The following is a 116,005-nucleotide window of genomic DNA, read 5'->3' as shown; positions in this document are numbered from 1 at the left end:
CTGATAACGCATGCGTCACGTGCAGAGCTCACTTGTGGCAATGGACGAAAGGTCGACGACCAGATAAACATTTTCTGCAGTTTGGTGGATATCCTTGTAGCCATATAACTAAATTAACCAAATATTACAAGCTATGCGTTTCTTTTTTTGAACAGTATAGAAACTTTAACATTTGACTGAACACCGAAATACTAATCTTACCGGGTTATTATCCAAGTAACAGCTTCAAAGTATTGAAGCAATGATCAACATTTCGTCGGCACGTATCTATATATATATACGACTTGTGTCTGTCTGTGTGTCTGTGTGTCTGTCCGTCTGTCTGTGAGTTCGCGATGCACGGCCAAAGTTCTCGATGGATCTGCTTCAAATTTGGTGGGCATATTCAGGTAGACCCGGTACAAGACACAACCTGGTCGATATTTCAACACGTGCTCTCAGCGCGCAGCGCTGAACCGATTTTGGTTCCACCTCAGCTACCCGGGCCCCCATACCGACACACCAAAGCCGCCACACCACATCACAACGCCAAAGTGCAGTTCTCGGTGGATCTTTTTCAAATTTGGACACCGTATTCAGCTACACCCCGGACACAATATCATCGATGAGATATTTTAACACGTGCTCTCAGCGCGCAGCGCTGAACCGATTTTGGTTTTTGTGTTCATTTCACCATTATAAGTAACTCTTCCTTATCTTCTCCAGGTTTTCAGCGTTTACCTCCCTTTCTTCGTATGGTGCACTATAGTATGAGTGGGACATCTTCGGATATTCCCGGCGTTCTGTTACTATTTTTAGGTCACCACAGTGTCCAGAACGTAAATTGGACCCGTAAATTATCCTCACTGTAAAAGTGCAAAGGTCGAATCAATTTATAGCCACGCGAAAAATACACTGTCATCTATCTCTCTATATATACGGCTTCTCTGTGTTTGTGTGTGTGTGTGTGTGTGTGTGTGTGTCTCTCTCTCTATGTGGGCAACACCTGTGGATTGTTCAGTTCTGTTTGTGATGTGGTCTGGCGGCTTTTGTGTATTTATATGTACTAGCCTTCCTTTGAGAAGCCATAACAGATCAAAAGGGCTTAGAGAAAAGCTCTAAATTGCTCAATCCTGTTTGAGTGGAGTTCGCCTCCAAAGGTGATTAACACGGTTACATTCGTCGACAAGGATGGGACTCGATATGGTCAGGAATGGCATTATGGCCACTGAATCATTTTCGTGCTGTTCCCATTCCACGAATCTGGGAGGGACCTAAGCTTGGCGGGTCCATTGTTCGGACCCGGCAAAGCCGGCGTACGGCTCTAAGTATTTCATCCCGGCGAAGCCGGCAAAGCGGGTATTCCTCTAGTACATAGATAAAGTGTGTGTCCAAAGAAAACGGGTGGTGGTGGGTTTTGGGGGGGGGGGGGGGGTAAAAACAGGTGTCTGGTTTGTGTTGTGTGTGGTATGTAGACCAGGTCAGGGGTCAAGGTTAGGTCAGATCGTGTGAAGGATTATGGTATAGATTCACTTCTCAGTTCTAACCGAGCTGCATTCGCCGATTCGGGGAAGACGATTTCACATTGTTCGGTTTCGTAGCGGCTCCAGAAAAAATAGATAAAGAAGATACCAAAGGAGATTTCCTACAGGTTGATCTGCACAGAGTGTTTTCAGTGTCTGCGCGAGGAAGCGCTGTCAAAGGCAGTGTCGATCTCAGTGGCAGTCGTGTCCCCGTAAGTAGGCTACAGACAGACAGATCTAGATCTAGCGTCTCCCACTCTTGCACCGTGTCTATGCTTACTGTGTGTGTGTATGTGTGACGGAGTGATTGAGTTTGTGTTACTGTTTGTCGATTTCTTACAGGAGCCTTGAAGGCTTCGCCTCTTGTTAACTGTTTGTGTATTTACATGTTTTTGAGATGTGTATTAAATACATTAACTTTTAAGACAATTTCTTCTTCCAGCTTTCCGCGATGCCTGTGTCATCTTGCACACAAAACACACACACAAAGAGAACAAATTTTAACCTTTAAAATTTATTATTTCCAATCTTTCCGCAGAAATTAAACCATCCACACAATTATCATACACATTTCTGAACAAATATGTCAAATGCAAACAGTCAATACATTAACATAAATTCAATCCATTACCTACTGGCATTCAAACAAACAGAATGCACAGAAATACACCTGAATGCATTTAGAACATGCACCCTACTCCAGGCATGGAGGTTAAACCTGGCCACAAGGCAAATCAGTCAAATCTGCCATGTGTGAACAACGACATTTTATGCACTCCCTTTTCTTCAAGTCCATTACAACTTACAATACTATTTGAAGTAAGACAATGCTAATGCTCAGTGATTTTTCTTGCCAAACAAAGACAAAGTTAACTCACTTCACAGGTGTTAACTCACTTCACAGGTGTTATCTCATATTTTTCTGTGCCTTATTTTGCCTATACATATACATGTATATCAAAATAAACGTGTGCCAGATTTTCAAAAAATTAGCTGCATGTACAATTATCAATGAAAAACTGTCTGCAGAGACCCATAGCATGTGCAAGTATGTTCCTTGAAGTCAAAGACATTATGTCAGGAGCCTATTGTTATATTTATCATTATTTCTTCAGTATTTATACTATTTATAATAATTCAAGAGATAAAATGGCAAAAATGCAGTCTGCTTTGAGAACAGTACAGAATATGCGGGCATTTCTTTGTCCATCAGCAACCCATAATACTAACCATGCCTGTAGTTGATAACAAAAAATGTACAACAAGGATATCAACTTTTCAAAATGTAATTCTTGAAACATCCAAAGGCACAAATATGTCTTCCATTAAAAAAAATTCATGCCCAGAGAAACATTTGTTTCAACACTTGCTTACAATATCACATTTACAAGATCATTACACAGTCTAGAGCTACATGTAATACAGTAAACATACACACCAATAATTTTAAACTTTGTGCGAAAAATACTTCGAACAAGAAAAGTGTGAATCCTAATAGTTTTAAATAAAAACCAATCTAAAGCGTACAAATACAACCTGAAATACACAACAGTAAATGAGAACAATGTTAAATCCTGCATGACCTCCTAAAAAAATGCTGTCAAAATATTTAAGCGAAACCAACATTGTAAAAATGATTTAAAAAAATACATTCACTGAAGTCTAAAAAGAAGTCACCACTGTTGTACGTTTGGTAACCCAAATAAAACCCTTAACTTCTCTCTTTTGCAATGGCTAAATGAAAAATCTATCATGCTTCCAGTAACTAAAGAACCAAGATATCTCTGCACCATACTGAAAATGTACAACCATCAAGGGCAACGTCGACGATGTGTCTAATGTTCCTGCCTTTTTAATATCTGCATTATTGATCGTCCCCAGCATGCCTACAAAATTTGAACCTTTGCCTTATCACATGCTCATTTGTCATGTGACATTTTCTTTAAGTTCAACTAAAGAACAGAATGCAGACAGGCTAATATATCCACAAAGGAAAATTATCCAAAATGTGCACTGCATAGTAAATTTTGTTATGAAAATCAGTATTATTTTACAATGAAGGAAGGTCACTATTTGCAATCAGTAACCTGCAGCAACCAGCCATGTAACTCTAAATATTCATTTGTTAAAATCTGTCTTCAACACAACCTAAAGAGCATGCTGTCAATAGCGAGTTTTGGTTTTCTGTCGCCCAAGTCAAAGTACCAATAATATGTTAATATGAACAGACATTAGAAGTCATCGAAAGATGTTGCAGCCAAACAAATGCTAAACAAGTTCCCAGAGAATTAACAAGATAAAATGATACATGCACTGGAAAATTCAGTGCAAGCAGCTGTACAGTTACTCAATTTTCAGTTTTGACAATTCCGTATTCCAAACGTAAAAAAAACCCCACTGATGTGACAGAAAACAGATAAGTACACACAACACTTCATTATGCTCAGGACACATGAACAACAAGTGTGCCCAAATACACTCGAGGATGGGAGGGAATCTGGTGAAGAGTGGGGTGGTGTGGAGGGATGATGTTACTGAAAATGTCACACAAGTCTTCCTATAAGCAGTCTTCTTTCCCTTTCTGGGTAAAAAGATGACAGCAGAGAAGTGCATCAGTGAGGATATGCTGGACAATGAAAACCTACATGCCTCTCAAAGAGAACAACAAAAACAATTCAAGAGGAGGCTTGAAACTCGAGACCCAAGATGTTTGCTGTTGACAAGAAAGGTCCCAGGATACAACCTCTTCAAAATACACGGCTATGGGCTCAACATGAGATTTGCACACTAGAAAACAAATTCTGTTGCAACAACACTGAGTGGAATCTACTAGTATCCATGTATGTATTACTGAAAATTCCGAGGTAAAGAGGGACCATGCAGTACGGACAAGTAGCATGTGCACCAAATGTCCTTTGTAAATGCCTCAAATAATCTCATCTCACAGACTGAATGCATGGCTTCTATTATTCCTTTTATACATGACACTGCCTAGAAAATGCTGCCAAAAAAAAAGAAAGAAAAAAAGAAAAAGAGATCCTCAAGTTTGCATAACAACATCTCCATTAACTACTTCAACTGTTCAGTGACAACACACACACACACACAAGTACATAAACATACCTAGGCTATACACACATCAAACCTGCCGACGTACACAAATACATACACACCATGAATATATACATATACCTTGTAACTAAAAAAACTATACATATATTCAAACCTGCACACACACACACACACACTGAAGATTTTGCATAAATCGAAATGATGTGACTTATAAAGTTGTGCTGTTGAAAATCCCATTCCTGAGTGTTAAGCACAATGGAAAACTGCGTTGGTACACACATTTTGCAGTTTATCACTGAGTAGTTGAAGGTTGTGAAGTTCACTCATTAAACCAGGCATACTTGCCGTTTTTTCTCCAATAAAACATGTAGACAGGACTAAGCAGTTAATCAGACAACCATATTCCTGAGAGTGTCAAGCCAATAGTTTGTTTTGGCACACTCACACTTCCATTCAAATCTGCCACATAAAATCAGATACACCTCAACGAGCGCCAAATTCCCTGTGTGAAAGTGCACAGTTTAAATGCCTCGAAGAAAATATGTGCTTCAGTATTAAGCAGAGAAACGGGTAAACATAAGATATGCGTGTCCATATGCACGATGCCGGAAAGTCACAATAAGGTGCAAACGTTTATTCTGAAAGTGGCAGGTCTCAAAGTGTCCTGTCAAAGTGAAAGTACCAGGTACAAAGTCCTCGACAGAATGAGAAGTCACATGAAACAGCCAGAGTCAGCGCCACAGTATTGTGCCTTCAATACTGCTAGCCACCAAGATATTAAAAGTCAAAAGTCCTCCAGAATACAGAAACAGCAAGCATGTTATTAAAATGGTCCACATAACCTTTTTACAGAGCTGACATTCAGACATATAATTATCACATAAAGTCATCCGGGGATGATGACTTCTTGAAGATTGTCCCACACCGTGACATGTACTTTCTGACATAGTCCTTGGCCTTAGCCTTGACATTTTCGTTTACCTCCAGGTCTTCCACGTGGCGGCAGTGTTTCAGCTCCTTGGCCATGATGTGGTGAGTTAACTGGAAGACACAAGCATATCATTATTTGACACTGAAACTATATATGACAGTACACAGGAATACTCATTATATAGAATGAACTTCTCTGACAAAATGATATTTAATGTCAAATGCTGCAACAAAAGGTACTCAACAATATTCAAATAAACAATTTGTTCTTTCTTTCTTAACCTGAACATGTATCAGCAAGGTTGGAATAACAAATGGAAAATTTCAATAGTAAATTTTCATTTGATTAATATACTTACCCAATTCTCATAAATGCATTGACTTCAATCTCACATGCTAGATGTCGAAAAACTACTCAAATTACCTGCCCTTGCAAGGGTGGTAACCAAGCTAAAAACAGACGCCATAGCCGTTGCTATGCCCTGTCCCACCTGGTTACCCATAACCCACCGCGCACCACGTGAGCGCCGGCATCCGGAAAAATCATTCGAGACTTCTCAAAAACCCTTAGGAAATTAAGTAGCGGGGATGGATGGGAGGGTATTAACTATGAGAATTGGGTAAGTATATTAATCAAATGAAAATTTACTATTGAAATTTTCCATTAAATTACATATTCTTACCCCAATTCTCATAAATGCAGATTGCTCCTAAAGGCGGAGGGAACTTACTTATGTCCCTGAGAGAACCTGTCCTGCAGAAACTAACGAGGGCAAGGAAATTGCCCCATCAAGTTAAGAGCAGGAGATGTCCAGGAGGTAAAAAATTAATGAACACGTCATCAGACCTCCAAAGAGCTGTTGGCAAAACTTCGCATAGGCGACAGGAACACCACCAGCGAGAGAAGAACCCCAGGCTCTGGACTCCTGAACACCTGTAAAGGAACAGAGGGAGGACTGAACACCCCCCCCTGTGTTCAATAAGCCATCACTCATAGGACTGTCCTATGAAAGTAGCAACACCTCTTATAAGAGTCAATAAAGAGAAGCCTCTTTGACCTATAGTGTAAAGAGATAAGAACATGAGCTTTTGGCTCTTAGTTCCAATTGACTGAGCGCAAATCAAACAAGAAGGGCAAAGCCCATACGACTCACATGCTTGACCTTGACCTTTACATGACCTTGACCTTCAGGGTCAAGGTCAAATAACTAAACCTAGCAATGACATCATACACTAAGAACTGCTTTACACATTTTTCCTACCAAAATACATGTGACCTTGACCCAAGGTCAAGGTCATCCAAGGTCATGCAACACAAAGCTGTTAATTCAAGACATAGGAAGTACAATGGTGCTTATTGGCTCTTTCTACCATGAGATATGGTCACTTTTAGTGGTTCACTACCTTATTTTGGTCACATTTCATAAGGGTCAAAGTGACCTTGACTTTGATCATATGTGACCAAATGTGTCTCATGATGAAAGCATAACATGTGCCCCACATAATTTTTAAGTTTGAAACAGTTATCTTCCATAGTTCAGGGTCAAGGTCACTTCAAAATATGTATACAATCCAACTTTGAAGAGCTCCTGTGACCTTGACCTTGAAGGAAGGTAAACCAAACTGGTATCAAAAGATGGGGCTTACTTTGCCCTATATATCATATATAGGTGAGGTATTCAATCTCAAAAACTTCAGAGAAAATGTGAAAAATGTGAAAAATAGCTGTTTTTTAGACAACATTTATGGCCCCTGCGACCTTGACCTTGAAGCAAGGTCAAGATGCTATGTATGTTTTTTGGGGCCTTGTCATCATACACCATCTTGCCAAATTTGGTACTGATAGACTGAATAGTGTCCAAGAAATATCCAACGTTATCCGGACGGACGGACGGACGGACGGACGACTCGGGTGAGTACATAGACTCACTTTTGCTTCGCATGTGAGTCAAAAAGGATTTAAAAAAACTCTAACCAGACAGTTAGAAAATCCAAACCGCCCGGAGCGAGAATCATCCCGAGAGGAGGAAATTAAACACCAGAGAAAATTGACCAGGTTTCTGATTCAAGGAAATCTGGTGAAAAAAACATGAAAAACAAGAGGCGAAGTCATCAAGGCTCACGTAAGAAATCGACAAACAGTAACACAAACTCAATCACTCCGTCACACACACACACACACACACACACACACACACACACACACACACACACACACACACACAGAAAGAGCATAGGTGAAACTGTGCAAGAAATAATAATGACCGAGACTTTCAGTACTTCCTTCGCGTGACGTCTAACCCTCTTACGTCATAATGTGACGTCAATGTAATGTGACGTCTTCAAATGTTAGAGTTTCTACCACAGACATACACACGCACATACGCACGCACGCACGCACAGACAGACAAAGTTACGATCGCATAGGCTACACTTACGTGAGCCAAAAACCAACGCAACTATAAGCTCCAAGGCTACAACCTCCGGTAAACCCAAACAACGCATGTGCCTCACTGCCCTTCGGGCAAGAGTGAGAGTGAAGCGTAAGAAGAACAAAGTCCTACGCGTTAAACAAGGGGACGCCTCTAAACCTCTACAAACAAGGTCCTTTGATCATGCCCGCAAAAGCGCCATGAACATCAGAAGAGAGGCCTATTTGTTCCAAAGTAGCTGAGATAGCCAAGACGCTGGAACCTCCAAGAAGAGGCCAAGCTGCCCAGAGCCAAAAAGAAACAGAGGTGATTAACCACCTGGATTGAGAGAGGGGCTCTATACGCCAATTGGCCAAGGAGGCCAATGAGGGGCATACACAGAGAAAGTGGAGGACCTATGTGCTTCATGCACCAAGACCAGAGTCAAAACCCACGATCTGTAACACAAACAGCACAACCTCCAGCCCTGTATGCAGATGGCCCAACCCGTGTGCAAGCCCTGAGAGGTCCTGCTGAACGAGTCGGCCAGATTATAGAGCCGGCCGGGGAGAAATTCCTCTGAGAAATTGATTTAGTGTGAAAGAAACCAAATCAGAATCCCGTAAACTCTGTCTGACAGGGAGTGAGAACTTGCTCCTCCCTGCTAGTTCACATAGGAAGCAACAGAAGTATTGTCCGTATGCAACCGGACATGCCTGTATATAGCCAAAAAGAAAGGCTAGTAGACTGAGAGCTACTGCTCCTAACTCCAGGCAATAGAGATGTCCAAGGAGTTGAGTCTACATCCACAGCCTCAAGACTGTAATTGCCAATGTAGGCTCCCATCCAGACAGAGACACATCCATGAAGCGGTCTAAGTCCGGGGGGGAACAAAGCTAGGGAAAACGCCCTGAGCGATCCAATTGGATTCCAGCCACCTACTCGCGTGGAGGAACCCACCCTGGAGGAGGACCCTCTTGTCCCAGACCTGTGAGGCCGAGTCCCAAAGAGACCTGAGGAAAGACTAGAGGGCCAGCATAGCCATTGATTCCGTCTGACCGAGCGAGGATCAAGGCTAAGGACCTCGTAGAGGTCTGGTCTCGTGCCAGTCTGGTAGTGATAAGAGCCTAAAGCCTCTCTATTCTCTCCTGTGAAGGACGAACCTTCCAAGAGACAGTGTCGAACGGCATGCCCGGGTAAAAAACCTGGGATGGGGACAGCTCGGATTTTGCCTGGTTTACTGAGAACGCCAGGCAAAAAGCCTGGTTGAACACCATCTGAAAGTGCAACTGGCAAGCTGATTGACTCTGATAAAAGATCAACCAGTCCCCGAGGTCGTCCAGAGATGAATAGCTCTCCAGAAACGGAGCCACTTCCTGTCTGCAGACCTGTTTACCCCTAAAACATTGCATGTGTATTTTCTGGGAGCAAAATGAGGCAAATGTGTAGTTTTGTAATTGAATGTGAAGAATTTCTCGTCGACCTATCACAACAACAAGAACAATGATTGCTACTTTTTACCACATGTATTGATTGACTGACGGAAAAATGGGAATTGCAGACAGTGCAATGAGCATGATGTTTTCCTTTCCGCGAAGAGACAAGGCATGGGTAGTCCTGATGATATTTTGGCAGAAAGACTTGGTTCGGCGCATTGCTCGTCTTTTTCTGTTTGGTCGGTGGCCTTTCGGAGTCATTTTCTTCACAGTTCTCATCTTCACTTTCGTGTGCTCTGCGTTCAGCCATTATGTCGAAACGCCCGCATGGTTTGGCAGTAACGCTTTCAGTTGTGCCCGGCATTTGCTTGGAGAAGCCTATTCGGCATTAACAAGCTACAACGCAACGCCCGTGGGCGCTTTACGCGCTGCACGCAGCAAACGACTGCTGACCGAAAACATGGATTGGAAAATGGATCGGTCAAGGGAGATGAAGAAAATTACGGATTGTGATATGCGTAGCCGAAACAATACCGTTTGCGTGCAGGGACGGGGCGGTGTGAGAGCACAACGGGACAAGGAACAGGTGTAAAGACGAAAAAGAAAAAAAACAACAAACCGTTTGCGTAGAAAACGACAGACTTGCGTAGTTGCGTAGTATATTATTCAAATTCGTAGTTTACTACGCTCAATGTGTAGTGTAAACAGGTCTGTGTCTGCAGGAACGCATAAGGAAGGCTCGTGTGAGAGCACAGAGGAAAATCTCAGCCAAAGCTGATACCTCTAGACCATGCCGTCCCACCTCCTCCTAAGAGGGAGGAGACACTGAACGAAACACCCACCTTGTAACCGGGAGCGCATCAATGCGCTGCTACTTGTCCATGAAGGAAGGGCAAGACTGAGGCTTCTGAGTAGGTTTTAACAAAAACCCGAAAAAAGCCTGACCCTTGCTTCCTGTAACCGGTGTGAAATCAAACCCCTTGAAAAGAAGGAGATCACACCTGGTGAAGACAGTGTGGGCATAGAACATCACTGACGAACTCATCTGCTCGGTGATGACGAGCTGCCAGCAGTATGGCTACGACCCTATCCGAGGCATCCTCCCTAAACCAAAAAGAGTCCAGGGAGGATAAGATGGCTCTTATGAGAGCACAGAGGAGAGTCTCAGCAAAAGCAGATAACTCTAGACCATGCCGTCCCACCTCCTCCAGAGAGGAGAGGGAGGAGTAACATCACGAAACCCCACGTTCCCTGTGGTCTATTTGTGAAGCCAGGAGACTAGTTCCGGCGGAGCGGAAAAACTAGCCCTTGGTAACGAAAATGTCTGGATCAGATCCTGAGACTTGACATTCCAACCTATCTTCTTCCGCACTAAAAGTGAGAACGAAGCAGCCTGAAACCCAGAAGCCAGCCACTGGCTAGCAGAAGGAGGAGCAGGACCATGCGCATGAAGCAGCGGGAAAGGTGTAGGCTGAAGACCACTACCCTGAGGTGCGGGTCAAGCAAGCAATCACCGGACACTCGGCAAATCGAAACGATTGCGAGTAAGCCCACGTAAACCCAAAGTCATCCGCGGAAGAGGGAGGAAGAGAGACACCCTGCTCTGCCCTGCTCTGAATCCGTCACCCCATCCGGGAAAAAGTAAGCTGCCACAGCAGCCGCTTTTTGCATAGCAAGCCTACAAGCAGTAGGCAGCGCTACACACTCTCCCTCCTCAACCGATGAGTCCGAATCCCGACCAGCAGTTGTGTCAAAACACAAAAGGAGGGGAGACGGGGGAGGCAGCACACTAAAACTCCTGCTGATAACACCGCCAAGAGTGAGAGTGAAAAGCGTGATCAGTCTCTGCCTGCCAACCCAAACCGCCCACCTGACGTGAAGGGGGAGAGGGGTTGGTAGTTTGCACAGCGCCCTGCCGAGAAGGAGGGAGAGTGGGGGTACGAGACAAAGCCAAGCCCGGCCAGCCGTACCCCACCCGCTGTGCGAGAGAAGCATCCCAGTGCTGAGAACCAGTCTGCCTGGTTTGAGCCACGCCGCGACCCGAGTGGGGAGGGGGGTGGTTCGTCACGGCAGTAACCCCTGGAGGGGGGGAAGACTGAATGAGAGACGCAACCGTAAACGGCCGTCCCCCACTCGTCCACCTGCAGACATCCTGTAGCCCTACCGCTCACCCACCCCGAGGAGGGGGGGTGACGGATGCTGGCTGAGGACAATGACCACTGGCAAGGCGATACTATATTCCGAGTCCCCACAATCCATTGTGTCAGAACACAAAGAATGGGAGACTGGAGAGTTTAGAGCATGTTCTGTCTCCGCCTGCCACCGCCACCGCTCACCTACCCCAAGGGGGTAGAGGGGTAGGCAGCCGGCACAGCACCCTGCCGAGAACAAAGCAGAGCAAAGCTCATTGTTCCCCGACCGCTGTGCGAGATACCCTGCCGAGAACATAGGAGAGCCAAGCTCATTGTTCCCCGACCGCTGTGCGAGAGACTGGCCCCAGCCGCCAAAACCGGTCTGACCAGTTTGAACCAACCCGCGACAACGAGTGCGGGCAGCTAACACAGCCCCCTGCCACAAATGGGGCAGAGGAGGAGCATGTAACGTAGCCTGGACAGGCCGTACGTGGCACCCCCGCTGTGCTGACTGGCTTGAGCCACGCCGCGCCCCGGATGGGGAGGGGGGTGGCTCGTCACAGCAGTAAACCCCTGGAGGGGGGAGAGACGGGGTGAGAGACGCAACCGTAAACGGCCGACCCCCACCCATCCACCTGCTGACGTCCAGTAGCCCCACCGCCCATCCACCCCGAGGGGGGGGGCGGTTGCCGGGCAAGGACAATAGAGGCATAGACTGAGAAGACAGTTCAACAGCACCCACCCGATCCCGCCCAGAGGGCGGGAAAGGATGGGCCGCCGTCACAGCCCCCACCCGATCCTGCCCTGAGGGCGGGAAAGGGTGGGCCACTGACACAGCCCCCTGCCCCCATTGAGGCAGAGTGGGACCCAGCCCGGGCTGTGACTTACCGTGCCCCGCCCCCCCCCCCACACTCCCCCTTCCAAACGGTAAGGGGGCTGCATGCCCAACTCAGCTGTGCTAAAAGCAAGGAGAGCGGGCAGAGACAGGCGGGGAGCAGGCCCCCTCTCCTAACGGAGAGAGTGCTCGTGAACAACCCAGTACTACCAGAGGCAGAAAGGGTTGAACCGAACTGGCCATTTGCACCAGACCACGGTGCGAAGCAGGAACACCCCCCCCCCCCCATCCCCCAACACACTGAGAAATACCGGAGGTAATCAGAGTGGTCAGAGGCAGGTAGGGAGCAAGTCCCCCCTACCGAAAGGAGAGGGTGCTCGCGAACAACCCAGAGCCTCCAGAGGCAAAAAAGGGCTGAACCGAACTGGCCATTTGCACCAGACCACGATGCGAAGCTGCCAAGGAGTACGCCGCCACAGTGGGCAGGCCGATCGTGCCTGAAACAGCTGAGAAATAAACACATATTTCATCGTTAAGTCCCCCTAAAGTGGAAGACACTGACTGGTTCTCCATAAGAGGAGAGGAGGGCTGGGAAGAAAAAACGAAACCTTATCCGCACGAACAGCTACTACAAAAGCAGTACTACTCGAAGGGTAGACGACCCGCACAGAGGTTTCTAAAAAGGGCTAACAGCCTTATTCACTTCCTGCCTAGCCCGAAGTTACTGCTTGCTATCGGCCATCTTGTAAATGGACGAAATCGTAGTCTACCAGAAAAGTAAATTTCTGAAGCGGCTGTAAACAAGCAGCTAACAAACAACAATTCAATCTTCAATAAAAAGGGCAGGTCTCACCAAAAGGAAGGCGAACAGGTAAAGGCCCCCCCCAAGCCCATAACGTCACAAAGACAAGGGCTAGGGAAAGCCAAGTGAGCAGACGAATTGCGCACGTCTGACGTGTGTCGTCGAAAGTCGAGAATGATTATTCCGGATTGTGGTGCGCGGCGGGTTATGGGTAACCAGGTGGGACAGGGCATAGCAACGGCTATGGCGTCTGTTTTTAGCTTGGTTACCACCCTTGCAAGGGCAGGTAATTTGAGTAGTTTTTCGACATCTAGCATGTGAGATTGAAGTCAATGCATTTATGAGAATTGGGGTAAGAATATGTAATTTAATTTATAAATTACAAATATGTTTACCACAGTTTAATCAACATTTTAGTCTACTAGAGTTCACACAACGTGGATTAGACAGCCAATCCTTTTAGAAAGTTTTTCTTTGAACCTTTGGTTTTGCCATTATTGCAACATCTTTTTAACTTTTTCGCGACACGCCGCCCGAATACAAGCGTTGACTGATCATGCCGTTGTCAACACGCCGCCAGAATCCGTGCGTAAGGTGCGTGAGTCACTTCGCCACACACCGCCATAATAGTAGCGTTGGAAGTGGAAAATACCACGCTGGGGATTTTCCATACGAAAACCCACGTGATAGGTTCAGAGGTCGGCTGCATTATCATACGCGACAAATAACTCCCAGAACAGTTGATTTCATTGGTTAGTTTGGATACTACAGGTCATTGACGGGACCAACCCATGCCTTAGTTTCATATTTAGGATTCCAAAATGTCGCGAGTTGTCAGTGTTGTTGTTGCGAAGCGAAGCGGCGTGCAGAAGGCAGGCAGTGACTGTGTGTGCATCAAACAGTGTTGTTGTGATAGATGGATAAGTGAGTGATGAGGGTGAATGAGTTAGCCAAATCAAGAGCTCGAGGTGTCAATGCTACTTTGGCCAAAACCCAATGCAAGCGGACGGACGCGATTCTGGTGCCGGGAATGTTCTGTGGCCACATGGCTGTGGCGCTTTGTGTTGAGCCGTGCTTCGAAGTGTGGCACACAAAGAAGGATGTTCTCCGTGCATAAATCGAAAATTTTTAATTCATTAATATACTTACCCGAATCACATAAAAGCATTGACGCAGTCTTACATGCTTAAGGTCTGAAAAGGCTACCCGTCTTAAACAATTTTAAAGGGGAGCAACCCAACACAAAAGTGTAAATACAGGCATGGTAATGACCATCTACCCGGGGAGTTACCTCCCGTCCGGGTTACGTGACGTCACTTCCCCTGTAAACACCACATGTCTTCATACGACTTAATAGACTCAAAAAATCATATGCGGGGTTGGCGGGAGGGCATACACTATGTGATTCGGGTAAGTATATTAATGAAATGAAAATTTACTTAAAAATTTTCGATTAAATTACATATTCTTACTCCGAATCACATAAAAGCAGATAGCTTCAACAAGGCGGTGGGAAAGAAAAATCTAACTCACTCTAAAAAACCTTGCCGAAACCCTGGCCTGCTGCCAAAAGGTCAGGAAAAGGGCCCAGTGAGAAAGAAAAACTAACTCACTCTAACCCTTGCCAGGAACTGGCCCGCTGCCAAAAAGCAGAAAAGGACCTGAGAACTATCCTGATTGACAGTCGTGATGTCTCTCAGGCAAAAGTTGCGAAAGACGACATCAGAGAGCCAGAAATGTGTGCCCAGCACTTCTTCCAATCTCCTGGACCAAGCGACCCAGAAAGAGAACCCAGCCTTGGATAAAGCCGAGCCGAGTAGAGAGGGAAAGACAAGCTGCCCCCCCCCCCCCCCCTTTCGGATGGAAGGAAACGCACATGCACCGAAAAACGATCTATGCGTAAGGTAGTCCGATCAGTGAGGTGAGGGACAAACCTCGCGGCGACCATAAGACGATCACGCCAAAGTAATCAGACTTAGGAATGGCGTGAAGCCCAAGTCGGTGAACCTCTTACTTCCAGCCGAAACTGGAAGCAGCTGTCGTGGACGACTGCTGACGTAAGTCGAAGCTCGAACCGGGCGTGACAGTAGCCTGTGCACTAGCCGGTGAACCTCTTACTTCCGACCGAAGCTGGAAGCAGCTGTCGCGGACGACTGCTGACGTAAGTCGAAGCTCGAACCGGACGTGACAGTAACCTGTACACTAGCCAGTGAACCTCTTACTTCCGGCCGAAACTGGAAGCAGCTGTCGCGGACGACTGCTGACATAAGTCGAAGTTCGAACCGAACGTGACAGTAGCCTGTGCACTAGCTGGTGAACCTCTTACTTCCGGCCGAAGCTGGAAGCAGCTGTCGCGGACGACTGCTGACGTAAGTCGAAGCTCGAACCGGACGTGACAGTAGCCTGTGCACTAGCCAGTGAACCTCTTACTTCCGGCCGAAACTGGAAGCAGCTGTCGCGGACGACTGCTGCTGAAGTGACCGGTGACCCAAAACACAATGACTAAAGCCAGAGTGTTACAGAACAGTCTGCTTGAAGGTAAATGAAGGAAATTCAAAAACCCCAAGTAAACTTCGTAGCCAAAAACCTGAGAGAGGAGATAAGCCACAAAGAATGACTCCTCCAACATGCATTGCCAAAGACAATGTCCCCTCAGGAAAAACTGAATGTTACTTCCGAGGCCAACTCAAGCGCAACTTAAGTTTGGACGAAACACCAGAACACGTCTGATCGCTAGAGAAAGACGGAGTCAGACTCTGCGAAAGACGCCCAGGACCAAGTCCAGCAGCTTGTGGCAAACTGAGAAGAACGGGGAAGCCTGAAAACAGCAGCCCCACTCAAACGGAAATCGTCCTATCTCATCTCCTGCCTAAGATGAAATAAAGGAAAGAAAGTCGAAGTCCGAAGCCACAAGAACAGGGAAAACAACAACCATCCCGCCCACAGGTGGAATGGCTGTTGCACCAGCCGAGGCTAAAAAACCCTGGATGCCCTAAGGTCAGCCGCTGTTCCGAAACTCAGACGTACCTATGAAGCGTCTGTGAAAGAAACAACCTCTCCGGTAAAACCGGAAGTGCCACTGCAGCAGCCCGTGGCTGAACTGCTGTTACACAACTGAGGACTGAAGCTGTAAAACCGAAGGACAGCGCTAGCACCGACCAGAAGAGACCTCAGCGGGTGCTCGAGCTGATGGGCCTAGATCACTGTGAAAGGATCGGCTGACGCATAAACAAATATGCACTCATTAGATCAATGGGAGTCCCCCGACCTCACCACTCCCACAAACTATTGGCTGTGTACAGAGACCATCCAATGAAAACTTGCAAGGAGAAGACCCGCCCCGCCATCACCAAAGTGGAGGGCGGAGGGGGGGGGGGGGGTGTGACCGGGGGCACTTCCTTGGGGAGAGAGGCTAGCTGCTAGGGCTACCCTTCTCCCTGCCCAAAGGTGATCTAACTCTCGAGAATCAGACAGAGACTGCCCATAGGCCGCCTGCTGAAAAAATCCCGAGGCCTGAGCATGCTTCCTCTGAGGAGGCTAGCTCTGTTTTAACCCTTGTAGAGAGAAGTCAGAGATCTGCTGATCTCTATTTGACTGAATCTACCTTTCTTTTCTGGTATAAACACCAAAGTTCAACAAGAAGAGCAAACGCTCGATCGAGTCACTTTCGCAGTTCTGAATATTATATGAGGCATCAGATGGCCAGGAAGAAATTGCTATTCACAACACAATGAGTCACGTTCACATAAAATTTGAGCCCGGTCACTTTTATAGTTTCCGAGAAAAGCCCAACGTTAAGTTGTGTGTTGCCGAACAGAAAAGGCTAGTTATCTCCCTTGTTTTTCTGATAACGTTCGTAAAAGGCTACAGATGTAAATACTTTGATGTAAAGAATAATCCTACAAAGTTTCAATCACATCCGATGAACTTTGTCAAAGATATAAAATGTCTAATTTTTCCTTTGACGCTGACCTGTGACCTTGAAAAAGGTCAAAGGTCAACGAAACCATCGTTAAAGTGTAGAGGTCATTGGAGGTCACGACTAAACAAAATATGAGCCCGATCGCTTTGATAGTTTCCGAGAAAAGTCCAACATTAAGGTGGTGTCTACGGACGGCCGGCCGGCCGGCCGGACAGACTAACACTGACCGATTACATAGAGTCACATTTTCTCAAGTGACTCAAAAAGCAGATCCCTCTACTCCGATCAAAGCCCAATTGTCCCTCCTAGCCTGCTCAGAGACCCGAGCATGCGAGAGAAACAAGTCCTCCCTACACCCGACTGTAAAGCGAGGTGAAGGGAGGACAGCCTCTTTGTTCCTCGTTCGCCCTAGCCAGGCTGAACGAGTGGAGATGCCATCAGAGTCCTGACACACACTAAGCGTGAAATGTTCAGTGACTCCAGGAAAGAGCGCGAGAGCGCTCTGACGATCATCTCCGAAAAAGAGGCAAATTCCAAAAACTGACGTCCAAATTCCTCTAAGTTCCTGCGTTCCCATAAGGTGTACGCGGAAGAGCAAAGACGCCAGCAAACTCCGACCCAGCTTCAGCCAAGTGAACTTCCTATGACAGGAAGGAACAAAAGACAAAGCCTGAGTAGCCGAAGACAGCCGAGGCTGCGCGTGTTCCGGAACTGACCCGTGAAAAACCGGGTATCAGAACCGGAACCCGTGGATACCACTTCCGGTAGGAGATGGCCAGCCAAAACCTGCGGAAGATGGTACCCACATGGAAGGTGACTATCAAACCGGAAGTAGGAAAAATTCCTCCTTCGCGGAACGGAAGTCCGACATCGCTGAATGCAACCCAAGAGGAAGCCAATGTCCCTCCATAAAAAATCTGGAAGTAATCTCCATCGAGGCCTCGAGAGAAGCCGAGAGATTCGACAGAACGTGTCTGGTCTCTGGCTAAAGACTGTATAACAGAATAGCCCAGAGAACTGACACTAACCGAAGTCACAGTTGCAAGTGGAAAGCTACTGAACAGGATAACCGGAAAACCGGAAACCCGTTCAACCGGAAACCGTCCTGTCTTACCCCTCCCATAAGAGGGTAAGACAAAGAGGAGGTAACATCCAAAGCCACCAGAACTGAATAGACAGTAGACGCAACACCCGACCAGTGAAGTGACTACCGTCCCGGCCGAGGCTGAAAACCTGCATGCCCATAGGCCAGCCGAAGTTCCTCACTTCGCTAACAGTGTTAGGAAGGAGAACAATGCATCCGGACAAAGCCGGAAACGCAACAGACAAAACGGCACAATGCGGAAGCAAATGTTGCGTGGACTGAGGACAGAAGACCGAACGCCCGTAGGCTAGTACGCGGTCAACTCCAGTAGCGACACACAGTGTAATCGCAAAGGAAGACCTATGCTCCCAGTAAACCGGAATGACGACTGTCCGGATGTCCGTAGGACGTAACCTGTTCCTCACTCACTCCCTCCGTATAGGAGCAGCAGGAGGAGAAACGGCAACTCCGGGCGGAGCCGGCAAAGCAACGGACGAAGCCGCATAAACGGAAACGCCTGTTGCGATGACTAAGGCCGAGGCCAGAACGCCCGAAGGCCAGTCAACGGTCAACCCCAGCCATGACCTCTGTGAGTGCACGGGATGAAGGACCTTCGTTTTCGGGAAAACCCGGAAGCGCGACTCCCGAAAACGGAAGCCGCCCTTGCCTATTCATAGCCGTGCACACGATGCAAACAGGCTTAGAAAGAGCAGAATATAAGCAACGGACGAAGCCACATACAGTGGCAGCGTCTGCTGCGAGGACTTGGGCTGGAGGCCCGGTGGCCCGAAGGCCAGTCCACAGTCGACACCAGCAGGGACCTTCGTGGGTGTGCCAGATTGACCTTCGCTTCCGGGAAAACCCGGAAACGCGACTCCCGCAAGCAGAAGCCGCCCTTGCTCAGTCACGGCCGTACACGCTGTGCGATCAGGCCTAGAAAGAGCAGCATATCCTGACTAGCAGGAAGTTTTGCAGTCGACACCAGCAGGGACCTTCGTGGGTGTGCCAGATTGACCTTCGCCTCCGGGTAAACCCGGAAACGCGACTCCCGCAAGCGGAAGCCGCCATTGCTCAGTCACGGCCGTACACGCTGTGCGATCAGGCCTAGAAAGAGCAGCATATCCTGACTAGCAGGAAGTTTTGCAGTCGACACCAGCAGGGACCTTCGTGGGTGTGCCAGATTGACCTTCGCCTCCGGGTAAACCCGGAAACGCGACTCCCGCAAGCGGAAGCCGCCATTGCTCAGTCATAGCCCTACTCGCTATACGATCGGAACTATGACGAGCAGCATATCCTGACGGGCAGGAAGTTTGCAGGTAGTGAGCCTGCGACCAAGAACTGTTGCTCAAAAGAGAGCGTCCGGTGGCTTCACGAGAGCCAGTGGAGCAGTTCGACTTACCGTCCATGCCCCCCAAGGAGGCAGCAGACGCAGCTGAAGGCCCGCGACCGGAAGCCGTGGCCGACAGGAAGCCAAAGAGCGGCCGTCACCCGCCGCCAGCGGAAGTACAACGTTGGAGACGGCGTGTGAAGCTGCAAACTTCCCTCCCAAACTGCGAAACTCTGGAAAAAGAGAGCAACGCAGTATAGACACCAGAGCGCCACGCTCCGATGCCAAGAGAGAACAAGCAAGAAGCAAGACACGTCACAGACGTGCTAAACTGCCCCCCAAATTCATTTGGGGCAGAAGAAGTAACGGACAAAGCGGTTATACAAGCTTAGTACGAAACAACAACAAATACCAATGGTCTGCAAGACCAATGACACACACCTAGCCATGTTATCTCACAGTCAGACGCGCTGACACAGACAACAGGCGGCAAAACAGAGAGTTACTGGAAATTAACAAGTCCAAAACGGACGAAAAATTCAGCAACTACAACGAACTTCCTGTCAAACTAATGACTAAAAAAGGAAGCGCTTACCAACTAACAAAGCAGAAGGCAAGTAAAGAGGTAAAATAAGGTTTACCTAACCAAAACATAGGCCGTGCCACATTCGCCGTCAGCTAAGCTGACACGCAAACGTGGGGCCCCAAATTGCGTTACTGAAAATTTAACAAGTCCGCAAAACGGACGAAAAGTCAGCAACTACAACAACATTCTTGTCAAAATAATGACCAAAATGGAAAGAGCTCACCAAACACGTAAAGGCAAGCCGTTAAGACGGGTTAGGAGGCCGGTGGGTGTCCTTACAAACACCAGCACGCAGCCACACACGGAGCCAAAAATTCGACGACCTCTCTGCTGTAGGCTGAAATGTCGTATGAAGACATGTGGTGTTTACAGGGGAAGTGACGTCACGTAACCCGGACGGGAGGTAACTCCCCGGGTAGATGGTCATTACCATGCCTGTATTTACACTTTTGTGTTGGGTTGCTCCCCTTTAAAATTGTTTAAGACGGGTAGCCTTTTCAGACCTTAAGCATGTAAGACTGCGTCAATGCTTTTATGTGATTCGGAGTAAGAATATGTAATTTAACCGAGTTCTAAACAAGTCATTTATACAAAAACTGTAAATACTGTGACAGCAAGTGTTTCTTTTCTTCTATGGATAAAACCCAACGCAATGGGACTCGATTCTGGTGCCTGGAATGTGGTGTGGCGTTTTGCGTTGAGCTGTGCTTCCAAGTGTGGCACTGTAAATACTGTGACAGCAAGTGTTTCTTTTCTTCTACATGGATATATTCATCATAGTCATCACCCAGTCATCTCATTGTCTCATTCATGTTAGTAAATTCTTTTTTGAGTATTCACTAACAACATTTTGTGCATATTTTCAAACATGTCTGTAGTATTTATGTGGTGCCTCTGGACTTTTTTTAATTTAAATTGTTGACATTTTCAATAGCATACCACACAAACACAACAAGCCTTTTGACAAATACAAAGTACATTTCTGAAACAATGAAAGATCTTTCTTTAATTGTGTGCAAAAAGTAAGTCTCCACATGTACTAGTTTTTTTACAATATTTTTTTCAAAATACAATATTTTTTTCAAAATTTTCCAATTTTGGTTGTCAGCAGGCTATTTATTGACATTTTCAATAGCATACCACACAAACACAACAAGCCTTTTGACAAATACAAAGTACATTTCTGAAACAATGAAAGATCTTTCTTTAATTGTGTGCAAAAAGTAAATCTCCACATGTACTAGTTTTTTTACAATATTTTTTTCAAAATACAATATTTTTTTCAAAATGTCCCAATTTTGGTTGTCAGCAGGCTATTTATATGCTTTGGCTCAGGCGTTCTGAGTGTATAGTCATGTCATAGGGTGGACGTGTTGAATGAGTTAAACAGAACTGTTTCTGGTGCCCAACTGAAAAGTCTTCTGAAAAAGAAAACCAGAAGAATCATACAGTATTGACAGCTACATCTTTCTGCCCCAAAGCAATCTACTCACTCAATCATAATTGCATGCTTACCCTTCTAGCAAGGTGTTTGAAGTCGTCGGTGGAAAGAATGCGTCCACTCTTGCAGTCAGGGCGGCGATACGGGTTGAGGTACACCACCACATGAGAGGACATCTGAAAGACAGTAAAATCAAAGTCAGATTTTTGGGGTTCATTTTTTACTTTGAATCCAAACATAAAACATAATCTACACATAAAGATATCCAGTAGTTTCACCTTATGAAACTTATGAAAATCTTGAATAACAACAGATACTTTACCTGTTTTCTAAACTGTTCCTTGAGTCTCTTGGCCACTTCACTGGAGGTGTCGGCAGCGGCTGTGGTTGTCATCATACTGCTATCGTCCTCCATGTCAGGCTCAGGCTGGTCAAAGTCCATGTCTTCTGGGAACGGGTTGTCCCACTGAGGAGGATCCCACTGTGTCACTCTGTAGAACAAAAATAGATCCTTGTTAGCTAACCATGACAATAAACAAGAGCAAATGCTCATATGATTCACCTTCATCGTGGGTAATATGAATAGGAATCAAACTGATCTGCTGCTCTAGCTCAATGACCGCTCAAAACGACATAACACTATTTGTTACTAAGAGTCAAACAGGAAATAGTCTTCATTTGCACTCTTTTTGGTTCTTGTTGTTTTAGTTTTTGCAGAACCATCACTCAGCACGTGGATCACTATGAAGACCTGTTGACCACTGTAAAGAGAAAGCTGAGATGGTATGGCCATGTAACAAGTACAGACATGCTCTCCAAGACCATCCTCCAGGGTACGGTGCGCGAGAAGAGGAGACGGGGTAGACAGAAGAAAAGAGGGACAGACAACATTGCAGAGTGGACTGGGAAAAGCTTTGTGACAACCCAGAAGATTGCTCACAACCGGCAGAGGGTGAGACAGCTTGTACAGCGCTTGTCAGTGCATCGTCACTACGACCCAGGCGGGTTATGGGATCAACTAGTGTTTCAGTATATGAATTCAAGGGTGCAATGCTCGAACACTAATATCACAGGCCCCTGGTTGATTCATACTTGTGGTATAGTGTCAGTTAGGAGAATAGGCAATACAAATCCATTTGCTCTATTCTATCAGTCCTGTGGCAGTTGTGCCAAATTGTTTCTGTGGTATGTGTGCGTGTGTGTGTGTGTGTGTGTGTGTGTGTCTGCATGTGTGTGTGTGCGTGAGTGTGTGTGTGTGTATGACAGTGTGTCAAAGATTGCTTGTCTCGTGAAACAGGTACTACTGTCACTATGATATTGCTAGTATGAAAGAAGAATGGTCCTACGATGAAACCTCTTTTGCTGGGCTCACACTTTTGCTGGATTTACACTTTTACAACAAGAAGAGCAAACGCTCGATCGAGTCACTTTCGCAGTTCTGAATATTATATGAGGCATCAGATGGACAGGAAGAAATTGCTATTCACAACACAATGAGTCACGTTCACATAAAATTTGAGCCCGGTCACTTTTATAGTTTCCGAGAAAAGCCCAACGTTAAGTTGTGTGTTGCCGAACAGAAAAGGCTAGTTATCTCCCTTGTTTTTCTGATAACGTTCGTAAAAGGCTACAGATGTAAATACTTTGATGTAAAGAATAATCCTACAAAGTTTCAATCACATCCGATGAACTTTGTCAAAGATATAAAATGTCTAATTTTTCCTTTGACGCTGACCTGTGACCTTGAAAAAGGTCAAAGGTCAACGAAACCATCGTTAAAGTGTAGAGGTCATTGGAGGTCACGACTAAACAAAATATGAGCCCGATCGCTTTGATAGTTTCCGAGAAAAGTCCAACGTTAAGGTGGTGTCTACGGACGGCCGGCCGGCCGGCCGGACAGACTAACACTGACCGATTACATAGAGTCACTTTTTCTCAAGTGACTCAACAATTACATATTTGCTACAGTGTGAGTCTAAGGAAACAAACAAACCCTCTGGTACCTGCTGAGAGTATGGTAATAGTACAAGCGGCCCTCAGCATCCCTGGCCATTTTCCAGTGAAGAGGAAGCATGTCGCGTGGCTCTGGAGGGGAGGGTGGAGGTGGAACGTCATCTTCCTCCAGAACTGGGGCTGCCTGTGGTGCCATCTGCTGTTGCTGCTGCAGAGCCTGTGACATGGGATGGACAGTCAAAAACTGCCGCTGCCACCACGCACATTAAGCAAAATGAAAAGTATTATTGAAAGCCCAAGAAACAAAGCAAAAGTCTACAAAATGAAGCAAGCGAGCAACCAAAGCAACAACCCAACACGTAAATCTTCTGAGCTTTAACTTCGACCAGTTTCATCCTTTTCATTTGAGGTCATTCAGCATGTGAGGACTCTGCATAATCTATGTAGAACTTATGTGTGTTTAAAAAGAGGAGCAGATGAATCTTCAAGCTAAATGTTCGTATTCTTACTTCTGCCCAACTAGTTGGAATACCACCCTCTTCCATCCTCCACCTACTCTCTCCATAGCAGTGTGAAATGGTCTACATTTGTCTCAGGCAACACACAATCCATGTTTCAGCTATTTTCTAAACTCAACACCATAAGCAGAGTAGGCGAACATGTCCTAATGCATGAATTATAAAGCAAAACTGAGGCCAGTGAATTCAATCATTATGATCTAGAAATGTTCAACAAGCAGACTGGTTTTAGATCTGAAGGACAAGCACGAATGGTTACAAATACAACAAAAAACTAGCAAGTTAAGCCAGCAAAAATCTACAGATGCTGTTTGCTTCCACACTGCACTCACCAACTGCTGCATGGCCAGCTGCTGTTGTTGCTGTTGCTGCTGTAGTACAGCTGGGTCCTGATACATCTGGCCTGCTGCCCCTCCTGGGTACACACCCTGCATCTGCTGCAAAGACAAGACCACAAGTTAAAATATTGCACCTCAACATTATTCCTTTGGTAATCAAAGAAGAATGGATAAGGCCAATGGGCAAAAATTAAAGAGAAATGGAAAAAAAATACACCACAAGGAAGAAAACCTAAAGAAATAAAAGGAAGAAAAATTAAATACCACTTCAAAAATCATGCACAGCTAAGAAAAAGGACCAAACGAAAAATGTGTTGTAAGATGTTCTCGCACAAGTGTACTCCTCACTTGCAAACCTTGACAGACTCCCTCTCTCTGTCACACATATACACACTCCCTTTTCCCCCACTCTCAACCACTCTGTCACACACACCCTCCACTGCCACCCTCATCACACTGTCCCCGCCAACATACCTGCTGGTACTGGTCCTGTGCCTGAGGGAAGAGACCGGGCTGGGTCATGAGCTGCTGGGCAGCCAGAGCAATGTCCCCGCCCGCCGCCTGAGTGGCCAGCAACACTGCTTGTTGCTGTTCTGGCGTCAGCACGCCAGCATACTGCTGCAGATTGGGGTCAAACCCTGCCACAAAAAAACACACATGGTATGACTATAATTATATACTTATCGTACATTATAAAGAAGGGTTTACAGTGCTAACAGACTCTCTCTATAGCTCTTTCTCACTTCTAGTCAAGTACGAGTTATCTTTCCATGCTCTTCAACGAAGGAGAAACGCTGGGTTAGTTCCGGTATCTTCTACATTATGGCGTCTGCACTGAAAGAAAGCTCGCTCAGAGTGTGTGGTGGTGGAAAGCAGTACTGTGTCATTTGCCATAACTATCGTGGAAAAATTATTGAAGGAAGAGTTGTCAGGCTACATAAACTTCCAACAAACAAGCAACTGAAATTGTGTCTTTCGTTCTCGTTTTGTAATTGTTTTCGTTTTCGGTATTGACACAGATTGTGTTCGATAATTCAAACTAAGTTTTCCTTGCTGTTTTTCTCCTTTTTTTTTTTCCTTTTTTTTTATATATATATTTTTTTGTTTGTCTCATCTCTTTTTTCAAAAAATGTGTCGCATTGATCATAATCCGCCATGAAATTTCAGGAATGTTTATGTGAGCACTTACCATAAGTTTTAAACTTGTTGTGCTCCTTCTTAATGATGTTGTTATATTATCATGTGTCTGTTTACGAATAAAATACTGTTTAAAGGAACTGAAAAGAGCTTGGGAGCAGCGCCTACGTGTTACTCTTTCTTTTAGAAAATGACAGAGTGACTTTCTCGTCTAGTTAATCAGATGGGTATTATTTGTTCATGTACATAAAAGTGTAAAAGAATGTTGTTGTACAACATACTTCCTTCAATCATTAGTGCATTTTGCTCTTGTCTGTGTGAAACAGTAACAGGCACATGAGCTGTAAGAAGGACTGCCGTGTCTCAGTATGACTGTAGTCTCTAGTGTCACTATAAATCTCAGTCATTGACTCTGTGTATGTCACTCATTGATGCTTACATTCCCAATGCATGGAAGACAGAAATTATAAAACTAGTATGCATGAAAACTGATGCTGGTTTGTACTCCAAATTTTTGTATCCAGTTAAAATATCAGGCATGAAAACAAAAACAAAAAATACTGAAAACAAAATTCGAAGGCGCGTAGCGCCAACTTTCGCAGGCGCGTAGCGCCAAGTTTCGCAGGCGCAAAGCGCCAAGACTTCTAGGGAGGTCCGGGGGCATGCCCCCCAGACATTTTTTTTTTTCAAGTGTGCAATTTGGTGCAATCTGGGGCTATCTGAGCCTTAAAATTGGATTCAAACATGGCCCCAAAACTATTTTACTATAACTATGACTAGGAAAAAAAAATTAAAAAAAAAATTAAAAAAATTTTTTTTTTAAAAAAGGAAAAATACGGAAAATAAAAAAAATACGGTTTATTTTTTTCAAAAATACGGAAAATACGGAGAATTTTTATGCCTGAATATGTCTGAGAAGTTGAACGCAAACCAACCAGGTGTGAGCGTGTGTTGTAAGGAGTGCACTATTTTGTAACGTGGGATTATGTACATGAAATTATAAATAGGGTTTGTGTGGTGTGTATCTATGCTTTTTATGTTTTTAAGGGAAAAATATTTATTACCTGTGTGTGATTACATTTTGTTTTTTATTCACAGTTGGCTGAAATATTTGCCGAGGAACGACAATGCAGTGTATTATATAATTATATATGTATTCAAAGAATAAAGACATGATGAATCTGAAGCTTGATGAATGACTTGTTTTACAGATAATCACACACACTTCAACAGACGCAGTTGATACAGTTTGGGTTTTATTTATCTAAAACATATACAAACAATAGCAGTTTAACAAAGTTGGTAAACAATGTAAAGTAAAACAACTGAAGTAACATTAAAGAGCCATGAACTGGTAATGTGAAACTGCTCTTAGGCTAATGTCAGATGGAGCTCGCAAAACACGAAACAAAAGCCGAACAAAAGCAAAACATGGTGCTTTTGTGTGTTGTTTTGCTTTTGTTCGGCTTTTGTTTCGTGTTTTGCGAGCTCCGTCTGACATTAGCCTTAGACAACACGCACATCCAGTTAACAACAATAAATGCATGACTACCAAGCATCAAAAGGACTCACTGATTCACGCACAAATTCCGCGTGTGCTCAATAATTATTGATAACATTTAACACATAGGCTACAAGTTCGTGACACTGACAGTCGAAGTGGTCTGTCAAATGCTAACTTGAATCATTTGTTTCCACAGCATTATCGATAGCATCCTTGCCATCTTTTCGCAGCTGAAACGTGCCTCTTGCTCTGCGCACTAATTCTTCTTTTTTTCCACCTGACAAGTTGGCCATGTTTCCGAAGAAAATCTTTCAATTCTTTCACGTTCATGCGCTCGACTGCCGCCTCTATCTTAACCGGAACTTACCGAACCAAAGGGACGAAACTCGTGCACACCTCCGGCCTCGCTAGTGAGAAAGAGCTATATATCATACCCTCTGTCAGAAAAGCTAAAGAATCAGAACTGTTATCGAGGCACTTGCAAATAAAAACTTTGGGCCAACAATTCCTTACTCACACGCTAGAGTAAGTATTTTCAGCATGTATTCCAGTGGAAAACTGTAATACATTATCCTTTCTTTGCGTAATGACTTGCATGCTAAGATTTTTTGTCAGAAGATATTTGGTGAAAGGGTGAGACTTCCATGAATGTTTGCAATCTGCCAAAATAGTTTTAAGATTAGTAATAATAGAAGTATGGGTGCCTAATTTTTCCAGGCTCGGTCTTTGACCTGAGCAAGAGTAGGCCTAGCTAAGGATTATAAACAGGGCCAACACAAATGAACCTGACTTATGTGCCAACACACGCAAGTACAGTGAGAGCACCTAAGCACCAAAACTTGCACCCACCTTGTCCCTGTGCAAGCAGGTTGGGGTCAGGGGCAAAGCCATGCATGGCAGCAAAAGCAGGATCTTGCTGGAAGAGATACGCAGCAGCGGCCTGTTGCTGCTGAAGTAACACCTCGTGCTGGCGCTGGCGTTCCGCGTTCAGCTCGTCCTCAGCCTTCACCTGGGCCTCAAACAGCTGCCTGCGCTCCTCTTTTGACATCTTAGGACCCAGGGGGATCTGGCTACGTCTGCAACAAAGCAAGGCTGTGAGTACTCTTGGGTGGTGAGGTACTGTGTGAATTATTTATGATGCAGATTATAATGCAATGATGCAGAGATTGATTGATAAAGGGCACGTTAGTTGTTACAAACTGAAATTTTTTTATGTCCGGGGTTGTATAAATCTTTTTAATGACATCGCATAAGCTAGCACAATTGACGCTGATTAACAACCTAGTGTCTGTTTAAACCTGACCCACTTTCTGGGCTTTCTCGACGAAACTATATTCTGACACAAATGATGACATTAGGTTGAACATCTTAAATCTAGCATCAGGTCTCTAGTTAAAAGTATTGGATGAAGGACAGGGAAAACGGTACAGTGAGATCAACGGCCAAAGCAGGCAGTGCAAATGGTGAACCTCCCAGGGCAAAAATCTGAGAAAATGAAGTCTTAAAACAGAGGGAGTCTTAAAATAGAGGTGAATTTACTGACACTATGAAGTACAAGAGAAAGTCTGAGAAAATGAAGTCTTAAAGTAGAGGTGAATTTACTGACACTATGAAGTACAAGAGAAAGTCTGAGAAAATGAAGTCTTAAAGTAGAAATAGTCTTGAAATAGATGGGGCTTAAAACAGAGGTTTCGCCGTACTTAGTAGGTTCTTCAACAGCATACTCATTCTGGCAGCTCATTCCCCAAAAGATTATTCAGTGAATGTATCATGAGCAACGTCTATGTACACCGTCTTTACCTTAGCAGTTCTTCCTCTTCAAAATCCCTCCTTTTGGGTTTCTCCACCTTCTTCTTCTTCTTCCACTTGGCATAGGGGTCAGGTTCTGTGGAAGACAAAGAAAGTACACACATTTTAGAACACTTTGTAGTTGGCTTAAAGATGCTCCACGCTGAGAGATTAGAGTGTTTAAAATATCAAAATGTTTAGAAATAATTGTTTTATTTCCCACTAGTAAAATCTCTGTCATGTCCTAGATTTCTGATTACTTCAAACACACGCACACATACTGTGCCCACCTTTCTTCTCTGGCTTGTTGAAGTCAACTGAGTCTGCAAAAAAACCGGAAAAGAGCAAAATTGCACTTCCGCGATTACAAGTTCATCTAGAATTCAACACCAACGCTTTGGCTTTCGTTCTCCAGACCACTTCCACTGACCCTTATGAATATGCATCTGAATAATAACATGAAAATTTATAATAATTTTCTTATTTATTTATACTTACCAACACAATGTTATTTTGCATATAACCCCTTAACTACCGAAAGGAAAACGAAAGTGAAACTAGAGTTATACCCCAGAGTGGCTGCCCTTGCCGGATGTCGTAATTGATAATTCCCTTTCATTCATTTATTTACCAGAAAGCCTACACTGAAGCATAGTCTTGAGATGATTTCACCTTATCAAACGTCACAGTAAACTGAGCACAAAACCCTTACCTAATTCCATCTCTGTCCGCCTCCTCTCTTCAGCTCTCTGTTTCTTGGGGATCTTGTACAACTCCTGGTCAAAAAGATGGACAAATAAAATTAGAGAATGCATGCAGAAGACAAAAGCCTAGTCTAACAACAATACGCACGTATACAAATGAAGGCAGACAATACTGGTAAGATTTACAAACCATAACCCACTCATACTGAGTTTTGTCAGCAATGATCAAACAAGCTATAAAAAAAAATTAAACTTGAAGACTGGCAGTATAGTACTGTTTTTCAACTTAAAATCTAATCAATGCACCAATACAGGTACTTCCCTGGCCAAGATATCAAAATTCTCCAAACTGATGTTTAGTCACTTGATTTCAATTTCCGTATCAAAGCACATCATTGGGCGTTCGAATAAGGCGCAAGAGCACCAAATGACAAAGGTTGAACAAACAAACACTTTCAAAATCACTTTTAGTTTACTGACGCTCACCTTGAGTTCGCTCCAACCAGACAGAAGCTCGGCAGCCATGGAGGAGATTTCGTCCATTTCCTCGGGATCATACGACACTTCAGAGTAGGTAGCCTCATTGGTCAGTGTGGGCATTTCACTCTCATCTCCCTCCTGGCTGGACAGTGTTGATGGTTGACCTGTCACGTTAGCTGCCGCATCAGAGTCTGTGGAATCAGACTCGCTGCTAAGCAGTGCCAGTTCTTCTGACTGCTCGGAAGGTTTGCCAAAGTTCTCACCAATTTCTGCTGGCTCTGCAGCTGTGTCTGTTGGTACCTGGGGGGGAAACTCCATGAGAGTGTCTTGCGAGATATCTGTCTCACCTTCAGTGAGAAGGTCTGGAGCAGAAACACTGCTATTGTCAGGGTCTGAAGACGGGACAGTTTCTGACGTTCCTGCTTCCGCTGTCGACTCCCTTTCACCACTCTCCTCCTTTTGGCTGGTGGAATCAGCGTCTTTGTCTTCCTGCTCAGTGCTCAGACGCCTGCGCCCACCTTTCTTCTTCGATTTGGGGCTGGGTGTGGCAGACGGACGCCGGTTGGCTCTGTGCCTGGTAACAGGTCCGTCAATCTTGAGGTGTGGCGCCGCTGTCTCACAGATATCCTCAGCTGTTTTGTCTGTGTCTGTGTCAGGACTGTCAGCCTTCTCCTCCTCTGCACCTGCATCAGCAGAATCTGCAGTCTCTGTACCTCCCTCCGATTGCTCTTCGCTATCTTCAGCAATTTTATCATCACTGACTTCTTCACAGATCTCACCTTCACCTTTCTCGTCAGTACTGGTGGCTGCAACAGAGTCAGTAGTAGAGACTTTGGCTTCCCCATCGCCATCATCGTTGGAAGATGATACTTTAAGCGAATCGGACAAGTCGCTGTCAGAGCTGGCAGCCTCATCAGCGAAGGTGACCTTCTTCTTGCCAGCTTTCTGGTCCTTGTGAAGGGTCAGGATGGACACCACTGGGCGGTCAGGGGGGATTGGAAGGGGCAAGGGTTCACTGACTGAGTCGGCTTCAGCTTCTACCTCTGGGAGGGCTGGCGGGGGAGGGAGGTTGGCCCACTTCTCCACCATGGTCATGATCTTGCTCTCCTTCACGATGGTACGGTTGCCGATAGGCAGTTTCTTCAGGACTCCCAGGATCTGAACAAAAGAAAAGACAGTGAGTCGGCAGCACAGTTCAACCACACAAAATTCAAGAGCAAACATCAAAGAAACCAAAGCCTTCAAAACAACAAAGAATGACTAACATGAAGCCAGTTTCGTTTTGAAACAGGGTAAGAAATATAAGAAATATCAAATGGAGAAAGCGACTGTCAATGTTAAAACACATGAAGAATTAATGAATACAAAGAGAAATATCCATGATAGTATTGTTACCATAAGCATAACTTTTTGTTTTGTTGGTTACCTCAGTTTTAAGTGTGCGTTCTTACCATAAGCATAACTTTATGTTTTGTTGCATACCTCGGTTTTAAGTGTGCGTTCTTCATCAACATCTCCTCCCTTGTCAATGTCTACCATCCAGCTCCATAGCAACGGTAACCCATGGTAACCAAGGAACAAGCGCAGGCAGTTGATCTCTGTTGTGTCCTGAAATCAAACAAAGCACACCTCTGTAGTAATCAACATTGGAATTATTCAAACCGGATTAAATGATAGACATGACTAGTTCTGTTCAGTTAATGTGCACTTACTTTCCAAACTAAACCGTGTGTGCAATCTTTCTCTCTTCAAAAGTCATGAACTTGCACTACGGATTACACTGCTCATTCCTTGACTTAACGATAAGCACTATCATATAATTAGTGTGAGTGCACAGAGCCAGCACACACACACACGCGCACAGAAGCATTTAACACAAATAACCTACAGATGCAACTATTGCTGTAGATCTGCTGTGAATTTCCACAAAAGAAGTTCCTACATTCCCTGAAGATCACACTATCACTGAAGCCAACTACAGTACAATCTGTACACTGTGAAGTGAGTAACAGTGATGCTTCAGTTATAGCGTAAATAGACGAACTCCGTATATAACTCTGGTTTGTATGGGTATTGAAAGAGTGAATACTCCTACTTTTAGTGAGGCAAGCTTTCAATGCGTGCTCCTTGTCCACATGTTTCAGACACACCCCTCGCTAGTGACTGGCCTATGACGTCACCTGGGAAAGTTTGACTCAATAAAAGCAAGAGTATGCACTCTTTCACAACCCATACAAACCCAACAGAGTTATTTCCGAACATTGTCTATTAAGAACTTGTCCATTTTCATGGTTTATCTGAAGTGAGTGTTCATTTTTCCCACACACAAAAATATATTCCATCTAATGAAAAGTACCCTTCCCTTCAAAGAAGGAGCACAAGACAGAAGAAAAGAAGAAGACATTGAAGTACTTTGACCCAGTCTGGACTATGGGATTGAATTTCAGCTTGAAAGTAACAAAACAATTTGTTCATAAAAACATCTGAAAATTCTAATTAAAATCAAAATGTTTGACTACAGATTCAAAACTGATGGCAATTTGCATCGAAGTCTTGATCATTTCCTGAATCAAAAATAATGTTATGTTTACTCTGAAAATGAGTTCACTATTAAAGAAAGTTGGTTCTATGTTAGCATGCTTCGGGGGGACCAATGTGACCGATCTCGGTCTTCGGGTCTCAGCTAGCCAAGTCTTACTAGTCTAGATGATGACTGATCTCAAGTTTTTAGTGTTGATCATTTGGTTTTAGGCTGACAAATTGACTTAATGTTTTGATAGTAGATACCGCTTCACGCTACTTGCTTTTTCTTTAAAGCGAGTGGACGTCAAGTTTTCAGAATGCAAAAAATGCAAAGAAAGAGAACATTTGGTTCTGAGATGACTAAATATTTCTCTTCAAAATTTCTGCTGTCTGAAAATAACAACTATCAACTGCATTTTTAATGATTTACTCTATGATTTTAAAATGTTGTTACTGTTATAGTTTTTTTCTCTTCAGTACAAATCAATGCTAATCACTGTATCATTTCATACCATTTCCCAATGAAGTAGTGGTGCATACGCAATAACCAGGGCAGGGGTGTTAAAATTTATTCAAATTTCCAGTCTGTTACTGGAAAGGTTTTAGTTTACTTTTCTTCGTCAGTTCACAAAAGTTTGTTGACATTTTAAAGAACACATGTAGCCAGTTAACTGTTTTCACAATTGAAAGTACATGTATCATTTGGGTGAAAGATCGAGCCTACTCCTAATTTTAGATAGCAATTCTCAGCCATGACTGACACACCTAATTCACATATGCAACCGCATCCAGCTGACAAAATGCTTTGTGATGTGCGAATTCTTAGACTTCCCTGCAAGCCATCTCACTATCACTATTCAAGTCTGATCAGTGGAGCCCATGTAAAAAGGTCTGGACCATGCGTATAATGAGTAACTGCGACGGTTACGTTTGACACCATAACCCAGGATCAAACTGCGAAACCAAGATAAAATCAGCATCTTCAAATTCTTGGCCTTCTTCTAGCTCTAACTGGGGTCAAACCCCAGTAAAAAAAACACAGTGATGAGCTAATACTGGTGACATTTACCATCATTGTAACTGGGCAGTTGCTCAGCAAAAGATGTGCAGCTGTCGTTCTCACGATGTACACTCAGTACAGATAACGACAATGGGACAACAGAAGAGCTGCTGTCTGCAGATATGTCAACAATGCTGCTCCATAGCTGCGCTTGTTCCCTTCGCATCATGACTTGACCCACAGGTATGTTGTGCCTGCTGAGGAATTAGATGACACAGAGTGGAGAGAATTCAAGGCTGACTCCTGGAGACTTCCTGCGCTGATTCCCAGCGATGTGAGTTGTCTGATGGCTGTCAAACATCTGCAGACTCCATGAAGAGAAGATAGGTGCCAGGCCTTTGTCTCTAGATGAAGCTGGAGACAGTACGCTGATGGTTACCAAATATTTGCAGCCCCAAGAAGAGAAGACAGATGCAAGGCCTTCGTCTCAAGATGGAAGTTGGAGGCAGTCCGTTGATGGTTGTCCAACTCTTGCAGACCCCACGAAGAGAAGAAAGATGCAAGGCCTTTGTCTCCAGACGCAGTTGGAGAGAGTCCATTCTTTCTGAGTCGGGCTCTCCAAGTTCCTCATGTCCAATAATCTGGCAGTGTCAGAAACATGGCTGAGAATTCTATCCACCTTCTTTGTTGTCATTTTCTAATGTAGGTATGTATTAATCATGACCGAGTGTGTTATTCCTTTTTGCTGTTATTTTCAAATTTGAAATCAATCATGACTGAGTATGCTACCCTTTTTTTTATGCAGTCTTTTTCTATTTTAGGAATCAATCATGGCTGAGAATTCTGTTTTGTTTTGTGATTTTGCTACTTTGTGAACAAATCTTTTCGCATTATTAACAGCTCCTTCAGAATCTAAACATGTTCGGGTTAGTCCAAATGTATCATGCTTACCCATTCGTACACATTCTAACTTTATCGCTGAGTAACTTTTAAACGGATGAACCAGTTGTAAGTACTTCATAAGGCAGTGAAACAAAACAAACAACAACAAAACACACACACAAATGCTTGCATGCTCGATCAGTTGATGTAAGGAGAAAAACTTTTTTTTAAATCCCTTGCATCCCTCCATCCCCTTCTGCACATTCCCCCTACCCAAGTCATTAGACGTAGTCCAGATATAAGTCTGTCGGGGTTATCATTCCCTGTGAAAGAGCTGTATTAATCTAAGGAGAGTCACGGCAGTGTCCACTCAATATGATGTCTTTTTCCTTCGAAAACATGCTCATTGTTCACCCTGGCACTCATGGCCTGTTCATTACTTGAATGCAACTCTTCCACAGTGCATAGAAACCCGAACAGAGTTACAGTAGTTCCAAACATTGTCTATTTTCACCCCACAACTCCAAAGCAAAGCTGCACCAGAAACCAGATAAGGATCATTATTGGCATAGAGAACTGACAAGGAAGTGAGAATGGATCATAGTTGGCATAGAGAACTGACAAGGAAGTGGTAATGGATCATTGTTGGCATAGAGAACTGACAAGGAAGTGGGAATGGATCATTATTGACATAGAAAACTGACAAGGAAGTGGGAATGGATCATTGTTGGCATAGAGAACTGACAAGGAAGTGGGAATAGATCATTATTGGCATAGAGAACTGACAAGGAAGTGGGAATGGATCATTGTTGGCATAGAGAACTGACAAGGAAGTGGGAATGGATCATTGTTGGCATAGAGAACTGACAAGGAAGTGGGAATGGATCATTGTTGGCATAGAGAACTGACAAGGAAGTGGGAATAGATCATTGTTGGCATAGAGAACTGACAAGGAAGTGGGAATGGATCATTATTGGCATAGAGAACTGACAAGGAAGTGGGAATGGATCATTGTTGGCATAGAGAACTGACAAGGAAGTGGGAATGGATCATTATTGGCATAGAGAACTGACAAGGAAGTGGGAATGGATCATTGTTGGCATAGAGAACTGACAAGGAAGTGGGAATGGATCATTTTTGGCATTTGTTTGTTTGCTTAACGCCCAGCCGACCACGAAGGGCCATATCAGGGCGGTGCTGCTTTGACATTTAACGTGCGCCACACACAAGACAGAAGTCGCAGCACAAGCTTCATGTCTCACCCAGTCACATTATTCTGACACCGGACCAACCAGTATTTTTGGCATAGAGAACTGACAAGGAAGTAGGAATGGATCATTTTTGGCATAGTGAACTGACAAGAAAGTGGGAAGGGATCATTCTTTGCATGGAAAACTAACAAGGAAGTGAGAATGGATCATTTTTGACATCAAGAACTGACAAGGAAGTAGGAAGGGAAGAGAGAGAGAGCTGTGTTGCAGCTGTGTAACAGGATTTATCAAGGAGAAAAAAGGTACAATGATGGACATAGCCAAAACAAATGTGAAAATACCAATTTTGTCACACTCATCTCGGTCATAAGCTCACTAAACTAATGTAATAAGGTAAGCATTGATCACCCAACCAATGACAATGATATGATCATTCAGCAACCAGCACACACACACAAATGAGCATGCAGATATTCTGTTTGTTACGATACAGCTAATATACGAGTATAGTAACAAATCAGACATGCAGGCAGGCAGATGTACCTGTCTATATGTAGATTTGTTAGAAGGAATTGGGGGGGAGGGGGGGGGGGGAGGGGAGAGGGGGTTGATGGTGGTTAATCATAAAAAGGAGATAATTCCTTCATGTGAAGAAAATTCTTTGTGAAGAATTGAGTTTTATAGCCCTTCTTACAAAGGGTTTGTTTGTTTGTTTGCTTAACGCCCAGCCGACCACGAAGGGCCATATCAGGGCGTACGGGTCAAGGATGAGCATTCACGGATAAGCGACAAATAACTAACTATTTTCAAGGGGTTGGAGGGGGAAAAAGGGATCCAAAGAAGAAGAAAAAAAGAAAACAAGAAAACGTGACCGATCTTTCTCCACAGAGTGCAAGATTAGGTACCTGGATGATTTTGAGAATGACCAGGCGGTGTTCGGCTTTCTCGGCACGAACCATGAGACGGCAGACCTCCAGCACATGAGCCTTGACCTTCATACCGTCCTTCAGTTGCGCCATGCTTTCCATGTCTTCGTCCAACTGTGCAAACAGAGACAGCAAACTTACATTATCAAAAATATACCTTTATTTTTTAATATATATAATTATAAATGAAGATGTCCTGCTGCCACTAAGCCACATCCAGTCCCATAATTTGTTTCTCTCTCACGTTCATTCTAAAGTCCCGTGAACAAGTTGTTTTTAAAGCTCTCTTTGTTGGTGACTAGCAAAAGCAAAGACCACCAGGGATCTTTTCATCTGCATGTCAATGGCTTTCTCAAACTGAAGAAACTGGCCCAATATTGGAAATGGTTAGCATCAAGTGTAAAGAGATTAGAAAACAGAACAAACTGAACAAGCTAAAACTTGCTAAAAATGTAGCTGACATTTTTTGTCATCCATCTGCTGGCACAAATGTACAAAGCTAGCATGACATTTTCGGTTCTCGATGTATCTTCTCTGATGGAGTTTTACATGAATAATTCCTGGATTTCCCACCCACATATCCTTTGGCCACCACAATAATCACTCAAGTGGACTTTATGCCCATATTGTGAAGAGAATGAATACTGACCATTTCATCTTCAAAGAGTCCAACTCTGCGACGTTCAACTGTCTTGTCCTTCTTCTTCTTCACAGGCATGTTCTTCTGGCCGCCAATGAATCCTCTGCACTTTTCCGCTCCGCAGTAACATTTCTGGGGTTTGCTGCAAGTCATTCAAAAATAGTCAGTGACATGAGACTTAACACAACATTTCTGGCAATAATTTGTTCCCTAATTATCCAATAAGCAGAAGCAGTCTGTGAAATCACAATGCAGAATAATCTTTAATCCCCTTGACCTTCTTTTGCCCTTTCCATGTCTTGACATTCACTTACAAAAAAACCAAAAACTAGGCCCAAACCAGTTATTTTGATGTCAAGGTTCAGGCTCCTCTGATGTTTGCCCAAACCCTTAGAAACAGTTTCGTCATGGTCTTTCATGAATTGAAAGCTAATTATGAGATGCTTTTAAGACTAAGAGTTTTAAGATGCTAGTGACAGTAACATGCAATGAAAGTGTACAAACTTACCCATAGAACTCAAACTGGTAGTCAAAGGTGAGCTCATCTCCTTCTGTGACTGGCTTCTTGGTGAAGAATCCCACTCTCAGTTCTCCATTCACAGTCCACTGCACATGCAATACTAAACATTAGAACTCCACAATCCTTCAAAGGAAGGCTGGGGGGGGAACCTCCCAATTCCAATCAATTAAAGACTTGTGTCGCCAGAAATAAAGATTAAACTGTTGAAAAGGATTATGCGATTTGTCCTTTTCAAAACTCTCCTTATGTTTCAATGAAAGCAGCAGCATCCTTGTCAGGCTTTTTCTTTACCCCACTCATGGGGTAAAAAAATTGTAATTCAATAAAAAATAATTTGTTGTTGCTATGAATGAACCAATGGAGTGCGATACATGATCACAAAATACAAGGTTCTGAATATATGCACCACCAGGAAAGCAAGTAAAACTATTCTTTTTGATTGCTTACAATTTAAAACTGTCACAGACACAGAAATGCCACTGCATCTACATGGGTGTAAACACATGAAAGCATATAGAAACACACACATAATTATTATCTCTCTCTGTCATGCACATACCCCCTCCCCCCCACAAACACTCTCTTGCTCTCTTTTACACACACACACACACACACACACACACACACACAAAACCCAAACACACTCCGAATGAAAAAAAGAAATGAAAGAGAGAGAGAGAGAAAAACCTACTTTTTGAGTTTCGCAGTTGGGGTCACAGCTGTGGTTGAGGAACCTTGAGTTGCTGCCCTTGAGGGTGGCATCGATCAGCTCATCAGCGTTGAGGGCCATGAAGTAGTGGTGCATCATGCCCTGCTTGGCGTACTGCCTTGTGCGCCGCACAAACTCCTTGTAGTCCAGCAGCTCTCCCACGTACTCCATCACAAACGTGCCCCTGGGTGATAAGGAGGATAAGGAGGAGGATAAGATTTCATTTAGTCCTGTGAGGTTACCCTCATAGAAAAGTTGGGCTGCTTTCTCTCTGGGAAAAGCGAGCTGCCATACAGTCTACGGCGCTACCCTTTTTTTCTTTTTTTTTCTTTTCTGCATGCGTGTATTCATGTTTTCAAGCCCTGAGACTTTCGCTGTGAACTTGGGTTCTTTATCGTGAACATGCTTGCACACAGGGGTGTTCGGCCACAGAGGAGAGTCTGCACAAAGTTGACTCTGGGAAATAAATCCCTAGCTGAACGTGGGGATCGAACCCACACCGATAGCCACAACTGGTTTTTAAGCCAGCGCCGCTACTGATCACCAGAAAGAGATATTTATCCTGCTTATCTTTAATCCAAATCAGATGTTTGTTTTAGGAGCTCTTCTACACACTAAATCATGCGTGTGACCAAGATTATTGTTAATGTTTATCTCACTTCTCAGTGATTATTCCGACATTGAAGTTCAGGAACTATTCTACATAATCCATCACAAATGTTCTTTTAAGAGACCATTGGAAACAGAGATTTGTGCTGCTTACCAAGGTCTGACACTGTATCACGAGTGATTGAGAAGTAGACTGCACCTCCAAAAGTTAGGATAGGAGAAAGATCTCTTGCACTTACATATGTCAAGGGGAAAAGTTTGCAGGAATCTATCTGCAGTGAAAACTAACTGCAGGGCCTTTTCCGCCTTCAAAGACACTAACTTTTTTCTCTTCTGTTATCTGATTGCCTAATTAAAAAATAATAGGTAACTTATAACTTGTGCATCACTTATCATAACATATACAGGTTCCACAAAACATCCATGCATCTCCTATAAAACTAGTATTCATAAATCTAGATGTACACGAACCCGTCAATGAAAGTATACAAGTAAACATGCACTAGTAAATGAAAATATACATACATGTCTGGCATATCTTCACTGGCGCGCAGCCCCCATCCTTTCCCAGGTCCGCAATTGAAGGGCTCTGACTTGGCGTATTGTTTCTGTCAACATACAGGGCTGTGTGAAACATCTTGTTAACGACACTCTGAAGGGCGTACACCAGCATAAACATTACAATAACACCACTGATTCTGTGCTCCATACTTACCCCATAAAAGCAAAGCATTTATGTCAAGCACATCATTTCTCATCAGCTCCTCTTTTATCACATTCTCTGCAGAGTTAGTAAACAAACTGGAACATAACGTCAATGAATTAGAAATAATATGACTCACTCATATCTATTTGCACTTGGGCACAATCAGCACAGTGACTACCCCCCCCCCCCCCCCACACACACACACACACACATTACAAAGCAGCAAACCTTTTGGAAACGCTTGTTGGTGCAGTAGTCAAAGCAAGGACACCTGGACCCACTGAAACAAAAGTACATACAATTAAACACAGAGTTACTCATTATCTCAGGTTCAACTCTAAATTTTACTCACTTAGCTGCTCATAGCTGTCTTTTCAGATTGCTCAGGCGAACAAAAACAATCTTATTTGTCTTCTAAATTTGAGGCTTCCATACAATGATACATACACAAGCCCCTTGACTTGAGTAAGCAAACGACTCCTCTGTCCCGCCATGTTTGTGGGGTTTTGTGTGGGGGTTGTTGGTGTTGTTTTTTTGTTTTATTATTTGTTCTTTTTGTTGGGGCGGGGGAGTTGGTGGGTTGGTAGGGGTGGAGATGGAGGTGGGGTCATGTGTATGCTTGGGTTTTTCACATTTCCATGCTCTACCAAACTCTAACAAGGATAACAGAATCATGGGTGTGTGTGTGTGTGTTTGGTCATCAACAGGCATAGACACAAACAAGAAGAGCAAACGCTCGATCGAGTCACTTTCGCAGTTCTGAATATTATATGAGGCATCAGATGGACAGGAAGAAATTGCTATTCACAACACAATGAGTCACGTTCACATAAAATTTGAGCCCGGTCACTTTTATAGTTTCCGAGAAAAGCCCAACGTTAAGTTGTGTGTTGCCGAACAGAAAAGGCTAGTTATCTCCCTTGTTTTTCTGATAACGTTCGTAAAAGGCTACAGATGTAAATACTTTGATGTAAAGAATAATCCTACAAAGTTTCAATCACATCCGATGAACTTTGTCAAAGATATAAAATGTCTAATTTTTCCTTTGACGCTGACCTGTGACCTTGAAAAAGGTCAAAGGTCAACGAAACCATCGTTAAAGTGTAGAGGTCATTGGAGGTCACGACTAAACAAAATATGAGCCCGATCGCTTTGATAGTTTCCGAGAAAAGTCCAACGTTAAGGTGGTGTCTACGGACGGCCGGCCGGACAGACATGACCGATTACATAGAGTCACTTTTTCTCAAGTGACTCAAAAACAGGGTTCAGGAATGAAGCAGGTGTGTATGTTAACCCGGGATATCAGAACACGAGACTTCAACCTTCACCCACCCAGTGCGGCCAACAGGTTCCAAACCCCACACCTTCCATTAGGATGGCTCAGACATTACCACTGAGCTTTTAAGTGCCAATCAAACAAACAAAGAAACTTACCACTCAATCATCAGCATCTTGTTTAGGCAGTCATCCCCACAGGCAGGCAACCCCTTAGCTCGGTCAGCCTTGGATGTTGTACAGTCGCACACCATGCGTTTCATGCTCTTGGATTTCTTCCTGTAGAACCAAGTGCAAAACATTTTCCATGAATCAGAAGTTCATTTCTCTTCAAGAGCAGGGGGTGTGGCTATATACAAAGTTTTTGAATGAAGAAGTTGAAGCAAGTTGAAGAACTGGAACTTTTCAAAAAAACGCATCACTTCACCAAAAGTGCCAGTGAAAGCTTAATGTGCAACTTTAGTACAACCAGGAACGTAAGATCCTTACCTAAATAAAACAGTTTTTATTGTAGCCCTTTTGTGCAAGTTGAAGTTTTATGAAGTGCTCTGTAGTGTTACATCTATAGTGGAACTCCCCCAGTAAGACCTAACTTCTTCTTCTTCTGCGTTCGTGGGCTGAAACTCCCACGTACACTCGTGTTTTTTGCACGAGTGGAATTTTACGTGTATGACCGTTTTTACCCCGCCATTTCGGCAGCCATACGCCTTTTTCGGAGGAAGCATGCTGGGTATTTTCGTGTTTCTATAACCCACCGAACTCTGACATGGATTACAGGATCTTTTTCGTGCGCACTTGGTCTTGTGCTTTGCATGTACACACGGGGGTGTTCGGACACCGAGGAGAGTCTGCACACAAAGTTGACGCTGAGAAATAAATCTCTCGCCGAACGTGGGGACGAACTCACGCTGACAGCGGCCAACTGGATACAAATCCAGCGCGCTACCGACAGAGCTACATCCCCGCACCCATAAGACCTAACAAACCCCTGACAAAATCAGATCTTCAAAGGGAGACAGTCTAAAAATAGAGGTACATTTACAGAGGTGACAGGGGGGGGTTACAAAAAGGGTTCCTTCCACTGTACAGCATTTCCTCAAACAGGTTTCAATTGTTGCAATTCAAATGCAACAGAACGTACCTCTGAGTGAGATGGATGTTCTCAGTGATGATTTCAAAGTCAGGAAAGGCGTCCCCAACTTCTTCTTTTTCCTCCTTCAGTTCAGCCTCAGCCTCAGCCTCCAGCCTCAACCGCTTGCGAGGGGGAGGGGGAGGGACAGAAGATGCCTCTGCTTGTGTTTCCTCCCCTTGGTCTGTGGAGTTCTCAGCCTCTTGCACTGCCTGTTCCTGACTCTCCCGCAGCAAGCGTTTGGATAGAGGTGGTGGTGGTGTAGAGCTGGTAGCCTCAGCCTCACTGTTGCGTCGCCAGCGAGATTTGACCTTGAGAGGTCGCAGTTCGGAGTTTTCCTCCTTTATCATCTGATCTAGCATTTCTGCGGAGTTGGTGGATGAGACGACGTCCTCTCCTTCTTTTTGCGGGCTAGCATCTTCTTTTTGTGGTGTAGGTTTTGGAATGTTGTTTCTACTTGTTGCCCCACCCTCCTCTGGTTCGGCCAGGGCTGACGTTTCAAAGTCAAAGTCAGGTTCTGAGCTGGCTGCCTTTTTCAAACTTGGATCCGATTTCCTGAGCTCTACTAAAGTATTGTCCTTGGCAAGGGCAAGTTCTTCTTTCTGGGTTATATCCTTACGAGCCAGTAACTCCCTCTGTCGCTTCATACCCTTGGGCCTCCTGGAGTTGGGCAGGTCACCAAACAGGGCTGCCTCTCTAGGGTCTGGGTGCATTTCTGCTTGGAGGTGGGCCTCCATTTCAGCAAACCTCTCGAAAGGGAACTGTGCCTGAGGTGGTTGAACAAAGCCTGGTGGGTAGGCTTCTGGCCCGTACGGCGCATGAGGAAGGTGGGTGTAGTCCACGGGTGGTGGATGATCGTGCATGTACCCTGGGTGGAGATGACCGGGTGGAGGGACGTGGCCTTGGTAGCCAGAGTCACCGCCCATGTACATGGGCTGAGCCTGGTCCATTGGGAAGACGTTAGGGTCTTGCAAGGCAGGGTTGGGATGAACTTCCACTCCCTGAGCTGAGATTGCAGCAGCTGTAGCGAGATGCTGTGTGGCAAAGGCCAGGGCTTGATCAGGTGGGTATCCCATGGCATGGTACTGGTGCTGCACCATCTGCAGGGTCGCTGGGTCCACCTGGGGTGGGTAGGCCCCTGCTTGCCACGCTGCATGTTGAGGGTCAACATAGCCCTCTGGGAATTGACCGAAAGCATGCCCTGCAGCAGTAGGGTGTTGTCCAGCAAATGGAGGGTCTTGAGATAGAAGGACTGGGTGAGCTCCCACACTAGGATGGAAGAAGTCTGGGGGTGGCGGAGGTGGTACACCTTGGGCATTTTGTGTCTGTGGTGCAAACGCTGAAGTTTCTTTTATGTGATCTCCACTCATTCCAGGCTTGCTGTCAGCCTCTCTCAGCCGCTTAGAGGCTCTCTCCCTCTCATGGCTAGAACTGGGGCTGGGGCTCCTGCCTCGGTTGTACTTGCCACGATCTCTGCTCAAGTCCCGGTACCTGTCAATGCTGTCATCACGTAGCCTACTGGGACTATGGTTCCTTGGACTGTGGGCAGGAGACAGACCTCTGCCATGATCAAGAAATCTCTGTCTACCATCATCAAATAGGTGGTCATGACTGTGGCTTTCCCTGGGGGATCTCTCTCTGCTTGAATCTCGTCCTCTTCCTCTATCAAAGTCTTTACTTCGAGCAGATCTTTCCAGACTGGGGCTGCGGTCATGAGGCCCTCTTAAAGGAGGTGTTCTGTCTCTAGCTAGATCAGGGCTTCTCTCCCTCAGTCGATCTGGGCTTCTACGTCTGAAGCGATCTGGGCTTCTATCCCTGAAGCGATCAGGGCTTCTGTCTCTCAACCGATCAGGGCTTCTGTCTCTCATTCGATCCGGACTTCTGATTCTGAACCGATCAGGACTCCTGTTCCTCAAACGATCTGGACTTCGAGCCCTCCATCGATCAGGGCTTCTGTCTCTCGATCCATCTGGGCTCCTGTCTCTAAAACGGTCAGGGCTTCTTCCTCTGAAACGATCCGGGCTCCTGCCTCTGAACCGATTTGGGCTCCTATCCCTAAGACGAGATGGGCTTTGGTCTCTGAATCTACCAGGGCTTCTGTCTCTGACAGGATCAGGGCTTCTACCTCGAATACGATCAGGGCTCCGAGGTCTGGTTCGATCTGGGCTTCGAGCTCTGGGAATTTCTGGACTTCTACTGCCTCTGTTCAAATCAGGACTGACAGGACTCTTATCCCGCGGTCTATCTCGCTCACGATCTCTCTCTCTCCCTCGACGCCTCTCTGGACTTCTACTGCTACTTCTACTACTACGCCTGCGACGTCTCTTCTCTTCCTCACGTTCTCGCTCTATTTCACGCTGACGCTCTCGTTCTTTTTCTCTTTCTAGCTGCCTTTCCCGCCTTTCCCGTTCTCTTTCCTTCTCTCTTTCTCTTTCCTTCTCCCTTTCACGCTCCCTCTCTTTTCGCCTCTTGTCAACTTCTTCATCACGTCGACGTCTGTCCTCTTCATCTCTTCTCTTGCGCCTATCATCGTCCTCGCTTCGCCGTCTCCTGTCACTGTTATCATCTCGTCGGCTACGACTGCGACTGTCATCTCTGTGCCGTCGGTCGTCTCTCCTATGACTGTCAGGTGAATCTCTTCTGCGGGAGTCTTTCTTATCATCTCTCGTTGAGGATCGTGAGTCTTTTCTGTTGCTTTCTCTCTCTGACCCACTGGTATCAGAGTCTTCTTCCTCTGAGGAGGAATCTTCTTCACTACTCTCCTCTTCTTCTTCCTCCCCATCTTTTCTAGCCGCTACAGCTCTACACTCCGGCCAGATCATTTCACTTGGTTCTGGCTCCTCTGCCTTCCGGGTTCCAGTCAACACCATGACAGGGAAACCGATAGTGACCTCAGGGGCTGGTGTTGTGTCTGCAGCTAAAGGACTCTCTTGAAGTGGGACCGCTTTCCTCCCAAGAACAATCTGGATCTTGCCTGGCCTCACAGGACTGCTAGTTGAAGAGGCAGGTGAAGGCTGTGGTATATGTGAACTCTGACCAGCAGTAGGCACAGCACTGTCAGGGGGTAGGGGGACAGCAGGATGTGGAGCTTCGGCGAATGCCGTACTGACTTCAGCTCCTGAGTAAGGTAGACCAAGCTTGTGAGGAACTAAAGGACTGGGCTTTGGTACCGGAGCTGCTGAAGCTGCACCAGGGGAAGAGCTGCCCTTTGGCCTGACAGCAACGATAGTCTCAACGGGAGGTCGCAGGCCCCGTTCCCTTCGCTTGGTCCCACTGCTCCAGCCGGCAGTGCCAAAGCGCCCTGTCTTACCTCGTGGAGACATCCCACTGGGGGCAATGTGGGGGTGAGGTTCTGTCTTTACTGCACTCACAACGTCAGCTGCTTTGAGTACAGGTTTCGTGCTTGCTGGGACAGTGGTTAAAGAGCTAGCTGAGGCAACCATCTCTTGCTGTGCTTGGTGGTCGGCACTGTCTGTAGCCATCTCTGTTGCTTTAGCTTCCCCCTCGGACACAGCTGTCTGACAAGAACCTCCAGTAGAATCAATGAGTGTGGTGGATGAAACACTGTCCTCTTTCTGATGCCTGTCACTAGAACTGTGCCTACCAGAGGTTGTCAGCTCTGTCCTCTCGTCCTTCTCGCTCCGCCTTCCTTCTCCCCTGTCATCTGGTGCTGGAGAAAGAGCACTTGGCGAGTACAGTCCACTCTCTTGTGCAGAGTCGGGCACACCGAGGGTGATCATCTTCTCACTAGGTACTGTGGCCATGGGAGAGGCAGATACTTCATTCCGTTCAGCCTGTTGAGATGTATGCAGCTCTCTGTCTCGTGAATCTGCAGACTGTTTCACCTCCCTGTCCCTTGAGACTGACCTTCGGTGTGACACAGATTCTTCCGAATTACGGTGTGTGTAGTCTGTCGACTCTGAAGCTTTTTCACTGCTAGATTTTCGATAGTGTTTTTTTCCAGTGTCTCCCCTAGCTGGAGGAGAATCTCTTGAGCGTCGTTCCCTTTCACGGGAACTCGACCTTCTGGAATGTCTTCTTCTAGAATCATGCGAATCGTCATATCTGGAATGAAAAGTAAAAGAACTGCTCTCTCTGTCTCTGTGACCTGAGCTATGCCTTCTGGAGTTGGTCTTTTGCGACATTTCTTCAGAATTTGGAGAAACGTCCTTTTGCTCCCTCTTATCCACAGAATCTGAATGTCTTGAAAAACCCTTTTCTCTATCCCTTGAGACAGACTCTCCATGTGGTTCCTCAGAACTTGAAGAAACATCTGAAGACTGTCTTTCTGGTTTCACCGATTCCTTCTTCGTGACAGTGCTCTCAGTATCACTTTGTTTTTTAGATGATTCAAATGGGCTTATTTCTTTGTCTTCTGATTTGGATTTCTTGGATTTCTTACTGGACTGCTCTTCATCAGCTCTTGATGAGCTAGACTTGAAGCTCATTTCACAATCACCAGAATCAAGCTTCCTTGAATGTTTCTCATGAGTGCTGTCTGGTGCTCTGTCCAAAGCTGACTGCTTCTGTGGGCTTTTTCGTCTCTCAGAAAATCCTGACCTAGAATCACTGTAATGTTCTCCAGAATCTGACTTTCTAGAATGTTTTTTTGGTGTACTGTCTCTATCAGGATCATCCTTGGTTGACTCTACCTTGCTGGACATTCTCTCACTGTCAAGATACCCTGCTCTAGATGATAAAACATCCTCTTTAGTTTTGGACTGAGGCTCTTCCTGTTCTTTATCAGCAGTCTTGGAGGGTCTAGGAGACCTCTGACCTTTCTTTGGGGTTCTCTTCCTGGGACTCTTCATCAGGCCACCCTCGCTCTCTTCTTCACTGGAACTGCCATAGTCCAGTCCAAGGCTGATTGGGAACACACCCTCCCGACTGGAGCTTTTCTGACCTGTCTGTACCACTGCTGCTTTTGTGGGAAGGCTTCCGTTTTCTTCATCTTCTTTGTCAAGCTCCCATAGAGGTTTGGACTTGAAATGGAACAGACCGCCTCGGGGTTTGGGTTCTTCTTCAGTGACTTCCGTAGCAGGTTGAATGTCTTTGTTGTCTGGATTGTCTTCTTTGACTGCAGGCTCAAACTCCTTACTGGAAATCTTTAAGCCCTGAGCACTATCTGGAGATGCGTCAGCTCCTAGACTGTCTTTAGATGCAATGGGTTCTTCATCGAGTGGTTCAGATTTACTGGACCTTTCAGATTTGCGCTTTCCGGCTGCTTCAGGCTCTGCTTGATTACCCTCAAGTTTGTTTCTGATCTTATCCAACGCAGAATCAAGAGCTGATGGAACTTCACCCTCCCTGTCCGCTTCCTGAGGCAGGAACAGCTTGGAAGTTTTTTGTTCGTGGCTATCATCCAGCTCCTCTGCTGCTGCGCGGGGCTTCAGTCTCAACTTCATTTCCTTGCCTTTTCCTTTGAGAGAAAAGCTGACCTTTTCTGGTTTTTTCTTTTCTTTTTCTTTCTCTTGGGCTGGTTTCTTGGTCTTTTGTAAAGTATCTCCAGACCTACCATCTTTTTCTTTCTCTTGGGCTGGTTCATTGGTCTTTTGTAAAGTATCTCTAGACCCATCAGGCTTCTTATCACCATCAGTAGATTTTGTGGACACATGATCCTTCTGGGGGGACTCATTCTTGCATACGTCATTGTCTGAATCAATCTCCATATCTGAGCTTGCTTTGTCATCAGAAACAGTCTCTTGTGGTGTTGAATGTTGATTAGATTTAGTGGAAGATGATGTGCTCTTAGACTCAGGGTTTTCCCCTGGCAGTAATATATCGCTGAGATCAAAAGGCAAAGCCGGAGTTACTGATGATGATGAGGAGGAAGCTGTCGTTTTGACTTCAGACTTTTCAGCTGAACTGCGTCCCTTTGCAGAGGATCTAGAAGAGGACTTACGAGGAGCACTGTCCTCGTCACTACCGTCAGCCAACTCGTGCCTGCGTTTGTAGTGACGCCTCGCTTGGTCCCTACTCCAGTCTTTAGCATGACGTCTGAACATTTCTTCCTCACTGTCTACATCTTCTCTCCTCGGTCGCCGTGTGGGCAGGTGATCAAAGGATCTACTTCTGCTGCGCCGTCTCCCACGGACTCTCTCCAGACTATCCTCACAACTGGAGTGACGAGAACGATCCTGCAGTCTTCTGTCCGGGGAAGACACTCTACGCCTAGTGTCTCTGCTGTCGTCACCGTCACTGTCCTGTGGATGACGATCTCCTTTCTGGCGCCTGCCAGGAGAACTACTTGTACCTGAGGTATCACGTTGGTCTGTTGATTTTCTGGAATCCCTGTCTTTGTGTGTTTCCTTCTTCTTGGCGGAGGACTTTTCTTTTTTATCTTCTTTACGCTCACTGCCTGCACGTCTGCCCTCCCTCTTGGTTATGCTTTCTTCCCCTCTACTGTTACTGGCGTCTTTTGACTTAGATCTCTCTTTTTCAGCGCTACCATTGCTCTCCCCTTGGCCGGATTTACATTCTTTCTCCTTACTTTCGTGTCTATCTTTTTGCCTCGATAAACTCTTGTCGCTTCCAACGCTCTGTCTGTCTTTGTCTTTACTATTGCTTCTGTCTTTTCTTCTGGATGATCTTCCTCTGTCCCTACTGTTACTTCTCTCTTTCCGTCTTGACCTGGTTTCTTTCTCTCTACTATCACTTCTGTCTTTTTTCTTGAATTTGACCTCCTCCTCTCTGCTGTCGCTTCTGTCTTTTCTCCTTGACTTTCTTTCTTCTTCTTTTTTATCCCTTCTGTCTGTTTTCTTGGATTTTATGTCTTCTTCCCTGCTGTCACTTCTGTCTTTTCTCCTTGACTTTCTGTCATCTTCTTTACTATCACCTCTGTCTTTCTTTTTGCTCTCCTTATGTACACCGTCACTCCTGTCTTTTTCCTTGGATTTTATGTCTTCTTCCCTGCTGTCACTTCTGTCTTTTCTCCTTGACTTTCTGTCATCTTCTTTACTATCACCTCTGTCTTTCTTTTTGCTCTCCTTATGTACACCGTCACTCCTGTCTTTTTCCTTGGATTTGCTTTCCCTTTCTACACTAATACTTTTTGTTTCGGAATGGTGTTCTTTCTCTGCACTGGGGCTTTCTAGGCGTCTTGTTTTCTGTTGATCCTCCACCTCTTTACTGTCACTACTTCTGCCTCCGATTGATGGGATTTCCTTTTCAAGAACAGCACTTTCATCTGTATGTTTGGACACACTTTCTCTCTCAGGACTTAAAATTTTGTCTATAGTATTTTCTATAGTCTTCTCTATAAAGTGTTCAGGCTTGTTATTATCATCAGGTATCGTTCTCTCTTGGGGGTCTTCAGTTTTGCCAAACTCAGCAGTTACAGAAGGTAAACTGGCATCCTGATTAGAAAGGCGGGTTTTCTCTGCTTTCTCATCAATGGGAAATTCAGTCGTTTCACCACTGGTACTTCGGCTTTTGTCCTTGTGGTCAGTAAGAGGGAATTCTGTTGTTTCAGAACTTGAACATCGAGCTCTGTCTTCTACTGTTTCTTTCTCTTGCCTTCCCACATTAGCAGCATCGGCTTCAGCTTCTTGTCTGTTCTTTTTCTCTTCTTTTCCATCATTCTTTTGCTTGCTGCTTGTTTCCTTGGTTTTTTCTTTGTCCCTGCTATCACTTGGGCTTCTCTCTTCCTTCCCTTTTGCCTCCTTGTTTTGACTTTTGCTCTTACTCCTGCGCCGCCTTCTTTTGGATGACTCTGCGCTTTCACTGCGATCTCTGCGAATTCGTGACCTTTGTTGGCTTGTGCTCCTACTCCTTCTCCTCTTCCTACTGTCCCTGTCACGACTATCACTGCGTCTTCTCCTATTTCTCTCTCTGCTCCTGTCTCGCCCCCCTCTGCTTCGATACCTGTCTCTGCTTCCACTGCGGCTTCTGCGTCTATTTCTCCTCTCCCTTGTTCTGTCTCTACTATAACTGCGGCTTCTGTTCCTTCTTCTGTCAGAATCCTGTTCTTTGGTTCTACTCTTTTCTTTCTCACAGCTTTCACTGCGACTCCTGTGGCCCTTCTTCCTGTTGTTTCTATCCTCACTAACATCACGGCTTCCGGTTCGAGTCTTTCCCTTTGAGCTGTCAGCTTTTTCTTTGCTGGTCTCAGCAGCAGCACTTTTGTCCTTGACTATAGTTTCGTTATCTGCCTCAGCTCCCGCTACATCCGCAGATGGTAAAAGTGCGGCACGTTCTGTCATCTCTCCGGCATGATGTGTATCTTTGTGTTCCTTGTTCGTTCCTTCCAGCTGTTCAGTAGCGCCGTGTGTTTTGCCAGGGTCCTTTTCCAAGTCACGATTACTGCCTAAACCTTTGTCACCTGTGACATTACTTTTTTTTCCCCCTTGGTCTTGTGCAGAATTTTCTTTCAATGTCTGAGATAAGTTACCTTCGTCATTATCCTCTAAGACATCCGTGTACAAATCAGAAATTTCTGCAAGACCATGAGATTTTGGCAAAGAAGTGTTGTCATTAGCAGAGACTGCTTCAAGCACTTTGCTAGCTTCTTCACTGTTCTGATCAGCCGGAATCTGTTTTTGGTCACTGTTGACAGTAATTTCATCCTTGCTGGCTTTGTTTGCATCCGTGCTTTCTTCTCCTCCTTTCTGCCTGTGACTACTTCTAGCACCCTTATCTTCCTTACTCTCCTGTTCTTCACTTCGACGAGAACGCCTGCTGCTTCTGTCATGGTCTCTGGAACGTTTTTCCTTGTCTCCTCTGTCTCGATCCCTCCTCTCTCTAGAGTCCTCGTCTTCGTTTCTCCTCCTCCTTCTGGAATCTTTCTCCTCCCTGCGGCGCTCGCTCTTCTCCTCCACGCTGGGGCTTCTCCTGCGGGCCGCCTCGACCGAAGCAGCAACTTTATCCTGCTGCATGAGCGCCATAGCCTGTAGGGCTAAAGCGTTTTGGGCAGCCACAAACTTCTGCTGCGGTGTTATCAACTCAGCAGCGTCTGCTTCCTTTGGGAGAAACAGGTCTCCTTTAGACTTTTTGAAGTTGAAGCGTGCAGGCTGGACAGGTTCTGCAGGAGCTGCTCCTTCCACTGGATTGGCTTTCTCCTCCTCTTCTTCCTCCTCTGGAGTCTGCAGGGTGTTCTTCTTGGGTTTCAGGGTGAAGGACACTTTCTGGAACTTATTCCCCACAGGTTTCATGGGGAACCTGAGCTTGCCCAGCATAGGGGAGGAGGTGGGGGTCTCCCCGGCACTGCTGCTCTCTTCTGTGGTGGTCTGCGGAGTGCCCTCCCCCTTGCTGACATTACCCAGCGCTTTGCTCAGCAGTTTCTTGGCCAGTGTCTGGGGTTCTTCAGCCTTCTCTTCTCCTGTACAACAGATTAAAGTGCAAGTCATGTTATATACCGTATTTGACGGACTACAAGCCGCGACTTTTTTTCAAACAAAAATCGCATTGTGGCTTATAAAAAGATGCGGCTAAAACGTTACCTAAACTTGAATAGCATTCACCTAATGGAAGTCGCCGCGGATTTTCATTTCGCTCGATTAGCGATTACCGGTACTTTATTAGCTCTCTACTCAAGACTCGGCGCTTTTCTCTTTCTTTCGCGATTACCGGTACTTTATTAGCTCTCTACTCAAGACTCAGCGCTTTTCTCTTTCTTTCGCGAATCTTCGTTTGTCAACAAGTCGTCGTGACAAGATAGCGTACAGAGAAACACCGGATGTATCAGGATCTCGCGTGCGCGAGATTTCGGTTTTCAGTTGTGTCTCGCGATAGTTGGAGGAGCGAGAGCCGCCATGTTGTGTTTTCGTCTGCTCGAAATGTGCGCAAAATTCGTAAATCATCCCCAAAAAGCTTATTCCGGGCGAGACTACATGTGTGTGTTGGTTACAAATTGTGTGTGTGATATTTTTAATTTTTTCACTTTTCTTCTTTGTTTCACTTGTTTATTCTCGGAGCCGATTTCGCCAAATACCGTACTTTCGTTTGCCTGGTTGTTTTGATTGATCGACACAATCTGATTATATTTTTTTCGACGGCGGCTAATATAGTGACGCGGCCTATACGTGGCTCATCCCAATTTTTTTTTTAAATGTCGGGGGTGCGGCTTATAAAACGGTGCGTCTTGTAATCCGTCAAATACGGTACCCTTCTCACATGTAAAAATGTTTTGCAGGCATATGCAACTTTGCAGTTACTTCACTCTAGCCTTAAGGTAGTTCACTGGACCCGTTAAATATAATTTGGTTTCTCCCAAAAGTTGGTTATTTTTTAAGTTCGATCTGTCTGCTATGCATTCAGCATAAAAAAAATATAGGGTAGTGGGTTCGTTTCGGAGCTATGAGTCTCGGAAGACGGTGCCCGTTTTGAATTTTGGACCGAAAAATCGAAAAAGGGGTATGTTTTGAAAACGGCCAATTACACAAACATCTGCATAGGAATAGTCATTCAAAAAATATCACCCAAAGCAGCAATGGGCAGGTAACGAAGTGCACTGGTAAACGAAAATGTTGCGCATACTCAAACTTTGTGACGTCACGTCTTTTGCCAGAGTTTATTTTAAATTTGTTCCTCATGTTGAGGTATTTTATTGCTGGTAGCCTGGAAATAAATTACGATTTGATGAGATGGTTTGTAAACGCAAGAGCGATCAAAACGGCATTAAAAAAAACCAAAAAAACCGACAGGTTGGTAGTGTTTTTAGGGGGGGTTCACTCCCTTGATTAACCCCACCCTTTGCACTATTACTGTCCAGTGTGCCTCAGAAAAATATGTGTCACGATAATGTAAAGGGCTGTTGTCCGATCATTTGTCTCAGATATATGAGCCAACTAAATTATGTTTTTAAAAACCACTGTTACATATGACCTCTGTTGAAAGTCAAAGGTCACCGCAACTTTGAAAGGCCACAAGTCCGATTCAAATGTAATAAAAACGCCAATCAAAAGGTGGAGGTCACTTGTTTGATACAAGTGTAATAATAAAAATTAATAATCAAGGCTTGGTTTATAATTTTGCTTAATAGTGCGTACTGTTATTTGTTACGGTTTGAAGGCTGGGACTTTTTGAGGGTGGAATTAAAGCAATTTTTCGCCTTATGGGCCCCTTATGCCTCGAAGGACTTCAATTATTGTATTATCTGCTGCCAGCGTACAGTAGAAAGAGGGCTGCATACACAAGACACTTGTTCTTAATACTACTGGCTGTTATTCTAGTTCAAACACCGGTTTTAACATGTGGTATTCTGATGCAATCACGCTGTGAGCATCACGGGTTGGGAGACACTCTCTTACCTGCTACCGGAGCTTCAATGTTAGCTTTGGTGATTATTACGATGTCACTGGCAAAGAGAACGGCTTTGTACCGATTTCATTAGATGCCCACGTGTTTTTGACCTCGTGGTTGGGAGGCGTGTCGCATTGTTTTTATTTCTGGCGGTGTCGTCATTTTCTGACGTCATTCACTTACGCTGCCTGAAAAATGTGACGTTTGTTCTATTTACGTCATTCGAATGTTCGAATGTTCGACGTGTTCTTCTTCTTCTTCTTCTTCTTCTGCGTTCCCTGTTCGATGTGTTCGAATTCCCAGCCTGCCAGGAAAAAATGGCGACACAACTCAGTGGCTTCCCTTTGTGTATGAAGAGTAATATCCCTGTCTCCATTTGACCTGCCTTAAGCATTTGCTCACCTGGCCTGACCTAATGGTTAAACTTAAGTTAAATGTTTCCCAATACTAATAGCCTCTAGCTAGTAGATTTAATATTCTAGTAGACTGAAAATGTGAAATTAATGACATTTGTAAGCTAGAACCACCTAACTCTGAACATGACATGACTTTGTTCATGACTTACCCACTAGCACAAGTATCAACCCAAATGCTTACTCCATGCCCTTACTATAGGCCCTTTCAACAAAAACCTCCTCTTTTATACAACGTTTCAAAAGTTGTCACAGCACATAAACTTAGGCATCAACAGACAAATTCTCATTTCAGTCTTTTGCGTTTCATACCAAACATGTCAGTGGAATGATTGCATGACTACATGTAAGTGCTGTTTCTCCTTACCTTTGCTTTCATTCTGCTGCACATCAGTGGATGCTGGTACGGGTAGCGATGGCTCAGCTGGAGGTGGTGCTAAGGGATCAGCTGATAGAGAAGCAGGTGCAGGAGCTCTTCCTGTTGGACCTGAGTCCCTCACCAGTGGCCCTTCCCCAGACTCTGCCTGTTGCAGAAAAGACCCTTGTGAGCTGATATCACTCTTATCACATGCTATAGCGGAAATACACGCAGAACATATATTTTTGAAGCAAAGTGTGTAACGCTGAGTCCAACTTCAATGAAACAATACTGCCTGATGTGTAAATTCCAAGTGAACCTTAGGGGAGATACTGTTTAAATTGCTGCTGCAGCTGCATGCAGTTGTTCTGCCTCCACCTCTTGCAGACATAACACATTCTCCAATAAAATGTTGTATGTTCCATCGACGGGCGCAGTGGCGTGGTGGTAAGACGTCGGCCTCCTAATCGGAAGGTCGTGAGTTCGAATCCCGGTCGCTGCCGCCTGGTGGGTTAAGAGTGGAGATTTTTCCGATCTCCCAGGTCAACTTATGTGCAGACCTGCTTGTGACTTAACCCCTTTCGTGTGTACACGCAAGCACAAGACCAAGTGCGCACGGAAAAATCCTCTAATCCATGTCAGAGTTCAGTGGGTTATGGAAACACGAAAATACCCAGCATGCCTACTCAACGAAAGCGGAGTGAGCTGACTATGCTCTCAGAGTAGAGTGTGGGGAACCCAAATGGGCAAACAAGCTCACACGTAACCAGACAATTCTGGAACGCTGAAGAAGAAGAAGTATGTTCCATCAACTTTCTTCTTGCATGATAGGAATCACAGTCTAGCGGTCAATGCATCATACTGTGTTTTCTCTGATCTTGGGTTCAACCCACCGACAAAACTAGAAGAGAACTTACAAAAATGTTTCTCTTCTTTTATTTTAAATGTGCAGACTCATTAGTATCTGTCACACCTTTGTGTGTATAGAACGCATAGATCTACACCCTGAAGATCCCATTACCCATAATTTATATATATACTAACATAGGTAAGTAGGTCTGGCAGCCTGTCATTCAGAATATCCAAACCAAATCAAAACATGCACAATACCCATGCATTGTATGCAGCTGCACTTGCGACAGAGACATACTTTAAACTAAAACTTTGAAATGTCAACTCCTCAAAAGCTCTTTTTTAAAAATATGAAAATTCCCCATGTTTTTCAATACACAGCACAAATCAAGCAGACGGGCATAATCAATTCACACATTTTCAATGTGCATCCTGCTCTTCCTCTGCATGGTTCACCTGCTTCTAATTTTCCACGATGTATATTTTATCCAACAACAACAATAGACAGAAAATAACCAGAATGAAGTCAAACAAATTCTTACCTCATAATACGAGGACTGTCTCTCTTCATCCATGTGTTTTTTCTTTTTCTTCTTCTTCTTCTTCCTGCCTCTCTCCTCAGAGGCTTCTTCTCCATCCTCATCAGAGAGTGCTGGGCTAGGGAGAGAGGGAGGAGGTGGAGGAACAATGGATGCAGAGGTGGGAGGAGCCTTCCCCCCAGGCAGGGGGACACTAGCTAAGTCCAGCAAGTTTTGATTTCCCTGTAGTGGCAGCACAGATGGTGATCGTTCCTTAGGCTGCTGTCCCGGTGATACTCGCTTGGCTTCCTCCGCATCATCTCTAAAACAAGAACAAAATAAGCAAATATTAAATTACGTAAGCATAGGCATGGTGCTAAGCTGAAAGAGGTCCAAGCTGGAGAGGCTGATCTTTACAGAACAACGGTTTGGAAGAGAATTTTTTGTGTGAGGCGGAAGGGTGAGGAGAATGAGGTCTTCACTATTTTATCTCTGGAAAAGAATTCAAACAACAACAACAACAAATTGTCATACAGTAGAATCCCCCTTTTAACAGCCGGCCGTTTCACAACTGACCGAGTAAAACTTTGCCCACTTGCACTTCTGGAGCAATGCAAAAGGAATATGGCGTGCAGCCCCTTATTGCCATAATTCTCGGGAAAAAATGATTTTGTTTGTTTTCTTTTTTTGTGGATGAAGAGTATATTGTTCACTTACTTTTATCATTATGAACTATTTATTTTAAAGCCACAGTAAGCCTCCCATAATCCATCACAAATACTGTCAGGCTTTTACACACAGTACAAACACATTATCATTTACACATTCACCACTTTTAAACATCCTAGGTGCCCTCCGTAAAGAGCGAGCAATTTTCAAAGAATTTATTTTTGCGTGGTTTATTTTACCTCTGAGCCATCGCGAACCCGTGTGATCCAGTTTCCTTTTTTCACAATGTAGTCGTTAGTTTGTGATTTCAATGGGACTCGCTGTAAGCTCATCTGCAATAGCACGTTATTGTGTACCTCTGAATCTAAATGCAACAAACAGCTGCGATTCACACGAACTAGAGCGATGACAATTGACTGTTCAGAGGAATGGGCCCTAGGCAGAACCGTCGTCTGCTACGAGAAAGACGGTTTGCGTGACACATTTCCAGGCTTTTCTTTTTTCAAACTTTCAAAACTTCGAATTGTACTGATCTTGTCTTGATGAAAAAAGAATTCTTTTATGGAATGTTTGTGTAACAAGCCGTCAATTTATTATCTAGATTTTAAAAGTTAGTTCTAGTGCGGGCGCAGTGGCAAGACGTCGGCCTCCTAATTGGGAGGTCGTGAGTTCGAATCCCAATCGCTGACGCCTGGTGGGTTAAGAGTGGAGATTTTTCCGATCTCCCAGGTCAACTTATGTGCAGACCTGCTAGTGACTTAACCCCCTTCGTGTGTACACGCAAGCACAAGACCAAGTGCGCACGCAAAAGATCCTGTAATCCATGTCAGAGTTCGGTGGGTTATGAAAACACGAAAATACCCAGCATGCCTACTCAACGAAAGCGGAGTGAGCTGACTATCCTCTCAGAGTATAGTGTGGGGAACCCAAATGGGCAAACGAGTTCACACGTAACCAGAAAATTCTGGAACGCTGAAGAAGAAGTTCTAGTGCCAAAACAAGGCGCCCGATTTGCTGATCAGAGGGTCCATGAAAATAAATTCTTTGAAAATTGCTCTCTCTTTACGTAGGGCACCTAGGTTGTTCTCAAGCGGTGAGTGTTTAAACGAAAGGGTGTTTGTACTGTGTGTAAAAGCCTGACAGTATCTGTGATGGTTTACGGGAGGCTTACTGTGCCTTTAAATGTATGAATAAATATTTTAGGAATACGGTTTTTGTCTCACAGTACACACTGAGTCAGTGCAATTTCTTTTTCGTGTTTAGAAAGAGGTGAACACTGAGAGAGACAGAACAAAAACAAAACAAAGAACAAACAGAGAGCAACTGTGAGAGAGAGAGAGAAAGAGAGAGAGCGACAGAGAGAGAGACAGAGAGATACAAGATACAAGATACACGAAATTTTATTGTCCTCATCAATACAAGGAAATTTGGCATGTGTGTGGCAAGACATAATACACTGATACATAGACATTTACAAAGCAATAACTGAAGTTCAATATCAACACACCCTTACGCACACATACCTACTACTTCAGACACACAGGCTACATGTGCCCCTCGGACGTACGCAACCCACAATTCACCCAGCCATACAACTCCACATGCACTTACTCATTCATGCAGCACTCTAGCGCCCGGCCATGCACAACTCACACACTGGAACCCTCGTACGGCTACATATGACACCCGCACAAACATTACAGCCTCAAACATCGTACTAGATCTACAACTAACAAGCATACATCCACTATCAAACACCGAATACATCATCACACATTACATCATAACATATTGCATTATAACACACGCACAAACATTACAACATCAAACATCGTACTATATCTACAACCAACAAACAATCATACACTATCAAACACCAAGTATATCATCGTACATTAAATTACATCATACCCCCCCACCCCACCATACATTCACAATCGACACAGAATACATCATCATACATATACATTACATCATAACCCCCATACATGCGCAATCAACACATAGTACATCATCATACAAAGTAAACAGACGTCAACATTTCACTCTTACCCCCCCGCCAATCACACGTCCTCTACTCTACCATCGCTCACACCTACTACACATCACCCATAGTCCTCCAAGTCACAGTTCACAGCACTCATTGTTCTTCCGCAGTCACAGTTCACATCACCCATAGTCCTCACATCACAGTTCACATCACCCATAGTCCTCACAGTCAAATTTTACAGCACTCAAGTCTATCTAGCATACTGTCACATTCACAGGGACTGGTTGTAGAGTCGTATAGCCATCGGGAGGAACGAGTCCCTCATCCGGTTCGTCCTGGCCCGCCAGCACCTCAAACGGCGTGATGACTCACGCGTGGGCTCGCACGATGCGAGCGCCTGGTGCAGAGGGTGGCGGTCGTCAGAGCGGATCATGCTCAGCTTCTTCAGCGCCACACTCGGGAATCGAGTGCTGAGAGGCTGAAGCTCAGAGCCAATGATGGAGCCTGCTCTCTTCACAATCTTCTCCAACCTTTCCATGTCGCCTTTCTTTGCACTGCTGTGGTAGCAGAGCTGGTTGAAGGAGACGACACTCTGAATAGTCGCCTGGTAGAAGAGATGGAGGATCTGTGGGTCGACGTGGAACTGCCGCAGCTTCCTCAGGAAGAAGAGCCTCTGGTTTGCCCGCTTGCACACGGCGTCCACGTTTGGCGACCAGTCGAGCTGGTTGTCGATGATGGTGCCCAGATACTTGTAGGTATCCACCATCTCGACTGGTTCGCCCTTGATGATGATGGGGTCGACGGCGGACTTGGTTCGTCGGAAGTCCATGATGAGTTCCTTCGTCTTGCTCACGTTGAGCTCCAGGAAGTTGTCGTCGCACCACTGCACCAGCTCCTCCACTGCGTGTCTGTACGCCGATTCGTCGTTCTTCAGGATGAGACCTGACAGGGATGTGTCGTCTGCAAACTTCAGCAGCAGGTTGACAAGATCCCTGAGGCGACAGTCGGCGGTGTACAGCGTGAAGAGCGTGGGAGACAGCACGCAGCCTTGGGGGGCGCCTGTAATGGTGGCGACAGCCTCGGACAAGACTTGTCCAATACGGACCCGCTGGGTTCGCTTCGTAAGGAAGCTGAAGACCCAACTGATCAGCACTGGATTGACGTCGAACTCCAGCAGCTTCCTCATCATGAGATGAGGCTGGATGGTGTTGAAGGCGCTGCTGAAGTCGATGAACAGGACCCTGGCGTAAGAGGAGGGCTTCTCCAGGTGGGCGGAGACGTTGTGGACGAGGGTCAGGATCGCATCTTCAGTACTCCGGTTGCGGGTGTATGCAAACTGAAGAGGATCCTGATGGTCCTCTGTCTCCAACCTCAGCCTCCGAAGGACCAACTTCTCAGCGCACTTGAAGGGGATGGAGGTGAGCGCTACGGGCCTGTAGTCGTTCAATGTCAAGGGATTGGGCTTCTTGGGTACAGGAACAATGATGGAGCTCTTCCAGATTGCAGGGATGGAATGTTCGTCGAGGGACCTCTGGAAGAGCTCGCGGTAGACAGGGGCAAGGGAGTCTCCGCATTCCCGTAGAAGCCTGCCAGTGATGTTGTCTGGGCCTGCGGCACTGCGTGCCTTGACCTTCTTGAAGGTCGACCGGACTTCGTCGGTGGTGATGATGATGGGCGGGGAGAGAGAGAGAGAGAGAGAGAGAGAGAGAGAGAGAGAGAGAGAGAGAGAGGCAGACAGACTGAGAGAGAGAGGCTGAGAGAGATAGAGATTAATGAGTATTTTATTGCTTCATATATAAAACATAACTGATGATTTGTGTATTTTCTCACAGGTGCAAAAAAAAAAAAAAAAAGATACAGAACTGCAGGCGTAAAATTCTAGTTATAGGCAAACCATCATCGTATCTTGATGTAAAACATGTGTCCTTCTGGAATCTGCAAGCTGGGCTCAATTGGGGTGAATTTGTTTCTAAACATCAGATTGCACTTTACAAAACAGAAAACAACAGGTTCTTTGAGGTAGCTTCTGGAAGGAAAAAACTGACAGAAAAATGATGAAAGCGATCTGTGAAACTTTATTTCCCTCTTCCTAATGATGTATGTAAATGATGTACTGGCTTGACAAAACGATGTTATGTTATATGATGTTATATGAAGTCTTATATCGTGCATGTATCTCCAGACTCGGACTCAAGGCGCAGGGATCTATTTATGCCGTGTGAGATGGAATTTTTTACACAATACATCACGCATTCACATCGACCAGCAGATCGCAGCCATTTCGGCGCATATCCTACTTTTCACGGCCTATTGTCACACGGGTATTTTGGTGGACATTTTTTTTATCTATGCCTATACAATTTTGCCAGGACAGACCCTTTTGTCAATCGTGGGATCTTTAACGTGCACACCCCAGTGTAGTGTACACGAAGGGACCTCGGTTTTTCGTCTCATCCGAAAGACTAGCACTTGAACCCACCACCTAGGTTAAGAAAGGGGGGAGAAAATTGCTAACGCCCTGACCCAGGGTCAAACTCGCAACCTCTCGCTTCTGAGCGCAAGTGCGTTACCACTCGGCCACCCAGTCCGTACTGTGCCTTTTTTCAAACTACTGCAGCTGTAAATCATGTGAGAGTTATGACCTGCAAATTGACAGGCACAATGGCATAGTGGATAAGATGCCGGCCTCCTAAGCAAACAGTTGAGTGTTCAATCCCGACTGAATCTGGTGGGTTAAGGGTGGAGATTTTCCCAATTTCCTCAACTTATGAGCAGACCTGCTAGTGCCTTATCCCCCTTCATATGTTCACGCAAGAACAAAACCTAGTACGCACAAAAAGATAGTGTAAATGTAATCCATGTAATAGCAATTAATGAAGGGTTATAAGAACACAAAAATACCAAGCATGCATCCTCCGAAATTGGCGTAAGGGTGCCTAAATAGTGGGGTAAAAACGTACATACACGTAAAAACCCACTTGTGAAAAAACATGAGTGTACCTGGATGTTTCAGCCCATGATCTAAGAAGAAGAAGAGAAGAACCATTGGATATAATAGTGTGCCTGCTGAAAACTGAAAATATGTAGTTTCTGGGCCCGATTATCCACAGTAATCGTAGGTACAACACTGAACTGACACATTGTACTTCAATAGGATTTCATGACCAATCTAGTTAATTTCAATAAAGTCACTAACAGTATGTTCATAAAGCATTTGTATAAAGATTAGTATGTGAGTCTCTGTGAGTTTCTGTCTGCCTGTATAGTCTTATCTGTGATCTGATCATCATCATCATCATCATCATCATCATCAACATCTTCATCATTTACACCATATAATCATTACAAGCATTAGTGTAAACGTTGGTATTGTGTGAATTTTACGGTCGATCACTTTACATGTGTAACCTCAATTAACATGTTGCATGTTTCGCTTTCGAATTGTATGTTGCTTACTTTGTCATTTTGTTGTTTGTGTTTATTTGCTTGTAAGTTGTTTGCTTACTTGTCGATTGTTTGCTGGTTCGTTCGTTTACTTTGTTTGTTTGTCATGTTGCTTTACTTGTTTATCATTTATTAGACATTTGTATTAGAAGTAAGGACCGGTTGTAAGAAAAGCCTTAAGGCGTCGCCTTGAACCTCTATCCTTGAAAAATAAAGTTCCATCATCATCATCTGAAATTACATTTATTAGCAGTTAAAGGTCCTTGTCTACATTTTTATACCGAAATCGCCATTTGACCATTAAAATGCAGAGTCTATTATCTACAAATATCAACAATACACCCCCTTTCGATCAGGAAAGACGAAGCCAGTGTAGCCGTTTGAAAATTCATTGTAGTATTCCAGCGTAGTACTCATAGTAGGATATCCTTATTTGAAAAATGCCAAGCGCAAAACTCCTCTCAAATCCTGTGCATTTCGTGCGTTTATAAAAAAGCGTGGACAGCGCTCCAGTGTCAAACTGTTGCTGCACTTGTTTGGGTGTGACTATAAGCATAGTGACATGAATTTGATTGGTCAGTATTTTTAGGCAAAGCACATGTTCTCAGCAAACAGAAAACAAAATATTGGAAGCGTGAGTCACGCTACCCAAAAATGTGACCCTCCACCGCGAAATGAGTCGCATGTCACCTCGCGCGGTTCTGCGCTAGGCTTGATATAAGTCCGGGGAGTGTCTGGTATAACAGTGTGAGGGTCACCTTAGTCACAGGCTTATAACTCAAACAGTTTTCGCTCTTTTCTAATACGGTTTTCACCACTGGATAGAGCATAAAAAACTCTTTAGGAAAATGTACAAATATGAAAATCATGCAAAGGTGACATGCGACTCATTCCGTGGTGGAGGGTCACAAATAAAATCTTTTTTTACATATATTTTTTTTCAATAATTTTTTTCCCCATGGTTCATTCATCATTTGACATAATTTTGTATTGAAATCTAATCATAAGATTATTGAAAAAAAGCAAAAATGTAGACGACCACCTTTAATGGCAAATCTCAATACTTTTAATAAGGTCACAAACATTTGTATTAAGCCTGCGAGTCTCTGACTGCCTGTATAGTCTTAATCGCTTATCTGCCTGTCTGTACCTTTTTAAACGCTGCTTTAGTGTCTGTGAAATAGATCTTATATCATATATTTATCAAAAACAATAAGGAGAGTGTGTTCTCTTTTAAAAACAAAATAAGACATTCTTTTCAATGGTTATTTAAGTAGAGCTCTGAAAAAGAAAAACAGTCCGTCACGTCTATTCGCCCTCTTTCCAAAGGCGAAGCTCTTTTCAAGACATTAGCCAGTCACTAGCATGGGGTGTGTCTGAAACACGTGGAAAAGGAGCATGTGTGGAAAGTTTGCCTCACTAAAGCAAGATTGTTAACTTGTTTGCAACCCATACCAAGCGGACAGCGTTATTTCAGGAGTTTGTCTATTTACCTCATTTTAAGGCTCTCTCCGTTTTAAGACCTGATTTCATCTGAGTATCGAAGGTATATGGGGGGGTTCAGTGTATGTTTCCCTTAAGCCAAGCAGCTGCAGCCATTGATATTCAAAGCAAGCGCACGCTACTTGAGATTGCTTTCCAAACTTATACGAAGTGAACGGGAGCATAGGGTCAGTTATCAACTTGACTTACCTCGAACAGTGAGATCGACAGAACGTACAATTCACAAATACAAACAGAGAAACTCAAAAACCGACCGGTTGACACATGCTCAAGAAGTCAAATGTAAATGTAATGCATGTTTGAAGTTCAACTTTCTATTTTCACCCCGGAGAATTGCGTGTCAGGTTGGCTCATTGGTAGAGCGCTCACCCACTAACCCGGCGGTCATAGGTTCGTATTGCGTAACTGAAAAGAATGTTTGTAACTTTTCCCCCAATTTTTCAACTTAAAAAAAAAAATTCTGAACTCATTATTCTTGTTTTTTCAAATTAATTTTAATTAATTCTTCAGGTTTTGAGTAGTGTATTGAAAATCAAATTTAGTTTGTAAGGGCCCTTGACCCACAATCCCGTATTCTATTTTTAGTCCGCGATACCCTCCCGTTTATTTGTTGAGGTCAAAGGGCATATGTACCACCGCGCGTCGACCGAAGGTAATGGTGGTTGGGGGCTTGTAAGATCATGTGCTTGTGCTAACATGTCTTTGAACTTACCCTTGCTATGGAGGTAACATCTGAACCACCAAAGGCCACCAATGTTAATGAAGACATACAATCCTACACATACCCATTGCCATATGTGCTCAAAACAAGGCAGAAAGGAATAAACTGATGGAAAATGACACTGGACAGGAGGTAGGCTCCACATCGTCAAGTTAACAATTTTGTTTGTGTGTGTCTCAGGGCCCTTTGTTATTAGAGTATTCAAAACAAAAATTAATGCAATTTCACAAGATGTTGAAAAATAAGCAGCCAGTTGCTTTTCCCTTTTTTCCCTCTGCCACAAATTAAGAAGCCTGGTCCTGGCATAGTTCCAGATCAGGCAGCTAAGAAGACACCAGCCAAAGTCACCTGGGTTGTTTTTAGAACCAATGAATACATGTGGGTATACAACTTTAGATGATCTGTGGTTTCATAAGTTTTTGTTCAAAAGCTGGCAATGGCCTATCTTTCTGTTTAAATCACATGACAGTGAACACCTTGGATGCTTTCATTAACAAGAACATGTACAGTAAATAGTTGATAAGGTAATTGTGTTGTGCAAACTCCATTGGTCTTCGGTGGTTCAAAGTAATTTCTTGGCCATAAAAACTAAGAATGAGCATGCATGGGTGAAACCTATGAAAATCAAATTGACTGACAATTTTTTGAGGCAGGGGTCCAGGGGCCGCCCAGGCCCTGGCGGGGTACGGGGCAGGGCCCCGTTAGGGGGTCCAGGGGGGCAATGCCCCCCGGCCGAAAACAAATTTTTGCATTATACATTGTGATTTTGTGGCCTTTCCTGGCAAAAAAATACACTTTTTGTCACTATCATGCAGGTCAAAAAAATACCTTCAGATTCTAATGATATGGTAAAAAGGGTAAACAAAATCAAAACAATTCACAGAAGTAATCATTTTTCTTTTGTATCTTTTCACACTTGCATCTTCCAACAAAACGACACAATTGATAACAATTAACATTGACAACAGCCAATTACTAAATGAAATAGAAACTGAACAACTGAACAACTGAAATAAAAGTTCGAAATATTTAATTATAAGAAGCAAACATTGCCAAAGAGGCATTGAAATAAATGATGAAACAGAATGTCACACATGCAAACAGCATGATGTAGCACTGCACAAAGTAGCAACTAAGCAGTTGCATCTCTTATAGTGCAAAGTTCTCAAGGAAAAGCACTTGAGTTTCAAGCACCAAACTTATCACACACAGTTTTAGTTTCATGAACTCCAACCAGTCCCATCGCCATTTGTTGGCTAGACCAGCATCAATAAGATCTGTCCATGCGTTTTCCGTCAAAACGGCATCTTTGTCGCAGAAATCGTGTCACCACTTCGTAATGCCTGCCAAAACGCGAGAACTTTTTTTTTATCGTGATGCAGAGCGAATCCGAAAGCGAAGAAACCTCACCTACGGGGTTTACCGCATAGCAGTTCGAAAACGCGTTCCGCTTAAAAATAAAAAAATTAAAAAAAGTTTTTTTATTTTTTTATTTTTATTTTTTAAATTGCGGATTGACGGAATTTCCGTCAGACTTATTTTCAGATTGACGGATTTCAGTCAATTGACGGGCTACTTTCACCCATGAGCATGGAATGTTGCATCATTTAACTCATTTTCAGTACTGTTAGTCAATACATGTAATGTGAGTGGTTCCATAGTGAAAGTTAAAAGCTAAAAGAAGCCCAGACTATTTCCAATTTACTACTGTACATGTACTCAGTGGAACAGACCCAAATCATCAAATCAATTATACATCTTCCTGGATTTTTCCTATTTTAATACTCTATGTTGTCCTGATGAAAAATACTCATTATGTAAGGTAAAGTTTTAAAAAAATGTGTCCTTTAGTTCGGTTGTTTTTGTTGTTGTTTCTGATAGGCTCTATGGATATGTGTTTCTGTTTTGTTTTCGTTGGGGGATGGGGGGTGGTCATGTTAGTGGTTGTTTTACTTGTTCATTGGTTTGAGATTTCCCCCGGCTTTTGTCTTCTGTTGACGAGGTTATGGGGTGGTTGGTTTTTTTGGAGGGGGAGGGGTCTCCTTCTATTCTGTTAGTGCTTGGGTTTGTTTTTGACCACAGAAAACATAGGACCTGCGAATGTTTTCTTCTCTCATTCTTTGTGTGTGTGGTTGGGGAGCGGATATTTTACAGCAGATTTTGCACCGAGACACACTGCATCTCCAGGTGGCGTTTCTTTCAACGGGACTTCTGACAAACCATGTCTGCATACGATAACACCTTGCGCAAGTAAGCTTAGTTCTGCGGAAACTAAAACACATATCAAACCATCACCCAATCCACACAAAAACAGCAAAGGATCTACGGTAGACGGACAGAGTTCGGCGATCAAAACAACAAGCCTCAAGCCCCGCTCGGCAACCTCATCGGGCTCGTGCCTACCGATGTGCGTGTAGCTGTCAACTCAAGGCCGACAACTCGACCGGCGGCCGCCATGTTGGGTGCCGAATGTCGGCCGATCTTCAAGAGAAAATTACGCACTTGACCCGCCCCAGCTGACCGCATGTACGAAGAGACATACATTCAGACAGTTCTACAAGCACTTTGAATGGCTATTCCAAATACGGCCTACGCTGTTAAAGCCCAATATATTCACCGGAGCAAAAACGCACTTTGCATTTATGATGAGGTCCGTTCCGACCGCACACTGTCACGGCTCGACCAGTATCAATCGCTCATGCAATATCTCTCTCATAGACCCCATAGAGTCAATATACCCTGCATACTTCAGTATAAAGTGAGTCACAGAATACGCTATGCGCTGAAAGAAAGGGCACGTTACGAAAGCAGGCTTTAGAAAACAAACTCTCTTTGAACGTATTTCACATTTCCAGCTAGCATACATTTGGTCATTTTGATCTGCTACCAGCAGGTTTGAGGGTTGCATAATTCTGTTCGGCTTTCGATCAAAAACAATACACGTGTATAACCTTCCTCTGCAATGTACACTCTGCCTAAACTCAATAGTTTGTCATTACCAAGTTACATTACTGGGCTGGACCTAGCATAAAAACACATATATAGGTAGTTGAGTCTATCGTTTCTTTCTCAGGACTCTAATCGTCAAGTTCATCACAGATGACTTGTCTTGTAAACTCTGCGTATGCTGTAAGCTATTCTTGCCTTGAATATATGTGTCTGTTTGGTTACTTTCAGTTTTTTTAAAGGACTTTTCTGTTAATGTTGGAGGTAAGTGTGCTGTCCTAAATCCAAACCAAGGGGTATCTATTTTGGACTAGAACACATACTGTACCAAAGGCATCCACGCACTTGTGCCGTCTGTGCTAATTATTCAACAAAACAAGTGCGCACCTGTTGGGAAGCCTGCTGCAGTGATTGCTTCTACTTTACCAACAAAGCATTCTTTAAAAATCATCCAGAAATATATTTTCTGATATATATACTGATGTATTACTACATTTTTCTTATGGTCATATGCATTATTTTACAGAGATTTAGTACAACGTTTTGTGTTTCCTGCAAATACAGTGGTCAGATTTAGATCAAAGTTCTACAAACTGTGTATCTAAATATGACCAATGAAATTTTTTCAATTTCAATTAAAAAAATTGCGTAACTGAAAAGATGTAGTTAAAATTATCGTAATATATTTCCCAAACCACCCACATGTATTAATAATTCATGTCAAGTAAGCAAAACTATGTTCATCAAATTATATCATGCACCCCTTGAAACTCAAGGTCTTTGAAGATTGTACAATGTTTAAGTTTCTCCTTGTGAGAGCCATTGAGATGCAGTGACAGAGCAGCAGACAGTGAGACACCAGGCCCAATATTTGGTGCACGACATCTGATATCAGTATGTGTCACGCACGAAAGAATTAGTCCATGAAATAGCGTCATCAACCGGCTAATAAATGGCATAGGTTTGAATGATCATGATGTGACGTGCAAATCTCGTCACATCTGGGTAAATCGGTTTGATTTAGGTACAGGAAAAATTGGTCAGAGTCCAGTTGAATTTCAGAAAGTGTAAAGAATGAACATAATTAAATTGCCATCTTTTTTAGGCTCATACTTTTCCAGCAGTTACTAGCAACACCCTGTATCAGTGTATGCCATTGCCTTTTATGCAACCCGGTCATAGATGTGTCAGTGGTATCAACAACGTGTATTCTGCGGCGCAACTTACAAATCAATTGAAATTGATTAATAACATTATGTATAATCAGACAACAAGTTTACTGACCATATACACACTGACACTATCAGGCAAAGCAGAGATTTTTCAACAGAAATGTGTATATTAGCTTTATGAGTTTCTGCAGTTTTCAGATTTTAAACTGCCTTTGCAAATAAAATACTTTTTATCTCCAGTCAACGCTATTCATGATGCACAATCTTCACACACACCCTCCATCCCCCCGTTTCATATGTGCCTTTTATAATAGGGACAAAAAACAATGCTACCAGTCAAATTACCATCTTGGATCTGGACTCAGACTGGTCAGGGTACTTGAGAAAATATATAAACAAACAACTCAACCTGGTGTTATTTGTGAATTATCGAAGGTCTAATTCATCAGAATATGGCTCCTTAGATTGTACATCGTTAAGCTAAATTCTTTTTTTTTCTGTCTTGATGTAGCTCACTAGCTGATTGCTTACTGAACAGTTTTCCCAAACCTTGTTTGTAACATTCCTACACAATATAGAGAACTATATATAATACTGTACATAGAAATACATGTGTAGAATGAGGCTGTTGTATTATCTGACAGCAAACCTGTAGGTTTTCTCCAAATTAAGAACTTTTTGAGGTCAACAATCTGAATCACATACCCAAATGCTAACAAAATATTTAAACTCTAAGCATTCAAGATCAAAATGAATTTCCAACCTTGGGTAACAAATCATATTGGATTCTGATGAAACACTTAAAGAAAACTCCTGAGGTATAAAATTTGCCTGCCTGGGAACTCATACCTCAGGTCAGTCCTTCTCACAACTGAAAATGTTAGCAATTGCCCCCCAAAACTGATTCTTTGAGTGTTAAGTGTCATTCGGTTAGTTTTTCATCCTTGTTTCAAATGCAGTCTGAAAGTCTTTATCAAGGGATTTTTAAACATGGCTGGCCTGTTTCAGATTTTCTTTTAAAAACAATAGGAAATTAGGACATATATCACAGAGAAAACTTCAAAGTCTTATGTTTCGTCTACGGCCGGCCAGCCTGGGGAGTAAAAAATGCAAGTTTTGTCATGAAAATGACCTGAAAATTGTGGTCATGAGGTTTTGAATCACTTAACTGAAAAAGTATGACAATCAGTGTGGAGCAGTGTTGGCACAAGCCTGTTTAATAATGTTCAGCATAAATAACAGATAAATCTGGAAGCTGATCAAGACAACCAGTCAGCTCTTCTTGCATGAGTTGTTAATTAACCAAATTAACGCACTCAACAATACATCCCCCCAACCAATGACTTCTAAGCAAAATAAGAGGAAAGAGAGAGAGAGCACCACACATTATATCTTCACACATCAACATTCTGGTAATCCGTGATGATCCTGTTAGTCAATGACTCTCACAAGATCTCATTCCTCCTGGAAGAGTAGGAGGGGTGGGACTGGGAGATAAAATGGGGAGCTGACCATTCATTAAAGGCAACAAGTCAGCCTTATCGATCATAAACAAACGGTATTCACATTATGACACACACAAATCAAACAAAACAAACAGTACAGCAGATATCTATATCTTATACGGCTTGTGTGTCTGTCTGTCTGTCTGTCTGTCACTTCGCGATGCACGGCCAAAGTTCTCGATGGATCTGCTTCAAATTTGGTGGGCATATTCAGGTACACCCCGGACACAATCTGGTCGATGAAAATTTCAACACGTGCTCTAAGCGCGGCGAACCGATTTTGGTTTTTCTGTAGATCCATTTCCAGTAACTCTTCCTTATCTTCTCCAGTGTTTTGTGCATTTATCTCCCTTCCTTCGTGTGGCGTCAATCACGTCAACACGTGCTCTAAGCTGGCGAACCGCCACGCTGCATACTCCGTCTTGCGATCATCCCGGCGAAGCCGGTGCGAACCGCCACGCTGCATACTCCATCTCGCGATCCACCCGGCGAAGCGGGTAATCATCTAGTATAATATATAGGTCTGACTAGTCACCATAGCCATTAAGAGGTTTCAGTGACTTTCACATGATTCAGACAGCCTAACTTGCCCTGATCTAGTTTTATGACACCACACCCACAGTGATGATAGATAAAAGCATGAATCCAGAAGATCACAGGAAAAGAATGTTACTATACGCAGCGGGTACCGCCTGCTGCAACACTAATAAACCAAAACCACCAAGGCTAACAGTACTTAATTATTGTGAGTGTGTGTGTGACTTTGACTGTGAGTCTGTTACTTGTGTTAGTGTTAGCCTATACCTATTGGGTTGTACGAAGGACTATAACAGTGCGCTGGAAAATGTCACCAAGTCATATGACATGATGGAGATCTTCTAATGACTGACCAGTTTTGAAACTGCCGTTTGACGACAAACCCGATACTAAGTGACAGCCAACAGTCGGCGAGTTGTTCAGCACGACAAACTTCAAGATGGCTGGGATGATCAAACTGAAAATAGCAATGCACCTGCCACTATAATGCAATCATCCACACCTTATATATATGCAACTTACTCTGTTGGTGATTCTGGGTCGTAAAAATCCATTATGGAAGCTGGAGTCCTCGTGTGTACATCCGCGATCGTTCTTGTGCGCTACGCTGTTGGTCCGCTGGCTTTGACCTACTGGGTTCTCTGCGCTTGTTTCCCAGTCCGAAGGCTTGCAGAACTTGTACTTGTTGGAAGCATCTTTATCGTCCAAAATCTAAAATCATAAGACAATACAAATAATTATGTACATACTAAACGCCTTTTCATAAGTGAGAAAGACCAATTCAACAATATCAGAAACTGTAGACAACAATAAAAACATATTTAAGAGATGATAGATAATACAACGCTCACGCCGTGCTCTTTCCCCGTTCATGTCGAATGCATCACAGGCAAGAAAATAAGAAATGGAATTTGGAATTACCTTTGGATTACTTGCAAGGTCGCTTGAGGTAATGACAGTGCATTCTTGTTCTGTTCATTATTTGCTTTGGATTTTATTTGTGTCCTTGCTTTATTAAGTTATGCAAAAATATGCCATAGTCCTTTTAGGCATATCAGCTAAACTCTGGGGTAAAGAAGTTTGCATAGGCTAGTTTTAACATTTTTTTTGTTAATTTAAAATCATGACCTCTTGTGCTCAAACCCTCATGTAACAGGAGTAGTAAATTAGTAGCGCGTATATCATAAAGATTATGTAATATTTTATAGTTCTCGATCATATCGCCTCGCAAACTCCTGGGTGCCAGCAATTTTTTTTTAGAAACGCTGCTGAACACTTTCAATGAGTATTATGTTTCTTTAATGAGGGTGACCATACCACATTCCCATACTCAAGTATAGGGCGAACAATCAATTTGAAAAGAGGGACCATGATGTCTTTTGACTTGTACTCAATGCCAGAGACTCTGTTAGCTTTTTTTCCTGTTTCGTGTATGTGGTCCTCAAAAGATAGGCCCCCATCCACCACAACGCCTAAATCCTTCTCAGCATTAGTGATCTCCAGAATACGACCATCCATCATATAAGTTTCTTTTGGATTATTTTTACCAATGTGCAAAACTTTACATTTTTTGCTGTTAAATTTAATTTGCCACTTTTCATCTAATTAAATTACTGACTCAGTTCCTGCTGTCTGACTAGAGGTGCTAATGATTATGTTCAATAGAAGAAAAGAAGGCTGATGGTTCAGCCTCTTTTTCTGTATCTGAAAGTAGAAAATATGTGATCACAATAGCACAATAATTAGCTGATATTTGGTGCAGCTTTTTAGTGTACTACTGTTAATATGACAAGACATGTGATATCCAAGCCATCAGTTTACATTCTTCATGCATACAGTGTGTGCACAACCATAAAGAGCTTGGGTGTTGTGTTTGTGTGTGTGTGCATGCATGTGTGTTCGTGTGTGTGTGTCGGTGTGTGTGTGTGTGTGTGCAATAAAAACAAATTCCAGGTCAAAAAGTAGAAAGATTTGAATAAATGTCCCAGATCTGCTTTTTGCAAACTATCAAATATTCACTGTGTCTACCTTTTCAAACCATACATTCAAGGATCTTCAAGGGCCAATAAAGACATGTATGTGTAGGAGAAGAAGCCCAACAACTTCTTTTTGTTGTGCTTTACAAAAGAAACTAAGCTTTCTAATTCACTTTACTCACTTTTGATTATGTTACTTATTCTTCTTCTTCTTCTGCGTTCGATGTATGTTACTTATGTGTCTGAGCAGTTCTGTAAACATTTCTCACAATTTTACGAGGGGTGAAGTATAAATTCTAGACTTTGAGTGCTGGTGACAAGAGCCATTTAGCTTTAGTTTGCATGATTGAACCGTGATATGCCTACACTCCTGGCTATTTCCAGATTAAAAAAAAATAACACTGATTGTTAGGATTATGAAGTTGGCAGTATTCTAGCATGAGAATGAAGAGAAGAAGAAAGCCTTTCTGTAAGAAAATATGAAAGGAAGTTCATCAATGGTTGAATTTATGTAATGGCTTGCACTTGTATGCATCTGCAAGAATAATTTTATCACCAATAGATGCTCTCAATGTGAAAATACATTATCATGTTGATGAAAAGGATGATTATGTAAGAGAGACAGGACTTAAAAGGGATTAGGATAGGATAACATATATCTGGCAATGATATCTTATCCTGCATGAAATTGATGAATGTATTTTCCTGATGCTGGGCAAGCCTCTCTTGGAGTAGCATACAGTACTTGTATCTCTCTCTCTCTCTCTCTTTCTCTCTCTCTCTCTCTCTCTCTCTCTCTCTCTCTCTCTCTCTCTCTCTCACACACACACACACACACACACACACACACAAAGAGAGCAAGATCATCTTTACATGTATTTCTGTAGAAATTATATGTTATTTGGCAGCCTGGACTTGGCTGTGTAGTTTCTGTAGAATAGTTGGAATGAGTTTTTTTAACGGACATGCAAGACACAGATCCTTGTCCTCGCTTATCACTGCTTTGAGTATTTACTACCCAATATTGACGGACTGTGTAATAATATCTTCTGCTATGGTCTGTTGAGACAGTGATATCAAAATCAAGACCGGAGGTCGAGATTTTGATATCACTGTCGAAACAGACCAATAGCAGAAGATATTGCTATTTCATATGTTACGTGGATTTCCATTGGTCAATTGGGCAAAACTGAGCTCAGTGCAAAAGTGATATCGACGACATTTCCGTCGATATCAGTTTTGATATCGACGACCTCTTTATTGCTTCCCCACTTCAAAAACAAAAACACCTATATTTAAAAACAAACAAATATATATGAAAATGTAATTATCCCAGAATTTAGTTGAGCAAGTGACGAAAGACTTTTTGAAAGGGAAGACATTTTAAAATTCTGAAAAGTACGAGAAAAGAGTGAACAAAAAGAAATAATAATCAGAGGGAGGGATATGGAACAGCCAAAACTGAGACAAATACTTTTGTAATTTCTTTACAGTGAATACAAAATGTCCAGAGAATTAGCAATATATCTAACATTGACTGACTGTGTGATGATATCTTCTGCTATTGGTCTGTTTCGACAGTGATATCAAAATCTCGACCTCCGGTCTCGATTTTGATATCACTGTCTCAACAGACCATAGCAGAAGATATCATCACACAGTCCGTCAATATTGGGTATTTTTGAAGAGACCCCTTCATCTCCTCCAGATCCAGTTCGTGAACCAAGTTTTTGCCAACATGTCAGATACCATTATTTTCTTGACAGTGGGTGATACTACTCTCTAAACCACATATTTTGTAACGGATTTCGTTTGATTTTGATATTGATTTGTTTTTTACTTGTTCATTGTGTTGCAATTTTACTACAGCTAATACTGATTTTACGTACTGAAAAAAGTGTCCGCTAATTAATGAACTGTTACATTTGTAGTAATCTCTAACCCCCTACTTTTAACCATCGTGCTGTGTGTCGCCATTGTTCAAGACGCTAAGACTTACTGCGATCAACTCAAATTTCTTCGTGCTTGTCAATTGATATCCGCTTGTATGACGGCTGAGCTAGGAAACCTTAAAGGATATGGTAAGTTCTACATCTTTTCAGTAATATGTTTCGTTTATTATTCAGTGAACACTTTTTGCGCAGTTTGCCATACAATGAGTGAATGACAGTATGACTATGAGTCGTAACTCGTATGACATGAGTTTGAGTTCATGGTGTAGATCATCGTTAGTGTGACTTGTGTTGGTGTTATTTTGACTACTTTGGTCAATTTAAAGATCGAATAGATAATCCAGCTTCCAGATTTTCAGCTCATTAATGTAATTAATTTTGTGTCTAGGTATGTTATAATGTTTGAAGAATGTTCCAGAAATGTTTTGCATCCATTTCATCAGACAAAATTTGCTTCTAAAAATAACTTAAGGCTACTGTACATGTACATGTAGAGCACTGTAAGGCGTGTTGTTGTTGTTGTTGTTGTTGTTGTTGTTGTTGTTGTTGTTGTTGTTGTTGTTGTTGTTGTTGTTGTTGTTGTTTTAAACACATGGAGCATTAGGAAAATAGGCTCGACCATTAGGGAGTGCTTTTCAGGGCCGGACTAGGTAAGTACTAGGGGGGGGGGGGAGGGGTACAGATGGGGGTCCGGAGGGCGAAGCCCCTTGGTGGGGGTCCAGGGGGCAAACCCCCATTTGGTGGGGGTTGCAAGGGGGCTTTACACCCCCTTGAAGCTGAAGGTTTTTTGATGTTTCTGAAGGGAAAGGAAGCCTCTCGGTCTCCTTGAACGAAAATGGTAAATTCGATAGCAAGCAAGGGTGAAAGGTGCGATTTCTCCTCGGATTTCATGATGATCCAGATGCAACCCCCTCCCTCCCCCACACACACACACACAAAAAAATCGTTTGGAAGGTACATGCTTAAGTCAGGGAGGTACATGCTTAAGCCAGGGGGGTGTTGCGCAACCCCTGTCAACCCACCCACCCCCCCCCCCCTCCATCCCTCCCTCCCTCCCCTAGTCCGGCCCTCCTTTTAGTTCATCCCAAGCAAATGACCCATTGTGAATCAATTCATATACTATAGACCCTATCCCTATTGGAGGCTATTCCATTTCCTAGCTTTCTTAAGCTCTCGCAAACTTCAAAGCATGAGCAAAGCATGTGGAACTGCTATCTTGCAAGAGCTGGGAAGGCCACAGATCAAAATTACTATGACTTTTGAAGCTTAACCGAAAAGGTCTATTGAATCAATTGAATGAGTGGACTGGTCAAGGTAGCCCCTAGGGAAGGCACCCTGACACCGGTCCAAAGATCCACCAGGGGGCACACTACCAGACTACATGTCCCCCAGTCCCGCACTGACTCCCACAGAACGTCGTTCTCTCCGGCAGCGATCCGCCTCTGGAATAACATCCCCCAAGAGGCTGTGAGCGCAGACTCCCCCCAGGCCTTCAGGACCGTCACTCTGTCAAAATCCACTCCCTGTCGGTTCGCTCCCTCCCTCATACTAGATTCCCCCCTCTCATCCCCCCAGACCCATAAGAACTTAGGAGTAATAATAATTGATATAAATGTAATTAATTTATCGCTCTTGCTCCATATTGTCCTGTTTGTACTGTTTCACTGGGGCCCAGTTGCTGCGCTAGGTACATGGGTGCTCTCAGGACGGAATTTCCGTTTTTCTCATGAGGCTGCAGACGAAAATCCGTTTTTTTGAAAATTCTGGTGTTTGGGTGGGGGGTTGCTTGAGAGGTCAGCCACCTTTGACCATGCCTTCTTCTTCTTCTTGTGATCACTCTTTGACAATGCCTGATAGGGACGGTTGTGTAAAGGTGCCAATGTTGTAGAGGGGGGGAAGGATGTCATGTCATACTGGTGAATGTGGCATCTTAAGTGCTGTGTATTTAGCCTTCCTTATAACCCCACTTTCAGGGATTCAAAGACCTTTAGTGGTAGAGAACATTTGCATTCCTGATCTATGAACCAGTGGTATTTCGCTTCAGATACATTGAGTCCTTTAGAAAGTTGGCAACTGAAACAAGCTTGCTTGAAACTTATTTCTCTTTTAATTCAAGCTATGATTCAACAATCGTTTGCAAATTTAACTCCTAAAATGAAAAAGCAGCATCAGAAAATTGCATGTGCATGGCAAGGGATATAACTCTGGAGGTTTCTGGATCTGGATCTGGATCTGGATAACCCGCCTGGGTTGGTGGTTGGCGGGTGCGCCACAGAAGCCGACGACGACTATCAACGTGACGTTTTTTGGGTGTGCGCATCTAAAAGAGTCTTAAAAGTTCACTGTACACAAGGTGGATATAGTGTACAACTCCAGCTGGTCTTCTTGCTGCTGTACTTGCGGCTTTAGTCCGTTTGCCCTAGAATGTAGGCTTTTCAAGCACAGTTAAAAAATGCTATGTTACAATGTTAAAAACTGGATAAAAACTACTGAGGCTCTGTTTTTGTCTAAGCCTTCTTCTTTTTAACCTGAGCAGTTATTCCTTTTGAAAGTATTCAATTGAAACAAACTCAGTGACCTGAAACTTGTTTCTCATTTGGTTGAAGCTATGGTTCAACAATTATTTGAGAATTTACCTCCTGCAATGATAAATTCATAAGCTTCAAGTAAAGAAGTTGTAATACAAGGGAGGTGACTGTAATTTCCTGTGTTTGTGAAAACTTTTTGTTAGCATGGTAATTTTCCTTTAATTCAGTAAACATTTTTTAAATCAAAGACAAAACTAGGTGATAAAATCAATCACCATCAAGTTTACAAGATTTTTAATTTGGGCATCTCCAATTTTAAGGTTTTGTTAGCAAGGAGAGGCTTCTAAAACCCTTCTTCAAATGTGTTGACCTTGTTTTTTGTAGACCCTCTAGCAAGAGTGATGCAACCAAACACCTTCAAGTATAGAGGTCTTTCATGTTGTGCATTCTTCCCCCCCAAATTTTGTTGTTGTTGCTGTTTTCAGTTTTAAAACAGGAGAGGCTCAAATGGCCCCTCTTGAAATGCTAAAATTCATTTTCGGCTGGGTGGTTACAAATACCTTCAAGTTTACTAAAACGGAATCTTGGCATATTTGGTAAAATATGCGTAATAAAAAGTGTTTTGATTTCCCAGTTTGTTTATGTTATGCAGGCAATATGCATCCCTGAACCTGTGTTGAAAGAAATTAATAGGTTATTGTTTCGTTTTCTTTGGAGGAAAATTAATTGAAACAAGAAAGCGTTTGAGAAAGTGAAGAGAAGTGTTATGTGCAGTGGAATAGGAACAGGAGGAATTCAAATGATTGATATGCAAATATTGCAAGAATCTCTTCTGTGCGGCTGGCTTGCTCAGCTTTCGAATATGAATAACAATAGTACATGGACTTGGATTCCTAGATGAGGTCAGGCACAATACTGAGCAAAAAGTACAAAATCAATGGTAGCCACTTTCTGGATTTTTTTGTGCAAAGAACTGTTTTCTTCTGGTTGTTAATGTTGTTGTATTGTGATTAAAGAGAGAATAAAGAATTAATATCATTTTACAGATTATTTTTTCTGTTGATGGTTATTTTGTTTTTGATTATTTTCCATTGAAAATACAACTTAAAATGGCCACTGAAACCTGACAAAAATGAGTGGTCTTGTTTGAGAAAGCACAATGGTAAGTGAAGCAGTTTGTAGTGTCATGTTTGTATTTATTTTGGTCAAACTAAGTGTATTTAACAATTAGATATGCTCATTTTCTTTCTTTAACGTATAATGTGTCGTTAGCGTGGACGAAAAAATTGCATTCTGTAAGTAATGCTTCGTGTCTCACTTCACACGCTGATCTAAGTCCATACCATCATCATATCTTTCACATGCAACTCGATATTTCCACTGATAATTGGAAGTTACTGAATAAAATGACACAATCTAGCACAAATAAAAGCAATCAAAAGACCTAGCGTTGTGAAAGAATGTGTAAAAGGCAATATCCTACGTTTTGCGTCACTGCGTTACTTACGTTTTTGCACTTCCAAAATCCAACGCGAAGTCGACACAGGCACACGAACGAATGTCAATCGACTCAATGCACTGCGGAAATTTCCACAGATTAAGAATAAATGGCCTTCACCTTTCCCACAATGCATTGAGAGGAGGTATTTTGACCTGGAAGTTGTTCGTGTCTTTGGCATTTCGCGCAAACTTACGACATCTCAAGAGTTTTTCAGACAGACGAACTTCAAGAATCATCGATCCCTAATTGATTTTGCTGTATTCAGTTGAGTTACCCAACAGGCAACTACTTTTGTTCATGTTTTATGCAAAATCACCAGCATTTGTTTAAATTGATGCTGAACTTAGTGGATTTCGTTCGTCATTCTCGCCACTCTGCCGACATTTCTTGGTGTCTTTCAATACGAACGTCAGGAAAATTTGACCTTTTCTTGAACCAAAGTTTATATTTTTGTGATTGACTTAAAGTTTCTTCGAGTTTGTATAAAGAAAGCTGTGAAGGGGAAATATTAGTTACATTTTCCTGCATTTTAATAGTGTGGCTTGTTTTAGATTACGTTCGTATTTCTGACACCATTTTCGTTTCGTGTCACTCGAACCAACGCAATCAGCAATTCAGTTCATTGTGGTAGATGGCAGATACAATGTAAATCAAAACATGTTTACGTATGTTATCTGCTACAGAAAACAGAAAAAGAAAACAAGCGAATAAGAAAAATAATCAGTTGTGAAACGATGATAATTGATGATGTTGGTAATGTTGGACACAACAATTCAGGTGTCAAAAATAACTTACGTAATAATTTTCAGACTTTGCCTGTAACTGTGAATATCTGCCATTGTTGCAATGAATCGAATGAGTGAGATCATTTCAAACTGTATCAGGAACCTCTTACACACCAGATGAGATTTCAAGAGTACTAGAATTCAAGCATAACAGACTTCACAATTTTGGTGTCTTCATAACTTACGCTTGGTGTCTTCATAACGTACGCTACATCTGATTCACTTGCCATATTATTTTCAGGCCTTCACTTTTGTTTTCAGTTGTGTTGCATGGTCTACCAGAAAGGTGATCAATTAAATCAGCAGCATTACAATGCTGCCTAATCTTGTTCTTGTAAAAAAGTGATGGACTTGCCAAATGATGTAAGTAATGGTGTCTTCACAACAACTATTTCTTGCTCAATTGATTTACACAAAATGTAGGTGCTGTCTGGCTGGATTTTATGGATAAAATGTAACTCAAACACTAGACAAAATCAAAGATTCCAAAAGTTTTAACTTGATAGAAGTATCTTGCAGTTGGTGTCCACCAAGTACTTACATCATTGTCCATGCATACCTATGATTGACGATCAATAAAGGAAAGAGACATGAAGGCAATTATGTTTTGACTTTTATTTCCGGTAAAGCTGTGTTTTTAGCTCCCATTACAATCATAGACTTTTCCATCTGAGCATTTTTTATTTTTGATGCTCATGTCAGAATTTCATTGCTCAGTATTGTGCCTGTCCTCAGATTATATTTCCGTAGTTTTGGAACAGATTTATCATGTTTTAATTCAATTATTGGTCCTAAAAAGTTTAAAGGGTTAGATAGTCTTCAGTCCTCCTTCTGGAGCAAAGTACTGCGAGTCTGGTTGGAACATAATACACTGCACTCTCCTTCATCTCTGAAGATGGCATGCATATGGAATAATGTCGATATAAAATATCAAAATAATGTAATTTATTTTGACAACTGGGCAAAAAAAGGAATAACACATGTCAATGACCTTTTAGAAAACAATTCCATTTTGTCATTTCAAAATGTACAGAACTTAATTGGTACTTCACCAGAACTCTATTTACAGTACATTGTTGTTCACTCGGCGTTGTCTCGTTATTTAAAGAACAATACAGATTATGTATATGCTGTGGGGCGGGGATGTAGCTCAGTCGGTAGCGCGCTGGATTTGTATCCAGTTGGCCGCTGTCAGCGTGAGTTCGTCCCCACGTTCGGCGAGAGATTTATTTCTCAGAGTCAACTTTGTGTGCAGACTCTCCTCGGTGTCCGAACACCCCCGTGTGTACACGCAAGCACAAGACCAAGTGCGCACGAAAAAGATCCTGTAATCCATGTCAGAGTTCGGTGGGTTATAGAAACACGAAAATACCCAGCATGCTTCCTCCGAAAACGGCGTATGGCGGGGTAAAAAAACGGTCATACACGTAAAATTCCACTCGTGCAAAAAACACGAGTGTACATGGGAGTTTCAGCCCACGAACGCAGAAGAAATGTATATGCTGTTACTGAAGAATTTTCGAAATTGTATTTTAATGATAAAGTGATGTTAAAAGCTAGAGATTTTCGAAATTTTATGACAGATATGAAATATACTCCACCCTGCTGTGTTCGATTTTGGCTCAACAAACTTTGTATTAATATTGAAGAAAAAGTTTGGCTTAATGCAAAAGAGACAACAACAGAAACCAAACTAAAAGAATTACAGTGGAAGATATTACACAATATATACCGGCACGGTGGCCTAATGGTAAGGCGTCAGTCCCGTGATCGGGAGGTCGTGGGTTCGAACCCCGGCCGGGTCATACCTAAGACTTTAAAATTGGCAATCTAGTGGCTGCTCCGCCTGGCGTCTGGCATTATGGGGTTAGTGCTAGGACTGGTTGGTCCGGTGTCAGAATAATGTGACTGGATGAGACACGAAGCCTGTGCTGCGACTTCTGTCTTGTGTATGGCACACATTATATGTCAAAGCAGCACCGCCCTGATATGGCCCTTCGTGGTCGGCTGGGCGTTAAGCAAACAAACAAACACAATATATACCCAACCAATATTCTTCTCTTAAAAATGGGGCTCGCAAATAACGATAAATGTCCATATTGTATTGAACAAGTTGATTATATTGAACATTTCTTTTTCTATTGCAGTAAAATTCACCATTTGTGGAAGCATGTTGAAACATTGTTTTACGATCGATATAACATAGCAATTATTTTACAAGCAACAGATGTGCTGATTTGTGTGCAAGATAAGAATGGTTTGACACATGATATGTCTAAGTATCTTACCCATTTAATCTTGATTGGAAAAATGTGTATAAGTAAATTTAGATATGGGACACCCCTTGAAATATTATTTATTTTTCAAAGGGACTTAACCCTTAGGGGCCCGTCGCGATATAACCTTGAATGGTTGAAAACGACGTTAAACACCAAATAAAGAAAGAAAGAAAGAACCCTCAGGGGCCTGGTATAAAACAAGTGTAAGTTTAAATTGAGTGTTTGAAATAATAATATTTAGAGACTGTTATTTATGGGATAGAAATGTATGATATACTCCAGGCTTACTACATGTTTGAATTAAAATTTAAAAAAGAAAAAAAAAAGGGGAAAATGATGACACAATTGTTGAAGTAAGAGATTGGACAAGCAAACGGAGACTTTTGAATCTATAGGCACGAATAAATAATAATGGTGATAATGAAAATTTTAAAAATTTTTTATTTATTTATTTATTTTATTTTTTTATAGATCTATAAATAAAATTAAAAAAATAGTAAAAAAGAAGCTGAAATTGAAAGTTATGAGATGAATAAATTGATATTTATTTCGAAGTAATTTCAGATTGTTATATATATATATATATTTTTTTTTTAATCTACTTTGATTTTGTTTATTTTTATTTTAATATAAAAAAAAGAAAAAGAAAAAAGTGTGACCATTTGTTTTAAAATTATATAAATGTAATGGAAAAGAAGAATGTAATGGAAAAAAATTTGAATTTTGTTTTAATCAGGGCATTATAAATAGCTGCTAAGGGTGGGGATGTAGCTCAGTCGGTAGCGCGCTGGATTTGTATCCAGTTGGCCGCTGTCAGCGTGAGTTCGTCCCCACGTTCGGCGAGAGATTTATTTCTCAGAGTCAACTTTGTGTGCAGACTCTCCTCGGTGTCCGAACACCCCCCGTGTGTACACGCAAGCACAAGACCAAGTGCGCACGAAAAAGATCCTGTAATCCATGTCAGAGTTCGGTGGGTTATAGAAACACGAAAATACCCAGCATGCTTCCTCCGAAAAACGGCGTATGGCTGCCTAAATGGCGGGGTAAAAAACAGTCATACACGTACAATTCCACTCGTGCAAAAAACACGAGTGTACGTGGGAGTTTCAGCCCACGAACGCAGAAGAAGAAGCTGCTAAGGAAAAAAAGAATAGATAAGAAATAGTTATTAAGGAAAAATTAAATATGTAAGAATTTTGTGTGTGTGTGTGTGTGTGTGTGTGTGGATACAATAGGCAATTTTTTTTTATTTAAAAAAAAAACTAACTTTTTTTTTTGGGGGGGGAGATTTTATTTAATAAACTGATTGACTGTTTTACATTTTGTATAACATAGATATAATGTTTACGTAATATAATATATAATGAGCTGTTATTGATATTATAAGATCGTAAAATAAAGCATCTGGGTCATTCTCAGAAATGGTGGTCCAGTGAGAGTGAGTAGGGGTGACACATTTGAAATCATGAAAAAGTAAATTAAAATTATTTCTACCACGACTTTTTTCATCTGAATCTATTCCTGAGACATTAAAGCATTGTTGTATGTCAATAAAAATGGTTTCTATACGTTGGTTTTGTTTTTGTGTGCTTTTCAATTGCGAAGTTCAGCCGTTTCCGGATCGCCGAAGCGTTACACGACTTTCGTGATCAACAATATGTTCAGTCTCATGGCTAAATGCAAACACCAACAAATTACTGCAATCGACAGTCAGGAGTTCAGTCTTGGACGTAGCAACACATCTTTGCAAAAACTCACGCTGAATTTGAAGTTACGGGCTTCGAACAAAAAATTATGAATGTCGTAACGCATCGTATCCAGACTCGACGCGCGAACATCGGACAGCAATGTGCTCCATGACTTTGCCACATCACGGCTATTTTTAGCTCTTTGGCGCACAGGAAGTTCGAACAAGAAAATAGTCCTTTGAATCACAGCCAAATATTCACAGAAAACACCAGAATCATATCATTTGCTGAAACTCATGGCGTCGTTTCCTGACCTACGTTACGACTGAAGATGGTTTTTACTTAATTGTCGAGCCTGCAAAGCTTTGTCACAAACTTACACACCGCGGATGGCGACAATGTAGTGTCGGAAGGATATCGAGTGCAAACTGTCTCTCAAACTAAGCGCGAAGTTTAGCGGAACAAAGCAGCCAAGAAGTTTTCGTATCCTCTGATCGTCGATGTTCGACATTCATCAAGTACTTAAAATAAGGGTAATCTGAACGCAACAGGAACTTTCAACAAATACAGCAAACTCTGACGAATTGTGTTTTGTGTAGTTATTTTGGGTCCGACGGGTTTTGCCGGCAGGAAAGGCCAAACAGTGCAGATTCATGTCTGTTGCACAGGAACCGAAAGTGGTTCAAGCATTTCGTTTCTGTGTTGCGACATTCACCTTAGTATTGGTCCAAATGTCATTTTTTTTACCAATATTAGTTGAAGTCCTTACCTTTCATAACTAGAATGTGTTGGGTAGAACACAAAAATACTGCAGAACTGATAAAAAATGCACAAAGGATTGAAGGCTTAGGTGGTTTAAGGGGAGGTTCTAGTATAAAATATCACCAAAATCGCTTCAGTTGTGTTCCTATTTAGAATGGGAAATATTAATGGATTTCGGCTCAAATAAAGTCAAATGCATTGCTGACCCATATATTGTGTTAGTTAATATGTCACGACAACTGCCGTTGAGAAACAATTCAACGGAAAAACATACATTATCTAGAAACCGAAAATAGTGATGTTGGCGTTTCCTTGATAATTCTTCAAGGAGCGCACATTTTTTAAAGAAATTCAAAACATACAATAACATGTAATTGGACTACATTTTGTGGAATCAAAATTACGTTATTTTAATTAAAACGTTGATTTCATCATATTTACATATAACGGTTTTAACTGACAAGCTATATTTTCTTTGATTTTATCCCGACCCACAAACGCCTTCCACAAAGTGTAGTCCTATGAATACTAAAAAGCCATGCTACGTTTTGTTCCAGTCGGTTGAGAACATTTTGAGTTATCAAGGAAACGGCGAAGCAAGGTGCCGAAAACATCATTCTGAGAAAAAAAGGCTTCAAAGTTTAGATACTTTTTATTCTTGTTGAAATTCACAACATTTCATAAAGATCGGTGAAAAATTAGAAAATAACGGTTTATAACTGACAAAAGCTTGGTTTTCTTCTGAAAAGTACGTATTGAAACTCAGTTATGGACAACGGACCTACTCACAAAATTTCATAAAGATTGGTGAAAAAACGGGATTTAACGGGTTTTTAACTGCCAAAAATCAACTTTTTATTCTTGTTGAAATTCAGTTAGGGACAACCAACCTAACCACAACATTTCATAAAGATCGGTGAAAAATTAGAAAATAACGGTTTATAACGGGTTTTTAACTGCCAATAATTAACTTTTTCTTCTTGAAAAGTTTGTATTGGAGATCAGTTAGGGACAATGGTCCAATTTTGGTGTAAATCCGACGATTAGGGACTAAGAAACAAGGAGCAGAGTGTTTTTTGGCGGTTAAACTGTCATTTTAACGGTTTAATGATTTGGTGAAATTTCTTCCACCACAATACTATACAATGTTTTATCTACCCATTATTGCAAGAACCCCAAAATCACAACTGAAGCGATTTTGGTGATATTTTATACTAGAACCTCCCCTTAAAGTTGGAATTTGGTATCCATGTTACAACATTCATCACGTAAATACAACACTTTAAAACGTCTCTTATTCAGCAACCAATTACTCTTTTTGTCTAATTTTTGCATTATTATGTATAGCAAACAATAGACTTCATAGTAAAAACAATTATTTTGTATTTCTTGACACTTTATTTTTGACTCACATGCGAAGCAAAAGTGAGTCTATGTACTCACCCGAGTCGTCCGTCCGTCCGGACGTCCGGACGTCCGGACGTCCGGAAAACTTTAACGTTGGATATTTCTTGGACACTATTCAGTCTATCAGTACCAAATTTGGCAAGATGGTGTATGATGACAAGGCCCCAAAAAACATACATAGCATCTTGACCTTGCTTCAAGGTCAAGGTCGCAGGGGCCATAAATGTTGCCTAAAAAACAGCTATTTTTCCCATTTTTCCCATTTTCTCTGAAGTTTTTGAGATTCAACACCTCACCTATATATGATATATAGGGCAAAGTAAGCCCCACCTTTTGATACCAGTTTGGTTTACCTTGCTTCAAGGTCAAGGTCACAGGAGCTCTTCAAAGTTGGATTGTATACATATTTTGAAGTGACCTTGACCCTGAACTATGGAAGATAACTGTTTCAAACTTAAACATTATGTGGGGCACATGTTATGCTTTCATCATGAGACACATTTGGTCACATATGATCAAGGTCAAGGTCACTTTGACCCTTATGAAATGTGACCAAAATAAGGTAGTGAACCACTAAAAGTGACCATATCTCATGGTAGAAAGAGCCAATAAGCACCATTGTACTTCCTATGTCTTGAATTAACAGCTTTGTGTTGCATGACCTTGGATGACCTTGACCTTGGGTCAAGGTCACATGTATTTTGGTAGGAAAAATGTGTAAAGCATGTGAGTCGTATGGGCTTTGCCCTTCTTGTTTACTTTGTATGTAACACTTTGGACCACCATTTCTGAGAATGACCCATCTCCGTTTGTAAGCCCTAATATCTCATTGGAAAAAAAAGCTGATTTCCCCCCCCCCCCCCCCCCCCCCCAAAAAAAAACCCTTCAAGTTTACAAGATTGTACATATTATGCATATCCGCAAAGCCTGTTTGTTCTGAAATAGATTTAGAGTCAAAAGAGGCCATTCAAATCCTCCCTGAAATGCGAAAATTCGTTTTTGAGTGGAGGGCGCTGCCCCCCTGGACCCCCCAGCAAGGGTGCTGCCCCTGCACCCTGCCGGGGCCTTAACGGCCCCTGGACCACGACCTTTTCAGTTTTTACATTTTCCAGCAGTAGCCCCACAGCCCAGGGCCTAAAATTGGGCTCCAGGGTGAAACCTGAAAAGCAGTAGCTTGCCTACAAACCCACCCCTGTTTTTATTTTCATAGGTACACTATCCACTTTATCTTTCACTCTGGGGACCTAAGGCACACCAACCAGTGAAGATAATTGCCCTGTATAGGGATTCCTTCAGTATTGAAGAAGAAATTTAGTGCAGAATAGGATGCCTGTAGTGTAATTCAATGTTGTACACTCTTACCCTCTCTGACTCTCTCTGCACCTCGTTTTCTGTTTTTTTTTTCTCTTCATCAGTGGCTTGGCCAATAAATACACATTTTTGAAGGTTTAATTTAAAGTGGTTTCAATTTCAAACTTTTAGTTCATATTCTCAATTATCACCATCAGATTTGAGTGGAGGCAGTACAGCGCTGAAAGTCCACAAAATTGGGCACTAGCCTTTGGCTAGTACTTCTCATAATTTACTATCCAGAGCAAATTTGAGACTTTTTACTCGCCAAACCAACCATTTGTTTTAGCAACTTTACTCGCATTTGGCGAGTAGATTACCATTTCTACTTGCCATTTACATGTTTCTACTAGCCATGGCAAGTAAAATACTCGCCACTTTCAGGCCTGCAGTAGACTAATTAGAGAAAAACTCTTTAAGCATCAAAAGCAGTGGTCCTGTTAGTGTTACTACTTACTGAGTCCAATTCAGATTTGTACCATTACATTTACAATGATAATGAACTTTCCGATGTGTCTTCAATTGCCTTTGCTGTCTTTTTTCATTTATTTTTTTATGAGCGTTTGAACGTCTCTTTGCAGATCCTTTCGCCGATACTGAGGACAATGATGGTAGCGGCGCAGGCATCCAAGGTGGACTGATCCACATCCGTATCCAACAGAGAAACGGACGGAAAACCCTGACCACAGTACAGGGAATCCACCCGAAGTTCGACCTAAAGAAACTTGCCAGAGTGTGCAAGAAGGTAAAATGTTTTCACCAGTCTACCCCCGGAACCGGACACCGTTTTGGTTCTCACAAAACATATTTAGCTACAGAGGGCTTAGCTCCGTGGCTCTCTGATTAGGGGGTCTCCTTTGGTTTTATCATTTACTTGGCCCACTGACGACCACACCCCCACCCCCCACCCCGCATTTCATTTCCCTCTGTTTTGGTGTTCATTTGTTTTTATGCCTGTAAAAATTATGCGGAAATCAAGAATTAGTGCTCTCAGACTGCACTAAATACATTCATTTGATAATTAGGTGGGTCTCAGTTACACGTGCAGGCCAATACGTCCGCATTTCCGCAGAAATCCCTGGTTTTTGTTTATTTTACAATTCCTCGTTTAAATAAAAATGTCCTTGTAAACAAATCCTGAACCCCCAAAAAGAGGAAAATACAGGGAACGGTAAACGAACGTTGTGTGTGTCTGCAAGGCAAATGACCAAGCCGTCCGCAACTGGATAAACGGTAAATCGCTGAATCTGCAAATGCTTCGATTTGAGTAAAATGGCAATTTTGGTTTATGCTTCCAGGGATGTCGTCGGGCATCGGACATATAACGATGAAAATCCCCAAATGTCCGATTCACATTGCCGCATGTCGATCAGATGTCCTATCGTTTTAGCCTGAGCGTGGTCATTGTCCGATATGTATTCCATTCCTTCGGACAGCGTGATATTCGTTAATTTTCATTTCAAGATACAAATCTTCTAAAAGACCGAACGCTCTCGTGTTCAGCTGAGACTGAAGTTGCCAGTGCCGCATGCGGATCTTTTCTTTTGTCGGGAATTCCCGAACCGTTTGCGGTATGCGCCGTTTGGGTATAACCGTCTCGGTGCAGCGCACTGATCTAAAAATAGTTGATTATTTTTAGATCAGTGCATGCTACAGGAGTACGGGAGACAACTCCAACTGACTAAATTTGTCGTCTGCTTTTTTTTTTGATAAGAGACGAAGCACTGAATTATGCCGCTGAAAAAAAAACTAAAGCCTGCAAAAGATCAGCATTAGATCAAACCGATCATTTTGTTTTTCAACTTTTATCCAAATCATGCAGTTTGTAATCAAAGTAAGAGCTCTGAAGTTCGTCATGTTGGTTTCTTTTTTGTGGTTTCTTTGAAACTAAACAAATACAACATTATACGCACACTGTGTTGATGTATTTACTATATTATGTGTGTGTTCTACAGCGCGCGCGTGGGTGTGTGTGTGTTTGTGCGTGTGTGTGTGGGCGCATGACTTTGGAACAATTCCATGGAATGTGTTATAAGCTGTTTGGCGCAAATTTATAATGTCCTATTACACTTTCTGAAAGCGGTCAAATGTCCTGTTGATGCTGAAGAACTCAGTATGAATTTGTAGCAACATCCCTGTGTTTCACGTCTTGAAATGTGATTATGTCGAAAGTAAGGTTGAAGAACGATTGGAGGTGTGACTGGTTGTATGCAGAACATGATTGCAACCCCATAAACGATGTTATTCAGACAGGCATGAACACTTCTGCAAGGAGGTTGCCAGGAATCCTATCCTAAAAGGATTTCTTATTTTCGGCGGCATTTCTGAGCTCAATGAAAGTTACAGCGATTTTCGGAAGTTTTATGCAGTCATTGCATTGATGTCCCCTTTTTATGTTAGGCAGATGTGCTCAAGAGATGATATTTTCAAAAAGTCTACATCATCTGGGGGCACTGCACCCAGACCCCTGGTACCACTAAGCATTCTCACTCTCGGCCATAGCTTTTCATGGTTCTTTGTTCCCCTTCTCTTCGTCTTATTTTTACTGGATATTTACACATCTTGACCCCATGCCAGGAACCTTCATACAAGCTCACCAGTAACTACAGTACATAAAAGGTTCCATTTTGTGGTTCTGAAAATACAGTGGAACCCCTTATTACTGTTATTGGTTTTATGTGTTTGGTTGGTCTCTTCTTTGGTAGTGCAATAGCGTTAATTATGGATTGTTGTTATCATCATTTACATAAAAACGTATCTGTTAATCCAAACAATGATATAATTACTGTGATGTTCTTAACTACACTTTAACATGGAATGTATGTATGTAGGTATGTATGTATGTATGTAGGTATGTATGCATGTGTGTTGGTGTGTCGGTGTGTCATGTGTGCAAGAAAAAAGGGTATTGTAGTTGTACATATATTACTTTAGATTTTTTTTTATTTATTTTTTTTTTTTATCATGGGTTTTATGAATTTTCTTCTCTTATTCTTTTATAATTATTAATTAATGACCTATATGTGCTGATGACCAATTTAATTTCCTTTGTTGGATCAATAAAATGTTATGAGTTATGAGTTATGAAAGACCCCCCTCTCAAACGACTACCCTGCCACAACGACCTTTTTTTTTTTAACCGATGTGTTTTCTTATATAGTTGTCACCAGTGTAGCAACCACCCCGCTCTGACGTCAAAGGACCGACCTAACAGCTTGTGTAACGACTTTGTCAGACCACAGGCGGAGGTATCGTTCACTGGACCACCATTATGATAGTAAGACTACTTGTAGTCTTACTATGATAGTAGTAGTCCAGAGAACGATACCTCCGCCTGTGGTCAGACAAAGCCAAGACTCAGTCAGCGTAACGCATCACTGACAAACCGGTTATGATCAGTTGAATAGCATTCACCTAATGGAAGTCGCCGCGGATTTTCATTTCGCTCAATTAGCGATTACCGGTACTTTATTAGCTCTCTACTCAAGACTCGGCGCTTTTCTCTTTCTTTCGCGAATCTTCATTGTCAACAAGTCGTTGTGACAAGATAGCGTACCGAGAAACACCGGATGTATGCGCGATATTTCGTTTTTTTGTGTCTCGCGATAGTTGGAGGAGCGAGAGCCGCCATGTTGTGTTTTCGTCTGCTCGAAATGTGCGCAAAATTCGTAAATCATATCCAAAAAGCTTATTCCGGGCGGGAGTGTGTTGGTTACAAATTGTGTGTGTGATATTTTTCTTCAAACTTTTTCACTTTTCTTCTTTGTTTCACTTGTTTATTCTCGGAGCCGATTTCGCCAAATACCGTACTTTCGTTTGCCTGGTTGTTTTGATTGATTGACACAATCTGATTATATTTTTTTCTACAGCGGCTAATATAGTGACGCGGCCTATACGTGGCTCGTCCCAATTTTTTTTTTTTTAAAGTCGGGGGTGCGGCTTATAAAACGGTGCGTCTTGTAATCCGTCAAATACGCTAACTCTTTTTGCATTGAAACATGCACCAGAACTGGAGGACACCATCGACAATGTCAAATATGAAATCGAAGCAGTTTGCCTGAGGAAACGGTCGTCAGCAACTCAAACTTCTCTGTTTTCTTTTTTTAAGAAAATCTGAGGTGACTTTCTTTGTGGCCCCCTGACCCCGCCCCCTCCCTCTGTAAGGACCCCCCTCCATAAGGACCGATTTTTGTCAACATTTTCAAGGTCGCTAGAGAGGGGTTCCACTGTATAGGAATTATACCTTTCAGCTACAGCTACGCGATTTTGAATATTTTTTTGCCGGTTGTGTTTTGGGTTTTTGTTGGTGTTTTTTTCCTTTTCCTTTTTGTTTTAAATAGTAAGAAGATATCCCATGCCACACTTGGCGTCGTGTGATAGATGTATTGATTTTGTGTTAAAAAAAAAATCCCATTCTCGATGGGCGCGTAGCCTAGTAGTTAGGCTGTAGGCCTTCTGTGTGGAAGGTTTAAATCCCGTTAGTGTATGATGGGTTAAGGGTGGAGATTTTTCTTATCTCCCAGGTCAAATTATATGCAGACCTGCTAGTGCTTTATTATTCTGCGGGTCTGCATGCAAGCACAAGATGAGGTACCCATCAAAATGATCCTGTAACCCATGATGGGCTATGAAAACCCTAAAACTCCCATCACCCATCCCCTGGATTTAGAGTGTGACTGCCTAAATGGTTTCGTAAAAGCCCTCTCATGCCTACGAGTGAACATGGGACTGGGAATTGCAGCCCATGAACGCAGAAGTCTCCATTCTCATTTGAGGATTTGTGGTATCTTTATGGTTACTGATTCTGACTGTGACAGTGACTGGTGCAAGCCAATATTGCTTTTGTGTCGTTTCCTTTCTTATTTGGGGTGTTTTGATTTTGTGTGTGTCAACAGAAGTTTAACTGTAACGGCACGGTGGTGGAGCATCCTGAATATGGTGAGGTCATCCAGTTGCAAGGAGACAAGCGTGAGGCCATGAATAGCTTCTTGTCGGAAGTTGGGATTGCCTCCAGTGATTTAATCAAGGTGAGTTTTGTCTGTGGTCAGCAGGGTTTTATGTGGGTGGTTTTTTTTCTCGTTTTATTTGTGGGTTTTTCTCGTGTTTTTTTTGGTGGGGGGGGGGGGGGGGGGGGGGGGGAGTGGTAACCATGGTGGTTAATACTGTACATGTAGCTCAAAATATGCTCTTGAAGTGACATGCAGCTTATTGGATTGTGATTACTGTGATGTCGATCATGACTCAAAATGTCATCTTGGAAGTAAGACAAATCACCAGTTTGTTATAACTCAGACATCGTGATGTCTCAGGTCTTGGAAGGTTAGCTTTTTTTGTTGTGTGTATCCATGTACTTCGATGTTGCAGCAAGTTTTAAAGGTACACTTCTTCTCAAATTCACATGCACACACACCCTTAGACTTACAGCCATGTGCCAAGCAACCATCCCTTTAAAAATAAACGATTTCATTTTATTTCCTGCACGGAAACAAAAACTGCAATTTGTCGACAAATAAATTGTTGTCATTGTCCTGGTGGGTTATCGAATGGATAGAATAATTGTGTCAATAGCCAACATGGAGGTCCAGTAGTCTCAACGAGAGTTCTTTCTATATTGGGTAGTTTATGTCAAAACTTTGTGCTTGATAACATAAAGTTGTAACACATACCGGTAGGTCGCACACAGTTTTTAGCCCGGGATTGTGATTACTGTGATGTCGAACGTGATTCAAAATCTAATCTTGGAAGTAAGACAAACCACCAGTTTGTTATAACTCAGACATCGTGATGTCTCAGGTCTTGGAAGGTTAGGTAGGAGATAAATCCTTGCGTCCGTTCTGCTCTGAGACATGTACTGCAACTTAAAAAGTTTACGTGCATTTGATTAGTCTTAATCACTTTATGTTCATGTGCTTTGTTTAATTTTTTTCCAGGTTCACGGTTTCTAAGTCATCAATCAGCGCGGAGGCGTTCTCAAGGTTGTCTGCTTCTTCTGCCATGCACATTGTCATCAGATAACATGTACATAGACACTGTGGATTTGTTTTTTTCTGCGTAGGTCCCCACTCCTCATCCCCATTTTACCTTTATGTCTGCATGTTTTTATCTTCTTTTTGTGTGACTCGGAGCACTTCTAGGACTTACCAGTATAGAGTTTTACTTGATTGGTTTACATGGAAATTTGAACAAAAGTGTGAGCACCATCAGTCTTGGAACTCAGAAATAGTGATGGATTGCCAGTGTCATGATTTGTTCAGAATGATGAAAAAAGTCTTTTGTAATGAATAAAATCTGCGTTCTTCATCTTTTGACTCATCTGTAACTGTGCGTGTGTGAGAGAGAGAGAGAGAGAGAGAGATCTGTATACAAGTAGCTTTGAATGTTTATTTAAGTTTTTTTAACCTTTGCCAGACTGCGCCTTTGACTACACATGGAAGACAGGGTGGACCCATGATTCCCAAAGACTGAAGCAAAAACGTTCATTATTCGACGTGCGTCCACTTTGACCCATGACTCTCAAAGAAAAAAAAACTTGGACCCACATCTTTTTTACAGTGACAAGTACTGGAATGGAAAACTCGTGGGTGACTGCTACTTTCAGTTTCGTTTTCCCACAAACTAGAGAGAAACTGAAACTAAGTTACTCTGTTCAGAGTATTGGTCCAAGTGGACGCACGCCGTTCTTTGTGTGTAGTCAAACTTTCGCATAGTTTTAATTTAAAAAAAATTAGAACAAGAAAGTGTCTGAAGCATTTTTGACTCACATGCGAAGCAAAAGTGAGTCTATGTACTCACCCGAGTCGTCTGTCCGTCCGGACGTCCGTCCGGAAAACTTTAACGTTGGATATTTCTTGGACACTATTCAGTCTATCAGTACCAAATTTGGCAAGATGGTGTATGATGACAAGGCCCCAAAAAACATATATAGCATCTTGACCTTGCTTCAAGGTCAAGGTCGCAGGGGCCATAAATGTTGCCTAAAAAACAGCTATTTTTCACATTTTCTCTGAAGTTTTTGAGATTCAATACCTCACCTATATATGATATATATAGGGCAAAGTAAGCCCCATCTTTTGATACCAGTTTGGTTTACCTTGCTTCAAGGTCAAGGTCACAGGAGCTCTTCAAAGTTGGATTGTATACATATTTTGAAGTGACCTTGACCCTGAACTATGGAAGATAACTGTTTCAAACTTAAAAATTATGTGGGGCACATGTTATGCTTTCATCATGAGACACATTTGGTCACATATGATCAAGGTCAAGGTCACTTTAACCCTTATGAAATGTGACCAAAATAAGGTAGTGAACCACTAAAAGTGACCATATCTCATGGTAGAAAGAGCCAATAAGCACCATTGTACTTCCTATGTCTTGAATTAACAGCTTTGTGTTGCATGACCTTGGATGACCTTGACTGTATTTTGGTAGGAAAAATGTGTAAAGCAGTTCTTAGTGTATGATGTCATTGCTAGGTTTAGTTATTTGACCTTGACCCTGAAGGTCAAGGTCATGTCAAGGTCAAGCATGTGAGTCGTATGGGCTTTGCCCTTCTTGTTTAAATTTCATTGAACAAATCCAAATAGTAAATGACATGTCAGCATTGAAAGACCCTTCTGGGTCCACATGGAACCAGAAGGTCCGGCGAAGGTTAAAGATGTCTCTTCTTCATGAAGACTACAGATCTGAATCATTTCATGGTAAACCTGCCAATGCCAGATTGTTGACTCTTGATGTGGTGTGCACAAGAAAGTGCCCAACTGGATGGGAACCTGGTGCACGGACAGATTGGTTGAAATTGAGAATTGTTAAGATTTCGACCAATCCAACCAAGTGCTAGGTTACCACCCAGTTCGGCCCTTTCTTGTGCACACCAACCCTGCTCTACACCAAAACTAACAAATGGAAATGTTCTGATTCTGTAAGAAATCTGTTGTGCTGTACACCAGTATGTAAGCATGATCTTCCAATCTATATTCACTGACATAACTTCTTATTTCATAGGAGAATTAAACAAATTGGTGCACTCAATACAGCCACCTTTCAAACATCAGAATAAAAAAAAACAATTTTGTCAACACAGTCATAAAAGCGTACAGATTTTTTTGTACACTCATCGCGCTCGGAGTGAACTGAAAGGGATAAGGTCCCGTTTTCAAATGCGCAGAACCCACGTCGAGTGTAGGCGCCTGCCAACATGTGATATAAACATACCGTGGTGTTTTGAACAGAATTTCATGGAAATGAAGTTAAAAGTAAGAGCTGTCAGTTACTTCTTGCTGAGCGTTGGCCTATCTCGAGTCAGCGAACTCGGACAAATAGTTCTCCATGGAAAATGAAAGTAAATAAAACATCTTGTTTTCGTGCCTCGTTGTTACTAGACAGATCAATGACATCTAGTTGAACTGCAGCACCGAAAGTGAGCATTTGAAATGAAAACGTTTCACATTGTTGTGAGCCTTGAATACTTATAAGATATGACAAGGTACACGTTGTTCGCCTAGACAGCAGCAGACAAGACGACACGCCGCAGCTAAATTAAAACTTGACTAAATGTAAAATTAAGTAAAAGTGCAATGCCTTTCGAACAGTCAACAACTCGGCCATACCTCCCTTTCACACACACACACACACGCTCTCTTTCTCTCTCTTACACACGCATGCACACACGTACATACACTCACACGCACACAACCACACACATAGACATGCATTCTCTTACTCCTACAATATATGAGCGACCAAATAGGGGGGGGGGGGGGGGGGGACTTTGTTGCGCAACATGGCACACAGCTGAACTGCTCGCAGCAGAGTATTTCCAGAGATCTACACCATATCAGGTATTTCCAAGGGGGTCATGCCAATACGTCCCAGTACCATTGTGTCCCAGTACCATTGCGTCCCAAAAAAATGCCGTCTCATTGCGTCCCATTAAGCAATCCCATTGGGTCCCAATACCATTGGGTCCCAGTGCCATTGCGTCCCAACAAAATTGCGTGTCGATAGGTCCCAACAAAATTGCATCTCGATACGTCCCATTACGACCCCGTACCATTACGTCCCAACACAATTTTTACTTGAGCAATGCTTGAACGCTGCGGTGGGCAGTGTGTGTGGGGGTGAATGGGGAGGTGAGGTGGGCACAGTGAGGTGTGGGCCGCGGAAGGGGGGATGGGGTACGTGATCATCGTGGTCAGACTAGGGGAGAGAAGGGATGGGTGGGTGTGAACAGTGATTAAGGATGGAGAAGAGATAAATAAATAAACATACACACAATCTGTTAAACACATTGATTTATGAGATATTTCGTTGGTCAGACAATTTTTATTTTTAATTCATTATATATATTTTAATTCAAGAGTCAAAATTTATTTTGATTTTAAGTGACACGTAGAAGATAACATATTGTAACAAGTATTATGACCCCTATTTTTCCTTCATGATTTTTCATAAAGAAGAAATGCACTGTCTGATTGTGCAGTTTCCAATACTTATTCTGTGTTTGTCAATTATTGTTCTCCAGTCACAGAGAGAGAGAGAGACAAGACAAAACAAGACAAGACAAGACAAAACAAGACAAGACAAGACAAAGACAAATTATGGGGGCCAGGAGGCCCCCATTCATACGGATAGTTTCGAGGTTGACCATGGGCAGCGCCATTTTGTTGTGAAATACGTCATCAGTTTGTGTACACAGGAAGTTGTGACATCCGTCACCCTATGGGAGGGGTGAAGGCAACATTGTTCATCAGTAGAAAGTTGTGAAATCCGTCACCCTATGGGAGGGAGGTGTGAAGGCAAAATTGGTCATCACTGAGTCTGTGTAACACAGGAAGTTGTGAAATACGTCACCCTATGGGAGGGGTGACAGCAAAATTGTTCAACAAAAACATCTTAGGTCGACCTGTGCAGGGTCAACCGCAACAAACTCAAACCATTCATACTTTGCTGTATTTGAGTGACTTATATACCGACATTTTTATTTCTTATTTTTAGCACAGGTGTAGGAAAAAATCATGAACCAAAATGTTATTTATTTTCTAATTTAACATTTGTTTTACAAATGTGACCATGGTCTTTTAAACATACAGTGACATTAAACATTGTTATGTTAAAAAAAAGAAAAAAGATAAAAAGCTTTTGTGCACAAATCAGAAAATACATTGTACATTTTACCTACAGGCCAAACCGTGAGTGTCTGTGGCAAAGCCCGACCCAGGAAATTGCACTGATTTTATATTTAGATCAGTGGGAAATTGTCAAGAACAGGCGCTTGCATTTGGATGTGTCCAATGATAGTAGGTTTGGTTGTGATCAATCAGAATAATGTAGGAATAAAAAATGTATGACAGTTTGGTATGATGACATGTAATTCACATATGCTGAAATATAAAATTATACATCATGTAATATTATTATGGCTGTTGCCATGACCATGAAGCCCAACAAAGGTTTAATGTAATGTAATTCAAAATACCAAAACCAAGCACCTATTAATCTCGTCTATGGGCGTGAAGATTGAGGCCGTCTGCCAGTAGCGGTTAGGCCCGGTCATACAGTGGAACCCCTCTCTAGCGACCTTGAAAATGTTGACAAAAATCGGTCCTTATGGAGGCGGTGGTCCTTACAGAGGGAGGGGGGCGGAGTCAGGGGGCCACAAAGAAAGTCAGATTTTCTTAAAAAAAAGAAAACAGAGAAGTTTGAGTTGCTCAGACCGTTCCCTCAAGCAAACTGCTTCGATTTCATGTTTGTCCATGGTGTCCACCAGTTCTGGTGCATGTAGGCCTACTACCCTGGCCAAGTTTCCTCTCAAGACATCAAAGAGACCGCCCCATAGGTTAAACTCCCCATAGGTTAAACTCGGTCACTGACCCGGGTGCAGGAAGTGTTTCCTCTCTCAGATATGAAAGGGGAACCACCTCTCATAGCTAAAACTGGGTCAATGACCCCTGGGAAGAAGGTCAGTGTCTATAAAATTTTAATCCTAGGCCTGCGGCCAGGGGGGGGGGAGGGGGGGGAGGGTACCATTTGAGAATACCGGTACCATTTGAGAATCAGACCAAATGAGAATTGAACCATTTGAGAACATCCTTTTTTTTTCAATCACTACATCGAAGGCCTGCGGCCCGGGGTTCACATGGGTTGGTGTGTTTGTTTGTTTCAAACCCACACCCATATACACACATTTCACATTTAAACCATTGGTCCGTAATGTCGGCCCCCTGTCGATATTTATCGATTAAGTTCCTTGTTCTTAAAAACGAGGGTAATGGCATATAAGCAAACAGGTGGGTTTTTTACATCCAGCCCTCGCCTATGGGAGGGTTTAATCTAATGACAATACGTTTAAAAAAAATGTTAGAATATGAATCAAAGAAGAAATAACAAGCAAACAACCGAACAAACAAACGATTAACAGACTCAGTAAACAAACAAACAAAAACACACATACAAACGAACATAACATAAGAGAGAGAGAGAGAGAACTCAGAACCCAGAATGGTTTATTATATTAAGGCCAGAGAGAGACAGAGAGAGACAGAGAGAGACAGAGTGAGTGAGTGAGCAAGAGAGAGAGAGATAGAGGGAGTCACACACACACACACACACATACACACACACGCACACACACACACACACACATACTGAAACACACACACACCGTCGCTCACACATACACAGACATACATGATATACACACACAAAACAGGAGTGAGAGCGAGAGAAAAAATGAGAAAGAATCGTCAGTAAGTAGTGGTATTGACACGTAGCGATAATGACACGTAGCACTAAAAGATGTAGTGCTGTCGACACGTAGTGATAATGAACGAATGATAGCGACTTATCGACAAATTATTTGTAGCACTAATCAACGTAGCGATAGCGGCACGTAGCACAAATGACACGCCGTAGGACAAATGACACGTACGTAGCACAAATGACACGTAGCCGCGCTAGCGATACGCACCCGGAACCGACATCACCGGTACACATCTTTTTATTTTATTTTTATTTGTGAAATACTGCTATGTACCGACACGTTTTGTAATAAAAGTGCGTTTTGTAATAAAGTTATTACAAATCGTGTTCGGCTTACACAATTGTTATTACAAATCGTGTTGAACGCGTTTTGTAATAAAAAGTTGTGTCATCCGAACACGAATTGTAATACATTTAGTACAAAACGCACTTTTATTACAAAACGTGTCGCTACACTGCTACAGTAACATCTCAGAAATTAATTCACTAGTATTGGGACTTAATGGTACGGCGACGCAATGGCACGTAATTAGTATTGGGACCTAATGGTACTGGGACGCAATGGTACCGGGACCCAAAGGTGTTGGGACGCAATGGTACTGCCGGGACGCAATGGTACTGGGACGTAATGGTACTGGGACGTAATGGTACTGGGACGTAATGGTATTGGGACGTATTGACATGTAGCCGGCAAGTAAAAAGCTCGTTTGACTGCAGCATATAAGAGCGTCATGAGGCCTTGCCGATTTTTCTAAATGCACAGATCGTTTTTACAAAACGATTATAAAGCGGTCCAATTGGTATTTTTGTTCAAAAGCAAGGTAAAACTAGTATTGAGAAAGAAAACCAAAAAAAAAGTAAAATTGTGTTTGATGGAAACAAAAAAAAATGTCTCCAACAATTTCAAGTAAAGAAGTAGAAAACTGTACTGAGTTTACTGACATTGACAAGGAGTAAAAGGAGACTGCACGAACTTCCAAGACATGACCAAACAAATTATAACAAAGCGACCACTGGAGATCTCAGTTCCTCTCAGTGCTGAAAATAACAACTCCGAACCAATGACAGATTAAAAACAAGTAAAGGCACAGTAATTCTCTTGAAAACAGTTCTGCTCACTCAGTTTCTAAGAACCACACAGGCTCTTACGGCATCCTGACGGCCTCAGGTCAAAATGAGTTCGGCTCAAGACCATCGTTCCACTTTGGAAACATCATGACTTCTTTCTGCACAGAATGGGTTTTGTTTACTTAATGAATTAATTTCGAATATTGACATAAGTGGCTTTTGAGAAATTAATTTATCTAAACATGCCCACGCTGCATTAAATGTATAAAGATGTTTGGGAACTGTCCAAGTAAAGAGATGGTCTTATCACATGTAAAAGTGTAGCCAGATCTGAGATGAATACTTGACACGTGAAGGAATTTGCCATTAAATGTAAGCTTTAACAACATTCTGCCAGAAATCTTAAAACAAATAGACTGCTTTAGTTTAATTTCTTTATTTACTTGGAAAATGTTATCAGCCTCAGTTCATTATCTGTATCGTAAGTGTTTGTCTGTCTGTCCACTAAAAAGTTCCCGCAGTGGGGCACTGCGGTTATGAAATTAAAGGCCCCTCCTGTTTTTGGAACCGCAGGAGCTTTCTAGTTTGCTGTTAGGTAGATTTTTGGTTCCTCTTTCCTGTCATGCTCTCTTTTTCTTCATGAATTCTTTTCTTTTTTCTGCCTTCTTGCTCATTCACCTGTATTTTTTCCAAAAATCTCTTCTCTTGCCGCTTGTCTCGCGATTCATGTATAGTTTAATCTGTTAGTGTTCTGATGTAAGTCCAGCAGTAGATAGGTTAAGCCTATTTTAACATACTGGAAACTGGTAATCTTCCAGTAGGTATTAATTTAGTTTTACTAAAGCCTGCTGGGACACAAGTAATGGGTTAGTGCATTTGTAAACAGGAATCGCTTGACAAGTGGCCCCCTTCATCCCCCCCCTTCCTCGTCCTGATATGGCTCTGCGTAGTCGGCTGGACGTTAAGCAACAAATAAACAAACAAACCACTAAAAAGTACAGTGATTGCAACATTTTGTTTTGTCATAAATTAAATGTTCAATAACGTACCATTCTTGGGTTTTTTAAATTCCAAATTCTGCCAGTATTTTTGTACATTTACGAGCCTTAGCCACAAGACACGCAAACGAACCAATGTAAAACCAAAATGCCTCCAAGAAATGCCGAAAGCCCACACGATTCACAGACCACGGTGTGGGAGACGTTCCATGCGTAAAAAGCTCTGAGGCGGTTGTGTTCTAGCTCTGATCGCAATAATTGAACATTTTTGTAAAAAAAGCGGAGATTTTGGTGCATTTTCGTGGTTATGCTCGATACCAGACTAACACAGACCAACGAAACCCTAATGGGGAGCTGAAGAAATGCAAAAGCAATATTTTCGCGTCAAAAAAAGTTACAGATCGCTCCTAGATTTTTTCTCAAAATAAATTAATTCGTTGAATCGATGATCCAGCTCTGAGCAATAGCGAAATAGGTGGAGCTTACGGTTTGTGCATGCCGATGTGGCATGCATTCACCTACTTTTTGTTGTAATTACGTTTGCTCAAGTCATTGCACGATGTAAAAAGAAGTAAACCGTGTTTTTATTGTGGCACCTTGTTGTGACCCGTTTTGTGGAGCGTTAATATTTTTACGTGAAATTCACGTGCTCCTTGTTCAGTTGTTGTGACCTGGTTTTGGTCGGAGCGTCACAAACTGCGTCGTTTAGTTCTAGAACACCGTGAGATTCACGTGCTCTTTTCCGTGTTTTGATTTTGAGGTGAGCCCTGCGAATCTGCGTTGCAAGTTTTAGAATACGTGTGACTCACGTGTTTTTAGCTTTGTGATGTCAGCTAGTTCCTTGGTCTTCTTTCTGTTAAATATACCGTTTTAAGTTTTGGGCATGCACGGAGTGCGTGATCGGTTACTGATTGGTTGTAAAATAGTAGTTTCACCCGATTCTGTCTTAGGAATGTTGTTGGTTGGTCAATCCGGTGACCTCTGACTTTTGAATAACTATTCCATGTTAGGTTTTTGTTTCCATAAATACCACTGCTTGACTCCTGTCTCGTCAGTCGATCTGAGGGTTTTAGGAAGCGTTTGGTTTTGATGTAAACGTATGAAGGTTATCAAGTGAACCAACGGAGTGTTTCTTATGTTTTAACGTCAACGTAATGTTCTTGGAGACAGTTGTTTCTCAAGTGTGAATCGTTTTGTGCCCTTCGTTTGTGAGGCAACACGTTTTGGTACTGCTGGTCAACCCACACAGCGCATAAGGTAATTTTGTTGTTACTTGTTTGTGTTGTGTTTTGGTCGCCATTTTGTAATGACTTTGTGAGTTGTTTATGTATAACGTGAGTTGAAAGTCTGACTTGTTGTAGTGTTTCTTTATTGTGTGTTCAACTGTTCTAGTGTTGTGAACGTACAGCAATGTTTTGTAGACGCTAGAAAGTCGCTAATGTTTATAATGATAACTTGTGTTTTCTGTGGTTAACGAAGTTCGAAGTGAAACGTTTTCTCCGACTTTTTCAGCCTTACGTTAAAAGAATTTAGGTAAAAGAAGCTTGCGGTCTGTGGTGATCGTTTGTAAACGGGCTTATTTCTTGTAACGTTATTGAGGGAAAGTGGATGAGTAAATATCTTGTTTGTGACTTTGATTAACGCAGGAACATTGTCGTTAGGAGACTTTTTGGTATGACACTGACAGTTTGCTTTGTATTCCTGGCCTGATGAGTCAACGTTTTGTATTTTTCTGAAAGTAGCCATTTTGGTTTTAAACGTATGTATGCTAAGTTTCTTGAGTATTCTTAGTGCTTATGGTATTGTTGAACGTACGGAACGTAATTCTTTATTGTTGTTGAACGTACAGAACGTAACTCTTTATTGTTGTTGAAGGACTAACCAACGAGTGTTTGGTAATTGTAACTTTCTTGTCTGTTTGTCTTCTCCTGTCTTGTGATTGTTTATTTTTCTTGTTTTTACTTCTCGTGTCTTGTTAATGCATTTGATACTTTTGCCATGTCTAATAATTTGTTTTCTTTTCTCTTTTTCTTTCTGTTCATAAGTTTTTTACCGCATTACGTGGTACTGTAACTATATATCTATACATTACTGATACCTTAGTGTCAGATGTAAAATAATAAACCAGTACTTTTGCGCGTTATCGCTTGTAACCTGTGTTTGTCATTTCGTATGAACAATATGTAGTACCAGCCTCGCTCACGAAGGCGCGCACAGTAAAAAACTTAGCTGCTGATGCCCAGTGAAAGAACTTTAGCTGAAGTAAACAACTTAGCTGCTGATGCCTAGTACAGAACTTTAGCTGAAGTCCAGCCAAGTGAATGTAAAGAACTTTTGTTATTGACGCTCAATGAACGTAAACGTAGCTGTTGATAACCAGCAAAAGACTTTATTGTTACCTGTCACTGTGTTAGTGAACCATAGTTTGACATAGATCAACTTGTCGGTTAGAGATCTTCCTACTCCGTATCCGGCGCATTTTTTGTGACTTTTGTGTATTATCCCAAACGACCCTCGGATCGACTCATTTTACTTTATAACCAGATAAACCATATGTATGTTTTAAGTGCTTTTGAATAAGCGAACATTGTAATGGAGAAGATTCCAGCAGATAAATCATTGGAAGCTTCAGGTTATGACATTAACGGCGATGAAGATGAACATTCTCAAAGGCCTAGGCGTGACATTAAGCCTACTGAAAAAGGTAGAGAGTACCAGATTGAGATCAAAACTAGAAACTTTGCAAGACAACGAACATTCTTGGAACGAGCAATCGGTGAGGTAGTAACAGAGCTTAACCAAGAAACTCCTAATCAAGAGTCGTTAACCAGTCAGAAACAAATTGTTTTGAGCATGTACAAGGATCTTGGTGACATAGAGAAAGGTCTTCGTAGTATTGGTAGCGGTGAAACCATTCAGGAAAGTTGGGATGATGTTCAGAGAACAGTTCAGAACATTATGTTTGACATTGATCGAGCTCTTGACAGACAAACGACTAGTGTGCAGGTGGCTAAGGAGCCTACTTCCAGGCATAGCAGTGTTACACCTAGCGTTGGGTCATCCACCCACAAGTCAGCCAGTGTTAAGTCTGCCATTCATAAAGTAGCTAGCATTACTTCAGCCATCCACAAGTCAACTAGCCACAAGTCAGGTATCAGGAGATCAGGTAGCCAAGTAGCTTCTCGCGCCGAGTCTCTCCGCTCTAAAAGTGTTAGCTCTGAAGACACTAAATTGGCTCTTAAACTAGAGGCTGCTTCCCTGGCCATAAAAGTGGAAGGTGACGCAATAAAGGAAGCTCAGTTTAGTGAACTGGATCTCTTACAACAACAATATGCTGAGAGAACAGCAGCTAGGCAGACTGAGGAAGCTGAGAGAACTGCAGCTAGGCAGACTGAGGAAGCTGAGAGAACTGCAGCTAGGCAGACTGAGGAAGCTGAGAGAACAGCAGCTAGGCAGACTGAGGAAGCTGAGAGAAATGCAGCTAGGCTGATCGAAGAAACTGCTAGGCAGGCCGAAGAAGCAGCTAGGCAGGCTAAGGAAGCTAAGAGAACAGCAGCTAGGCAGGCCGAAGAAGCAGCTAGGCAGGCTAAGGAAGCTGAAAGAACAGCAGCTAGGCAGGCCGAAGACACAGCTAGGCAGGCTAAGGAAGCTGAGAGAATAGCAGCTAGACAGGCCGAGGACGCAGCTGAAGCAGCTCTTGAAGATATTAAACAGAAAAAGGCTTTGAGACAAATTCAGTCCACCGAATTGAAAATTAGCTTAAGAGAACAACAAGCTATGTTACAAGTATTGGAACAAGGTGAATCCGTTCAGCAGGATCTCCCTGATCTACCGTCAGTTGATTTGTTGAACACTAGGTTCCACCCTCGTCCTTTCGTTCCCTTGTACAGTCTTGTAGCCCCTCCTCTAAACAATGAGCAAACAGCGATAGGAATAGGGACAGGTGCTGCCGTCATTGCTGACCAAGGGACACACCAGCCAGCCTTGGACGCCACGTCTGTTCCTGTCTGCCAAGCTGCCGTCATTGCTGACCAAAGGACACACCAGCCAGCCATGGACTTCACGTCTGTTCCTGTCTGCCAAGCCGCCAGCACCCGTGACATCTCTACTGTCAACGCTGCTGTCACCAACTTCGTCGCAGGAACCACAACGACTGAGCCACGACAGCACGCGTTACCTGTCGTGGACCTCGTCGTTGGAGTCAGCGCCTCTACAAGCGCCGCTACTACCAACAACGCCACCTACGAGGCGTACGGACCTCAACGTAGAGAGGATGTCAACGCCCCCCATCACGCCGGAACGAGCGCTCCTTTCATCCATCGGGAGCCCTCCACACCCAACTACACGACGGCTGCAACTACATCCTCCATGCGGCCTACAGCGCTGCTGACCACACTGCAGCACCCTCTCGGTGCATACACTGGTCAGCCGCCTCTGCACAACGTTGGACACTCAACGACAAGCGTCACAGGCCCTCGCCCGCCTGATCTCGACCACACAGGTTGGTCCTATCACCTACCAGAGACAAGGGAAGGTGATGAGACGCAAGAACGACACACCTACTTCCCAGAAGAACGTCACCAACGCATGGACCACAGACGTTTTCAAGTTACCCCACCCTGTTTCCCCTATGATACCCACCTACATCCCAAACCAGAGCCTTTCGTGCCCACATTCCTGGACCCACATCAGACCACCCCCAAAGTTATCTGGGGAAACGAAAACGCAAGGCCCCCTGCGTACATGAACTTTGACAAGGAATGTCATGCAGATCGTCCATTTGCCTCCTACCCCCCGTCTGCGTACTACCAACGTCCACTTGCTACTCCTGCCAAGCAGGACACTCCTATGGACTCTCTCGCCAAAACCCTATCAGACGCTCTGATGATCAACCGTTTGCCGATGCAGGAGCCGTGCATTTTTGTTGGTGACCCTCTCCAATATCCAATTTGGAGGTCGTCGTTTTCGTTCCTCATCGAGAGACAAAACATAACCAGCAGTGAGAAGTTATTGTATCTGCAACGGTACATCGGAGGTCAAGCAAAGGAGGCCGTGACCGGCTTCTTTCTGCTAAGAGAAGGTGATGCCTACGAGAGAGCCATGGAAGTGCTGGAAAATCGGTTCGGCAACTCATACGTCGTTTCGCAAGCTTTCCGGACCAAGCTGGACGAATGGACCCCAGTCAAAAGCAAGGATCCCAAGGGACTCAGAAGTCTGGCCGATTTCTTGCAGCAATGTTCCGTTGCTGCCCAGGAAGTTGGTGGACTGAGCATCCTGGATGATGCCCAGTACTTACGGAAGATCGTCGGAAAGCTCCCAGACTGGATGAGTCACAGATGGTCTAGAACAGTTGCTCGAACCAAGGTTGAAAAGAAGAGGTATCCTCTGTTCCATGAACTCGTGTCGTTCATTACCCTCGAAGCAGACATTTCTAACGACCCTGTTTTCGGCTTGACAAGTGCATCGGGGACACCAAGAAAGTTCACAACGAACCTGTCAACCCTGACAGAGGATGTCACCGCATGTCTGCACTGTCAACTTCCGGACCATGACGCTGGGACATGTAAGGAACTCATAGAGAAGCCTCTGGTTGAGATACGAGATTTTCTGTTCAAGAACCGTATCTGCTACGGATGTCTCAGAAGTAAGGATCACCAGAGCCGTCAATGTAAGCAGAAACAGACGTGCAAGAAGTGCAAGAAGGCTCACCCCACTTGTCTTCATGATGACAATTTCAAATATCAGAACAGTATGAGTGAAAACAAAGGGGCGAGTGAACACAAGAACAATTACCGTACCTCTGCTGCTGACGTTCAAGAGCCTCTGTCATCGTCGACCCCTACGGTGTCTGCTCTTAAGGCCAGCGAGGAAAACAGCATCGGTTTCACGTCTATGATCGTTCCCGTTCTCGTTTCCAGTGACTCTAACCCCAACGTAGAGGTGCTGACGTACGCACTACTGGACACTATGTCCAACGCCACTTTTGTAGTGCAGTCAGTGGCTGAAGAAGTTAAAGCCAAATCGCAGCCGACTACACTCAGGGTCTCCACACTGACTGAGGACAATGCTGTGGTCTCCGGCAGGAAGTACTCTGGATTGCGTGTCCGCTCTCCTACCTCCAGTGAGTTTGTCAGGCTCCCTTCTGCCATCTCACGACCTTATCTGACCGTTGACCCCACTCATATCCCCACCTCAGAGACTGTCAAAGCTTACCCACATCTCCAACACCTGTCTCCAAAACTGCCCCCCTTGTACCCTGACTGTGAAGCAGGCCTCCTCATCGGCTACGACTGCGCTGAAGCCCTCATGCCCCTAAACGTTGTCCAAGGACTGCCATTTGCAGTAGAGACTAAGTTAGGTTGGAGCATCGTCGGCAAGGCACCGCATTCCGTCGCCTTTGATGGCATAGCCTCGTCCATGCGCGTCATCGTCAAGCCAGGATCGAGGGAAGAAGAACGTGTAGCTCACGTCTACAAGGTACAGGTGGACGAAGTCTCGTGTACTGACCCATTACATGTTATGGAAAGAGACTTTGCAAGTGACTCAGGATCCATGTCCCAGGACGATGTAAAGTTTGCGAAGATCGTGAAGGAAAACGTGAAGATCAACGAAGCTGGTCACTACGAGATGCCCTTACCATTTCGACCAGAGAAACCGTCCCTCCCCGACAACAGAGGTGCCGCAATCAAGCATCTGAAGGGCCTGAAACGCCAGAAAAAACAAGGGTACCGTGATGACTGCGTCAAGTTCATGACATTGATCTTGTACGGACTGATCGTGACGTGTTTTGCCTCTAGGGCAATCCACATTGAAACCCTGGATGACATGTCAAGTGATTCCTTCATCAACGCCCTACGCATTGTTGTCTTGCATGACCAGAACTTGTGCAGATCAGAGTGGTGCATGGCTCGTGTAGTCGAAGTGATGCCGGGATCTGATGGACTGGTCAGACGAGTGAAAGTACATGTTGGAACAAAGGCTCTAGACAATCACGGCCGTCCCACTGGTGATAGTCGCATATTAGAGCGACCTATTCACAAAATGACTGTGTTAGTAGATCGTGAAAATCACGAAGACAAAGCTGTGTAGGCGAACTGAAAGAACATCGAACTTTGGAGTGTTTTTCCAATTTGACAGTTGTTGATTGTTGCGGTTTGTTTTTATACCAGATGATGTAACGGACATTTATGGTTTAAGTGGTGCGTTCTTTTTATGCCGTCGAGTAAATGACCAGTGGCATTTAGTTGAAACGAAATGTGTTGAAACACTGAAAATGATTGAACCATAATATTGTTGTGTAAATGTTTTGCAACACAATGATTTTGAGTTGTAAATTTGAAATGTCTAATTCTGCGTTATTCTTCTTTTGATATAAGGATTATGTTTGTACAAAGGTTTTTTGAAGTAAATTATATTAATATAATTTCCGGTGGGAGTGTGCATGCCGATGTGGCATGCATTCACCTACTTTTTGTTGTAATTACGTTTGCTCAAGTCATTGCACGATGTAAAAAGAAGTAAACCGTGTTTTTATTGTGGCACCTTGTTGTGACCCGTTTTGTGGAGCGTTAATATTTTTACGTGAAATTCACGTGCTCCTTGTTCAGTTGTTGTGACCTGGTTTTGGTCGGAGCGTCACAAACTGCGTCGTTTAGTTCTAGAACACCGTGAGATTCACGTGCTCTTTTCCGTGTTTTGATTTTGAGGTGAGCCCTGCGAATCTGCGTTGCAAGTTTTAGAATACGTGTGACTCACGTGTTTTTAGCTTTGTGATGTCAGCTAGTTCCTTGGTCTTCTTTCTGTTAAATATACCGTTTTAAGTTTTGGGCATGCACGGAGTGCGTGATCGGTTACTGATTGGTTGTAAAATAGTAGTTTCACCCGATTCTGTCTTAGGAATGTTGTTGGTTGGTCAATCCGGTGACCTCTGACTTTTGAATAACTATTCCATGTTAGGTTTTTGTTTCCATAAATACCACTGCTTGACTCCTGTCTCGTCAGTCGATCTGAGGGTTTTAGGAAGCGTTTGGTTTTGATGTAAACGTATGAAGGTTATCAAGTGAACCAACGGAGTGTTTCTTATGTTTTAACGTCAACGTAATGTTCTTGGAGACAGTTGTTTCTCAAGTGTGAATCGTTTTGTGCCCTTCGTTTGTGAGGCAACACGTTTTGGTACTGCTGGTCAACCCACACAGCGCATAAGGTAATTTTGTTGTTACTTGTTTGTGTTGTGTTTTGGTCGCCATTTTGTAATGACTTTGTGAGTTGTTTATGTATAACGTGAGTTGAAAGTCTGACTTGTTGTAGTGTTTCTTTATTGTGTGTTCAACTGTTCTAGTGTTGTGAACGTACAGCAATGTTTTGTAGACGCTAGAAAGTCGCTAATGTTTATAATGATAACTTGTGTTTTCTGTGGTTAACGAAGTTCGAAGTGAAACGTTTTCTCCGACTTTTTCAGCCTTACGTTAAAAGAATTTAGGTAAAAGAAGCTTGCGGTCTGTGGTGATCGTTTGTAAACGGGCTTATTTCTTGTAACGTTATTGAGGGAAAGTGGATGAGTAAATATCTTGTTTGTGACTTTGATTAACGCAGGAACATTGTCGTTAGGAGACTTTTTGGTATGACACTGACAGTTTGCTTTGTATTCCTGGCCTGATGAGTCAACGTTTTGTATTTTTCTGAAAGTAGCCATTTTGGTTTTAAACGTATGTATGCTAAGTTTCTTGAGTATTCTTAGTGCTTATGGTATTGTTGAACGTACGGAACGTAATTCTTTATTGTTGTTGAACGTACAGAACGTAACTCTTTATTGTTGTTGAAGGACTAACCAACGAGTGTTTGGTAATTGTAACTTTCTTGTCTGTTTGTCTTCTCCTGTCTTGTGATTGTTTATTTTTCTTGTTTTTACTTCTCGTGTCTTGTTAATGCATTTGATACTTTTGCCATGTCTAATAATTTGTTTTCTTTTCTCTTTTTCTTTCTGTTCATAAGTTTTTTACCGCATTACGTGGTACTGTAACTATATATCTATACATTACTGATACCTTAGTGTCAGATGTAAAATAATAAACCAGTACTTTTGCGCGTTATCGCTTGTAACCTGTGTTTGTCATTTCGTATGAACAATATGTAGTACCAGCCTCGCTCACGAAGGCGCGCACACGGTTTGTTCCAGCTCTGACGCGTGATTCGCAAAACTACGGACTTAAGGCCCGTATAGATGAAATATGTAGGGGAAGGGCTCCTAACATGGACCACTTCTTGTTTCATGCTAATAACTAGCTTGTTTTCTTGCGAAGAAGTTTCATTTTGTGTTTGGTAGTCCTTCAGTCTCTCTTAAGTGAACCGTTAGGCCTAATTAGAGTGAAATAGCTTTGATCAACTCAACTCAACTCAACTCAAATTTTATTGGCTTCAATTTTCATAGAAGAATTTGTCTTGCGCTTGGGAGAAAGTAAGAGTATAACATATAAAAACAGCATTCATATCACATTTCATGTATCACACACAGTAATCACTAGTATAAGCCTACAATTATCACATTTGTACCTGTATCATACATGCAAATAAATAGTATCACATTTCCACGTATCACACACAATATATACATTACATAACATACAGCAAGCTTCCATCTCCCGCGCCCCCCCCCCCCCTCCCACCCCCCCTTCCCACACATACATATCCTCGCACGTGCGTCGACTCCATACAAATGACATCATCAGTCCATTAACTAAAATGCACAATGACTAGTAGTGGGTACATGATACTTAATACGTGCTCAACTAGACCTGCTAACTAAAATAATAACAGAAACAAAAACAAGGACTGGGCACAACATTTACACGTGTGTGACCTACTTACATCAAGTGCCTGTGAACTATAAATAACAATGATTGCGTTTAAAGTAAAACATGAATAATGCCGATGTTTTCTAACAATGAATACATAACAACTAAGATAAGAATGTATGTGCTTTCATAATATGATTATTTTATAAAACACAGTGGGGAAATTTGGAAAATAATTTTTATACGAAACTGCGCACATCGAGTCGAGCTCTGTAGACATTCAGCAAAAATTAAATACAGAAAAAATCACACGAAAGGGTCCATATTAGGCGCCCAGGCTCCTAATATGGACCAGTGAAGCAGCCTTCACGAATCACTGTCAAAAGCCCCCTATACTTCAAAATAACATGATACAACTTATTGTGCATGTCAGACTAATTCAAATATGCTTTAGAGTTTATCTGTTTCGGGTTGATGATAGCATTATTTGAAGCACACCAGGGAACTAAAGAAGCATATCAAAAACAAGTGAAATTATTAACTTCCACAAAAAGTAGACAATTTGATATATTTTTTTGAAAGCTCGAGGGCTAGTTATAGGTTATTTTCAGCAAGCTTCTTAATGAATTAATGAAAATAGCCTTCAGCTTTTATTTTCTTAGATTTGTTGAAGGTGGTCCATATTAGGGGACTCACACATACTTTGAGATTTTGCTATTATTTTTTGTTTGCAGTAGAAACTCTGGGTCAAAACTGCTAAAATGTAACAAATACGGTCTTAGCTGTCATATATAGCAATTTTTGTGTGATAAAAGCTTTGGCTGTGGACAGAAACGAGTCCGTTTTAGGCGTCAAAGTTAGAGTGAACGCTGCCAAAAGTAAACAAGTCGCGTAAGGCGAAAATACAACATTTAGTCAAGTAGCTGTCGAACTCACAGAATGAAACTGCAACGCAGCAAGACCGTATCGAGTCAAGGGCGGATCAATTCACTTTGGAGGGGGGGGTTACAAAATGACTGCGAAGATACAAGTTGACGGCGCCGAAGGCGCCTAAGCCTCTAGGGGGGTCCGGGGGCATGCCCCCCCGGACATTTTTTTTATCCAAAGAAGCAAAATAGAGCTATCTGGTGCATCCTGAGCCAATAACTTACCTCTTTTTTGGGGAGGTGGGGGGTTACGTAACCCGTGTAACCCCCCCCCCCAGATCCGCCCTTGCGTATACTCGTAGCATCGTCACTCCACCGCCCGTGGCAAAGGCAGTGCCAGTGGAATTGACAAGAAGAGCGGGGTATTCGTTGCGCTGAGAAGGATAGCACGCTTTTCTGTAGCTCTCTTCGTTTTAACTTTCTGAGCGTGTTTTTAATCCAAACATATCATATCTATATGTTTTTGGAATCAGGAACCGACAAGGAATAAGATGAAAGTGTTTTTAAATTGATTTCGAAAAAGAAATTTTGATTATAATTTGTGTATATTTAATTTTCAGAGCTTGTTGTTAATCCAAATATAACATATACAGTGTATATGTTTTTGGAATCAGCAAATGATGGAGAATAAGATGAACGTAAATTTGGATCGTTTTATAAAAAATTTTTTTTTTTTACAATTTTCAGATTTTTAATGACCAAAGTCATTAACTAATTTTTAAGCCACCAAGCTGAAATGCAATACCGAAGTCCGGGCTTTGTCGAAGATTACTTGACCAAAATTTCAACCAATTTGGTTGAAAAATGAGGGCGTGACAGTGCCGCCTCAACTTTCACGAAAGCCGGATATGACGTCATCAAAGACATTTATCAAAAAAATGAAAAAAACGTCTGAGGATATCATACCCAGGAACTCTCATGTCAAATTTCATAAAGATCGGCCCAGTAGTTTAGTCTGAATCGCTCTACACACACACACACACACACACAGACAGACACACACACACGCGCACATACACCACGACCCTCGTCTCGATTCCCCCCTCTACGTTAAAACATTTAGTCAAAACTTGACTAAATGTAAAAAGATAAAAAGCCTAACGGTTTTGAGGTTTGCACGGTGTTTCTGCAACTGTTTTGACATGCGCAAGTTATCCAGAGAGGGTGAATACAGCGAATGAAATTGTTTTTAGCGCTCTAGCGCCGTTAGTTTGTCCAGGGACCTATATCAAGTTATAGGTCTATGGTTTGTCAGATCAAGAGGTGGTCCATATTAGGAGCCGGTCCATATTAGGAGCCCTTCCCCTACTCCTGCTGAAAGAATAGCATATATTTAACACTTCCAGTGGATTGCATCAAAGTGGTAAAATCTGCATGTTATGTGGCACAAAAGAAATGTTCCAGCTCTAAGGTCACGTGTTTGATCGGCAAAATGTTCCAGCGGCTCTGCGCAAACGTTGAAAAACAATGTCACTCCAGCTCTGAGTGGCAAATATTACCGGGTGTATCTCATTCTGCATTTGATGCAAATTCTTAAAAACATAGAATAAATAAAGATGCAAATAGGTTTGCCGATAGGTTTGGTTGGCGCCTCTCCGTCAGAAAAACATGCGGTTTTGACTGCCCAATTTGTTTTTTTTAATTTAGGCTTTTCCCCATTACCTCTGTGATGGTATGGTGTTTATTCCATATAGGGTTAAAGTGATAGGGTTTCTTTTTTCAGCTAAATGCAATATGGAATATGTGAGATGTGGAAAATGCAAGAAAAGAGAAGACAGCATACTTAATGTATACTCAGTACATTTTCAAACTGAGAACACCAAGGAGACACTTTTAAAGTGTAGGGGAAGGGCTCCTAATATGGACCGGCTCCTAATATGGACCACCACCAACTAGTAACGGCGCTAGAGCGCTCAAAAAAGTTTTATTCGCTGTATTCACCCTCTTTGGATAACTTGCACATGTCAAAACAGTTGCAGAAACACAAATCTCAAAACCGTTAGGCTTTTTCTCTTTTTATATTTAGTCAAGTTTTGACTAAATATTTTAACATCGAGGGGGAATCGAAACGAGGGTCGTGGTGTATGTGCGTATGTGTGTGTGTGCGTGCGTGTGTGTGTGTGTGTGTGTGTAGAGCGATTCAGACTAAACTACTGGACCGATCTTTATGAAATTTGACATGAGAGTTCCTGGGTATGAAATCCCCGAACGTTTTTTTCATTTTTTTGATAAATGTCTTTGATGACGTCATATCCGGCTTTTCGTGAAAGTTGAGGCGGCACTGTCACGCCCTCATTTTTCAACCAAATTGGTTGAAATTTTGGTCAAGTACTCTTCGACGAAGCCCGGGGTTCGGTATTGCATTTCAGCTTGGTGGCTTAAAAATTAATTAATGACTTTGGTCATTAAAAATCTGAAAATTGTAAAAAAAAATAAAAATTTATAAAACGATCCAAATTTACGTTTATCTTATTCTCCATCATTTGCTGATTCCAAAAACATATACATATGTTATATTCGGATTAAAAACAAGCTCTGAAAATTAAATATATAAAAATTATTATCAAATTTTTTTTTTCCAAATCAATTTAAAAACACTTTCATCTTATTCCTTGTCGGTTCCTGATTCCAAAAATATATAGATATGATATGTTTGGATTAAAAACACGCTCAGAAAGTTAAAACGAAGAGAGGTACAGAAAAGCGTGCTATCCTTCTCAGCGCAACGAATACCCCGCTCTTCTTGTCAATTCCACGTGCACTGCCTTTGCCAGGGGCGGTGGAGTGACGATGCTACGAGTATACGGTCTTGCTGCGTTGCGTTGCGTTCAGTTTCATTCTGTGAGTTCGACAGCTACTTGACTAAATATTGTATTTTCGCCTTACGCGACTTGTTTCACTTTTGGCAGCGTTCACTCTAAATTTGCCGCCTAAAACGGACTCGTTTCTGTCTACAGCCAAAGCTTTTATCAAACAGAAATGGCTATATATGACAGCTAAATCCGTATTTGTTACATTTTAGCAGTGTTGACCCCGAGTTTCTACTGCAAACAAAAAATAATAGCAAAATCTTAAAGTATGTGCGAGTCCCCTAATATGGACCACCTTCAACAAATCGAAGAAAATAAAAGCTAAAGGCTATTTTCATTAATTCATTAAGAAGCTTGCTGGCAATAACCTATAACTAGCCCTCGAGATTTAAAAAAAATGCAACGAAAAGTCTTTTTTTCGTGGAAGTTGATAATTTCACTTATTTTCACTCTGTTTTTGATAAGCTTCTTTAGTTTCCTGGTGTGCTTCAAATAATGCTCTCATCAACCCGAAACAGATAAATCTAGAGCATATTTTAATTAGGCTGACTTGTACACTAATTTGTATCATGTTATTTTGAAATATAGGGGGCTTTTTACAGTGATTCGTGAAGGCCGCTTCAATGGTCCATATTAGGCGCCCAGGCATACACCACGACTCTCGTCTCGATTCCCCCCTCTATGTTAAAACATTTAGTCAAAACTTGACTAAATGTAAAAAGTGGTCCATATTAGGGGCCCTTCCCCTACATGTACAAACCTTTCCTGTCGGTCAAAATGAAGGCAAACAGAAGTACCACTGACCTTTGTGATTATCAAGTGAAACCAAACGAAAGGGTAGAACATTTGTATTTTGATGCTGAGGGTTGCATAACCAGGAAAAAGACATCTACAACTGAAACTGGTCCACAACCATCTTCTTTACATACAGAACAAAATTATTTGATTGAAGAGTTGTTTAGTATCCAACCAAAGGTACTTTCGACTTCAAAACAAAAAGATGAAGACTGTCGTTTGCACACACATGATTTTGTCACTCATAGTGATTTTGACACATTTTCCCCTTGAGTTTCAAATGACACTATTCTGTCGAAAATGTCTTATTCCTCATCATTTTTGAAATGTAACGAGTCAGATGCCTTCCGCAATGGTTACGTTTTGATTAAAGTTACACACACATACCGGCACTGACACACACACACTGGCACACACACACCGTCACCAGGGCCGGACCTAAGTAGGGGGGGGGGGGGGTTCCCAATTGTGGTAGGGGTACATTATTTGAGGGTGCGAAGCACAACGAATAAGGATAAACTTCGTAAATTCCTTCTTTTATTCCATATGGGTCGCCCACAACCCCGGCACATCATTCAAACTACTCAGTTCAAATTACAGCCGCACTCGCCTAAACGAAACACGCTTAAGCAAAAAACTCGGATATCTGAAACCAAAATCAATTCCCCGCTAGACCCCCCTCTTTGTAAGACTATTTCTAATTCGGATAAGCCAAACTCTGTCAAAAAATAGCTAACTCAAACACGGACATCTCAAACCGTGATTTTGACAGTGCGGCCAAACTCTAAACACTGTCGGAAAGAATTTTGTTGGTCAGTTTTGTTTTGTTTGAAAACTGATCACGCCAGGAAGATAAACATATTTCGTCACGGCTATAATTATCCTACGGAAACGAACACGTCACCTGTTTTTGAGTATGAGGGAAACTGATGTTTGTTTGTTTGTTTGTTTGTTTGTTTGCTTAACGCCCAGCCGACCACGAAGGGCCATATCAGGGCGGTGCTGCTTTGACATATAACGTGCGCCACGTGACACTGACACAAGACAGAAGTCGCAGCACAGGCTTCATGTCTCACCCAGTCACATTATTCTGACACCGGACCAACCAGTCCTAGCACTAACCCCATAATGCCAGACGCCACTGCAGGCGGAGCAGCCACTAGAGTTGCCAATTTTATAGGTATGACCCGGCCGGGGTTCGAACCCACGACCTCCCGATCACGGGGCGGACGCCTTACCACTAGGCCAACCGTGCCGGTGGGAAACTGATGACGTGTAGAAGGAAGAAATCTTTGTGAAGAGCAAATCTACCTGAGGAATGTATGTGCTCATTTTGAGCGAGTGGTGAAGATCAAACCACAATAAACATGCAGCGAAACAAAACATTTGCCTACAATCTATGTTTACGGAGATTTGATCTTGATTTATGACCACAGAGACAAATTGTCTCATTTGTTTCTTTTCTTTATTTAATGGAGAGGGTTTCATTTAACATTACATTAATTTATTATGATTTACTTAAAATCCTTTTAACACAAGCGTAGTTGTTTGTTGAATCTTTGGTTTTGTTTCTGAGATGTGTCACTGTTTTCACCATTTATCTTTTACAGTTGGCTTTGAGGTATTAATAAAGCCCCACTGAAGAAAGCACTTGTAACTTGTCACTGTTTTGATCTTATTCATTTAAACACACACCACGCAGAGAGAGAGAGAGAGAGAGAGAGAGAGAGAGAG

General features: G+C 42.8%; 3 protein-coding genes across 5 annotated transcripts; 2 read left to right on the top strand and 1 right to left on the bottom strand.

The window, feature by feature from the left end:
- Positions 1-2,000: 2,000 nt before the first annotated feature.
- On the bottom strand, positions 2,001-70,778 carry LOC138959558 (uncharacterized). Of its 3 annotated transcripts, none has more exons than XM_070331083.1 (24): positions 70,750-70,778; positions 70,421-70,609; positions 55,436-55,733; positions 54,051-54,207; positions 42,045-51,348; positions 41,063-41,182; positions 39,857-39,908; positions 39,448-39,530; positions 38,296-38,497; positions 37,593-37,690; positions 37,094-37,226; positions 36,424-36,558; positions 31,385-31,510; positions 29,909-31,060; positions 29,431-29,494; positions 29,009-29,041; positions 28,731-28,815; positions 27,780-28,006; positions 24,764-24,927; positions 24,284-24,388; positions 23,484-23,683; positions 21,803-21,971; positions 21,555-21,656; positions 2,001-5,615 (listed from the first exon to the last, which is right to left on the bottom strand). In XM_070331083.1, the coding sequence occupies exons 2-24, from the start codon at positions 70,450-70,452 to the stop codon at positions 5,451-5,453; spliced, it is 13,206 nt and encodes a 4,401-aa protein (XP_070187184.1). In that variant the 5' UTR covers positions 70,453-70,609; positions 70,750-70,778; the 3' UTR covers positions 2,001-5,450. The 3 variants fall into 3 exon arrangements, with proteins under 3 accessions (XP_070187184.1, XP_070187185.1, XP_070187186.1); XM_070331084.1 differs by having other exon boundaries at positions 23,484-23,650; XM_070331085.1 differs by lacking the exon at positions 29,009-29,041.
- Positions 70,779-73,794: 3,016 nt separating this feature from the next.
- On the top strand, positions 73,795-92,426 carry LOC138959556 (eukaryotic translation initiation factor eIF1-like). Its single transcript, XM_070331082.1, has 4 exons — positions 73,795-73,955; positions 86,708-86,871; positions 91,022-91,153; positions 92,057-92,426. Exons 1-4 carry the CDS (start codon positions 73,922-73,924, stop codon positions 92,069-92,071), a joined length of 345 nt encoding a protein of 114 aa, XP_070187183.1. The 5' UTR covers positions 73,795-73,921; the 3' UTR covers positions 92,072-92,426.
- Positions 92,427-100,446: 8,020 nt separating this feature from the next.
- On the top strand, positions 100,447-109,038 carry LOC138959555 (uncharacterized). The gene is made up of 2 exons (XM_070331080.1): positions 100,447-102,949; positions 103,481-109,038. Exons 1-2 carry the CDS (start codon positions 102,542-102,544, stop codon positions 107,036-107,038), a joined length of 3,966 nt encoding a protein of 1,321 aa, XP_070187181.1. The 5' UTR covers positions 100,447-102,541; the 3' UTR covers positions 107,039-109,038.
- Positions 109,039-116,005: the final 6,967 nt, after the last annotated feature.

The sequence above is a fragment of the Littorina saxatilis genome, linkage group LG2 (genome assembly GCF_037325665.1).
Source record: "Littorina saxatilis isolate snail1 linkage group LG2, US_GU_Lsax_2.0, whole genome shotgun sequence".
In the NCBI taxonomy this organism is placed as follows: domain Eukaryota; kingdom Metazoa; phylum Mollusca; class Gastropoda; order Littorinimorpha; family Littorinidae; genus Littorina; species Littorina saxatilis.
Note: the sequence above shows the minus strand (reverse complement) of the source record. Positions and strands in the feature narration are given on the sequence as shown.

Coding starts and splice junctions, on each gene's coding strand:
- LOC138959556 (XM_070331082.1), top strand. CDS start 73,922: ATGACGGCTGAGCTAGGAAACCTTAAAGGATATG. Junction 73,956..86,707: donor AGGAAACCTTAAAGGATATG/GTAAGTTCTACA, acceptor GTCTCTTTGCAG/ATCCTTTCGCCGATACTGAG. Junction 86,872..91,021: donor TTGCCAGAGTGTGCAAGAAG/GTAAAATGTTTT, acceptor GTGTGTCAACAG/AAGTTTAACTGTAACGGCAC.
- LOC138959558 (XM_070331083.1), bottom strand. CDS start 70,452: ATGGATTTTTACGACCCAGAATCACCAACAGA. Junction 36,559..37,093: donor GACTCTTTGAAGATGAAATG/GTCAGTATTCAT, acceptor CTGTTTGCACAG/TTGGACGAAGACATGGAAAG. Junction 31,061..31,384: donor AACGCACACTTAAAACCGAG/GTATGCAACAAA, acceptor TCTTTTGTTCAG/ATCCTGGGAGTCCTGAAGAA.
- LOC138959555 (XM_070331080.1), top strand. CDS start 102,542: ATGGAGAAGATTCCAGCAGATAAATCATTGGAAGCTTCAGGTTATGAC. Junction 102,950..103,480: donor TTGACAGACAAACGACTAGT/GTGCAGGTGGCT, acceptor GCAGCTAGGCAG/GCTAAGGAAGCTAAGAGAAC.